At 35.6% G+C, this 121896-nt stretch overlaps 4 protein-coding genes across 6 annotated transcripts; 1 reads left to right on the forward strand and 3 right to left on the reverse strand.

Annotated features, from left to right (window-relative positions):
* The first annotated feature begins 12571 nt into the window (after window positions 1-12571).
* LOC147076475 (uncharacterized) lies at window positions 12572-16058 on the forward strand. The gene is made up of 2 exons (XM_085940890.1): window positions 12572-12851; window positions 13455-16058. The coding sequence occupies exons 1-2, from the start codon at window positions 12795-12797 to the stop codon at window positions 16056-16058; spliced, it is 2661 nt and encodes an 886-aa protein (XP_085797016.1). The 5' UTR covers window positions 12572-12794.
* A 9824-nt stretch (window positions 16059-25882) lies between these two features.
* On the reverse strand, window positions 25883-34454 carry LOC147076476 (uncharacterized). Of its 2 annotated transcripts, XM_085940296.1 has the most exons (4): window positions 34317-34454; window positions 27964-30262; window positions 27281-27909; window positions 25883-26023 (listed from the first exon to the last, which is right to left on the reverse strand). In XM_085940296.1, the coding sequence occupies exons 1-4, from the start codon at window positions 34365-34367 to the stop codon at window positions 26021-26023; spliced, it is 2982 nt and encodes a 993-aa protein (XP_085796422.1). In that variant the 5' UTR covers window positions 34368-34454; the 3' UTR covers window positions 25883-26020. The 2 variants fall into 2 exon arrangements, with proteins under 2 accessions (XP_085796422.1, XP_085796421.1); XM_085940295.1 differs by having other exon boundaries at window positions 27281-30262.
* A 23781-nt stretch (window positions 34455-58235) lies between these two features.
* LOC147076477 (uncharacterized) lies at window positions 58236-97990 on the reverse strand. The gene is made up of 6 exons (XM_085940891.1): window positions 97843-97990; window positions 95598-96745; window positions 82884-84642; window positions 76404-77442; window positions 67170-67273; window positions 58236-64163 (listed from the first exon to the last, which is right to left on the reverse strand). The coding sequence occupies exons 1-6, from the start codon at window positions 97891-97893 to the stop codon at window positions 59718-59720; spliced, it is 8547 nt and encodes a 2848-aa protein (XP_085797017.1). The 5' UTR covers window positions 97894-97990; the 3' UTR covers window positions 58236-59717.
* A 4402-nt stretch (window positions 97991-102392) lies between these two features.
* Window positions 102393-119946, reverse strand: LOC147076478 (uncharacterized). Of its 2 annotated transcripts, XM_085940297.1 has the most exons (3): window positions 119621-119946; window positions 111668-111991; window positions 102393-107754 (listed from the first exon to the last, which is right to left on the reverse strand). In XM_085940297.1, the coding sequence occupies exons 1-3, from the start codon at window positions 119669-119671 to the stop codon at window positions 102862-102864; spliced, it is 5268 nt and encodes a 1755-aa protein (XP_085796423.1). In that variant the 5' UTR covers window positions 119672-119946; the 3' UTR covers window positions 102393-102861. The 2 variants fall into 2 exon arrangements, with proteins under 2 accessions (XP_085796423.1, XP_085796424.1); XM_085940298.1 differs by lacking the exon at window positions 111668-111991.
* Window positions 119947-121896: the final 1950 nt, after the last annotated feature.

Here is a 121896-nt window from a genome sequence, read left to right on the forward strand (position 1 = left end):
AACATTTATAACATTATTTGACTATGCAAGTGTTCATAGGTGTCTAAACTAATCCAAAAAGATGCACATTTGTGCAATTAATGTAGATAACAGAATGCTTTACTTCAAGTATTGAACAGAAGCTCATAAATAATACTGATAATTACCAGTTAAGTGCTTTTTATGGTTTATTTCTATAACACGCAAAAGCGTGGGAGCAATTTCATAATGATGTACTTGTTTTAAATCAACATAGTTAGAATGCAGATGTTTACCCCAAAAGGGTGAGAACAGATTGGATGAGCTCGTAAATAATATTAATAATTATCACTTAAATGTATTTCTTAACTCGTGTCAGTATTTTAAAAGAGGGTAAAGTGCTATTTGTATAAAAAGATGCATATATCATCGTATTTATTACTGAAGGTGTGCATCCGGTTAAAGACGTTATTTTAGTTAATTTACTGCTTTTAGATGGTGACCTGAATGCTGTGAGGTCTCTTTGAACATTTCTTAAGTTGACACAGTTAAGTGGGTGCATAAATGTTTATATTATATTATATTGTTTACTTTAAAAGCTTTAAGTTTATATGATGCTATAATCAAATAGCATTGTAAATTAAATAGGTGTGATGTATTATTAGTGTACACATCAATTCGTCGCCCTTTATAATTAACCACCCCCACGGGACGTCACTAGATATAGACATCAGGGTTTAACCATATTAATTATTAATACAAAAAACTATTTATTTTATTCAACGAATAGTTCACAAGAATTGTGAATGTAACATTCTATATTATATATTATTAATGTTCTATATTATTGAACATACATAATTTCTGAGAAAATATAATTATAACCGATAGAAAAAATCTTTTTGAAAATGGCACTCAGGTCGAACAGGTGAAAAGCTACATCTATCTGGGACAACAAGTGTCTATATATGAATGTATATTTTATGAAATTGTTCGCAGAGTAAAGCTAGGTTAGAGTGCTTTTGGCCGTCTGAATAATGTCTTCAAAAGTGACCTTCCACTGTGCCTAAGCCGCAAAGTGTTCAACCAGTGTGTGCTTCCCATGATCACATATGCGTGTGAAACATGGACCCTAAGTAAAAGAGAGATCAAGAAACTTAGAGTAGCACAACGTGGTATGGAGAGGTGCATGCTGGGCACAAGGCGAAAGGACAAAAAGAGGAATGGGTGGATAAGGAAGCAGACATGGGTTAGCGATGTAATAGAGTTTATTAAAAGCCTTAAATAGAGATGGGCTGGACACATAGCTCGAAGAAGAGACAATCGTTGAACAAATCTAGTCATCCAGTGGTATCCAAGAAGTACAAAACGTCCGCAAAGTAGACCTAGAGGCCGCTGGATCGATGAAATGAAAAAGTTCTCCAGAAGTACGTGGCAACGCAATGCACAGGACCGAGAGTAGTGGAAGCAGCTTGAAGAGGCCTTCATCCAGCAGTGGATAGATTCAGGCTGATGATGGAGATGATAATATAAATTGTTACATTCACAAATAGTTTATTAAATTATGAGCAAGTGCAAGTACGTACAAAAACTAAATATTTGAAATGATCCGTGACATCGGTTAGTAACTATGGCATTTTATTAATACCTATCTTGACTTAATATACAAAATCCGATAGTTAACATTACAACGCAATTTTATAATCATTATGATGTAAGAACTACTATTTAAATTCGTCGTAATTAAGTAGGATGCCAGTAACATAATTATAAACGCACACTGGGGTGAATTTTACGGTTACAGGTTCAAGTCCCGTCGGGTGTCATATTTTTTTTTTCTAAAAAAAGATTTTTTCTAGTGGGTATATTATGCATAAGGTGTTTTTAAATTATGTATGTTCAATATTAGATACAATAAATAGGTAGGTACAATAAAACCATGTCAATTTTTAGATATTTTTTTATTGAAATAAATTATTATTTTTTATACTTAGGTCAGTGACACAGAATATTATATTTTAATAAATTACAATGAAACCACAGAATAAATTTATAAATATAATTCCGATAGGCTATATCCCTACATTTTGACGCAGGGTATGAATGTGTGAGTGTCCTACGAAAATGAACCACATATTATATACGTGCTGTGTGTGTAATACACTAATATGAAATGAGTGTCAATGCATAAACCGAGAACAGTTGTCAGTATTCGACGTATATCGTATTCTTGACACGTGTTTAAGTTTATCCCTGATTCTTCCTCACTCGAGATCGGTTACCTGCTTCTCCTTACCCGTTAGGTATTTCAGTTTCAATTATTTCTGAGTTCCCTGAATGAAACATTATTTAGAACCAGCAGAAACGGCTGTGTTTGTTGGTTTTTACTGGAAGTTATACATGGTAGTATATACCTATTATATCTAATGGGAATTTACTCTTCGAGGGGCCCTGGGTTAATACATATTAGGGGTCCCAGAAAAACAACATTAAAACGCATTTTACAAAATGTTAAATATTTTTAGTAGTTTTATTGATTTTTACAGGTGACGCAAGCAAAATTAATAATGTTTGCATGTCATAATGTGTAACTACCTTTGCCACTTAGATAAAAATTTGTGTATAGTAAACATCTGATTTAATATATATATTTAATAATACTACAAGGTATTTTTCATAGGCTCCAGGCTCCTACTGAGATAGCGCCCAGGGCTATAGCAATTTTTACCCTAAATCCGGCCTTAGGTGGCGAGCAGTATTTAGTATAATTTCATGATTATTCAACTACTGTTTTTTATAAATAAAACATTGCATTCTTTAAAATTCATTAAAAATCTCGATAATTTTCTTTTGATATGATACTAGGATTGTTGCTGGAATCATTGCTTATTTTCAAAATTAATGCACACTGTCAGCAGTAATTGTATGCACGTCGTGTAAACGGATTATTATAATATTTTATGAACGATTATTAAATTATTAACTATATTTTTGACTAGAATATTCAAACTTAACCATTTAAATGGTAAAAATCAAAAATAGTAGGTATCTATTAGCACCTTTAATTCCCGTGAAGTTTAGATTTTACATATTATTATTCTTATGGTAAGATCGAAAGGTAAATAATTATTTATGAACAAATGCTTCGTATTTCTTGAACAGAGCACAAAATAAACCAATCAATCGTCCAGAGACTCCAGATAAATGAAATAGTATAGCCCTGTCCAAATACGGGTATCCAAAAACATCTATTAATTTATTCTGAGAGCAAAGGAGTTGTGGTTTTGGGAAGGCAAACCAGAAGAGCATCAGCACGCTGAAGCAACTTAGTAAAGGAGATAACTGGGGTAGTCATCATTTGGATAAGCAGAGGACTGAAGGATGGAGTTTTGGTCGCACGGAAGATTAATTTGAGGGTAGTAATAATACTCAGCCATTAGGGAACAACGGAGAAGAGAGAGAAAGTTTCGGGCCAGGCAATAGTATGTTGATTCATTCGGCTCCAAATCAAATGCCAAAACTAATATACATATTATAGTGATTGGAGTTTATAGTTTCAAGTTATTTGGAAATTAAGCCCGTATATTGTATACCTTAGAGTAGTGGTGGCGAACCTATGGCACGCGTGCCACCAGTGACACGAGAGATGATTTTCCATGGCATGCGTTTAGAAAAAAAAAACCTATAATAATAACAAATGACTGATCGCGTTGTATAAAAATAACAGCAAATGCTCTTAAAGAATAATTTTAATACATAATTGCATAGGTCGGTTTCTAGACTTTATGCGTCATATATAATATAATCGTACTAACCTCATCAGGCGGCCGGGAATGCCGCGCCGCGAACCTCTAATTTTGATCGATTTACAATGCTTGAGACCAATGTGCGAGAGAATGCCTCATCTGATCGGAGCAATTACGATGTCCATTTGTGCGTAAATAGCCAAAATAATTAATACATTTACAAACAATTTCATTTCTACCCAGAAAAAATGACTAAACCAAATAAGAAACAAAAACTTGGTGAAGCTAATAGTACCTAGTAAATCTGGCAGAGTTGAAAAAAGTCATAAAGCTATTTGTGAGTGGTATCTAGAACTTCATAATTTTTCACATTGACTGCTGACTATAGAATTACTTTTTAATTACTACATTTAAATAGCACTCTAATTATATCGAATGGACACCTAATCGTTACGTCAACACTTCACAGTTATTGCTTCAGACTACATTGTAATGAATAAGTACAACATTCATATACTGCAACAATTTAAATAACAATTTAAATACCTCCATATATTTAAATATAGGATAATGAAAATTGTTTTTGTCTATATCTATCTTTTTCTATAAAATTAAATACTTACAACAAAATTAATTTATTTAAGATTTTCATTCCAACCATTTTTATACATATTATAATCAAACTAGGTTAGTTTATTTTATGTGTAATTTTTGGATAGTTAGCTATGTGCTTTTTAAAAATATGTATTAAATCATTATAATCCAGTGGTGTTAGTGGTTTTTATAAAATTTTATTCAAAATATATATAAATAACTTATGGACACAAATCTATCTTGGTTTGGACATGGCATAACGTCTGGTGTGTCGTCATTAAAACCAAATTCAGCATACTTATTTAATGATTAATTACTCAGTCGTCTTCCCATTTTGCGGGGTGACTTTGCACCACCACGTTTATTACCCATACTGGCCATCATGGCTTTGACCATCTCGGCGGCGTCGTTGCGAACGTTTGGATCACCCACGCTCGCGGACACCATAATGCCCTCACCACTTTCTCCTGAATTGACTGTCTCCTTGATGACGTTGCCGTGTTTACCATCATTGGTGACTGTCTTAGTGATGTATTTACCGTTCTTTCCAGTGCAAGTTGCGGACGCAAACTTATTGCCTTTACCCTTATTTGGTACACTACCCTTTGGTTTATTTTTTGGACTGAAATTATTGTAGCGTTCATCACTCAGATTCCCTCTGCAGTTTAACGGTTTCCCCCAATTGGTTCTTTCGTCGTCACTGTCAACATTCTGATGTGGAGCTGGTTTCTGATGTGGGGCTGGTTTCTGATATGGAATTGGTTTCTGATGTAGGGCTGGTTTCTGATATGGAGCTGGTTTCTGATGTAGAGCTGTTTTCTCATACTTGACTTCAGCAGGTGGTCGCGCCGGTGAAGCCACTGCGTTATCCATCTAATGCAATTTTAAAGAAATTAACAATTTAAATCAGTTATTCACAAACTTTCAACATGTTAATGTCGTATTTGATATTTGGGCTATCGCAGCGCTCGAAAAGGGACATTTTACTACGTACATCGCTCGATAACTTTCCTAAACCTAAAGAATTCTTCATTTTTTTGTTATATTAATATACTCGTGGAGTTACTGCCAAATTTTGATTAGTTTCGAAATCGTGTTATGGAATAATTACAATCTAAAGTTTGACATAGCCTCTAAAATCAGATAAAATGAAATATGATGCCAATAATTCCACGACGGCCGAGCGGCTAACACGTCAGTTTATAATGTCGTGGGTCCCAGGTTCGAATCATGAGTCTGGCAAGTACACGTCATATTATTTTTCAATTTGTGTATGAGTCAGAGTATAGACCGAAAAGGTTGAGCAAGTGGCTAACATCCATTTCTCGTAAAAAAAAATCTCTTAACACAAATTTCCACTCTGTGGGGGACCATAATGATAATATATTATCAGGACCGGACATGGTCAAAAGAAAAGTTACAAGTATAACCCACTCCAATCGGTATTATTAAACATTATTTCTAGCGAAGCAGTATTGTCAATAATAAATACCTACTCACTGTTTTGAGTATCACAGTGATTATTAATTTTTCTTAAATATGGCTATGAGGCACGATAGGGTAATTGCGCCGAAGACAAACTGCAGATACGCGTGTCGCTCTGGCGGTAAGAACGCGGATCACACCCTGCATACATCATAATTCCCATAGCTAGCACCGATCACTACTTACGGTCCCTGGCATTTGTTGGCTTACCATAACTCAGTGGCGAAGAATGGAGGGTAGAGGTAGACTGTAAAGATCCGGTATAAATAGTGCATACTACACTCAGTCAGTCTCAATCAGTCAATTGTATTCGTTTTCATCGAGCTAAAACTATAATTGGTAGATAGTGTTTGTTAGTTTTAAAAATTTAATTTAACCCTCCTAATCCGAGCCATAGTAGATAATACTCAAAAAATATTCGCTTATCTTTAAAATATATCTAAAATTATGCCATTAAACCATAAAATATTTTAGATATTTTATAGATAGAAGAATATTTTTATCGATTATGGCTTAGTGTTAATTATAGGCAAGGCTTATTGAATTTTAAAAAAAGCTGAAAAACACCATCTGTAATAATAAATGTATTCTTAATTCAACGAAAACAAATAATTAGTATGACTGAAAAATTGTGTAATATTTATGTCGGATCGCCATTAGCATACCTGAACTATTTTGGTTTGGCTTAGGCACGGTCTCCAATTTTATTAGATTCAATATGAACATCAATTCAATTTTCATAGCTGATTTTGGCAAAATTCATGAATTCAAGAATGAAAACCTAACTTAACCTAACAAATAAGTATATCGGCTATTTTCAAAATTTGGTTGCTTCTGGCTTCCTGTAAAGTGAATACGTGTATTAATTAAGGCTCTAAGTGCCAAAAAGTAGTATTGCCTGTAGATACAAAATACCGAGTCATTGCAGTAAAATTTCATGAAGCAGACCTTTTGAAAAATGTGGTTTTACAGTGTGAAGCAATCACGGCAGCTTCTATAATTTTAGGTATTAAGAACTCGCAAGTGTCAACACACCATCGTCAGCCATTTTATATTGAATGAAGTTGACCACTGTAGTGCTATTTACACCATTATAAATAAAACAGGCCAACGGACTTACAACGTCGACAGGTTATAATATTTTGCTGTATTTTTTTGACTTGCTTGAGGCACTAAGACCATAGCTAAAGTTATTGGCGTTAGTATGTAGAACACTTTTCTATAAAAATATCAGTTTTTTTTGTTTTTGGTACTTAGAGCCTTAATTAATACACGTATTCATTAGTGTAAACCGACAAGAACCATGTTTTATTTAGACACGAATTTTATATCAGTACCCACCATACGACCCATAGAGGTTGGACGGTCTTTAATATACGGCCAATTACTTCCGATACAACAATTCACAGTAAAGTGTGATACGGCGAACTGCATACGAACAAGTTTCCGGACACAATAATATTTGTATATTATTATTTTATTTACTTACCGCAATCGAGATTATAACAGTCCCCACCAGAATCAATCCCGTATATATGTTAACCATTTTTATGGTTAAAATACGATTTCTTATATACTTTTAATTATATATTATATTATATGATAGTTTATGTATATATTTATATAATAAACCGAACTATATTGTGGTTGAAACAGACATCACTCAATACTCCACTACAAAAACATAACTTCTGTCTTTTTATAGTATTCCTAATAAAATGACTTCATACGGAATAATTATAATCGATTACCTGCTAAAAATAATCACATAATTTTTTTTGAAAAGAAAAAAAAAACAATCAAAATTTACTAAGCACTGATTCTAATTGAAAATGAGCTAATATTTACACTTTAGTGAAGTGTAGCAGCGAATCAATGCCGAAAAAATGGTTTCAAATTATTATTGATTCGATATTGGGACCATATCTAAATAAGATTTCACATACATAAAAAGTTTGATAAAAATTGATGTTTTTTAAAATAAATATTAACACTTTGAATTAGTCAAAAGTCTCTACGACAAAACATAGAAAACTTAATAAACTAAATTTTAATAATAAATATGACCATAAAATACATGTAATAATGGGGTCCTTTGACAAATTCACATTTTATGACATGTTTTTTACAATAATTGTAAGTTTATCTTTGACTTAAAAATTATTTTTCTTTTTAATGTTTTTAGATAAATATTATTTATTAACTGATATAGTTTAAATTGTAAACTATCAAAAAATGTGTCAAATTGCAAGCTTTATTTAATTTTCCCGCTAGGTGCCTCTGGTAGGTAAAGACTTCGTCTTAAGTCACATGGCTGAGCAATGGGTAGAGCGCACGTCAGTGAAGACGTTTGAATCCTGATTCTGGCAAAAAAATCATTTTGATTGTTTAATGTATTCCGGCACAAATTTCAAAAATGGTATCTTCGATAACGATAACGAAACGATATTTTTGTGACAATACTAATGAACCTAACAATAACAATATCAAATTTATCTCGTGGCTTATTTGGTATTTAGTTAAGGGTTGGTGGGGGTTGCTACTCGACCGAAAAATTAGAATAAAATCTATGAATAAAATAAATGAGTAATTTTTGTCAAATGTGCCAAAAATACTAAAAATTATTTTGAAAGATTCGATACGAAAAATGTTCCTGTACTATAGTTTTTTTTATTATTATTATGTTATTTTTATAGCTTCTCCCTCCACCACCCGCCACGTCTCCACACCCTTTATGTAGGCGAATACCATATAGGCGCCTCACGAGTATTGTTTTTCCAGTATTCGATGCATGGCAGAGTTCTCTCGCGAATATCATCTGTGAGAGATCTTGGCATTATGTTTGACAGTAAACTGACGTTTAGTGGTCATATAGATACCATTTGTAAAAAGGCGCTAAAGATGTTGGGCTTTGTCTTGCGTACTTACAGGGTCTTTTATAACTCCTTAGTTAGAAGCAGACTTGAGGGTGGGTCTATCGTTTGGGCCCCGCATAAGTTGAAGTACGGCCTTATGGTGGAGAGAGTCCAAAAGAAATTTTTGAGACTCCTAACTTTCGGCAGTATGGATATTATCCGTGGCTCTATCCGACTGACTTTCTCTTAGGTATGCTTACATACTGTAGCTTAAAATTTAGAAGGGATCTTTATTTAGCTACATATTATATTTTTTTTTCAGACTTATACGCGGCGTAAATGTAAACTCTGCCATTCTTGGTGGTGTTGGCTTGTGTGTCTCTGATAATTACCTTAGGAATCGAGGGCATCCGTTGTTTGTTCTCCCAAGGTGCAGAACTAACCTGCCATTAGTAATGCCAATTGGGAGGGCAATAACCACATTTAATAAAATCGCTTTGGATATTGATATATTCCACTTACGTGAGGGTGAATTTAGGTGGACGTTGTTTTATAAGTTTTTAAGATAGGTTCTATCAAAGTTTACTCTGTGTGCTTCCATATACTTTTTTTAAAAATTGCTTTTCTTATTTTATTACTTATTGTATTATTAACTCACATTTGTCTGTATTTTTATTTAAAAAATTGTTAACACTTATTTTATGTCATGACTTGAACGCTTTAAATTTATAATTTGTTATGTTCATTATATGTAAAATAAATAAATTTGAATTCGAATTTGAGCCGTGGAGTAACGAACGATAGGCGCTGTTCAAATTTGTGCCAAAAGTGTCCCAGGAGCAACTTCCCAAGCCCTTGGTTGGCGTGCACTAGAGTGTGCGTGATCCCTACTTCGATATAATGAAGTATGGTCAATTCTCGGTGAAAAAAGACCCCGTTCGCCGTAAAATGCCGCATTATTTTTAAAGGCTGAGAAATTTTTCCTCGTAGATACTGTCACCAGACAAAAAAAGAAAAGATTCCGGCGCGACAGTTTCAAATTCTAGATCAACAATTTAACATTAATATCGAAACGCCTCCCAACTAAAAGGTTGCACAGCCCTGCAGTACAAACGGAACGCTTCAAGCATTGTTGTTGCGAACGCATTTTTTTTACGCGAAGTCCCTTTGCAGATACCTGCATCCGACCTTGAGCAAGGCGGACGGACAGAAGTCCCGTTAGTCAGCCGAATAACTTCCCCTCACCCCACAGCCGTGGCGGTCGTCCCACGTCTCATTACCAACCAACAGGCTTTTTGGAAAAAGATAGCCAGTTGTCAACCGACCCTTAAATATATTGGAGGTAGGGAAATCGTCCCCAAAACGGACGCGCCGCTTCTGCGGGCAGCGGCGTGGTTGTTGATATAAGCCGGATAATATGTTCTCTAAATTGTGATCAGTATACCCTTTACCTATAATGTGGTAATATTAATTCCCATAATTATCGCGTCCCCGATAAAGTGCTCCGACGCTGACCTCTCCATTGTGTGAACACGTCCATGTGTAATAAAATGCAAAGTGAAATGTGATCCAGATGAATACTGTATGCACGCTAGCCATCGACATGAATTGTGTAACTTCGTCAATTTAACGTTACTTTATCTCACTCATGCTGAGCCCTTGTGTTCCAAACTTGTATAATTTAATGTAATTAAACGTCTCCGCGGAGAATCTGTCAAATCGAAAGTTACTGTGTTATAATTTATCCTGATGTCCACACACATCTCCCAATCAAAATAATACTGAAGAAGATTCAACCACCGACATACATGTGAGTTCCATCATTTTTCTTCTTCCCGGTATTAATACCAAATCGTAATGGCCAACCGATCCAACTGAGGATCGGACCGACTTGAGAAGCTCTTCCCATTCAACCGATATATGGGGACACTCCCAGAGGATGTGATCGGCATCCTACAATTCGCCACATAAGCAAGTCGGAGATTCTATTAGGCCAAGCTGACAGAGCTTGAAGGCAAAACCACCGCTTCGGGTTAAGAACTGAGAAACCCAATGGTCTGGAGTCAATCTGGGTATCTTCATGCGCCACATTTCAGAAATACTATAATTTTTACCCTTAAGTACTATAATCAACATAAAAAAGATGGCAACACTGGTCCATAAATGTTTAATTACTAAATTACACGTCAGTCAACTAAAATTCTCTGAACTAGACTTAACCGATGCCCGGCGCTAGTCAAATTTTTATTCAGTAGTTGCGTTTGATGTAGTAGGTACCTAAGATAAATGTAGTTATTAAAAATATTAGATATACCTATCGTATAGCTTAAAGAATAGAACATTCACCCGGAATATGAAAGATGTGAGTCTGAACCCCGCTCGGTCCTACAATTTTCTACGAATTGTCATAATAGATATTATATTTATGTATTTAAGAAAACAAAACATTGTGGGCATAACAAATCTTAATTCAAGACGTTGACAACATGAGATTTACATTATAACAAATATTACTCTCACAAGAGAGAAGAATAAAATATATAAAAACAATCTAATAGAGTAAAATAAAATTACAAAAACAAAATACACAGCACATCACTGAAAATGTCTACGCTTTTGGGGAGCGCATTGACTAGTCTTGCAGCCCTTGTTAATGGTGCCTGATAGGTTTGACACGAGAAAACGGCTCCGATCAAGAATAAATTATGACCGCGTAGGTAACTGACAGGTGCATGTAAATTCAAATTGATTAGGACACCAGGATTGGAAACCATCCCTCGCGATAACAGGCAAAAATGCTTCAAGAGCAGAAGTAACCTACGAGATTCAAGAGAGTGAAAAGTAAGCATGCCTTATAGAAAGGAAGTCGGAAAATAATCATTAAATTTGACGAATTATTATCGAAAGGAAAATAGTCATAATAATATGTCTTAAAATAAAAACATCGAAGAAATTTCTTCTGAACGCACTCTAAAATAAGCTTTTTTAAAAATTTCTCTTGATATAAATATCTGTCTATCTGTAACGCATAACCTGTCTCTTTCTCTTTCACTGAAGCAATCATGCGTCTTTGATGCGCTATTGCGTAAATAGAATACTCACATTGAGAAGAATAAAGAATCTTTAGAAATTCAAATGTTTGTTTAATTTCCGACCGATCCTAATAAGATCATAATATGGACCTCCACAGAGTGGAACTTATTAGCAGATTTTGTTTTTACGAGAAATGGATGTCAGCCACTTGCTCAACCTATTAGGTTCATACTCTGACTGACACACAAATTGAAAAACAATATGTGTACTTTCCAGACCCAAGATTCAAACCTGGGACTCATGACACTATAGGCCGACGCTTAAGTCACGCGGCCATAAGAATGTAATATTCTAAATATTGAACATACATAATTTTGAAAATACTTTAAGCGCTTCCGAGTTAAAAGCAAATAGTTAAAATTTGTCTCAATTAAGTATGACTCCTTTAGCATAATGGTATATGTGCGTGGCCGCGATACCCGAGAGATGCAGGTTCGATTACTTTACTACTTCTTACTTTTTTCAAAAAGATTTTTTCAATTGGTTATAATATATTTTCTCAGAAGTGTTTTCAAAATTATGTATGTTCAATAAAAAGGTTTGCTATCGCTGTATTGTAGTACCGCAATCAATCGAATGGAAAGTCGTAGGTTTCAGACCACTGCCCCTTACGAAGACAGCTGGCCAGTAAATTACCTACATGTCAAAAATTCTATACAAAAATTGTCATAAAGTAAAATTTGTTGAATTGTAATATTGTGTACACAATATTTGAACACCTGGGGACGTTTGAACAATATTCGGAAATATTTAATATTGTTATGACAATGCATTTGATTTTGAATTAAAAATGAAGTATTGAATAATAGGCAATATTAGTAACAAATTGTCCAAAAATTAAAATGTGATTATTACAAGGGACATTTTAGTATAAAATGTATCGGACAAACCACAAACGGCACACTTCCTGTTTGGGAAACCGCATGGAAAAGGCACCAACTAAACTCAGTGTTTTCAGCTTGAAACACTTCCTTTTTTGGAAGTATTTTAAATTACTAATATATTTTCCGCATTAAAAAATCTCACAATATTTTAATTTTTTTTTGATAATTGAAGAAAAAATATGGCCAAAATATTTTGTGGACTGTTTTTGGTTGGGGTGTTTATCTTCGTGAATATGGTAAGTGATATTCTGATTATTGTTCTGTTAGCTTAACGACGAGTGCAGGGCTCGAAATGGCCTGGAGCGAACTGAAACGCAGCTCTCTAATAGATCATGTTACTATTCTCAGTTACCTAGTATTAGTGGCAACATGCCGTGCCCCCACAAAGGGGAGGCTGACAGGACTCCAGCCTGGGGCCCGGCGTGGCTGGTTGACCAGTTGTCAGATAAACACACAACAGAAATTTCGTTATATTATTTTTTTTTAAATCGCCTGTTGCGCTGTACTACTTCAATAAAATTAAGGAAAATTAATAGTCCATTTATCTAAATAATTTGTAGTAATTTTTACGTTTATGGAGATTAGAGACACAGATCATCTTTACTCATACATTCTTCAGAAACTCACATAATTCTTAAATAATACTTAAGAATAATTATTAATTAACTACTCTTTGCGGCTTCCATTTGTAAGCTCCTGTATTTTATTTTACAGATTTTTTTGGATCTTTTGGCTTTTTTGGCTTTTTAGATAATACATTAATGTCGTCTGTAAACTCTCAGTGAAAATACTGAGGGTATTTGAGAACAATACTTATGGAATGACAATTATTTTTACAGATAAATGTCAGCCAATCTGCGAGTATGAAGACGAAAAACAACTGGGTGGAAGAGAGTAATGACAGTTGGAATAATAAAAATGCTAAAGCTGTGAACACAGAAGAAAATAACGATTGGAAAATAGAAGAGAGTAATCAATGGAATAATGAAAATCATGACAATCATGATGATCAAACTAGTTGGAAACAAAATGAGGAACACTCTGACCCACCCCAGGAGGAACATAACGAGAACAATGATTGGAAGGAGAATTCAAACCACGAAGAACATAATAACGAATGGCACAAAGAGGAGGAAGTGAAGCATAATGACAATGATTGGATTAAAGAAGATGAGACGAAACACGAAGATGACAGTAATTGGAAACAAGATGATAACAGTTGGAAGAAAGAAGATGACAGCAATTGGAAACAAGAAGATAGTGCATGGAAGGATGAAAGTGAGACAAAACACGATGATAATAGTTGGAAGAAAGAAGACAACAACCATAATGATGGTAATGAATGGAAGGAGATTAAAGAGGACACACATGAAGATAATAATGCATGGAACAATAAGGGTTCTGATAAACACAGAAAAGACCACAATAATCATCTTGCTGATGATAACTGGGGCGAAGAAGAGTCCGATGATGGTAGCAGCGCTGCAGCTAGTGCGGCATCTGCTGGTGGATCTAGTGCGGCTGCTGCAGCCAGCTCTGGAGGAAAGGGGGGTTCGAGCGCTGCAGTGGCAGCAAGTTCCGGGGGTAAAGGAGGCAGCAGTGCTAGCGGAGCCGCCAGTTCGGGAGGAAAAGGTGGATCAAGCGCCGCAGGAGCAGCCTCTAGTGGTAAAGGAGGCAGCAGTGCCAGTGGAGCTGCTAGTTCCGGAGGGAAAGGTGGCTCGAGTGCGGCCGCTGCAGCAAGCTCAGGAGGCAAAGGTGGTTCTAGCGCTTCAGGGGCAGCTAGTTCTGGCATGGGAGGAAGTAGCGCTACCGGAGCTGCTAGTTCCGGAAGAAAAGGAGGATCAAGTGCATCTGGTGCAGCTAGTTCAGGGGGGAAAGGAAGCAGTTCTGCTTTAGGCGCAGCCAGCTCTGGTGGAAAGGGAGGTTCTAGTGCTGTAGGAGCTGCCAGCTCTGGAGGGAAAAGAGGTTCAAGTGCTGCAGGAGCTGCTAGTTCTGGTGGTAAGGGCGGAAGTAGCGCAGTGAGCGCCGCTAGCTCTGGAGGAAAAGGAGGCAGTTCTGCTTCGGGCGCAGCCAGCTCTGATGGAAAAGGAGGTTCAAGTGCTTCAGGAGCTGCCAGCTCTGGAGGTAAAGGAGGCAGCTCTGCTTCGGGCGCAGCCAGATCCGATGGAAAAGGAGGTTCAAGTGCTTCAGGAGCTGCCAGCTCTGGAGGTAAAGGAGGTTCAAGTGCTGCAGGAGCCGCTAGCTCTGGAGGAAAAGGAGGCAGTTCTGCTTCAGGCGCAGCCAGCTCCGATGGAAAAGGAGGTTCAAGTGCTTCAGGAGCTGCCAGCTCTGGAGGTAAAGGAGGCAGCTCTGCTTCGGGCGCAGCCAGCTCCGATGGAAAAGGAGGTTCAAGTGCTGCAGGAGCCGCTAGCTCTGGAGGAAAAGGAGGCAGTTCTGCTTCGGGCGCAGCCAGCTCCGATGGAAAAGGAGGTTCAAGTGCTTCAGGAGCTGCCAGCTCTGGAGGTAAAGGAGGTTCAAGTGCTACAGGAGCCGCTAGCTCTGGAGGAAAAGGAGGCAGTTCTGCTTCAGGCGCAGCCAGCTCCGATGGAAAAGGAGGTTCAAGTGCTTCAGGAGCTGCCAGCTCTGGAGGTAAAGGAGGCAGCTCTGCTTCAGGCGCAGCCAGCTCCGATGGAAAAGGAGGTTCAAGTGCTGCAGGAGCCGCTAGCTCTGGAGGAAAAGGAGGCAGTTCTGCTTCGGGCGCAGCCAGCTCCGATGGAAAAGGAGGTTCAAGTGCTTCAGGAGCTGCCAGCTCTGGAGGTAAAGGAGGTTCAAGTGCTGCAGGAGCCGCTAGCTCTGGAGGAAAAGGAGGCAGTTCTGCTTTGGGCGCAGCCAGCTCCGATGGAAAAGGAGGTTCAAGTGCTTCGAGAGCTGCCAGCTCTGGAGGTAAAGGAGGCTCAAGTGCTGCAGGAGCCACTAGCTCTGGAGGAAAAGGAGGCAGTTCTGCTTCGGGCGCAGCCAGCTCCGATGGAAAAGGAGGTTCAAGTGCTTCAGGAGCTGCCAGCTCTGGAGGTAAAGGAGGCTCAACTGCTGCAGGAGCTGCCAGTTCTGGAGGGAAAGGTGGTTCGAGTGCTGCAGGAGCTGCTAGCTCTGGTGGAAAGGGTGGAAGTAGTGCAGCGGGTGCCGCCAGCTCAGGAGGAAAAGGAGGTTCAAGTGCTGCAGGAGCTGCTAGTTCTGGTGGAAAAGGCGGTTCTAGTGCTGCAGGCGCAGCTAGTTCCGGCATGGGTGGAAGTAGTGCTACCGGAGCCGCTAGCTCTGGAGGAAAAGGAGGTTCAAGTGCTGCAGGCGCGGCTAGCTCAGGAAAGGGCGGAAGCAGTGCAGCTAGTGCTGCTAGTTCAGGCGGTGGTGGTAGCAGTGCTACCGGCGCGGCCAGCTCTGGTGGTTCAAAGAAAAATAAACACGCATAAGATCGTTTATTTTTTGAATTTCTTTTTCTTACTCTTTGGTGGTTGGTAAAATAATTCTTAATTCATAATTATTCGTAACTAAGAAATACTTTCAATCTCAGTATTTTCTTTAAATAGTATTAAATAATTTATTCATACAATATCGATTTTATAATAATATTTATTATAATTTGTGTGAAAATTAAAAACGATAAAAAATAAATTCTTTTTCTTTTATTTTCCTATACCTACTTACTTAAGAATAAATGTTATTCAACTGCACATCAATAGGGACTGCAGAAACTGGTCATTATTAAAAGATTGTCCTCTGTGTGTATATGTCGTATTATAATGATTTTTCGGACACACTATTTGCCAGAACCCAGAAAGTCTTGAAAGATTAAAAGGAATTTAATAGCAGTACAATGCCATAAATTTAATATGAATGACGCAGAGTACAGCTGCGAATTGCGGATATCTTTGAGAATGGCGACGAATTGAAAGGTGCCCTGGCGGGGGGAGAGAGTAAGGCGGAAGAGCTTGGCAAAATTGTAAAGTTCTTTAACAGAATTGGAGTGAGGGCCTGATCGGTGGATCCTCTTCTAGATGAGAATAGGCGATATGACAGCGAGTCACAGTCAAAGCCTCGGTAAAATCATAAAACAAAGGAAATTACGAACAAAACACAAAAAACACAAATATTCATAAAAAATATATTATTTATAAAACAAACTAATTATAAAATTGACTTGTGCGTTAGTTGTTAGGTTATTAGAGTGTACAGTGTAATGTCATATTTTGTTTACTTAAATTTTTTAACAACAGGCGCTCACACAACGGAAAAAAATACATATTTAAGTAAATGACATAATATCAGTTGTTCTTCTTCTTCGTTATGACTAAGGATAGTGACCCGTACGATGTAACTATCAACCAGCCTTCCTAACGGATTGGCCCTACTCCTCTCAGCATTCTACGACACGTAATGCATGTGACTACTCAAAGTCTCGTGGCACTCATAAATTGGTGCAACTGTCTAGGAGCGCGGATGATAGAAACCCTCAGTTATATCAATGTTTATCGCTAGACTCAAAGTGTGAAGTGTCTGAGTATAAATAATGTACCTGGAAAAGTGCGCTATTCCACGATCGAAGCGACGAGAATCTTAAAGTAGTAGGTGGAGTAAAAGTGCCATCTGCCCTGCTTTAAAAATCAATAAAAAAATGAATAGTTTTTCAAAATGGACGCCCTAAACATTCTTTTATGTGCGCGCCTGTTTAACATTATTATTAGCCAATAAAGAAAATATTTTCAAAATAAATCACTTTACTTCTGTTGAAATATTATTCTAGTACGCATAGATTTTTATATTACTGTCATCTATTGAGAAATACTATAAGTTAATTAATTTATTATGGAAATCAACCTTTTAACATGAAAAATATCACTACTAAACGGCAGATGTCACAATCAGTACCATATAATTACCTTCTCGTCGTTTCAACCGCGGTATTACCACACCTTTCCAGATACATTCAGTGACGTCCCTAGACAAAATAGCGCCCCTGGGCAACGCACAAAATAACGCCCATTTCTTATACAGTATTCTTTATCAACCGTGCACGTGTCATTTCTGGTCGCCATGGACGTCGAATGACAACGGAAGTAAACTAGACATCACGAACCCGAAATAAAAATATAGTCCCGATAAATCTTTTATTTTAATTCATCGATCCATTTTGTTTCCAATCAGTTGCCGCCCTTCGAGTAACTGCCGCCCCCAAGCGACGCTCAATCTGCCTACCCCTACGGGACGTCACTGGATACATTCCTCGTGCCCAGACACTCGATATTTTGAGCATAGCGTTAAACACTTAAACTGTGTTTCTAGCTGACGGTGTTCATCTACGAATTATTGCAACCCATTGCGTCCATAAATGGTTATGGGTTGTGCGTGGTTTCACTGTTAATATTGTCATTTGTGTCATCTGTACTGTTATGTATTTTGGACATACAGCAGAAGTAATATTCACAATTAATTAAAATTATTTTGTTTTAATTTTTCAAATCTGAACAGTCAATTATTGTCACCAGCTCTGCTTTTGATATAAGAAGATTGATAAAAAAAAATTAGATATCCATGTAAACTCCAATAAATTTGTCTTTCTCAGACATTCCTTGTTCGATGTCATGTCATGGAATATGTCAGCGATTTCCAAGCTGGGAGGCAAGAAATGAAAACAGCGAAAGCGTTTTTAAAAAATTCGAACTTTTTATAAAAAATACTTAAACCCCGACGGCTAAAATTATCAAACATGGAACATGCTTTGCCTACTGATTCTCTGAAAGCTGATTGGCCAAATTCGAAATAAAATTTATTTGTCAAAGTAACCGAATCCAAAGGATTCAAACAATTTAACTTTTTTGAAAATTATGTAATTACAATAATAAAACTAAAGAAGTAATAATAACAGATGAATAATAATATGTCGTACTGAATGTAGGCTACTGAACGTAAAATGAAAATAACCGGCGCGCATAAGTAACCGGAGTGGGGCGCAGGCCGCGGGTGGGCTGCGCGTCTATAGTTATTCTACGTCTATTTTTCGTAACGCTTTTGCGTCTGAGATCATGACATTGAGTAAAACATGATCCATGTTAAAATAAGTTTGACATGTTTCCGTGGAATTAATAGTGAAGCAAACACTACATTATTATTTGGGGTAACATATAAGTTGTAGGTACGTATGCAGTTCATCGTGGGACACTTATTCGTGCGCCGCAGTACGTGAAACATGAGTTCGTATAACATTTTATCAAATGACGAGTTCTTCGTTGAAGATTTCACCGTGGAATACATTTTTGTACGTATCTTACAAAATGCGGCAATATTTTGCAAATAGTACTGTTTCAATTATTAGATTAACACTAACCAGGGGGATGAAAGTTCCATACAGCGAACGTGACCACCTAATACTCAGTTTTCAGAAGAGATGGTAGCACGGTCACACACGAAGTCGCATGATACAAGGCCATTTCAATGACCAATCAGAGCTCACCCATGGTCCAGCCAATCAACATTCGAGCTTTCGATCAGTCTTTTCAAATTTCATGTCAATTCTACATGATATTTTCAAAACAAAAGCAGTCGTCCAAGTGTCAAGTGTCAGAATAATATTGCTGTTCGGTGTTTTTAAACCATATTGATAAAAGGTTTTGCAATCCGATAGCTGATAAAATAAGTTAATGGGTAAGTCTACTTTTATTATATTATGTTTATAGGTATATACAATTGTATGCTCCTTGAAATTTCTTTGCAGTCGTGGTATCGGAATAATGATAGTACTTTCCTATTGTAATTTTAACGTTTGCAAATCTACCAAGGCAAACATAAAAAATAGGTAGGTATATAAAGAAGATTATGTTTGAGTAAATTACGTACCTACCTATATAAAATGTCTATATTATATTTGCGCATTCTTACAAAAGTGTAAATGGCGACCATTGTCATTTTATATTTTGAGATTAGGTAGATTTTAAAATTATTGTTTCAGAATCTACATCAATATGTTGTTGATCGTCAAGCGATGAAAATTTATAAAGAAATCTTTAAGGCCATTGGACCCGTTTTTTCCTGTCTTCTCAGAATCGTGGAAATGGCAAGGACGTTTAACACGAATCGACACATAATAAACACTTTATTTATTTAAAATCTAATAAATTATATTCAAATAAAACTTTTTGTGTCATTAAAATTTTCTGATTCGCTTTACTTTTTAAAATAAATGACAAATAGTCAGTCCTGTTTTCGAAATTGGCCAAAACGACTGTCACGCCACAGTAAATTTTTGAACTTAATAATGGTTTTGCAGGTATATATTGTATGAAATAAATGGGTAAAATAATACATTTGATTGATTAACTTACGTATTTTTTTTAATATCAGAAAAATAAATATTTTAAAGCCATTTTAGTTTGAGTATACATCAGCCAATTTTGAATGATTTTTTCTCACAGAATAATATATACTGCACAATAAAAATATTTTTTTATTATAATATAACATTCAAGTAATACTATAAATAATAATTAACAATGAAAAAATAAATAAAACCCTATAAATTCGGTACAATTAATGACGCTATATTACCAAAACACGTCGTACGTTTTCATGTATTTATCCTATTTTCAGACAATTTAGAAATATAATTATTTTGAAAAATTACCAAAAAGAGACCATTTGATTGATTAATCCATATAATTTTTCTAATTTCTTATTTCTAACCTTAGTAGGCTTCTGAATTTCAACGGGTGATGACGTCTTTTTTTCCAAAATTTTATCCGTCGCGAACAGTATTTTAACTCATAGAAAAATGACCTTTACTCGCATTGCAGTAACAATCAAATTGGCAAGACCACATGACGTAGACCAGGTGTTATAATTTGTGTTGACAAATTAAACATCATAAAATACCACTGAATGTTAAACTGAGAAAAATGTAGTTATATTATATTATTTATTATCTTGTAATACAAATGGTTGCAGCATGTGAGATATTGTAAGATAATTGAATCTTATAACCACGATGGCTACAAAGAAGTCCTAAAGGTATTCGTTCGGTGCAACATTTATAAAAAAAAATATTTTGGACTTGAGCAGTTTAGATAAAATATAGGTGGACTTTAATTATTTTGATAAATACCTACTTAGTTGGGCTTTAAGCGATTTGAAAAACTTTGCATGTACTTAATACAGTTTTTATGTACCTGGGTGGCCATGTTTTGTTATTTTCAAAGGGACGTATCCAGGAGTATGTTTATTGGCATTATCAATAGAAACAAAATTACATTATTTTTCAAGGTCTATTTCTTATCGATCTTAAGTGGTTTATGTCACAAATAGTAAATTTGTAGAAAATTTAAAGTAAAATACGTTTTCGAATGCTGTCATAGTAATGGCCACTGAAACATGTGTCATAATTTTCCTAATCGTCAAAATAATAATAAAATAAGTGTTTTGGGGCACAAAATCACTTATATGTTTTATGATGTATGTATTTTTCAGATGGTTTGTGGTAAAATCTTTTTTTTTCATACTGCCACAATTTAACTATTCATAATTAATTGTTTGTTAAATTTTTCATTGTGCACTTTGACTCAATAGGTAGGTGATAAAGTTGTTACCTTACTTTATTGTATTTATTTATTGTTAAGTGAGAATTAGCTGCTTTCGTTGTCAGTGTATATTTGATGAGTGCGCATCCTGACGATGTCGAAAGGCGAAACCAGGATCGCATAAAACGACTCAAATGAAATAGTACAAAACTTTTAGAATATAATATATTTAATGCCGAGTTGAATTGAATGGAATCACCTTAGGAATTTATTAGTAATTATTTAACTCAAGTAAAACATATATTGAGGTAAGAACCTATTTCATTGAATAATAAAAACAATATTACTCTTCACATCACAAGTGACAAGATTTATATGAATTGTGTATTGCCTGAACTCGTTGATCCTAGACTAACACGGTGGATGGATATAAGAAACCCTCAATATAATAATTATCAAGTTAACAATTAATATCTATCAATATAATAATATCAATTATCAATTAATAGCTATTAATAGAAAAGAAAATAAAATTATAAAAAAAAAACAATTTATAATGGTTATTCTAATACATTGCATACCGTTAAACCTATACACTAATTAAGGAACCAATTATTAATTTTCTATACACTAATGTTCCGAAATCCTCCGCGGCGACCAAAACGTACTGCCGTCAAATACACGCTATTATAATAATTGTTTCTTAAATCATAATTGTTGTGTACTAAATTTAAAAAAAACGTTCCTCGACAATTATTCATTGAATTGCTTTCTTTTATGAGTAATTTTTTTATAATTTAATAAAAACGCAATAATAACAGAAATCTTTCATGTCATCTTGTGAATGTTTTAAACTTATAATGTGTAATGTTAGCTTATGAAAATGAATACAATTATTATATTTGTTTACACTTTCGTGTTTTTTAGTACTTATTAGATTTTTTTTTGAAAAATATTTGCACTGAATTTGAACCTACAATATGATAGGTTCAAGAAAAGGTGTCACTTCACAGATTCAGCATATCAATAATATGAGGTTCTTATTTAGAGGTCTACTATTTTTATTCTACCGACTACAAAAATGTTTATAAAATTTGTTAGGAAAAAAATATTATTAATTCAACACTTTTAAAACCTCTGATTTCGTATCTACTACGCGAGACGCCGAGCGAAGCGATTTTTGTTTTTTTACTTTGATATGCGCTTCGAGTATTGTTATTTTTTATGGCGCTTATGTCAAATTTGATTCTTGCGAATAAACCCATACGCCTTAAGCTACACGATATATGAAATAATTAATGAAGTCATCAATCTGACAGGAAGTGCTGACAAATAATTTCCATGGTGGGAGTGCATTACTATTATTATTATTACATAATTATGTCCTCATTAATTTATATTGTTACTCATAATTTGTCAATATGATTATCATTGCAATAAAGTGTACCTATCTCAATTGCAATATCGACTTTTATTCATTTTTGTCACAATTTCGTTTTTATAATTATAAATACGAGGGTGGGTCAATAAGTCCTTAGAAAAGCCGACAAGTGGCGCGACTAGTACTGTAAGCGGTTTGTTTTCATGCAGCGGCACTACCGATTCAGTATGCTGCGAAGTTTCAATCAGATTGGTCGGGTTGTTGTGTGTTTTTCGTACATTTAAAAAAAAATTTGCTTGTGGAAAATGGAAAAATGGAAAATGGAGAAAATTGAGTTTAGAGCTGTTATTAAACATTTTAATATAAAAGGGTTAACAGCAAAGGAAATAAAAAATGAGTTGGATTTAGTTCACGGCATATCTGCTCCTTCACTTGCAACTATTTATAACTGGTTAAATGAATTTAAACGTGGTCGTACATCAACAAAGGATGAACCACGCTCATGACGTCCTGTAGAGGTGACTACACCAGATATGATCAATAAAATCCACGATATGGTGTTAAGTGACCGAAGATTAAAGTTGAGTGAGATAATTGAGGTTACAGGGATCTCAAAAGGTAGCGTCATTTCTATTTTACATGACAAATTGGGCATGAAAAATATTTCTGCAAGATGGGTGCCGCGTTTGCTCACAGTCGACAATAAACGCAATAGGGTGGTGGCCTCTAAAGCCCTGTTGTCGCTCATGCAACGCAATCCGGATGAATTTTTTCGTCGCTTTGTGACTGTAGATGAAACATGGATACACCACTATACTCCCGAGATGAAAGAACAGTCAAAGCAGTGGATTGCGAAGACAAACCATGTCCAAAGAAGGCGAAAACCGTAAAATCAGCTGGTAAGGTTATGGCTACTGTATTTTGAGATGCACGTGAAATTATTTTCGTTGACTATTTGGAAAAAGGAAAAACAATAACAGGGGATTATTATGCATCTTTATTGGACCAGCTAAAAAACGAAATTGAAGAAAAATGGCCTCATTTAAACAGGAAAAAAATCCTCTTTCATCAAGACAATGCCCGTGTTCACACATGTTTACGATCAATGGCAAGAATTGAAGTTTGAATTGGTCGACCACCCACCGTATTCGCCAGATTTAGCCCCCAGTGACTTTTTCCTTTTCCCAAACTTAAAAAAATGGCTAAGTGGACAACGTTTTTTTTCAAATGAAGAAGTCATCGATCGGACAAATGCTTATTTTGAGGACCTTCCGAAAACTTGTTTTTCTGACGGTTTAAAAAAAATTGAGAAACGTCTAACCAAGTGTATTGAGCTCCAAGGAGATTATGTTGAGAAATAAAAAAAAAATACAAAAATAAAAACTGTTTTAATGCTTTTTTCTAAGGAATTATTGACCCACCCTCGTACTTTTTTGGGTTCGGATCTATGGTTCTGTCATAGCCAAAACTTCTAGTCACGCCAATAGATGGTGCCAATTATAGGGGGCATCTTCTTGTATGGAACTTACGAATCTATATATATAATATATATATTATATATATACGTCTGTTATCTATGACCCTAACCTAACCTTGTAATGACATCTCATAAAATTTGCCACATGTTGTAGCATACGTACAAATAGTATTCTGCACGGTGAAAATAAATGTTCAACGAAGAACTCGTCATTTGATTAAATGTTCCACGAACTCATGTTTCACGTAGTGCGGCGCACGAATAAGACGTGTCCTGCGGTGAACTGTTTACGTACGAATTTCCGGATAAGATTATTTGGATGGTTTGCAGAATGCTCTTTTCATATTATTTCGAAGATCTTGATTTTTGCATAGTTCGCTCGGATACAGAATCCATTTGTCGATGAACAAAATGATTGAATTATCATGAGATACCTCATTGAAACAAAAATTTCTAGAAACCCTTGTTCAAATTTGGTAAAAACGAAGTGAATAATAATAAAATTATAATACTTTGTCAAGTAAAGCAATGCAATGCTATTATTTGTAACATCATATTTATAGGAAACGGAATTTTCTGAATCAGCTGCAATGTAATCCAAATATCCAGCCCATTTTGTGGTAGAAAAAGAGCTACGAGTAGCACTATCCTCAACGACACCTAGGTTTTGATAAACTTTGTGCTAATAAACAAGCAAATCTATTGCATTAAAACAAATTAATTTTAAAATGAATATTAATTTTATATGTATAGCAGTGGTGAGGGGTGGAGGTAGGCTGTTAAGATTCGACAAAAATAGTGCACACTAAACTTTGTCAACCATACTTATTTGTTTTCATTGAACTAAGAATACAATTTGTTGATGATGCTGGTTAGTTATTAAAATTCAATTAAACTATGCCTAAGCAAACCATAATATTATAGGTACGCTATGGACGACCTGACAAAAATTGTACACATTTTTTCAGTCATACTTATTGTATTCATACTTATAGGTGGTGTTGATTAACAAAACTATAGTCAATAAAAAATATTTGTTTATATATAAAATAATAATATCTAAAATAATGTATGGGTTGATGGTATAATTTTAGACATTTTAAAGATAAATGAATAGTTTTTACTATTATCGACAATGGCTTGGATTATGCAGGGTTAATTGAATTTTAAAAGCTAACAAACACTAACTAAATATCGTAGCTTAGTTCAATGAAAACAATAATACGTATGACTGACAAAGTTGAGTGTGCACTATTTATGTCGGATCTAAACAGCCTTCTTCCACCCTTCACCACTGATATTTATAATAGTAAAACCTTGTTATTATTCTGTCAAAAACGTTTTTTTTTTTTACTTTTTGTATTCATACATTTTTATAATTTAAAAATGTGTCTCTATTATTTTATAAAATGAAAGAGGGGGGTGCAGTAACATTAATATTGGAAACCATTGGTATAATTTGTGAAGTCAATAGTGGAAACTCAAAATAACAATTTAAAATATATTTATTTTCATATTTACAAAAAATGAAACAATATACATATTTTACAAACAATAAAAATGATAAATCTAATATAAAAATGTTCAACATTCTTACTAAATAAAATAATAATATAATATATAAATAAATACAGAATCAAAAATACATATTTTATAATATCACACAAAATAAATAAATACATTAAATAATACAATATTGATAATTACAATATACATATATATGATATAAATAGATAAATATTCCCATCACCCGTAAAAAATATATATATATAATATATAAGTATGTAATATGTATAATATAATATAATATAAATGAATGAAAAAAGGAATTCATAGGAAAATAATTCTTGTCTTTTTTGACAGTATATTAGAACTGATTCACAGCCAAATTTCAATCAAAAAAATATTTTAATTTATATAAATATATATTTATTAAATATATACCAAAGTCAATCGCTGTATTTCATTGTCGTCGCTTGAAACATCTTGAATATCAAGATTCTTCATTGTTTACTGAAAAAAGAAAGAAAAAATAATATTAGGATAATAAAATTATTATACTGTGGAGGCCCATATGATCCTATTAGGATCGGACATGGTCGAAGAAAAAAAAAATATTATTCTTTTACTGTAGAAAACTTTTATACTAACGTATAAATTATATTAACGTTATTGTTAACCACTGCCTAAATTAGAGCCCCCTACGATAAAAATAATAATTACAAGATAAAAAGAACTTTTTATATACTTACAAAGTTTTTAAATTTTCTGTTGAATTATTAAGCTCAATATGTTCAAATTTGTACTTGATATGAAGTAAATAAAAAACAAATATAGAATACTGAAATGTCATTTTGATTTCCATAGTAACGCACGTACATAATATTAATAATTTAGTTGCTAGGACCACCCCCTTAGTAACCAATAATAGTGGATTGGATTATGGATTTCTTCCGAAATAACTTTTTATACAAAACAGAATTAACCGAAAATGAAATCAATTTTACTTAAAGATGGCTAAAAGTATTAACTATCTGAATACGATACAGCATCATTTTTTAATTGATTTTGGGGTTAGTTATGTTTGCTACAAATTACAGGATCATTTGCAGCGAACTTCACACTACTGCTATGACATTTATTTGACAATTTTCAGGGCATATAAAAAGACTATCTATCGCGTTGAATAGATAAGCAAGGAATACTTCTATACTTGTTACATTATACCTACTGTCAAATTTGTTTAAAAAATTTTAAAATAGCACTCGATTGAGTAACCACGGCGGACAAAAAAACAGCATCCATTTTGTGTGTCAGAAAACTAAAATGGCAACTGTATAATGTTAATTTTTGTCGAGTTTACCAACCCAACGATACTTTATATTTTTCCCACCTAAATAATTTCAAATGTTATATCATAAATAACGTCTAAAGGATGTATCTATAGTCTAAGGTCTAAAGCTTCTTTTATTAATAACTATAGTCAAAATTGTTTGATACGTGCATTATATAATATATGACAGTAAAATATGATTGGAAGATCTTTCCAATGGACTTCTAATAACATCTTACGTAATATATTTACAATGATTTTATTATGTATTTCTTGATAATGCTGTAATAAAGTCCACCCTTCTTATTTGAGAAAATCTATGAACGTCGAAAAAATAACATATTATGTTCATGAGTATGTTTTGTTGGATTGTAGGTATTCATTGACTGCATGCCTTTCTGTCATACGAGGGAAATATTCACAATTATTTTACTCACGTGTTTGCCACATGGTGGTTTTCCTCCGCCAGAAGAACTACTGGAAGAACTGCCGCTTGAAGAACTCGACCCGCCTTTGCCTCCTGAACTGCTACTGGATGCACTTCCGGATGAGCTGCTTGATCCTCCCTTTCCACCCGAAGAGCTACTAGATCCACTTCCGGATGAGCTGCTTGATCCTCCCTTTCCACCCGAAGAGCTACTAGATCCACTTCCGGATGAGCTACTTGAACCGCCTCCTGAAGAACTGCTACTTGATCCGCTGCTGGAACTACTGCTTGAGCCTCCCTTTCCACATGTCCCACCGCCAGATGAACTGCTTGATCCACTTCCAGACGAGCTACTTGATCCTCCCTTTCCGCCAGAAGAGCTGCTTGATCCACTTCCCGAGGAGCTACTTGATCCTCCCTTTCCACCAGAAGAACTACTTGACCCACTTCCTGATGAAGAGCTAGATCCTCCTTTACCTCCTGATGAGCTACTAGATCCACTTCCAGATGAACTACTTGAACCGCCTCCTCCAGATGAGCTGCTTGATCCACTTCCAGATGAGCTGCTAGATCCTCCCTTTCCTCCAGAACTACTGCTTGATCCACTTCCTGAAGAGCTGCTTGATCCACCCTTTCCGCCTGATGAACTACTGGAACCGCTACCAGATGAGCTACTTGATCCTCCCTTTCCACCCGATGAACTACTGGATCCACTCCCAGATGAACTGCTTGATCCGCCACTACCAGACGAACTGCTCGACCCGCTGGATGAACTACTGCTGGATCCACCTTTACCGCATGATCCACTACCAGATGAACTGCTTGAACCGCTTCCAGATGAACTACTAGATCCACCCTTTCCACCAGAGCTGCTGCTTGATCCACTTCCAGACGAGCTACTTGATCCTCCACTTCCTCCAGAGCTGCTGCTCGATCCACTTCCAGATGAGCTACTTGATCCACCCTTTCCACCAGAGCTGCTGCTTGATCCACTTCCAGATGAGCTACTTGATCCACCCTTTCCACCAGAGCTGCTGCTTGATCCACTTCCAGATGAGCTACTTGATCCACCCTTTCCACCAGAGCTGCTGCTTGATCCACTTCCAGATGAGCTACTTGATCCACCCTTTCCACCAGAAGAGCTGCTTGATCCACTTCCAGATGAGCTACTTGATCCTCCCTTTCCACCAGAAGAGCTGCTTGAACTACTCCCAGAGGAACTGCTTGATCCACCAGATCCAGACGAACTACTGGAACCACTTCCAGATGAGCTGCTTGACCCGCCGCCACTGGAAGAACTACTAGATCCACTACTAGAGCTGCTACTGCTTCCACCACCACTGCTTGGCTTGGTTGGTTTTGTCATAGGTTTGCTCGTTGTTGTCGTCGTCGTTGTCGTCGTTGTTGTAGTATCAGGAGCGCATGTTGTCGTCGTTGTTGTAGTATCAGGAGCGCATGTTGTAGTTGTTGTTGTGTCTGGTATGCAAGTGGTAGTTGTAGGTGCACAAGTAGTAGTGGTCGTTGTAGGCTCACAAGTGGTCGTTGTAGGAGGTGCACAAGTGGTAGTGGTAGTTGTCGTCGTAGGTTCAGTAGTGGTCGTTGTCGGTGCACAAGTGGTAGTGGTCGTTGTAGGTTCACAAGTCGTCGTTGTAGGAGGCTCACAAGTGGTAGTTGTAGTGGTCGTCGTAGGTTCAGTAGTGGTCGTTGTGGGTGCACAAGTAGTAGTTGTAGTTGTAGGTTCACAAGTGGTCGTTGTAGGAGGTGCACAAGTGGTAGTGGTGGTTGGTTCAGGGGCGCAAGTTGTTGTTGTGGTTGTTGTAGATGTAGTTGTAGTTTTAGTGGTTTTGGGCTTTCCACCGCCTCCACCACTAGAACTACTGCTTGAACTGCTTGAGGATGAACTGCTTGATCCACCTCCAGAAGAACTACTTGATCCACTTCCAGATGAAGAGCTAGATCCTCCTTTTCCACCTGACGAGCTACTAGAGCCACTTCCAGATGAAGAGCTAGATCCTCCTTTGCCACCTGATGAGCTACTAGAGCCACTTCCAGATGAAGAGCTAGATCCTCCTTTGCCGCCTGATGAGCTACTGGAGCCACTTCCAGATGAACTGCTTGATCCGCCACTACCAGATGAACTGCTTGAACCGCTTCCAGATGAGCTACTTGATCCACCCTTTCCACCAGAGCTGCTGCTTGATCCACTTCCAGATGAGCTACTTGATCCTCCTTTTCCACCAGAAGAGCTGCTTGAACCGCTTCCAGAGGAACTGCTTGATCCACCAGATCCACCTGATGAACTTGAACCGCTTCCAGAAGAGCTGCTGGATCCGCCACTTCCAGATGAACTACTAGAGCCACTGGAAGATGAAGAACTCGCACCTGCTTTACCGCCACATCCTTTTCCTCCAGAACTACTGCTCGAGCTACTTCCAGATGAGCTACTTGATCCTCCACTTCCTCCAGAGCTGCTGCTTGATCCACTTCCAGATGAGCTACTTGATCCTCCTTTTCCACCAGAAGAGCTGCTTGAACCGCTTCCAGAGGAACTGCTTGATCCACCAGATCCACCTGATGAACTTGAACCGCTTCCAGAAGAGCTGCTGGATCCGCCACTTCCAGATGAACTACTAGAGCCACTGGAAGATGAAGAACTCGCACCTCCTTTACCGCTACATCCTTTTCCTCCAGAACTACTGCTCGAGCTACTTCCAGAAGAAGCGCTCGAACCGCCGGCTCCGGATGAGCTACTGGATCCACTTCCAGATGAACTACTGGAACCTTTCTTTCCTCCAGAGCTGCTGCTAGATCCGCTTCCAGAAGAACTGCTAGAGCCTCCTTTACCACCACTAGAGCTCGAGCTTCCGGAGCCGCTACTCGAGGAACTTCCCCCAGAGCCACTGCTACTGCTAGAGCTACCACTTGAGCTGGAACTGGAAGATGGAGCTTCTCCCTTTCCACAAGGTTTCGGCATCGGGTAGGCATTTAGGCACTGAAAAATTCAAATAATACAGTACAGACTCACAACTACATAATGACATTAGAATATGATATCAGCACAATCTTTTAGAGAATATGTGTATTAATAATTATTAAGGCTCTAAGTACCAAAAAGTAGTATTGCCTGTGGTTACAAAATACTGAGTCATTGCAGTAAAATTGCACGAAGCAGACCTTTTGAAAAATGTGGTTTCACAGTATGAAGCAATCTCGGTAGCTTCCATAATTTTAGAAATTAAGAACTCGCGAGTGTCAACACATCGTCGTCAGCCATTTTATATTCAATGCCGTTGACTACTGCAGTGGTATTTACACCATTATAAATAAATAAAACACGCAAACGGACTTACAAAGTCCCAGATTTAAATATTTTGCTGTATTTTTTTGACTTGCTTGTGGCACTTAGACCAAAGTTGATGTTATTGGCGTTGGTATATAGTAACGTCACATTATCTATAAATTTATTTAAGTATATTATTATTATTTTTTGGTACTTAGCGCCTTAATTAATATCCGTTCTCATTATGATGTCGTAGTTTTATAAACGGGATCCAAGTATTAGCCGCTTTTAAAAGAGGGAGATATTTTTAAAAATATTACGGCGCTTACTAGTAGATTCCTTCTCTAGATCCAAACATATATTAAAAACACGCAAAGTCGTCACACCCACGGCGTCAGAAGAAAACACTCAGCTACTCATCCATTACGAGTGCATTATCTCCAGGGTCTAGGACGATTTGGCACCGGACAACTGGCCGCCACGGAATTCGAAAATGAATAGACGTTAGGTACTTATAGGTACTTTAAAAAAAAATATTCAATATTATTATTTATACTTCAATGATTATATTATGATTTAATAGTTGGTAAGAATGTAAATATGCAGACGTAAACAATGATTTAATCGTGCATATGTTTGAGTTCCAACGAAAAAAGAGTTTTTTTATTTTATAAAAAGCCTTAGGCATGGTAATTCTCAATCCGCGATAAAGAATACATTATGTTAAGAGCAAAATGAATTCAAACTACTAAGTAGTAGATAGAAACTGATTAAAATACCTCGTCTACACGTGTCTACGACAGTGCGGCGTCCAATTGTCCGGAGGCCAATCGTCCCATTCCCTTATATCCACATATAATATAGGTTTATGTACATAAGGGGTATTTTCTGATTAAAGTATTTTTATACTTTTATATTATATTGTCGTGTTCTACCCGTGCTCACGTATGGCTACGAGACGTGAACCCTCAATACGAGAAATGCCCAAAGTCTAAGAGTCACCCAGCGAGGCATGGAGAGGTGTAAGTTGGGCATCACACGAAAGGACCGTAAGAGAAACGAATGGGTTAGGAAGCAGACAGGAATACGCGATGATATAGACGTTGCCAAACAGCTGAAATGGAGATGGGCGGGGCACATTTCTCACCGAAAGGCCGCTGGACAAACGCCGTCATCCAGTGGTACCAAAGGGGCACAAAACGGCTACAGGGTCGCCCTTAAAGCCGCTGGATTAATAAACTGGTAAAGTTCGGCGGAAATACGTGGCAGCGAATGACACAGATCGAGAGAGTTGGAAGAAGCTTGGAGAGGCCTTCATCCAGCAGTGGATTGACCCCGGCTGATGATGATGATATTGTCGTCTCCGGAAACTTGTATGTATACAGTTTGCTGTATAACACTTCACCGTAAAATGTTGTATCGGAAATATATGGCCGTATATTTAAGACCGTCCAACCTCTTTGGGTCGTATAGTACTGACATAAAATTGATGTCTGAATAAAACACGGTTCTTGTCGGTTTACACTTTACAGGAAGCCAGCAGCAAATTAATTTTGAAAATAGCCGATATACTGGATTATTTGTTAGGTTAAGTTTTCATTTTTAAATTGAGTGGTTCACAAGCATAGTGGTTCAAGTAGTCCATTCTGGTTATTTTTGAGTAAGCTAGGTTCAAATATAATATTTGAGTATTCTTTATTCTGTAAAGGTATGATTTCCATTACATAATAATGTACTTAAATGTACTCAAAATAACACTTTAATCTTGCCAAAATCAGCTATGAAAATTGAATTGACGTTCATTTTGAATCTAATAAAATTGGAGACCGTATAGTATACGGTAATCTCTTTCCGATAAGAAAGCTCACGGTGAACTGTGCCACGGTGAAATGTTTTACGTATAATTTACATGTAACCATTCCAAATTCAAAACGCATTACTTTGATGGGTACTTACTCATTTTATACAAAATTTAAAAAAAGAAACTCAAATGGACATCTTCAACTGAAAATATCCCCTTGGAGGCGGACGAAACCGGTCCAAATTTATTAAATAATAAAAGTGGAATAAGTACCTACTAAAAAAATTGCATTTTATTAAATTAATCAATAATACAATGCAGTTCCACCATGAATTATTGACAGTTAGCACAATAAAAGAAACCAGACATTTCCGTATATACTTGAATTATTAATGATTACTCCCAGAAAGGTTTATTCGATCTTACATTAAAACATTTTCGACTTACTTATGTTTTATTTTTGCTGTATTATAAATGTAAGAGTTCTCAACATCGAATGGCATTATTAACTCAAAACCTCAAAATTTTGAGTTGTTTCCCAATATAAATAGCATTGGCGAAGGGTGGAGGTAGGCTACTACCTAAGGTCCGACAAAAGTAGTGCACATCAAACTTTATCAGCCAAACGTTTTCATTTAACTCAGACTACAATTTGTAGATAGTGTTTGTTTGTTTTTTTTATTCAATTAAGCCCTGCGTAAACCAAACCATAATAGTTTAGGTATGCTATGGGTGATCCGACAAAAATAGTACACACTTTTTCAGTCATACTTATGCGTTTTCGTTGAATTAAGAATACATATTATTACATATTATTATAGTGTTTTTTTTTTAATTTTAAGTTTTTTTTTAAAATTAAATAACCCTGCCTAAACCAAACCATAATTGATAGAAAAAATTCTTCTTTCTACAAAATATCTAAAATTATGTATGGTTTATGTAATGCAATAACTTTAGATATTTTACAGATAAAATAATATTTCTTGACTATTATGATCTATTATCATTTGAATTAGGCAAGATTTATTTGAATTTAAAAAACTATCAATCACTATCTGCATATTATTGTAGTCTTTGATCAATGAAAACAAATGCGTTTGACTGACAAAGTTTAGTGTGCACTATTTATGTTGGATCTTAACATCCTTTGCCACTGCCACGTATTCGTTGGTAAATCTATAACATCAGAATTCTCATTCTACTCACTTCTAAATAATCACTTAGAGCCAGAGGAAAACTATATTGACTCCAATTTATATAAGCTGGCGTACACGTCATCGTGTCGCTAGCGTCGCATTGACGGTGGAGTTGGCGGGGGGCAACACCAGTGTTGCCAACCATACTATAATTATAGTATTTTTACTATAATTTTGGTCTGCGTACCATGTACGATATAAAATAGGTATAGTATGCCCAAAATACTATAATTTTGAATATCGGAAAAAATATGTAAAAAGTACTATAATTTAGATATTTCCGTTCGATGAATTGGTGCAAAATACTATAATTTCGCAATATAAGATTTGGGGAACTTGGAAAAAAAATGCTCGAAAAACGTAAAAAATCCCTTGACTTGAAATGAAATTTCTTGAATTTTTCGGTAAGCATTTTTGGTCGGAAGAGGTACCTAAATAAAAAGGGATCTCGGAGTTTCTGAAATTTTCCATTATTTTTTTTCTGTGAAACGAAAACCCTATACATTTTCAACAGATGACAACGCGTACTATATTTTTTCCCCAAATACTATAATTTTAGAGGCTCTGTCCTATAATTCCACTTTGAAAAGATGGCAACACTGGGACGGACGTAAGTGTTAAGATGCTGAAGCGGGGGAATTTAGGAATTTAGTTTCACTAGTCCATAAAAGAACCGTGATGACGTGTACGTCAGCTTATAGAAATCGGTCTCTAGGAGGAGTTCAAGATCCACACCGGGTTGTAGAGCCAAGTTAAACTTTCGACTTACGTGAATAGCCACCAGGCACAACACGAAAAACAGTCCGAACTTGAGCGACATCTTGGCTGTCGACAGTACACAGCAGGTAATGTTAAGGGTCCTCTTCAGCTGAGATCAACTTAGGGCCAGTTGATCTGGTTGATTGACGACTTTGCAGAGGAATTCAGCGCTTTTAAACGAGCTAATCTTTGATTGATCAGATGGTTAATATCTGTTAGCATCTCGAAGCGTTTTGTATTTGCTCATGCAAGATGGTTTGAAACCGTCAATTAAGCAAACATATTTTATGCAAACTCTTATTGTATATATATTATATCTGTTCTGTGTCTACTAATTGATTTATAGGCTACGTTTTTTTTTGTATTTCTTAAATATGATTTTAACACCTACGAGATGTACGTATTTAGGGAGTGTATTGACTATGTTGCAAGACAGGGCTGGTTCAGTCCCGTACGTTCCCTTCTCTCCCTGTCACATTTTCACAACGTTTTCTGGGGCGGATCAGTGACGTCCCATGGGAGTAGGCAGATTAAGCATCGCTTGGGGGCGGCAGTTACTCGAAGGGCGGCAAATCGAGAAGAATCGTTTGGAATATATAGAAATAGCCAAGGCTTTTTTTGTAATGTAATGCGGAGGAACGGCGTTCCAGCACCTTTTCTCACTGTATTTTTAATGTTTCAAAAGCAATTAGATGAAACATTGTTCGCGATTACATAGCACAAGTTAATTTTCCTGAATCATCTCATGGAAAGACATGAAAAACTATCGCATTTGATATGTGCATTGAATTCTTTTACCATTTCTTCGAGTGAATGTGAACGCGAATTTTCGCAAATGAATCTAATTATTACCCCAATAAGAGCTTCGTTGAAGACCAAAACAGTCTCGGCACTTTTGGTCATCAAACTCGTCGGACCACATTTGACACTTTTCGATCATTCAAAATACATTGATCGGAAATAACTCAGTAGAAGAAGACATTCGCCCATAGACTCTAACCATAAGAAAAGAAATCGAGACGATTTGTCAGATGAAAATTGGACTGAACTTTGGAAATCACCATGGCCCCCACAAAGGGGTGACTGACAGAGCTGTAGCCTGGGGGATCGACCAGATAATTGAAATAACACAAATTTGCTCTAATCGTAAAAAAAAATAATCGCCTGCGGCACTAATTTCCTTCGGACGTATTAACATTTTAAAATATGTGGTTGTCTAATTGCATTTTTTGGTTAAAGTTTGTTGATACACTGAATACCTTCAATTTTACCTCGAACACCATTTCAAAAACGCTACTATAGAGTATAGAGTATCACACTGCCTTTAACCTTAGTGATAGGTAGGAGGTCCGCTTCAGGATGTGGGTACCACGTAAATCACTATATACTTTTATTCAAATATACAATAGGTAAATTGTTTGGACAGAAGTGAGCTCTGGCACCCTTTTTTTCAAAAAAAATCCCTGGAAATAGCTACCTAAACTTAGTAATAACGAAAATATCTTTCCATTAAAAAATCAGCTCACTGGTTTTGTCGGGTTTGCAATATCTAGTTTACTTCCGTTACCCTTCGGCGTCCTCGGTGACCAGAAACGACACGTGCAGATTTGCAAATAATTACAGTCTGGTATTTTGTTAGTAATGTATAAATACAACACATTTCTTAAATATTGGACTCATAAAAGGATGGTTAAAAGACTGTAAAAAAAAATGGGGTGGAATTTTGGCGCTGCCTAGGAGCGGCATTCTGTCTAGGGACGTCACTGGGTGGATTAACCGATTTCCTGAGCGGCAGCTGTGAGTATGCCGACGTTTTCCATGACGCAATAAACGTATTTTGAAAGAAGTGATTTTAAGTCCTCATTCCGTCCCGAGACGAAGCCGCACGAGACTGATGCTGCAACCATGCACCATAGTGCTTAAAGAAGGACGAAGGAAGAACTGGCTCTGCTGGTATCCGCCAGTAGCGAAGAGTGGAGGTAGGCTGTTAAGATTCGCCATACATAGTGGATATCAAACTTTGATAGTCACTTACGTATTAGTTTTTATTGAACGAAGACTACAATTTATAAATAGTTTTGGTTAGTTTTTAAAAATCAATTAAACCTTGCCTAAGCCAAAAAATTCTGCACAACTTTTTATTAATACTTATTTTTAATTACCTTTTTCTTTTATTCAACGAATAATTCACAAGATTTAAGAATGTACCTAACATTCTAATTATTGGTTATACATACATAATTCTGAAAACACTCATGAGAAAATATAGCCAATAGAAAAAATCTTTTTCGAAAAAATTAAGACACTCGGCAGGAATCAAACCTACGTCGCTTGGGTTTAGCACCCTGTACATTACTACTATGCTACGGCTGCCATGCTTAATTGCGACAAATTTTAAATATTGGCCATATTAATATAAGCTCATAAGCGTTCTTTAAATTAGTTAATTAAAAATTATTAGCAATTTCAAGTAAGTTGCAACAGAAAATATTGGAGTGATCCGTGACGTCAGCCAGTAATGAAAATAATAAATGCTTTAATTTAGAACACAAAAATCGATTGCCTACCGTAACTCAATTTAGAGAGCGCTTATGAGCAGGTATTAATAAGGCCAATAGTTAAAATTCGACGCAATTAAGCATGGCAGTCGTAGTATAGTGCTAATGCATAGGGCGCGAAACCCAAGAGACGTAGGTTCGATTCCTGCCGGGTGTCTCACTTTTTTCGAAAAAGATTTTTTCTATTGGCTATATTAATTTTCTCATGAGTGTTTTCAGAATTATGTATGCTCATACTTATTTGTTTTCGTTGGATTAAAAATACAAATGCCGTGTCCACACTGGCAGGAAGTTGCTGGCAACCTCATTAAATTTCACGATAATTATCAAAATTTGTTTGACCAAAAAATATTTTAATGGAATTTAATGAGGTTGCCAGCAACTTGTTTCAAGTGTGGAGACGGCATTATGCCAATATTACACATGTGGTTGGTTCATTTTTTTTAAATTCATTAATCCCTGTCTAAACCAAACTATAATAGCTAAAAAATATAATTTTATCTGAAAAATATTCAAAATTATGTATGATTTAATTGCATACTATTAGATATTTTATAGATAGACGAGTATTTTTTACTATTATTTATTATGGCTTGGTTTTGCAGGGTTTAATTGAATTTAAAAAAAATACCCAATACCGTCTGTAAATAAATTGTAGTCTTATTTCAATGAAAACAAATACGTATGACTGATAAAGTTAAGTGTGCACTATTTATGCCGGATATAATAGCCTGCCTCTACCCTTTGCCACAGGTACCCACATACTGAGTGTCATGAGTTGAAATGGATGAGTCTACAGAGGAGTCAGAACAATCCTGCTTCCCGATACAATGCTGCAAGTTTCTCGAATACGTAGGAAATTATGCCTCATGCTGGTACTGTCTACCATCGAAGGCCGGTGCAGTACATATCCATATCAGATCTCCAACGCCTTCTACATTGAACACTTATTGAAAAGTAATAGTAAAAAGAAAGACTAGAAAAAAGATACGTTTCATCTAATGTTACACTGAACAATAGGGGAGATAAAATGTACCCCTGACGGACCCTTTTCTCGGCTTGGAAATTTGTTGTTTGCTTTTATCTTCGTGTAAGTATTTTATTGTTATATAGGTTTTTGGTTAAACAGGTAAAGTGCACTGAAATTCTTATTTTAAATACAGTCGACCTCAGTTATTACGATCTCGGATATAGAGAGATCTCGGATGTAATGAGGAAACATTCGTTGACATTTGGTTTACGATTTTCTCCATACATGTATTCACTGTTATTACGAGCAACTTATCGGATATACCGAGCTAAAATACTGTTAATGGGTCGATCGTTGGAAAATATTTCGACCCTAAGCAATAAAATCCGATCGGGAAGGATGCCGCCGTGGGACGGATTAAGTTTATGACACTAGTTAAGTGTCAAATTGTTGTTTTCGCCGACAATATTGAAAAAGTATCCACGCACATTGTTGAAAAATTCAAGGTCTGTGAAGTCCCTAGGTACCTACCAGCGTTCATTACACTAAACAACTTCTTTTGTAGTTTATGAATACCATGCTTGTTTCGGGGATTTTTACGATGGTTTTCAGATTTTTTATTTTCGACGTTTTTTTCGACTTTTTGTTATATGACCGCTCATTTAAAAATACCTATTCACTGATATAACGAGTACCGCTTATAACGATCAAATTCAGTCGGTCCCATCTTCTTCGTAATAACCAAGTTCAACCTTTAAAATACATAAAATACAGTTCCATCTAGGGTATTTAATTAACTGACAAGAAAATACTACCCGTTTAGCATTTTTTTTGCGAATAACCAACCGGTTAACCAGTGTAGGCCGTCAGATAAATAATATGTTGCTTTTTTAAAAATGAATATTTAAAATTTTATTTCAGTGTACCTAACTATATCTATCAGTTAAAATTAAGCACTCCAGCAGGCTTATTCTAACATATCATTTAACATTTAAAAAGAGTTACATAATAATTGAGCGTAGTTATACACAAAGCAGCCAGGCCACAATTTTGAAAAAAAATATTGTGATTTCCATAATCTCACATGTTTGTTTTACATTCTGCACAAATCAGTCAAGCTGCTGTCATACAAAAATCTCATATAAATGCGTTCTAAAAATATGCCATATTCGATCTGCAAAAAGCAGCCACGTGATAATATTATGTACTTACCTAATTATTAAAATCCTGACTGTAAAGTGTGTTATTCTACATTCAATTAATTAACATTATTTTCTCAATTACATTGTATGTTTTTCTGTTTATCATATATAATATAACATATAGATTTTTCATGTAAAAATTAGTGCCAGGCAGCTAAATATTAATGTATAATTTACAAGTTTTTCGAATTATTTTCAGAACATTGAAATTCCCATAATACTTGAATAACTTAGAAGGTTTTTTTAAAGAAAATAGATGAAAAAATAACGATTTTTCTTACAAAAATAAGAGTTAGCTGCATTAAAAAATGAACATTCTAAAAAACCCGTTTTGCACAAAACAGCCTGGACTGCTAAAACACCAAAATTTCATAGATTTTATGTTTTTATCTCTTTATAAGTTACACAAAATTATATATATATATATATATATAATTATAATATCTATCATTCAAAAGGTATAAACAGTAAACAGAGGCTTTGTGGATTTAAGGAAACACACTTTACATAAAAGTGCTTCTATCTCTGTTTGAGGTTTGTGTGGACTGGCTGCTTTGCGTATAACTACGCGCAATTGTGATAAATATATCACATTTATTACTGCGTATTCAGGAGGTTAATCATTTAAATTAGTTAAATAATTAAAAGACCTATACAATTATAATTACATTAAACATAATGCTTATTCTTGACTATTTGCCTGCTATTTTTTATTCAATGTGATCATTTGTCATTTATTATTATAGGTATTTTTTTTTATTCAAAATAAAACATTCGGGTGCCATGGAAATTCATCTCGTGTGCCACTGTTCTAGTTTCATCCTACGCAATCGAATGCTTTCTGATAGTCAATTCATGAATGAAAGACATTGTATTAAATACAATACAATGAACCATTCCTAACACTTATTCCACATAATTTAATATCTAGAATAAAGTGTGTGGTATGAGTACTAATAATAAATATGTTTTATTTTATATTTAATAGGACCAATAATGTTGAAGTGTATTTTAAGAAGGTGGCTTTTCAATCCTTTAGGCCCGTTTGAGATGGGACACCGGTGTCGCGCTCGTATATAATAAGGAGGCATTTGTATTCGAATAAAGGGCCCTTTGTATTATGTTTATGAACGCCCCAAAGCTAATGAGTCAACACGTGTCCGGTACACTTTTCCGTCGGCCGCTATATATTCAAGCCGCCGATACACTTTTTTATATTACCGCAGCCATTTTTATGCTCTAATTTATAACGCGAAATTATGCATTGACTCATTGGCTCTGGGACGTTTATAAACATAATACATAGGCACCTTTATTCGAATACAAAGGCCTCCTATATTATATCGAGCGCGACACCGGTGTTCCGTCTGAAATGGGCCTTAGGCTTTTCTGACACGTCATCAAAATTTCAATCAAAGAGATTCACAACACAGCTGACAGTATGTGAATTAATAATATTTAAATTAATAAGTTTATTGAGTGTTAATTACACTGATGATTTTCATTTTTACCCCAATTAGGGTAATTTAGCCCAGTTCCCCAACCTATGCCTTGTAAGCAAATAAATAGTATATTATTCTTGCTAATTTTATTATAAAAAAACCAAATATCAAAACAAATGTTTCAATTGTTTTTATCTTTGTATTTTTATAAGCACGGATTTTCATACAATATTAATTATTGTTGTTTTTTTAGTTTTATATGCATTTGATAGAAAAACTTTATAACTCATAAATGTATTACCACGTTAAAATAAATTTTTAAAAATATTTGCAATTGAATATTTTACGAAAATGTTTTTTTTCCATCATATATTTTTATAACCTACCCAGAAGTTGCACTAGATCGTCTATCTAAAAGAATGCCATTTAATCATAATTATACTTTTGAATATTTAACTATAATAACCCATCTTTGTCTGTATGGAGACCTGCAACCCATTGTCTGTTTAGTTTGTAGTTTTGTACTAAATTCCTTTTTAGCATTTGATAATTAATGTGTAACCTATAATTATTATTAATGACTTGATAAACACGTGCTACGTAGCAATGTCGAGGAGTGGAGGTAGGCTGTTAATATTCGGCATAAATAATGTACACTATACATTCTCAGTGACATGTGGAGAGAATGCCTGAAGTTAGAGCGCCAAGGATCATGACGAAGTGGCTACCCCAACGGAAGAGACCCAGAGGCTGTCCAAGAAGGAGATGGGCTGATAAGAGGGCGGAAGGAGATGGGCGTAGAAGTGGACTGGCTTCATATAGGAAGACCCGGTAACTGGAGAAGTGTGGCGAGAGACAGGAGTGCGTGGAGAGCGGTTGTGGAGGAGGCCAAATCCCACCCCGGGATGTAGCGCCATAGAAAAAGATACATTGTCAGTCATATGTACTTATTTGTTTTCATTGAACTAAGTACCAATACAATTTGCAGATGGCGCTGATTAATTTTAAATATTCAAATAAACGCTGCCTAAGCCAAACCATAATAGTTTGGGTATTCTATGGGTGATCCGTCAAAAATAGTGTACACGTCTTTTATAGTCATACTTATTTGTTTTCGTTGAATTAAGAATACAAAATAAATTACAGATGGTGTTAGTTTTGGTTTTCATTAAGCCCTGCCTAACCAAACCATAATCGATAAAAAATATTCTTCTATCTATGAAATATCTAAAATTACGTAGGTATGGTTTTATTGATTTTTAAAAACTAATAAACACTATCAGCACATTGTAGCCTTAGTTCAGGGGAGGGCAAACTTTTTGAATGGAGGGCCAAATTCAAGAATTCAAAATGAGCGGCGGGCCGCAAGTAAAATACCATTTTTAGATATAAGTACACTATTTATTATCACGAAAAATAAACATTTTTTAACATTTTTTTAAATTCAGGTGTTAATTTTGTAGTTGATATTCACAAAACTGCTTGTAAATGGGCATCGGAGATCGTAAAGAATTTTTATTGAGGTTCATGATCGAAAATGTTTGTTCACATAGGTATATAAGTTGATCCAAAAATAAAGAACATTTTTCTTGCATAATCTTTAAGTTGGACGAATTTGTCTGAATTAAGGGCATTGTAAAGATTGAAGATTTCTTCACGACGATGCAATTCTCTTAAATCAGTGTCACACTGCAGATCAATAATCTCAAGTTGTAGCTCTGTCGGTACACTATCAATATCTATTGAAAAAAGATCGCGTACTATTGCTAAACTTGTCTCAATTTTTCGGAAGTCACCAAATCTTTGTGAAAAATCGTCATTCAGAGCTTTAATAATTTTACCATATTCTTAAAATTTATATTCTGATATATTCAGTAACTTCAAAGTTGGAAAATGGTCCACGTCATTATTCGATATTTGTCGAAGAAATAACTTGAGTTTTAATTGAAATCCATTCAAACTTTTTACCATATCATGGGCATATATTTTTTTCCTTGCAACGCGGAGTTAAAAGTTTTTAAATGTGTCACGATCTTCAACGTAGAAAATAGTGGTTACATAGTGTGAGACGAGGCGCAAGGAAGACGTACTGAGATAATACATTTACGAAACAACACATTCTTCAAATTTTAATCTATTGTCAAAATTATAAAAAAGTTATTCGTAATCAGAAGTACAATTATTAATGATGGCAGGCCACAAAAAATACCCGGCGGGCCGCAGTTGCCCCCCCCTGCATTAGTTCAATGAAAACAGATACGTTTGATTGACAAAGTTTAGTGTACACTATTTATATCGGACCGTTATAGCTTACCTCCACCCTTCACCACTACTATGTAGTTACTTTATATTATACATAATATATTATTGAATTCAATAATAATATGTATATTTGTCCTGTTCCTCTTATGTGCGTGTGATTCCCCTTTTCGAATTTGGTTGAAAAGTAGAGATAATGTCATTCAGTACCTAGATACAAACTATCTGTATTGTAAGGGCACCCCGACAAAACTGCCTGGACATTGCCGCCTAGACAAAACCGCCCGCAAAAAATACAAAAATATATAAAACAAGTGCGTTTTTGGTTTTTTGAATTGATCGATAGAAATTTACATAGTTACGATAATCAGTGTAATTTGAGATTTAATCCGTTGCAGCTGTTAGTAAAGTGATAACTTAAAATCATCTTTTTTTAAAACTTAATACTAAAAACAAAAACAAAAAAATGCCAATAATACGTATTTTATCCGATGCAATTGCATAGTTTATACCTGAGTTCCCTAATGGAATAAGTACCTGGAATATTTACTATTTTTATTATATTATCTTTATTCGTTTTTTTTTTTAAATTAAACTTCTTTAAGCGCGTTTGGGAAATCAGATCAGAGTGTATTTTTGGCGTGTGACATGTAACACATAATTTATTTTTTTACACGAAAAAAAAACGCACTGGATTGGATTCGAACCACCGATTGTTCGGTTATCAGCCGAAAGCACTACTTTTACGCCACAGAATGATACTACTGCAATAGTGACAATTATACAGTATAATATTATAGTTTATAATTGTTCCGTTGCCTAGGCAGCGAATTTATTATTGTCGGCCATTTGCAATTCCTTACGTAAACAAACTATGAAACGTCATAGTGGCAGTTGTTAATTTAAAAATAAAAACAACGATACATAATTATATAATTTAGTAATATAAGTTAAAGTGTATAGAAATAAACCAACGGCGTTTCAATAAGCGGTCCTTTTTCTTGAGTGTGTAATTTAACAAGATAATTAAGAGCTAGTCGAAGAATCTAGTATCACAAGTTTTGTTTTTGTTTTGTTATGCCAAATAAGTATAACTTCTAACGCGTGTACATAAGTACACACACCGATTTTTTAAATACTATAACAGGCCACGATGTCCAGTAAGTGTAATAATTAGTAATAGAAGTGAGACAATCACAAAAACTCAGGCTTTGAGAAAATCACTTAAATATAGTATTACCTCACCGGGAATCGAATCACTGGACTACGGAAGCGCATTTCCGTTGTATCAACACGATTTGTGAATTAAAAATGTTGAAATGATTAGACGTATTATGGATACAAGAAGTTTACACTTGCATATTAAAAACAAATTTATGACTTTACGCAATTATGCATAATAAGGTACAATGATTTTCTACCGATGGGCGTCCTGTACTAGATAATGGTTTTCCATAGCTTTTTCCACACTTCTCGGTCTGTACTTCTTCGTTGCCACTTTAATCAGTTATTTTAGTAGATTTTAGGGTGGCCCTATGGCTACTCAATGTCCCTTAGTTACAACTGTGTGATATTACCAATTAATTGTCTAGCGGTTTCCGCTCGCTGAACAACATGTTCGGCCCATTGACATTTCATCAGCTTTGCAATAACCTGAATTCAAAATATTTTTTTGATAATGTGACGTTTTGTTACGTCTAAAACGCAAACGAAGTATTACTTCTAACGAGCGTACATAAGTACACTCCCCGATTTTTATTATATCTTTATTCGGTTTTTTTTATTACTTATTTATCTAAAATATAATATTATGTAAAAATAAAAATTGTCTCATTTCAAATTGTTTTAGCGTTAATGTCTGGGTGGTGTCCGGGCATTTTTGATTCGGGGTTTTGTCGGTAGTCTGTATTATGAGATATTCCATTTTAGTTAAAATGTGCATTACTATGATATTCAACACATGGATATTAAAATTGTATAGAACTGCATAGAGAGAAAGAAACAATAGTTAACTACATACTTCAAATTAATTAACACCTGCGATACGATAGGACAAAAAAATCTACATCGATTATTTAAATAAAATTTTAATCTGGCGTTTAGACTAGAGTTTGTCGCCGAATTATAAGGATGCCAATAGTTCTAATTCTGAATTTAAATGCTATTAAATAATAACAAAATAAAAAGAACTTTTTATATACTTACTGCGTTTTTAAATTTTCTGTTGAACCATATAAACTTGACTTGACTAGCTTAAACGATCAAAAAAAATTGTACCTGACATGTCATATTGATTTCCATAGTAACGCACGTATATATTAATGATTTAGTTGATAGGACCCCAGACCCTAGCAACCAATAATGGTGTCGAAATAACTTTTCATACAAAACAGAATTATCTGAAAATGAATTCAATTCCACTTAAAGATGGCTAAGAGTATTAAAAAATGCATTGGCATCGTGTTCTGATATATTCTGAAAGTTTTAAATATCTAGCTAGTCGGCAAGTTAGTTAAAAATTAATTGCAAGATTTGTACTGGACAACGAACCATCGGACAAATAAGAATACGAGCAGAAAAACGTTGTAAAAAGGAAAATTTAGTCATTTTAGTGGTATTTTTCTGTATCGTGTTTAAAAATAGTTACAAGATAAAAAGAACTTTTTATATACTTACCACGTTTTTAAATTTTCTGTTGAATCGTAATATAAACTTGACAATTCTATGTATTAATAAATACTTTTTTTGTACTTGATAGACATACTGAATACTGAAATGTCATGTTGACATTTCATATTGATTTCCATAGTAAAGCACGTATATATTAATAATTTAGTTGCTAGGAACCCCTTAGAAACCAATATTAGTGTTTTACCTTTTATTACGAAATTTTTAAGAAATAACTTTCCATACAAAACAGAATTAACTGAAAATAAATTCATTTCTGCTTAAAAATGGCTAAAAGTATTTAAAGAATGCATTGTCGTCGTATTCTGATATATTCTAAAAATTTTAAATGTTTAGTCGGGAAGTTAGTTAAAAATCGTCAATCGTCCAATACAAATACAATTTTGGACAAACAAGAATACGAGCTAATAAAAACGTGGTAAAAACTGCTTTTATTATAAAGTATAATCTATGTTCATATTATAAACCCATAAAATATATTAAAATTATTGACAAATGCCGTACTTTTCACATTTCTAGCAGTAAATGTAATTTTGTGAACTTATTCCTAAGTTTCAGAAATTCCGATACGTCAAAAAACAAATGAATAAAATTATTCCCTGTAATCTGTATTATCCCATACCTAAAATCGCTTCGAAGGTTTGTAAATATTTTCATTCTCATCGCTGATAAAAATGCCAATAACCTTGATAGCATAGATTTTTAAGTGCAACGAAAATCAGGGCATAACCCGCAAGAAACACAAATCCTCAAATATTACCAATATAGAACGTTTCGTGTATAAGTTTATTCTATATTTCTCCACACTCAAAATTTTAACTTGTTACAACCTCACTCAGAAAACAACTCACTTCCCATTATTGTTGTGCTCCCTGGGTATACCTACTAATAATGTTATGTTGAGTCTTAGTGTGTAATGTGTACATATTCAATTAATCCAGTGCTTAAGGCGCTGGTCTTTCATCCGGGGGCTCCGAGTTTGATTTCCGATCAGGTCACATTGTAAAAATTTATTTATATGATTTCTTCAAATCTTAGAGCGGCATGCACATTCTAAGATTTCGATCCTAAGTATAAGTCGCCGAAAAGCATGACTTGAGTGACAATCCTGAGTATAGAGTTAAGGAATCTTTAACCATAGACTACTTTTGTTATGAACACGCCCCCTTCTGTATTACCATTTACCATTGACAGCTGCTGTCAAAATAAATTCGCATGTCTATAAGACAGTCCATACAGTCAAATTCATTTAACAATGTATCTCAATATGGATATTGATAGTGTTAATTCTTTTGGCATGTACTTGCAGAATATTATTTTACTTTTATACGCCAGCCCGCAGAAATACAAGATGCCAGATGATAGAATGACACTTGACTCTAGTGTTACCATGTTAAAAAAATATCTTGCGGTGCCTGTGGAATCACGTATAATGACTTATTACGGAAACATAAGAGAATTATAATTAAATATTAATATGTATTTATAGTTATTGCATTTATAAAATGCAGTTATCATATTTTTGTCATCGTTTAACAATTATAAAATAATTTTCCTAAACTATAGGAAAGAGAATTTTTAAATATGGTATTATTTTCAATAGAAATGATCTTAACTAAGGACAATGTTTCTGCATAGTGTTTTCTGCTAAGGAAATTTTAGTTATGACAAATCTTTCTGCATTCCGCTATTCAGCGCTCGAAATGGAAAAGTTTACGAACCGGAGCGCTTGAAATTTTTCTGAGGATATTAACATGGTTATTAAATTTTATGGGTATTTTATAAACATAAATGTGCTAGATTTTTTGTTATATTATGGCATATCTATCTCAGACGGTATTTAATTAATTCAAAATATTTTAACCACGAGACAGAGCGATAACTTTACAGATTCCACGAACCGGAACGGCGCTCCGGTGCGCTCCGGTTCATTTCGAGCCCTGCCGCTATTAGATGTTTGTGATTGTTTCACTTTTATTACAAAATACACTACAGACCGCATGGCCTGTTGTAGTGTTAAAAAAGAATATAATATTAATATATAACATTAAATGTTTATCTGTCTGTCTGTCTATGTTTTATCTATCGAAACAGTGGACGATGAGAATTGCGTGGTTCACTCAAGTTAGCCGACAATGCGTCGCTATAGGATTTGTTTCCCGAATATCCGACATTTTAATGCAGTTCAATTTCTTTTATCGAACTTTACCGAAATCATTTATAAAAACGATATATTTTTATCTAGGAACAGAGATATTTTTTTAAAAAACCCGAATACGCCATGTTAAGTTACAATTACTCCATGGTGTTATCCCGAATATCCAACTATTCGTACCTGAATATCCAAGTTAATTTTGGTCGAAATATATCTCTGGCTGAGTGTTTATTTCCCGAATATGACTTTAGCCAATCAAACCGCGCTCACGCCGTGCATCTCGCTCCAACATTCACGCTGTCTAGCTCTAAAACAATCACGCCCACTTTCATATGTTTCGGCCGTCCGGAGTCTTCTTTCAAATTTCGTCTTATTGATATTGTTTTTAAAGTTACTATTGTTTTAATAGTGAATTCATCAAATTTGAAGAGATCATTCATAGCTGATACATCACCAGTTCGCCCTGAACTTACAGTAGAGTTGTGGAAGTGACTATTTTAACCTAAATAACTGCATTTTGTTTTGATAAATGACACAAAATCCCAACGGTTATATGAATTCTACAGTATGACCCGGCAACTACTATGACGTAAAAAATAATTATTATTTCAAATTATTATTAATCAAACATTGTTTGTCTTTATTTTACTTTTAATCTAGGTATTTCTATGAAAATAAAGGCGATGCTATTATTTATTTTTGAATGCGCTGATAGTTAATTTAATTTAATATGTATGTTAGTAACTATTTATTTGGTGGATATTATATACTAAGGATATTGGTACCTACCTAATATTAGCAGCTAATGGTAATTAATTTATACATGCTATTATTTTGTGTTTTTATTCCTTACAATAGTAAATATATAATATTTATTTGGTGGTTTGTAATAAGTTTAATTGTCAATTATAGAAATATATAGATATAATAATATACAGATATATATTAATAGTTTTTTTTTTTTGGAAAAAGTATTAATATAAAATTGTTAGCAAGTACGAGTAAGTACCATCATAAAATATTGGAGAAATGACCGTGACGGCGGTTAATAATTGAAGTAGTAGATACCTTATAATATATTTTATCAGAAATTATTAAAAAATATAAAATATAAAAAAATAGTTAATTACTTAAAAACTATTTTATTACTTAATCCGAAAAAAAACCGATAAAGCGATTACCGCATGTTATTATTACATACGAACTTGGGTAATTACGATCATTAAGTATTTAAATAGTAGAGGTAATTATTAACAACTATCGTGTAAATAAATATAACATTTGAGGCGCGTACTTTTTGACCACTCAGTAATCTGTGGACCGTGCATCAATACGCTACGGTTTTAAATCCCGAACGTCCATGTTTTGTCCCGAATATCCATTATTCTGAGAGAGCGCTAAAAATTTCCCGAATATCCACAGTGAATACTTGTAAATAAAACGCATTTTCTGTGCATTTAATGATTTATACCAGTATATTACTCTTGGAATCTATTCTTAGATAATTTTGCAATCATACAGTATTGAAAGAATGATTGATACATCTACTGATATTAAAATATACGACAATGAAATTTGTTTTTCGTCTCCTGTAAAATTGACATTTGGTCTATTCGGGAAACAAATCCTATAGCGACGAATGTATGAGTCCAATAATTGATACCTCGACAGTGCTACCAACAGTACTATAATTATAGGATTTGTACTATAATTTTGGTCCGCGTACTATGTACGATATAAAACAGGTATAGTACGCCCAAAATACTATAATTTTGAATATGGGAAAAAATATGTAAAAAGTACTAAAATTTCGCAATACAAGAAGATTTGTAGAACTTGGGAAAAAATTGCTCGAAAAACGTAAAAAAATTCCTTGACTTTGGCTTAAAATAAAATTTCTTGAATTCTTCGGTAAGCATTTTTGGTGGCAAGAAGTAAGTACCTAAATAAAAAGGGGTCTCTGAGAAACAAAAAACCTATACATTTTCAACAGATGATAACGCGTACTATATTTTTTCCCCAAATACTATAATTTTGGAGGCTCTGTACTATAATTCCACTTTTAAAAGATGGCAACACTGTACCTTGATGACTATTTGGCGCCGCCAATTTCACAAAGCTGACTGGGTGCGGCCAATTGGGTACCGCCAATTTTGCGCTACTATTTGGCATTAATTTCGAAATTAAATTTCAATTCAGTATTAATTCACACGAAAGGGTTAAAACAATATTAATATTACTACGATAAAAATATAAAATTTACTCTTCGCGTACGCATATTATTTACGAATTTCATTGTCGATGAGTTATTGGATAATTAATATATTCAGTTTGCACAACGGGTGCACACTATATTTATATTGTGTTTGTTTAAATTAACATTGTTTGCGCAAACACAGTTTGAGCAAACTTGCATCAATTATTGTTGTATCACCTGCGAACAAGATGAAAGTTGGTATTTGTATTTTTTTTTTCAAAAGCACGTGTTCGCCGTATGATAGTAATTATTATTGGTCAACGTTGTGCATTTTTAGATAAAGATAACTGAGCTCAACCTAACCTATTAATATTTTTATATTTTCCACTTAAGTGAGAATGAGTGTGGATGAACGTACGTGGCTTAAGGCTATACTTCAGCTGGGGCACGGTCTAAAATGATCGTGACTACGCGACGCGAAGATTGGGCAAATGACGCGTGCAGAACAGAACATAATTTGTCATAAAAAGTCAACATGCGTTCATTTAACGTTATGTTATTGTTCTATTACTGATAATAATAATATATTCATTGACATTTTTTCGTTTTCAAGTAAATGGGTAACGTTTTTTAGTCATCTTTACACGATTTAGGAATTAATTCCCCCGTCGCCATCACAAAACAAATTAACGTGTTCACAGATCGACTTTCGCTCTCCGATTGCCAGCCAGTCCGAAATTTCGTCGCACCTATAGTTGAAAATTATTTGCCGTTTCACTGAAGTACGGTCTTAATAAATAGTGCAAATCACATCCTTTTTGGAGTATAACCACCTGCCAGTTGAAATTAATGGCTTGTTTCTATGAGGGACAATTTTATTTTTAATTGAATTGAGAGATTTCACTCCCAAGCGGAGTATGTTAGACTTCACAGAGTGGAGGTTGTATTAATACATTTATTACGTTGTTAACCATTCGTTCAACTCATTAGTCAGAATGCAGCTGTTACATGCGTAGAACGTAAAAATATGACTGCTTTATTTTCAATTAATAAAGAATTATTCTATGTATGCGGCCTATTTTTTTGTGACTTAAAACACGTTTTTGATAAAGTTATGGAGCTGGAAATTGAAAAGATAAAAATAAATCATTGTTTTTGCCTTCTTCATCTGTTTTATCTCTATTTTTCATCATTTCTTATGTATTTCTTCTTTTTATATCTGTATTTCACGCGAAGAAAGTCGTGAGCTATCGCCAGTAATAATTAATTTACCATAGGTGAAGCAGTAGAGCTGAGTTCGCATGGTGATGGTGGAGTTCTAGTAACGCGAAGTGGGTCTGGAAACATTCTCATCGTTGGTTTTAGTATTACAGGTTTTATACCTGTCGCCGTTTCGGGTTTGGTCTTTATAACGCCGGCATCGAGCAGCTGAAATAAAATATGTTCCATATTATTATAGAACGGCCACTGAATGGATTTTTCCTCGTTAAAAATCAAACTTGTTTTAAACACCGGGCATTAATCAGGCGTATCACGGAATCATACGTTTGGCGTACTGGACTCGTACCGTGGTCTCGTGGTCTAAACGTCCAACTCTCGTGATAGCACAATATTCTTTAGTCGAGTTCGAATCGCAGTTGGGCATAACTTAATATTTTAGAGCCTATTTTGTCGTGTAATATATTTTATAAAACGGTAAAATTTTGTTGAACGAAGCAAGAAGACTGGTGAGCGACAAGGATTCTTGGAGGCGCCGCCTGGTGTCCCGTTTGCTTCAACTAAGGGGCGGATATGGCCGAAGAATAAAAACATTTTGTTCAGTAAAATATCGAAGGTGAAAAAAATTCAAATTTAATTACCTATTGTAAATATGGCTGTTCTAGGACTTTTTTCAGTTATCTACCACAATATACATACCTTCAACAGGTACCCTTCGCTACTCATGTACACTTTATGGGCCTATGGTGTGATCGACCTAGATTGCAATGCAATACCTACGGAAGTGAGACCACAACGTTACAGCTTTATGGAAACTGATGGAAATCCACTGTCATTTTTCATTTACAACAAATAATAAGAAACTGGGTTACGAAATGCAATAGGGTGAAAATTATTATGTGATAATAGATACTGAAAGTGAAACAAAATTCAGATTCAACTTCCGTAAACATGGCAGTCCTAAAATGTTTTTTGGGATAACTACGACAGACTACTTTCCTTTTTTTGAAATTCAAATTCAAATTTATTTATTTTACATATAATAAACATAACATATTATACATTTAAAGCGTTCATGACATGACATAAAATAAGTGTTAACAATTTTTTAAATAAAAATACTGAGAAATGTGAGTTAATAATACAATAAGTAATTAAATAAGAAAAGAAATAAAATAAAATAACAAAAATAAAAATAGATGGAAGCACACAAAGGGAACTTTGATAGACCCTATCTTAAAAACTTATAAAACAACGTCCACCTAAATTCACCCTCACGTAAGTGGAATATATCAATATCCGAAGCGATTTCATTAAACATGGTTATTTTAATATATACTCTTCGCCACTTCCTTGCACGTATAATAAAAAACCAATCCTTAACCTTCCCTTTACGATGCTAGTAAATTCCGTCCGTTCTGCTGATGTCACTTTGAGTTACCACGCGAGATAGATACTATTACAGTAAGTAAAAGGAAAATTCTTAGTTTGACAACACAGATAAGTCTAATAAGATAATTTCATCATCATTGTTTACCATTTTGTTTTATCTATAAAATTGTCATAAAGGGGTCAAACCTAATTATATACATACAAGTATTTATATACATTCTTACAATATAAGTCATAATACTATCTTGATCTCACTGCTTATTTTCATATATCTTTCTCGCAATTAAGTATTTCTTTTTTGTATAATATTTTCTGATTTATCTCATTGTTTGTAATGGAATGCGATTGTCTGTCTTAATTTATAGCAGTTAAATGGAATCTGACAAATATATATCAATTATATGTAATTACTGGATAATGCTGTAGATTTTGAAAATAATAACATTTTAATTAGATGTAATATTGATGATTCTAAGAATAGCCGAAATATGAAGATGGTGATGTGCATATTAACTGAAATATTTGCAAGTTTACTAAGCTGTGTAACCTTAGGTGACATTACAGTTACGGGAGAGTTAAATAAGCTTTTTTTTGTAAAAATTCTCTTCGTCATGAATGATTTAATGCTATTTGTGTCAGTCTGGTGGTTTCGGACATATATTTTTTCTACAAATCTTTAGGTAAAAATTACATACTTACAATATTATTTTAAGGGAATGGGACGACTGGCCTCCGGACAATTAGACGCCGCACTGTCGTAGACACGTATACAGAACGTAGACGAGGTATTTTAATCAGTTTCTATCTACTACTTAGTAGTTTGAATTTATTTTACTCTTAACATAATGTATTCTGTATCGCGGATTGAGAATTACTATGCCTAAGGCTTTATATAAAATAAAAAAAACCCTTTTTTCGTTGTAACTTATACATATGCACAATTAAATCATTGTTTACGTCTGCATATTTACATTTTCACCAAATATTAAATCATAATATAATTATTTAAATATAAATAATAATATTGAATATTTTTTTTAATGTACCTATAAGTGCCTAACGTCTATTTATTTTCGAATTCCGTGGCGTCCAGTTGTCCGGTGCCAAATCGTCCTAGACCCTATTTTAATGTCATCCAATCACAGAACCGATTATAAATAGAAATGTAAAACCCATCGTCGTGGACTAATATTTTGAAGCAGGGTATTTTATGGCGGTCAAGCCGTAAAACCCAAATATAACAAAGTATGCCGACGACACTCAATATTAAATTTGATGAACGTTACATTTACATAATAAATAATTTTAATGCATATTGTTATCAAACAGACGTAACTATTGATTATAATACAATATTCTAACATGGGTTTAAGATTATCCCATATTTTTCCACATTCGAGATCTGTTGCCTGTTGTTGCCACACCCTAATGGCGAAGGGTGGAGTTAGGCTGTTAAGATCCGCCGTAAATAGTGCACACTATACTTTGTCAGTCATACCTATTTGTTTTCATTGAAATAAGACTACAATAATTTATAGATGGTGTTCGATGATTTTAAAAAATTAAATGAAATTCTACGAAACCAAGCCATTATAGATAATAGTCAAAAAATACTTGTCTATTTATAATATATCTAAAATTATGCAAATAAATCATACATAACTTACAAAATAATGAAGCTAATCATACGGACAGCAAAAATTATGTGAAGAGATCTTCACGCCCGCAGTAAGACGCCGCAAATTTTTTAAATGCAAGATAATTGGCCTTAGTAGCAACCAAGTCGGACGGCCCGATGGGCCCAACAGCTGGTTGGACCGACCTGAGCATCTCCTCGCGTTCGGAGCACATTGTAAGACATTCCCAGAGGTGGATATTTTATATAGACAGAATAATATTTTTTATCTATTATAGTGTGGTCTAGGCATGGCTTATTGAATTTAAAAAACAAATGAACTAACAATATGTATAATATAATATACTTATTCTTAATCCAACGAAAGGAATACAAATGAAAAAGTGTGCACAATTTTCTCGTATCGCCCAAAACTATTATGGTTTGGTTTAGGCAGGGTTTAATTGATTTTGAAAAACTAAACAATTAACATATTCTGTAAATTGTAGTCTTAGTTCAATAAAAACAAATACCCACGTTTGACTAACAAAGTTTAATGTGCACTATTTATTGCGGATATTAACGGCCTACCTCAATCCTTCGTTACTGCCACACCCAGTAGGCTAAGCCGGTGCCCAATAATTTTGTATTCCTAATTTATATATAATTAGTAAATAAGTAAAAGCGTCCCATACTTACTTGTAAAATACTCGAATATACTAAGAAAAACACTAACACGTATCTAAGCATTGTTTAAGTGTTGTTGTTTTTTTTTTAAATCACAAATTAATTTTAGAACACTAATTAGTAACAATTACTTAGCAATGTTCCAAAATCTGCATAATTTTAAGTATTTATATATGTGAAAAAGAACTACATCTCTTTGTTTAATATTTATTATAGTTGCCATGGGGTTAAATTGACTTAGGTTTAATTTTACACATTATTGTCTCAGGTGAAAATAATAATATATTAATTATGGAACCGCGATCTCTGTTTCGCTGAAGACAAAATTTATGTCAATATTGTTTTTATTTATATTTTTAAACCTCCCTTCTTATTACTGCTTACTCTGCCAATCACAGACTTATGTTGTCAGTAACACAGTGTGATACGGCGAACTGCATACGTACAAGTTTCCGGACATGTTAAAAAACATGATAAAAAAACTTTCTCCAGAAACCCTTTTTACTTGGTTTTTAATTACTAATTATGTATATAAATTTGCGACATCTATTGACACCTAAGTATATTATTGTTATTATTAAGTAGGTATATTATGATACCGTCTCGATTTTAGGTATAGGCATTTGTAAAATAATGATATAATTAAAAATAACAGCCTAATAATAATAATTGTGCAGTTAATCGACAGATGGACATGTTTTTTCTATTCTCTCAACACCTTAGAGTAAAAATAGCTATAGAGAGAGAACATTGTCGGACTATACAATGCAGTCAAGAAAGGTGAAAGGACTTCAGACTATAATAAATTCATAAAGTCGAAAAAATTAAGCCAAAACCACTGTTTGTTTTTTATTGCATTTTTCTTGTAATTAAGATATTAATCTGATGACACATCGTCGCTATAGGATTTGTTTCCCGAATATCCATTTTTGTCGAAATCGACATTTTAATGCAGTTCAATTTCTTTTATCGATCTCTACCGAAATCATTTATAAAAACAATATATTTTTATCAAGAAACGGAGATATTTTTTTTGAAAAACCCGAATACGCCATGTTAAGTTACAATTACTTCGTGGTGTTCTCCCGAATGTCCAACTATTCGTACCTGAATATCCAAGTTAATTTCGGTCGAAATAGATCTCTGGCTGAGTTTTTATTTCCCGAATATGACTTTTAGCAAATCAAATCGTGCATCTCGCTCCCACATTCACGCTGTCTAGCTCTAAAACAATCACGCCCACTTTCACATTTTTCAGCCGTCCGGAGTCCTCTTTCAAATTTCGTCTTATTGATATTGTTTTTAAAGTTACTATTGTTTTAATAGTGAATTCATCAAATTTGAAGAGATCATTCATTTCATAGCTGATACATCACCAGTTCGCCCTGAACTTACAGTAGAGTTATGGATAGGGCCCGTATTTATTCATATGCTAGTGCATGTTTTGTTAGGGTATATGCACAGCTATGAGAGTTGCATAGAAATCTGTTTTGAAAGAAACGGAATCCAAAAATAAAAATTTATTGTGCATATAAATGCATATTTGAGACGTTAGTGCATATTTTAGAGCTTTTGAATTTATAATTTTAGTTTTTTTTTAATTATTTTATCGAAATATAACTAAGTTAGGAAGGAAGATAGTTTAGATGCACTTGCATTTTTAATGCCATCTCCGAGCTGTGGATTTATCAGTGAAAAAAGTGAAGTCAACTCGGGCACTATTATTTAAAGCTTGCCCAAGTGGACGTTGAGAGGTAGTTTTCAGCATATAAACAAAATACTGACAGATACCTATGCGGAAAAATTTAATGCCAGAGCATAATATTGAAAAAAATAATGTAATTTTTTTTCGGGCAAAAAACAGAAAATAGTAAGTACCTATAATATATGAATAGTTAAGTGTGTCGTTTTTGTTTTTTAAGTTATGTCTGGTTTACATTGCATTTATTATTCAATTATTTGTAGGTACTTGTGAAAAAACTATTTTGAAAATTGTAATTGATTAACTTTATATTCTTTCTTTGTGTTTTTGTTCTGATATCGTATTATGTTGAAAAATTATTAACTAGTTATACGATTTTTTGTCAGTAATATTGGGTAAAGTGGGTATTTACAATTTTTTCCCACAAAAAATGTCAATTTTTAACTGCATATTTCTTCGGTTTTAGTGCATATTTTATTGATTTTAAATGCATACGTGCATGCATATAATCATGTTTTTGTTGCATACAAATCCGGGTCCTAATGATAACACTTCCAAAAGCTGAATCTGGTATCTGCTGTTGATTCCAATGTTTAAACTGGCCACACTATCAGATGAGCAGTTCAACTATGCGGTCTTTCCATGCTCGCTATAGAGGTCGCTAAGCAGATAAAATGCCAACTGGCCGGAATGTCACTCGGCGAATAGATAACCGCTGGACAAATGCCGTCATACAGTGGTACCCAAGGAGAACTAAATGCCCACAGGGACGCCCTAAGCCCGCTGGATATACGAGTTCACTAATGTCGGTGGATATACTTGGCAGCAAATAACTAGAGACCGAGATGAGTGGAGCCAGCTAGGGGAAGCCTTCATCCAGCAGTGGATCGACCCCGGTTGATGATGATGATGATATAAAAAATAATTTTCACCATACCGACATTAATATATTAAATTATGTCAATGTAAATAATCGGTTTATGTACGTTTTTAAACATTTTTTTCGGTTTTGATTTTGACGCGTTATAGAAGTTGTAAAGCAGTGTCTGTCAAACTGTATACCACAGCACACCAGTATGCCACGAGGGGCTGTCCGGTTTACGTATTTAAATTCAAATTTATTCATTTTACATAATATAGTGAACGTTACAAATTTTAAAATTAAGACGTTCACAACATGCAGTATTTTTAGCGGCTCTCATGGTGATGTGCGTAAGGCGCTGCCCTTCCACTTCTTTTCAGTTCTGGGTTCGATTCCCGGTGAGGACACAATATTTATGTGTTTTTCTCAAAACCTGTGTGTTTCTGATTGTTCAAAATAACAACCACCTTGTACGAAAAAGCAAGGACATGGTTACTTATTAATAATTCAAAAATTAATACAGTATTTATTAGAAAAACACTATAAAGAGTAAATACAAAGTACACCAAATGGGCTAACTAAACTATATATTAAGAATTTATTTATAAAACTATGCTAACCTATATACTCATTCTCACGTAGGTGGAATATATCAACATCCGAAGCGATTTGGTTGAATAAAGCTGTTACCCTCCCAATGCTAATTATTGGCATTATCGGTGGCAGGTTAGTTCTACAACTTGGTAGAACAAACAACTGATGCTTCCAATTACACTCCATTTATTGTAAGAAGTATATAGACAACCTCTGTATCATTATTTAAGTATTTTCCATTACTAATTGATTATCAAACGTACCAGTGGGTCCATTAATCATTTCGCAAGATACAACGGTACATACCTGACATTAACAGTGGGAGAAAATTAAATTTTTGTTATATAAATTAATGTAAAACAATATTTCAAGAAAACACACTACCTAGTAATTTTAATAATATATATTTTATATTAATTAATAGTATTATTTTCACAGCGTGGTTAACATTAATTAATAATTGATGAAGATTATACTAATATAGACAATATAATAATAGGTACAAATAATACAATATAAATAAAATACTATTCTAAATTAACCGTGTTATACATTAATATACCAACTAACACCTAAGACCTTGTCCAGATGGCGCGTGTCTCACCGCGCTTTACGCTCAAGTACCAAAATGTGTGATGCGTCCATATAACGCGTTATATTTGGCAGTGTATGACGTAATATATTTTTAATGTGCATAAAAAACGAGTGTGGCATAAAGCTCCTGAGATTTAATATCAGAAAGCAAGCTATCAAGATATATTGTCAGCATTGTACAACCTGGGTGACGTAATTTATTTTGAAATGTCTATAAAAACGTTGCGTTGTCGAAAATCTAGTGAGTGTTTGCGCTTTTCGCGCGACAGATGATACACCAGCAAACAAACAAAAATAACATCTAGGTGTGTGCTTTTTACAGGTTCAAATAAAGCCATGATATCGTGGTTTCATAATTACTTTAGAGAATTAGGAATATCTCAGTTTTGTAAATATTTCAATTGGCCTCTGAATGTATAATATCGTCTAAATTAAAAAAAAAAATGATATTTATATTTAAAAACTACATAAAAACGTATATACATAATTAGATAACAATATTTATATAATATAATATAATATAATATAATATATAAGATAAAATATATTATGTCGGAAAGATACAAGTTATGATACTCTGCCTTGCTGAACCAAAAACAATCCTCACCAATGGCACTCAAATCGAGGAGGTCAACAACTATGCTTATTTGGAAAACAAATGTCAATTGACGGTGGTATATATGACGAGATTGCTCGTAGAACTAAACTGGAATGGAGTGCATTTGGGTGCGTGAATAGTATTTACGAAGCGGTAAGTGTTCAATTAATGTGTGCTACCAACGCCTTCGTATGCATGTAAAGCATGGGCTCTTAATGTAAGAGAAATCAAAAAAGTACGATGAAACGTGTATGTTGGACGTAATGCGTAAAAATCACAAAATAAATCAATTTTAAGGAATCAGACAAAATTACGCGGTGTAAAAGAGGTCGCTAAGCAGATGAAATTGAAATGGGCTGGACAAATGCTGTCATACAGTAGCACCAAAGGAGAACTAAATAGGGATGCCTTAAAACCCACTAGATCGCATAAAGTTCGGTGGATGTACATGGCAGCAAAGAACTAGCAACCGAGAAGAGTGGGGGTAGGTAAGGGAGGCTTTCATCCAGCAGTGGATTGATCCCGGCAGATAATAATGATGATGATTGATAGATAAGTAAAGATTTATTGTAATAATATTGTAGATTTTTGATTTCTATAAATGCTGTCACCCACAATTTTCGTTTTAAATAACATCGACTAGCAATATTTCAGTTTGAAACTTAAATCAAAAACAGTCTAACAACTTTCGCCGCTAGATTCGCTCTGAGAAGAGGCGCTACTTTCAGAATTACTGCTGGACTCGCTATTTGAGCTAGACTCACTTTGAGAACTAGACTGACTGCTAGAAGATGAGCTACTCGAACTGCTGCTTGCTTCACTGTTTGAACTACTGCCAGACGAGCTACTTGATCCACTTCCTGAGCTACTGCTAGATTCGCTTCCCGAAGAACTACTCGATCCACTACCTGACGAACTGCTTGATCCACTGCTGGATGAGCTACTTGAACTACTTCCAGACGAGCTACTTGATCCACTTCCTGAGCTACTGCTTGATCCACTCCCAGAAGAACTACTGGAACCACTTCCAGATGAGCTACTTGAACCACTTCCAGACGAGCTACTTGATCCACTGCCAGAAGAACTACTAGAACCACTTCCAGATGAACTACTTGAACCACTACCCAAGCTACTGCTCGATCCACTGCCTGATGAACTACTTGAACCACTTCCAGACGAGCTACTTGATCCACTTCCTGAGCTACTGCTTGATCCACTACCTGATGAACTGCTCGATCCACTGCCGGATGAACTACTTGAACCACTACCTGAGCTACTGCTCGATCCACTACCTGATGAACTGCTTGATCCACTGCCGGATGAGCTACTCGATCCACCTTTTCCACCTGAAGAACTACTCGATCCAGCGGAAGACGAACTACTAGATCCTCCTTTTGCGCAAGAGCCGCCTCCAGATGAGCTACCAGAACCGCTTCCAGATGAGCTACTAGAGCCACTTCCAGAAGAGCTACTGGAACCACTTCCTGAGCTGCTGCTAGATCCACTACCAGAAGAACTGCTAGATCCACTACCTGACGAGTTACTTGAACTACTACCAGAAGAACTGCTCGATTTACTACCAGATGAGCTGCTAGACTTACTGCCAGACGAACTACTTGATCCACTTCCAGATGAGCTGCTAGATCCACTACCAGAAGAACTACTTGATCCACTTCCTGAACTACTGCTAGAACCACTTCCAGATGAACTGCTAGATCCACTTCCAGAGCTACTGCCAGATTTACTTGCCGAAGCACTAGAAGATTTACTGGCAGAACTACTACTAGCACCGCTAGCAGAAGAGCTACTCGATCCACTCCCAGATGAACTACTAGATCCACTTCCCGAACTACTACTAGATCCACCGCTTCCTGAAGATTTGCATTTTTTATTTTCACGCCGTTCGTGACTTCCAGAGTCATTTTCATGACTTCCAGAGTCATTTTCATGACTTCCAGAGTCATCCTCATGGCTTCCAGAGTCATATTCATGACTTTCAGAGCTATTTTCGTGACTTTCAGAGTCATCCTCATGACTTCCTGATTCATTTTCTTGACTTCCGGGTCCATGTTCATGGCTTCCATGCTTTTTACTGCATTTGGATTTACTATTTGATCCACTACCGGAAGAGCTGCTAGATCCGCTTCCTGAAGAACTACTCGATCCACTACCTGATGAACTGCTTGATCCACTGCCAGATGAGCTACTCGAACTACTTCCGGATGAACTGCTAGATTTATTACCAGAAGAACTACTTGATCCACTTCCAGATGAGCTGCTAGAGCCACTTCCAGAACTACTGCTAGATCCACTACCAGAAGAACTACTGGAACCACTTCCAGATGTACTACTTGAACCACTTCCTGAGCTACTGCTCGATCCACTACCTGATGAGTTAGTTGAACTACTTCCAGAGCTACTGCTAGATTTACTAGCGGAAGCATTAGAAGATTTACTTGGAGAACTGCTACTAGCGTTACTAGCCGACGAACTACTCGATCCACTACCAGAAGAACTACTTGATTCACTTCCAGATGAGTTGCTAGATCCACTGCCAGAAGAACTACTGGAACCACTTCCAGATGAGCTACTTGAACCACTACCTGAGCTACTGCTTGATCCACTACCTGATGAGCTACTTGACCCGCCTTTTCTACCCGAAGAACTACTCGATCCAGCGGAAGACGAACTACTAGATCCTCCTTTTCCACAAGACCCACCACCAGATGAGCTGCTAGAACCGCTTCCAGAGGAACTAGTTGAACCACTCCCTGAGCTACTGCTAGATCCGCTTCCTGAAGAACTACTTGATCCACTACCTGATGAGCTACTTGAACTACTTTCAGAGCTACTGCTAGATTTACTAGCAGAAGCACTAGAAGATTTACTTGCAGAACTGCTACTGGCATTACTAGCGGATGAACTACTCGATCCACTACCAGAAGAACTACTGGAGCCACTTCCAGAACTACTGCTGGAGCCACTGCCAGATGAACTACTTGCTCCTCCTTTTCCACCCGCAGAACTACTCGATCCAGCGGAAGACGAACTACTAGATCCTCCTTTCCCACCAGATGAGCTGCCTGAACCACTACCAGATGAACTACTAGACCCACTTCCTGAGCTACTGCTAGATCCACTTCCCGAAGAACTGCTTGAACCACTACCTGATAAACTGCTTGATCCACTACCGGATGAGCTACTGGAACCACTTCCAGATGAAGTACTTGAGCCACTCCCTGAGCTACTGCTAGATTTACTTGCGGAAGCGACAGAAGATTTACTTCCAGAACTACTACTACTAGCGTTACTAGCGGAAGTACTTGAACCACTACCTGAAGAGCTACTCGATCCACTATTTGAAGAGCTACTTGCACCACTTGCAGAGGAGCTACTGGATTTACCGGCAGAACTGCTGCTAGCACCGCTGGCAGATGAGCTACTTGATCCACTGCTAGAAGCATTGGCCAATTTATTTCCAGCGCACTTTTTGCGGCCGCGTTCACGACTTCCAGATCCATGTTCATGACTTTCGGATCCATTTTCATCACTTCCAGACCCATGTTCATGTTTTTTAGATCCTTTTTCATGACTTCCTGAGTGATTTTCATGGCTTCCTGAGCCACGTTCATGACTACTACGCTTTTTGTTGCATTTAGATTTTCCCCCAGCAGATGAGCTAGCAGATCCACTACTAGAGGCACTGCTAGCTCCTGAGGAACTACTTGCACTACTGCCTGATGAGCTACTTGCACCACTTCCTGCAGTGCTGGTAGATTTACTGGCAGTAGCACTACTAGATTTACTAGCGGAACTGCTACTAGCACCGCTAGCAGAAGTATTACTAGACCCGCTACCAGAAGAGCTAGCTGCACTACTTCCAGAAGCGCTATTAGATGCACCTTTATTGCAACCCTTTCCAGTAGAGCTACTGCTTGCGCTACTTCCAGCAGAACTACTAGAACCTGCAGCACCAGACGAACTGCTAGATCCGCTACCTGATGAACTGCTCGATCCTCCCTTGCCTCCAGAACTACTACTTGCTCCAGATGCGCTAGTCGAGCTACTGCCAGAAGCACTACTTGCTTTGCTAGCCGAAGCACTATTCGATTTACTAGCAGAGCTGCTACTGGCCGCATTAGCGGAGGAACTACTTGATCCGCTTCCCGATGAACTGCTAGAACCACTACCAGACGAACTAGATGATCCACTTGAAGAGGAGCTAGCTGCGCTATTTGCAGAAACACTACTGGATTTACTAGCAGAAGCGCTACTAGCACCGCTAGAAGACGAACTACTTGAGCCACTGCCAGAAAAGCTACTCGATCCGCTTCCCGATGAACTGCTAGATCCACTACCAGACGAACTAGATGATCCACTTGAAGAGGAGCTGGCTGCGCAACTTGCAGAAGCACTACTGGATTTACTAGCAGAAGCGCTACTAGCTTTGCTAGCAGAACTGCTACTAGCACCGCTAGAAGACGAACTACTTGAGCCACTGCCAGAAGAGCTACTCGATCCGCTTCCCGATGAACTGCTAGATCCACTACCAGACGAACTAGATGATCCACTTGAAGAGGAGCTGGCTGCGCCACTTGCAGAAGCACTACTGGATTTACTAGCAGAAGCGCTACTAGCTTTGCTAGCAGAACTGCTACTAGCACCGCTAGAAGACGAACTACTTGAGCCACTGCCAGAAGAGCTACTCGATCCGCTTCCCGATGAACTGCTAGATCCACTACCAGACGAACTAGATGATCCACTTGAAGAGGAGCTGGCTGCGCCACTTGCAGAAGCACTACTGGATTTACTAGCAGAAGCGCTACTAGCTTTGCTAGCAGAACTGCTACTAGCGCCGCTAGAAGACGAGCTACTTGAGCCACTGCCAGAAGAGCTACTTGATCCGCTACCAGACGAACTGCTTGAACCACTGCTAGACGAACTGCTGGATCCACTGCTTGTGGAACTACTTGATCCACTACTAGAAGAACTGCTAGCTCCACTGCTAGATGAACTACTAGATCCACTAGTAGATGTAGTCTGGGGGCCTTTGCATGGTGGTTTAGGTGTGCACGGTGGTTTGGGGGTGCATACTGGTTTTTTGATTGCACATGCGTCAAGTGTCTGGAAAAAAATGAAATCAACAGATTAGGATATTGAAATGTAAGTTTACATCTAAAAAATATTGAAAGATCCGGACGCCATTTCGAAACCATAGTTGAAGGGCATGATGCAGAGCCATTTGAGATCAAATATTGCTATTGCCGTATACGGCCACCGATTTCCGATACAACATCACACGGTGAATTATAATACGGCCAACTGAATACGTACAAATTTATGGATACGGTTTGACCATGGGGATGTGGGATACATTGAATTTCTACATTGTAGGTATATAATATTTCTACCGCTATTTTTTAATGCAGTTGATTTTAATAATTGAATAAGGTGGCCACCCACTTCTCTACTTCAAGGTTTTTTCAGCTTAGTTTTCAGGCTAAGGGGGGCCCTATGAATTATTTGGGAGCCCTGGGCTATAAGCCCCTTTAGCTGTATAGTAAAATTCCCATAGATAATCGATAATAGTATATAAAACATAGATAATTTGAAAACAGTTTTTGAAAAATATACGACGCCTGACGTGACTTGAACCTGTTACCACTGGATTCGCGTCAATGTGTTTTAGCAATAAAATCACGGGCGTTCAATCTAATTACGATGAAATTAACTAGTAGATATTCATCATGAAATGCTTATCAAATTTCGTTAATATTTGGCTATCGGCTTTTGTGTTTTAAATCTTGTTGATAATTTAATAAACTAATTTTTATTCAACAAATTTCGTCGTAATTAGATATGGTGCACGTGGCTCATTTGGTAAAGCATATTGGCGCGAATCCAGTGGAAACGGAATAGTGTCCTTTCGGGTGTCGTATTTTTTTCAAAGAGTTTGTCTCATAGATGAGATGTTTTTAAATGAAGTATGTTCAATAAATTTAATTGAATACTTAGGCATATAGTTAATAAAAATAAATAATTTAATCATTGCTTTATTAGTTATTAACTGAATCAATTGACATAATATTCCGAATACAGAATTCGTGTATTTTGTAAATTTCTAGATAGAAAGAGTCTAATGGCGCGAAGACACTACGACTACGTCACATGAGCTCACATGCGCTCACAGCAAGCTCACGCCGAGGGCAAAAAGTGTGCGACGTCGTTTTCCTTGATATCTTTATCTATATGATTCTCCCATTTTTAAACAAAAATGAATATTTTTGAACAATAAAAACTAATTGGTTTATTAAAGTAAAAATCGAGAATTCGAGTTGTCGGTAATTAAGGTCACCGCCTACTATGAACTGTTCATTTATTTCTGTCAAAGCGTTTACAATTTTCATAGTTACAGCTATGGCCCTCGCAAAGGGGGGGGGGGGCTGACAGGGCTCTAGCCTGGGGGCCCGGCGTGGCGGACCGACCACACATCATAAAATTGCACTAATAGTAAAAAATGTCACCTGCGGCGCTATTTCACGACTATACTAACATTGATTATTGTTTTTCGATATTCGACAACTCCACAATTCAAGTGGGTGCATTAAAATACAAAAAAAATGCTATAAATAACCTTAAAGTACACTATTTGTATAACACAACACTGTAGATCGTCACACTGATTGTAACCTTAGCGATAGGTAGAGGGGCGCCGAAGATTCTAGCCTGGGGGCCCGCTTCAAGATGTGGGGGCCATGGTTACAGCACAAAAATTATTTATTATTTAGAGTGTGTTTATTGGCCTGCTCAATAAAAAGCTTTGAACAAAAAGGTATCTATACTATCCCATAAAATTTAGTCAACTACAGTTGAACAACTTCATCTTGAAATTGCGCAGATTTCGTTTTCTTCTTCTGCGCAAGAATTACATTGGGTAAAAGTAATTATTGTTACCGTTATTATTTCCAACATACGCATCTATTCCATCAAATCAAATTTATTTATTTTACATATTATAATGAACATAACAAATTATAAATTCAAAGCGTTCACGACATGACATAAAATAAGTGTTAATAATTTTTAAAAATAAAAATACAGAGAAGTGTGAGTTAATAATACAATAAGTAATAAAATAAGAAATAAAATAAAATAACAAAATAAAAGTAGATGGAAGCACACACGTACTTATAAAACAACGTTAACCTAAATTCACCCTCACGTAAGTGGAATATATCAATATGCGAAGCGATTTCATAAAACATGGTTATTGCCCTCCCAATTGGCATTACTAATGGCAGGTTAGTTCTGCATCTTGGGAGAACAAACAACGGGTGCTCTCGATTCCTAAGGTAAATATCAGAGACACACAAGCCAACACCACCAAGAATGGCAGAGTTCACATTTACGCCGCGTATAAGTCTGAAAAGACACACAAGACTGCTATCGGCAGCTATCGAGAATAGTTTTTCATAATATGTTTGTATCGAAGTATTATGATTGTTACAATAAGTTAGCCGTCTAAACAGTCAAAACTGTCAATCTCGCTCTAAAATTTAGTACAGTCAAGATAAGTGCTGCTAAAACATAGCAATTATTGTAAAAAATACAACTAACGTATTGTAATTGTTACAATAAGTGCTGATACTTAAAAATATTAAAAACTACCCTCGATAGCTGTCGATAGCGGCCGATAGCAGTTTTGTGTATAGAATAGATGCGATTAAGCCTATTGCATCGTTTTCTCTCGCTCTAACTACGTAATAATAATATGTGCTATGTTTATAATACTCTGTTTTGGGACTAAAAATCATAAAAGACAAGGTGTTTATTTATTTAAAAAGCTACTATGCGAAAATTTGCTCCGGTATATCATAGGTAGGGAATCCTCAAGTTTTTAAAAAAATTCCTAAGGGTTCCCCTAAGAAAAAAAGGATATCTCTTATAATTCAATCATATTAATACAATATTTTTGTTTTTAAATCTGAAAAAAATTAAATCCCTACTCACTACAGTATTTTTTTTTCTTTCTTTCACCCTTTCTTCACTTATATATCTAAAACGTTTCAACATTACTATTCGGCATGACGTTTAACGTATTTTTTTAAAACTTTTTCTTCATTGACTTACATGTATGGTGACCAGCGCCACTATAAAGAAGAGTCCAAATTTGATCGACATGGCGCCGAATTTCTTATCGCCACTTTTTAGGTGACCACTCACCAGACCGAAAAATCAAAATGGTGACCAAACAGCCACCAGCACTAGGTATTTATTGAAGACCAACCATATGCGAATTATTACATTTAGTTAATTAATATTCTATTGTTTCAGGTGATGTTTCACTTGATTTATAATATTTGATAGTTGTACAGTTCAATCATAGTGGTGTCCTTCACACGATCTTTAAGAACTTATTACTCCTTGGTATAAAAGTCAATAAGCGAACAGTTTGTTAGAATTTATTTGCATTTTATATAGGTAACATTATCTTCGTGACCCACCGTCGATCTCCTAGCCCCCTTTCCTTTCTAGGTCTCTAGTCCCTTGTTGCCAAGACGTACCTACATCCACCAATTTTTTGAGTTCATCTATTCAGTGGATTTTAGGGTGTTTAGTGCTCCATGGATACTACTGTATGACGGCATTTGTCCAGTGATTGACCTATATCACACAGCGTACTCTTGTCTGTACGCCTTCTGCATTGGTTTCTTTTGTGATCTTTACGCGTTATGCCTTACATGCCTTTATGCGTTATGCTATACTTCCTTGTATCTATATAATTTTTTTGTATTTAGACATTTATACTGTAGAATCTATCTCTTTTATTATGTACCTAATATTGTTTTAATAATATTTCGTTGTTTCAAAATGTCATGTTGTGAACGTCTTAAACTTATAATTTGTAATGTCCACAATATGTAAAATAAATAAATTGAATTGAATTGAATGCTCAACATGCACATTTCCATGCCACGCGCCACAAGTATTTTTTGGATTACTCATACATTAGAGTCATACGTTTCACATGTATACGTGATCGTTGGTAGCACACATTAATTGAACACTTTACGCTTAAGACACAATGGGAGGTCACTTTTGAAGGTACTATTAAAATGCCCACATATTTACCCAGTTTGGCTCTGCGAGCAATGTCGTCATATTTATACTTTATTATTCATTATTGTCTGTTATCCGTGCTTCTCTCTCACGTGGGTACTCTTAGCTTTAAGTAATGTAAAATCAGTCAAAGTACACTTGAATGTGTGGTGACCTCAGTCTTGGGTAACTGCTCCTGAGACATTCCTAGGCATAAACAACTAGTGACGCTTCGCGACAAACATCAGATAGCGTGATCAATGTTCCCTGTAAGGTGTGCGCGTGTTATTATTACATTGAATCACTGAAATTAATAAATACCTTAATACTTTGGACGCGGAAGACGCACACGGCGCGTAATGACCAGGCGGCCGATCGATGTAATTAACGTGCATTTTAAAGGGGGCAATTAAAATCTCATTATCTCTTCAGCAGCGAAAGCGTTAAACATATAAGTTTTAATGAAAAATTGTATGTGTGTGTTTGTGGAGGGGGGGGGGGGGTAAATTTACCGCACCGGGTGATGGCCCGTTACTGACGGGTGACACCAACCCTAGTAACGCCACTGCTCAGATGCGTTGATGATCTACACACACAATAGAAAAATTAGAGAGAACGTTGATCGTGATACGCATGATTAAGACCGGGTGTGGTGCATTACGTGTTGATTTGGATAAACTGCCCTTTCTCGTTTATTGGATTCGTCACCCCCCCCCCCCCCAGCTATAATACCATATACTCAGTGACGTCCCTAGACAAAATGCCGCCCCATTTTTACACAATATTTTTTATCATCTTTACATGACTCCAATATTTAAGAAATGTGTTGTATGGATACATTACTAATATAATATTATATACCATTAAATCCAATTTAAATGCCATCTCTACATAAATAATCAGTTTTGTGAGTGCGCGGTTTCAGATACATTTAAAAATACACCTGACTACTTTTAAAACACGCACGCTAGGTAAGTACCTATGTATGTACCTACCTATATTTCAAATATAATTCACAAATCTGCACGTGTCATTGCTGGTCATCAAGGACGTGCTGTCCAAGAACAACAGAAGTAAACTAGACATCGCGACAGTGACGTCCCGCTTGGGGGCGGCATTTACTCGAAGGGCGGCAAATCGAGGAGAATCATTTGGAATATATAGAAATAGCTACATAAACTTAGTAATAACGAATTTTTATAGGCCTATAAGCCTATAGGCCGATCGTGGGTATATCGAAAATATCTTTCCATTAAAAAAATCAGCTCACTGGTTTTATCGGGTCCGCGATATCTAGAATACTTCCATTGCCTTTTGACGTCCTTGATGACCAGAAACGACACGTGCAGATTTCCGAATAAATAGTCTGATATTTTGTTGGTAAAAGTATCCATACAACACATTTCTTAGATATTGGACTCTTGAAAGGATGATAAAAATACTGTAGGTAAAAATAAAAACCAGGTGGCATTTCGGCACTGGTTAGGGGCGGCATTTTATCTAGGGACGTCACTGCATCGCGAAACCGATAAAAAAATACAGTCCTGTTAAATCTTGTATGTTAATTCTTAATACATTTTGTTTCTAACCAGTGAGCTGATTTTTTTAATCGAAGGATATTTTCATTATTAGGTACTAAGTTTATGTACCTATTTCTATATAATATGCCTAATGATTCTCCTCGATTTTCCGCCCTTCAAGTAACTGCCGCCCCCAAGCGACGCTCAATCTGCCTACCCCCACGGGACGTCACTATATACTCCACCTAAGGAAAGGATATTATGATCAAAGAAAAAACCACTACTTCAAATCAGTCATGTAGGCTGGTCTAAAATAGCAAGAAACGCATAATATAATACTAGCAAAATTCCCAATACCAGGTACAAAAAAAAATATTTAATATAGGTACACATATTAAGTCAAAGTAAAAAGCAGTTTTCCTCAGTTTCTTAAGCGAACAGGTAGATAGAAAAATTTAAAGACACCACTGGATATAATATAGGACTGTTCACTTGTGCAAACATTATTCATTCCTGCGTAGGTATAACAATACAATACATTTTGGAGAGTTGAAAAAACACCAATGAGATCGACGTCATCGGTGGAATTGAATGAAGTCACCTCTTTATAATGGGTTTGGTCGCAGCATTTGTTTCATCATCATCAGCCGGAGACGATCTACTGTTGGACGAAGGTCTCCTCTAGTTCCTTCCGCTTTTCTCGACCCCTAGTTCTTAACTTTCTTCTGAACTTAATGAGTTTATCGATCCAGCAGGTTTTAAGGCATCACTGTAGTCATTTTGTGCTGATTGGATATGTGTGTAAGGCCCGTTTCAGACGGGCGCGCTCGATATAATATAGGAGGCCTTTGTATTTGAATAAATGGGCCTTTGTTTTATGTTTATGAACGCCCCGGAGCTAATGAGTCAACGAATAATTTCGCGTTATAAATTAGAACATAAAACTGGCTGCGGTAATAAAAACAAGTGTATCTGCGGCTTGAGAATGTAGCGGCTGACAGAAAAGTGTACCGGACACTCGTTAACTCATTAGCTCTGGGGCGTTTATGAACGTAATACAAAGGCCCCTTTATTCGAATACAAAGGCGTCCTTATTATATACGAGCGCGACACCAGTGTCCCGTCTGAAACGGGCCTAAGACGCTGGTCTTTCCCCCCGAGTTCGACTTGGTGAGGTCACAATATATTATATATATGTGATTTTCTCATAGCCTGGGTGTTTGTGATTGTTTATCTATCTAAATAATTTTCAACTGTATGTGGAACGAAATTTCGGCCGCGTTGCCATTCGGAGAGCGATACTCGAACTGTTTGTCAATGTCAATGAATATACTATTATTATTACGAATATAATAATAAACATAACATAAAAGGACGCATGTTGAATTTTTATGACAAATTATATTTCGTTCGGCTCGCGTCATTTGCACAATCCGCGCATCGCCTAGTCACGATCTTTTTAGACCATGCCTCAGCTGAGGTATAGCCTTAAGTAATTGGACGGTAAAGACGCACCTAGCGCGTAACGATCAAGTGGCTATTCGATATAATTAGCATGCTATTTAAATGTGGTAATGAAAAAGTAATTATCTAGTCAGCAGTCAATGTGTTAATGAGAGGTATTTCGGAAAAAATCGACCATATCAAGTTATCGTGAGAATATACTTAGACCACGTACATTTTGTAATATTAATTTATTGCTAATACAAGTAGACCATGATCATTTTTGGCTTTTTTAAAACTATAATTTATACTACTTTTAGCTACTTTTTTTAAATCCACCCACGGTGGCCGCGCGGCTTAAGCGTTGGACTATAAAGCCGTGGGTCCCAGGTTCGAATTCTGGGTCTGGCAAGAACACATATTGTTTATCAATTTGTGTGTGTCAGGGTATGGATCTAATAGTTGAGCAAGTGGCTGACATCCATTTCTCGTAAAAAACAAAATCTGTCAATACAAACCTCCACTCTGTGGAGGCCCATGTGATCCTAACAGGATCGGACATGGTCGAAATTTTTTTTTTTTTTAAATATTTCTTCAAAAATTTTGAAATTATTAAGTACATAGTCATGTAATATTTTTCTCGATATATTTGAATAAAGTAGTACGACAATGACCCGCAAACACATTATTGTGTTTTATTTTATACTTTTAAGTTATTAATTATTTCTCTTGAAATAAAATTTAACAATGAGTAGATCTTAAGAATAAAAAGATTTTTCCAAATAATATTTTATGTGACTTAGTCTACTTGTACTCTTACATTTTATAAAACATGTTTTTTTAAAACTTCATTATCTTTTTTTTGTAATTTTACCGAGGCTTTGACTGCGACTCGCTGTCATATCGCCTCTCCTCTTTTAGAAGGGGATCCATCGATCAGGTCCTCACTCCTATTCTTTTAAATAACTTTACAATTTTGCCTAGCTCTTCCGTCTTACCCACCGCCAGGACACCTTTCAATTCGTCGACATTCTCGTAGATATCCGCAATTCGCAGCTGTACTCTGTGGAGTTCATATTTAGGGCATTGTAGTGCTATATGTACAATGTCCTCTAAAACATGACATTCTTCCCATGAGGACATCAAATCTTTTGCCCATTGTATGCCCTGTTCTTAGCCTCAGTATTAACTTAAGCTCATTCCTCGTCAAAGGAGACTCTACAAACCAGGGCACCTCTCGTGGTGATGGTAGAATAGACTTACTCCATTTCCCCTTTTCTAATGATGCCCTATGGTGAAAATCTATCCACATACTTTGGCCCATTTTCTTTATAGCCTCATTCCAGTCCAGGTTTTCTGGTATCCACTGATATGGTACCTCTAAATGGCCAGCTTCCTTTGCCAGATCATCCGCCCTTTCATTGCCCTTAATACCCATGTGCGATGGGATCCATTGAAGGCATATAACTCCTCCTCTATTTTTCTTGGTGTCGATCTGGTCAAGGATGTGGTATGCTATGGTTTTACTGTTATGTGAGCGTGTTGCTGCGGCAAGATGTTGTAAAGCGCTTTTAGAGTCTGTTAATATGACAGCGGATCGCGCCGAGAAATCGTCGCTTAAAGTGTATTTAATTGCTTTGTTTATCGCGATGAGCTCCGCTGTCATTATTGGTATTGCTGGGTTTAGCTTCGAGCTCTTGTTTAACTTCATTATCTTGAAAATCATAATATATTTTTAAAAACCCAATACTACATTTATTAGTGCTTATTTTATTACACTTAGTCAGAAACTTTTCAAGACAATGTATAAATTAATTAATGGGGGACAAAAACGTTCCAATGTTAATATCTCAGAAGTAGGTTTATGTCACTTGGTCTACTTATATTTTCAACCCTCCAATTAACTATTTATAATTATTATTATTAAATTTGATTCTGGAATCTTGGAATTTCTGTTGACATGGCAAGTTTGACTGACAGCTCCATTCAAATAGCCTCCGCGATGGACAATGGTAAGTGTATTGAATGGCTCATTTAACCGAAACGATTCCTCTGGTAATTTATTTTGAAAGAAACCAAGAGGATGAAGCTAATAACATGTTTTCACTAATGCGACTTTAGAAAAGAAAATATTTGCACAGGTGAACTGTTGTGATAAAATCGACATGGACAATAATTTATTTTGTGGTACTTCTCACCTGGCTAATATTTGATTAATGCATTTTCAATTAATCAATCAAATTAATCTTCGTAATATTCAAATTTCGTTATTATTTATTGAAAACAAACAGCAATCAGATGAAGAGACGTGCGCTGTCATTAATAATGTATTAGACATAATAGACGGCACAGTGGCCAAGCGGCTTACGCGTCGGCTTATACCTAATGTCGCGGGTCTCAGGTTAGAATCCTGGGCATGGCAAATAGACATTGTTTTTTTTTAAATTTGTGTTTGGATTCAGGTATGGACCTAATAGGTTGAAAAAGTTGCAAACATCGATTTCTCGTAACACAAAAAATTACAAACCTCTACTCTGTGGACACAGTGGAAACAGTGACAAAACCGCCAAAGGAAAAATAAAACATTCATTTTTGTTGTATCTATTTATAAATTAAATACTTATAAAACTTTAGTTTATAAACGAAAAATATATGAATATTTAATATTTATAAAATTTTCCAATTTTTAAGTGAAGTCATCAACTACTGACTTTATATTAGGTATAAGTATACTTATACATTTTTTTTTTACAAAAACAACATTTTGGCAATTATACAGCTGCTAAATTTACCGTAGGTTAGCACCATTTACTGTGAAACTACTTAAACCATTAAATTCGGGAAAATACAAGATATGCAATCCAGGTTAAATATTGCGACCATACCTAAATAAGATTTCATGTAAATAAAAAGGATTTCAAGTATTACACATTTATAATTTTTATAAAAATCGATGTTTTTTAAAATAGATATAAAAAATATTAAACTATGAATTAGTCAAAAATCTAAACGGTAAAAATTGAAAACTTAATAAATTAAATTTTAATAGTAAATATAACCATAAAAATAATGTAATAATACGTAACCGATGTACCAAATATGTGACAAATTCACATTTTTTTTACAATTGCAAGTTTATCTTTGACTAAAAAAAATCTTTTTAATATTTTATATACTATTTTATAATACATATTTATTAATTAATACAGTTGAAATTGTAAATTATCAAAAAAAAAAATCTAGAATTGCAAGCTTCGTATTTTTCCGCTAGGTTCTCTTTTGGCATATAGGATCCCTCTTAAGAACTTAATTGTATTTTTAATTTTTTTAATATAATTCTTAAAAACCATTTATTTCATCATTTTTCTCTCCATGAAAAACTATTCGGTACGTTAGAGAGTCAAATAGAGAGAGAAAAATATTATTTGGAAAATTTTGGCACGCGTACGTAAAAAGGTTCGCCAACCCTTGCCTAGGTGTAGGTGCAGTAGACAGAAAAGAGTGGAAATGTTTCCTTGTTCGTGAAGATCGACATTGGTTTGGAGTGTCATTGATGATATAGAAAATAATGTAAATTTGTATTCAACAGTCAATCACCTACCTGTGTGATCACAGCCGTGAACTCTTCTTATTCTGTATCTACATGTCATGCATCTCAGGCAGCAGCAATGGTCTACAACAGTGGTCACCAACCTTTTTATCGCCGCGGACCGGTCAACGTTTGATAATGTTACCGCAGCCCGCTGAGGGGGGGACTTTTAATTTAATTGTATTTAAACATACCTTCAAAATAAAATACAGTTACACCAAAAATGAATATAAAGTGATTTAACATTTTAACTCACTAGAACGCTAAATCAATGAGAACCCTGAGTTTGTTTCTTTGCAACGAAACGGTTCCATCTGGGGGTACTAGGATACAATGATACCCGAAATGTGTTACTTATGTCCAGTTTATTCCGTTGTTTTGTTTTGATTGCTGTCATTGCAGAAAACCCCGCTTCACACAGATAGGATGTCGGAAATGGCAATAGGGATTTAAGTGCTGTGGTGGAAATCTCAGGGTATTCCGCCATGACTTTAATCCAGAACACCTGTGAAGACGTAGTTTTTAGGCCGCCGTTATTTGCAATCTATCAGCTCCCGGTTAACCTCTCGTCCATGAAAAGTCGCACAAACCCGAGAGAAATACACCACAGTAAATAAAATGGAAATAATTTAATGTTCCTTGGGCGGCCCGGAACCATTTGATCCACGGACCGGGGGTTGGAAACCACTGGTCTACAAGACTGATAAATGCGCTCGGTATATCTAGTCAGCGGTGTGATGTGTATTTAAGTTTTCAAATTGTATTTTCTTTATTAATATTTGTATTAAAACCTTCTTAAGAATTCGCTCTAAATTAATCTTCCTAAATGTAACAAGATTCAGTAGCGGAACTATTAATTATTGTAAATTTTGATTGCGGAGATTCAACCTGCATAATATGCTTCTATTTATTTTCATTTAACAAAGAATACAAATAGCAAATATAATTGGTTAGTTTTTAAATATTTTAAATTCAATTAAACCTGCTTAGACCAAACCATAATATTAAAAGAAGACTGTGGAGATCAGACAAAAATAATGCAAACATTTTCGGTCATACCAATTACAATTGATTTGTATTCTTAGTTCAATGAAAACAAATAAGTAGGTATCTATGACTGACAAATTTTAGTGTGCACTTACCCTTCGCCAATGATATTTAGTAGTGTTGGATTATAACGAACCCCTAGGGATCGGGAAAAATGGTTCGTTAGGTATTATATCAAATCAAAATTTCGTTAATAAAGTGAAAAAAAAATATTTTTTTTCAATTAAAGCATTTTTTTTATTTCATTTTTTTAAAAAGTACTCATTTATACACAAAATACAGAAAGCTTTCAGTTACATACTTATGAATACCAATATGTTTACATTGTTTATATATGAGTTTGTCAAAGAAATATGCCGCCTACTTAAAAAAAAGTCAGTTAAAATTAATAAGTATTGGTTTATTTGAACACGTGACGGAATCGTGAACAGTATCACTAATTCGTAGAAATCTGTGGAGGGGGAGAGATGATAGGTACCGTGCAATGTCACTCTTTTTTATCAATAATTATTATGTACGTTTTCATCGGTTGAGTTAGAAGAATAGTTAGTAAGTACTTGCCTAAGTCCAACACCGCTAAATCAACCAATGAAAACAAGGCTTTATATATATCACTTCTCTTGCAATATTTTAATTATCAATGGTTCAAAGCGAAAGTAGTCTAACCACTGCCGCTACTAGATTCGCTCTGGGCACAGCTTTCTGATTTACTGCTGGACTCACTATTTGAAGTAGACTCACTGTGCGAGCTGGACTCACTATGAGACTCGCTGTTAGAAGATTCGCTATTTGACCTACTGCTTGATTCACTATTTGATTTACTGCCAGCTTCGCTACCTGCGCAACTGTTAGATTCACTGTTCGAATTACTATTGCTGTTTGAGCTACCTGCACTACTCGCGCTACTTGCGCTGCTTGCACTACTTGCACTCGCTGCGCTACTCGCTGCGCTACTCGCGCTGCTTGCACTACTTGCGCTACCTGCGCTTCCTGCGCTACTTGCACTACTTGCGCTACTGGCGCTACTTGCGCTCCCGGCGCTACCTGCACTCCCAGCGCTACTAGCACTACTTGCGCTACTGGCACTACTTGCGCTACCTGCACTCCCTGCGCTACTAGCACTACTTGCGCTACTGGCGCTACTTGCGCTCCCTGCACTACTTGCACTCCCTGCGCTACTCGCACTACTTCCGCTGCCGGAACTACTTGCGCTCCCTGCGCTACTAGCACTACTACTTGCCCCGCTACTAGAAGCACTATTAGAATTACTGCCAGATTGGCTGCTGGAATTACTGCCAGAAGAACTGTGTGCATTACTTCCCGATGAACTATTTGAACCACTGTTAGAATTACTGCCAGAAGAGCTATTTGATTTACTACCGGAAGAACCGTTTGCATTTCCGCTTGACTTGCTGCACGAGCCACCTTTTTCAGAGCTCCGACCCTTCTTTCCTTTTCCTTTTCCTCCTTTCTCGTGGCTGCCAGATCCGTGTTCGTGACTTCCCGATTTATTACGTTCGTGGCTTCCTGACTTATTTTCGTGGCTCCCCTTCTTTTTTCCTTTTTTCCCCTTCTCTTTCGAGCTCTTGCCGGATGAGCCATTACCTTTGCCGCATGAAGAAGAGCCACCACCGCCCCCTGAACTCTTTGATGCGCCGACTGAGGTACTTTTGCCACCACCACCACATGGGATTGCGTCCAATGCCTGAAAGAGAGTTGAGAGACGTTCAAATGTTATTAGTAACCGTACATAGACATAAAATAATTGCACACAAGTTTTTAGCGTTTTAAGAATAATAATACTCTCGGGAATTTAATTTCAACATTATTTGATTCCGCTAACAAACTCATATCGTAAACTTTCAAAGTCTAGCAAAGAAATAATGCATAATATTGTGTGACAAATTATAAAAACGGCACAATATGTGTACATTCATCCAGCTTCAATTGGCAAGTTTTTAGACAATTAGACAACACTCTATCTATACTATAGAATCAATCAATTTCTACCGTAAGTTTAATTCAATTTTGAAGCAATATTTTATTATTATAAAATGCTATTGTAAAAATTGTCCATGTTGTTGTGTCAATTGTTCATCGAGTAATAATTATTGTAATGGTTTGTATTAATCACTACTAGCGTTGTTGTTATTAGTCTCCCGCACGCAACATGTTGAAATAATATTCCAATGTTGCAAATAAAGAAAAAGGAATGGTGATTGATTATAAATAATACCATATTTTTATCTATGATAATAATAATAATTGTAAATGGCAGGATTTATCACTGGGATTTTTAAAAACATCATAACAAACAGCTAAAAGGTTAAATATTTGTATGATAATAAAACGGACGATTATCGCTTTTTCGGTGCATTTATAATAGAATATTAAAATAAAAACTACTTAACTTATTCACATAAATAAATGTATCTTTCGAAAGATTTTTTTTTGATTTATTTATTAGTTGTTTGCTGTAAAAAATAGTGTTTCAAAATTCTATGGTTTGTGTTTATCACTTATGCATACTCACTCAAAATGACTGCATCTGACACAGTGTCTGTCAAACTTTTTCATCAAAACTTTAATATATTTTACTCAGATGTGTATTATTATGCTAAAACTCCTCACTCGAGTCGAAAATGTCGATTTATCCAAATTGGTGGGTTACAGTTTGCTGTTTGTCGAACGATTGGGTAAATTTAATTATTATTATTTAAAACTATTGATAACAAATTTGCACATTTAATAATCACCTGATGGAAAATATAAAATGTTTTCTTCTGAACGTCTGACAAAGAAATAAATTTGTTTGGAGAAAACGTGTCTACGAAATAATCAAGTTGTGGGTGAGTTTTTAGCTTCTGCGATCCACCTGGAATCTCTCACGGCACACAGTTTGGTAAACACTGCAGTAACCGTTTATTCAGCAAGTGGCTGACATCCATTTCTCGTAAAAACAAAATCTGTTTCCTCCTCAAAACCTTCACTCTGTGGAGGCCCATATGAGTGGTTCACGAGCATAGTGAACCAAGTCCATTCTGGTTATTTTTGTGTAAGCTAGGTTCAAACATAATATTTGAGCATTTCTAATTCGATAAGGGTATAATTACAATTCTTGTAAGTGTTATTTTGAGTACGTTTAAGTTATTATGTAAGGGAAATCATACCCCTAAAAGAATAAGAAACACTCAAATATTATGTGTGAACCTAGCTTATTAAAAAATATCGAGAATGGACTTGGTTCACTATGCTTGTGAACCACTCATTATATGATCCTATCAGGATCGGACATGGTCGAAGAAGAATTGTTACACTACACTGGCAAAAAGTGCTATGTTTTAACAGCCCCTCTCTTGCTGTGTTAACTTTTAGAGCGAGATAAATAGTTTAGATTGTTAACTTATTGTAACACTTCAATACATAAATATGATAAACTACCGTCGATAGCCGCCTTGTGTATAGAATATAATAGAAACTGAAATAGTTTTAAAAAAAATAGATTTCCCACTTACGTGTATCGTCACCAAAGCTACCAATAGAAACAGTCCTAGCTTCACAGCCATGGTGATAGAAAATTTTATCACCTAAATTGGAATTTTGACACCCTTTCGCCTTTGTCGAAAAAATCAAATTGTAGACAAAAATCACCAACTAAGAGTTTTTATTAAAACTAAAAAATGCTTTATCTCAACAAAATAATTAAAAATGCATAATTAGTATTTAATTAATATTTTTTAAATGCATTATTTAATGTTTCAGCTGTTTCTTTGACTAATTGAATTGATCTATGACTGTTTAGATAATATTATATTTTAATAATTATAATCTCCATTGTATATTATAAATCAATTGTACAAATAGTATTAAATTTGTTGTACTTCATAATCTAGATTGAAAATTCTCCGTGCGTCCTTTCTCTGCCGGACTGATACTCATGCAGGAGCTCCACACATCCTCGCATCAAATCACCAATAAATCAAAACCATCCCTAAGCATCCATTGTATAATATCGTCTCTGTTCTGGCAGAACACACTAACTGGAGAATACTAGTTTTGGGTAAATTGACTTTGAAGTTGTTAAAATGTTTGAAATGGTCTATCATGCGAGTTTATTAAGTAATCGTGAAAAGGATGACTTTAAAATAAAGACTGTTTAATTATTAAGTTTCCAGACGGTAAAGTTTGAAATAAGTAAAATTTTGCTATAACTAACTCAATATGTAATTTTTTCGAATTAGTGTCTTCTGCCAGAACTGTGACGATATACAAGACTGCTATCGGCCGCTACGGCAGCTATCGAGGGTAGTTTTGTATCGAAGTATTAGCACTCATTGTGGCAATTACAATTAGTTAGTCCACGGTGGCCGCGCGGCATAAGCGTTGGACTGTCACGCCGTGGGTCTCAGGTTTGAATCCTGGGTCTGGCAAGTACACATATTGTTTTTCAATTTGTGTGTGAGTCAGGGTATGGACCTAATAGGTTGAGCAAGTGGCTGACATCCATTTCTCGTAAAAACAAAATCTTGTTAATACAAACCTCTACACTGTGGAGGCTCATATGATCCTATTAGGATCGGACATGGTCGAAAAAAAAATTGTTACAATAAGTGCTATGTTTTAACAGCACCTCTCTTGGCTATGCTAAATTTTAGAGTGATATAGACAGTTTTGACTATTTCGACGGCTAATTTATTGTAACAATTATATTAATTCGATACAAACATATGAAAAACTATCCTCGATAGCTGCCAATAGATTCTTGTTGAAATGTTGTCTTGCTTGACTCTATATAATTATAAAATAACCCAAACTATGTAATATAAAATTTTAACAATAAGTTTTTTTTTACCTAATGGTAGTTTTAAAATAAATAAACAAATTTAAAAAAATAATAGGTGGTTTATTAATAATCACATTTATGTTATTTACAATTTAATTAAAAATATTTACAATCTTATTATATTTTAGAAATTGATTATACACTTATAATCAATTTTAAATCCTGGGTCACTGATACCCATGATCTACCTTACCGGCAATGACGTCATAGCGTGTCGTTAGGTAAACCATGCGTTGCCAAGGATAATACATTATAAAAGAACGTCAGAAGGAAGGAATAGGAATAGCTTGATGCTAGGTTACGTGAAGTTACAAAATTTTCATTCAAAAATTTGAATATTTTATCCAAGCAAGGGTTCCACGAGATTTAAAAAAATGCCTCAAGAGTTCCGCCAAACAAAAAATTTTGGAAATCACTGTCGTAGGCCGATCTTTAGGTTTTCAATGTTTCCGTCATAGAGGATAACACATGAAAATAATCTTTAAATAAATAATTATTATAAGATAGTTTATTTATAAAATATAAACTCTTCCGGTTTTAGTGTTTATTCAGAGTTCACAGAGATTAATCAATGATAACAGAGAATACTTCAAACGGTACAAGAAAACAGATTAACAAGATAAGATGACTCGCTCGACCAAAGAACCAAATGAACTTGCCAAAGGATTAGTTTAGTTCAGGTAGGTATCACATTTGACAATTAGATAACTAAAGTTAACATTAGAGATGAATCTCAATAGTTTAAGGCTGCAGACACACGGCATTGCAGTGGACGTCCGTCGACGCAGGGTATTATTTGATTCAAACTGCATCCGATTAGAATCACCAATTGGATTTGTTTTATCTAATTGGTGATTCCAATCGGATACAATTGGAATCAAATAAGACCCTGCGTCGACGCACGTCTACTGCAATGCCATGTGTCTGCAGTCTAAGGTGCTTAGTTTCAAAATACAGCACCTGTATGATCAAAATGCTTTGTATGATCAAAAGCTGTAAGATTGTGAGTAAAAATTACGGAGTTAACATAATATTGGGGTTCAATCCTAATCCATCTACATAACGCTTGCGTCATCCAGTCAATGGGCAGTGCTATCTGTGGGTCTCTTTTCGAAGTCATGCCGCTACATAATTGAATTTATTCTTTTCAACTACTACCTACATGGATGAGGGTATGAGGTTTGTTTTTACATTATCTACGTCTTTCTTGTATTTTCCATTATTGAAGATCGTGAATCCATTCAAAAGTTCCTGTTGCTACATCCCACCAGCGATGTCTGCATTCTGATATCCACATGATTAAAGGTATCAATTAATTTGATCGTCTAGTTGATTCTTTGCCCCATCCAAATTCTCGACATTCTTCTCAATTACATACCACATTTCAAAGATATCAATCTTTTGCTTTCTGGTCTAGTCCTTAACATACAAGAGACTATAGGGACTTCACTACCTATTCTTTTTACGTGCCCCATTCAGGGATGATTGATAAAAAAAGATAAACATCCCCCCCCTGAAATAGCACAATGTTGGTTTTGTTTTCGTTTACCTCTAACCCGAGGCTCTTTTTTAATGTGTTGGTTGGGCCAATTATGGTCATTTTTCCCACCTAACTCAAATCCCCATATATTTCCGCAAGTCCCCAAGCCAACACGGGTCATCAGTTGAATGTGATTAAATAACGTCAGTTTCCTCAAGTTACTTGAAGACTGCGTGTGCGTTTGAGACTTGTTACAGTTGGACCGTGGCGAGTAAAGCATAAAGCGCATAGAGACTGTTTCAGAAGTCATTCGTGGACCACGGTCGGGTCAGCTTGATATAGTGTGTCCAAGCGATATTTATGAATACCAGAAAAGCCGTTATACTGGCTCAATATCATTCATCAAAAGTGTACCGTAAAGTGCCGCGTACCGGGTAAGCCAACAAACAATATCGCGCGAGTGATCGGGCAACCAGACCACGGAGCCAGCCTCAACAGCAATAAGGTTAGTATCTGGCATCTTAACATAACTTCTCCTTCCACCCCAGCATCCATATGCACCGCCATAATCATTCCATCTAATTCAATTAAAGTCCACTATAAACAAGCGCAACTATGTGTATTAAAATAATCTAATAGAGGCAATAAATAATATGTTTTTGCAATACAAGAAAACAGTGTAAATATATTCGCACTTCTCCTTACTACTAATAAGAAACTAATCTTCACAGCATTCACATTCACACTCACAACTGTAGTCACAATCACAAGAACTGTTAGAATCAGGTTCACTACCGCAACTTGTCTTTGATTCACTACATACACTTTCAATATTTGAACTTGAAATAGATTTGGAACTAGAACCGGATTTACTAGCAGAGTTACTGCTTGATCCTCTCTGTGAGGAACCTGAACTGCTTGCTGGGCTTGAACCACTTTCACTTCCGGATGAACTACTTGACTGTGAACCGGAACTTGAGCTAGATTCACTTGCGGAGCTACTGCTTGATCCACTCTTTGAAGAGCCTGAACTACTTGCAGAGTTGGAACTACTTTCACTTCCGGAGCTACTGCTTGATCCACTCTGTGAAGAGCCTGAACTGCTTGCTGAGCTTGAACTACTTTCACTTCCGGATGAACTGCTTGACTCTGAACCGGCGCTTGAGCTGGATTTACTTGCAGAGCTACTGCTTGATCCACTCTGCGAAGAGCCTGAACTGCTTGCTGAGCTCGAACTACTTTGACTTCCGGATGAACTGATTGACTCTGAACCGGAACTTGAACTGGATTCACTTGCGGAGCTACTGCTTGATCCACTCTGTGATGAACCTGAACTGCTTGCAGAACTTGAGCTACTTTGACTTCCGGATGAACTGCTTGACTCTGAACCGACATTTGAGCTGGATTCACTTGCAGAGCTACTGCTTGATCCACTCTTTGAAGAACCTAAACTACCTGCTGAGCTTGAACTACTTTGACTTCCGGATGAACTGCTTGACTCTGAACCAGTTCTTGAGCTGGATTCACTTGCAGAACTGCTGCTTGATCCACTCTGCGAAGAGCCTGAACTGCCTGCTGAGCTTGAACTACTTTCACTTCCGGATGAACTACTTGACTCTGAACCGGAACTTGAACTGGCTTCACTTGCAGAGCTACTGCTTGATCCACTCTGCGAAGAGCCTGAACTGGTTGCTGAGCTCGAACTGCTTGACTTTGAACCGGAACTTGAGCTTGATTCACTCGCGGAGCTACTGCTTGATCCACTTTGTGAGGACCCTGAACTGCTTGCTGAGCTCGAGCTACTATCACTTCCAGATAAACTGCTTGACTCTGAACCGGCACTTGAACTGGATTCACTTGCGGAGCTACTGATTGATCCACTCTGCGAAGAGCCTGAACTGCCAGCTGAGCTTGAACTACTTTCACTTCCTGATGAACTACTTGACTCTGAACCGGAACTTGAACTGGATTCACTTGCGGAGCTACTGCTTGATCCACTCTGTGAGGAACCTGAACTACTTGCAGAGCTGGAACTACTTTCACTTCCAGATGAACTGCTTGACTCTGAACCGGAACTTGAGCTAGATTCACTTGCGGAGCTACTGCTTGATCCACTTTTTGAAGAACCTGAACTACTTGCAGAGCTGGAACTACTTTCACTTCCGAAGCTACTGCTTGATCCACTCTGTGAAGAGCCTGAACTGCTAGCTGAGCTTGAACTACTTTCACTTCCTGATGAACTACTTGACTCTGAACCGGAACTTGAACTGGATTCACTTGCGGAGCTACTGCTTGATCCACTCTGTGAAGAGCCTGAACTGCTTGCTGACCTTGAACTACTTTCACTTCCGGATGAACTGCTTGACTCTGAACCAACACTTGAGCTGGTTTCACTTGCAGAGCTACTGCTAGATCCACTGTGTGAAGAACTCGTACAGCCTGAATTTATATTAGATTCAATTTTAGATCCACTACCGGAAGCAACTGAAGGTAATTCTTTTGATTTCTTACACTTCTTCTTACATATTCCTTTAGAGTTATCCTTTGTTTCGGTATTTGAGCTACTACTGGGCACGCTTGATCTACTTGTATAAGTATAATTCACATCTGGTACAATAGTTGATATGTGAGTTGAATCGATTTTCGGAGAAGATTTCCACAACAAATTAGCTCCATAGCTTGATGATGTAGAAGTATTGTTTGTAGCTTTCTTCCTCTCTTCTGTGCTTTCGTGAGTTTTACTTCCTTTTTTCACTTTATGTAAGTTTGATGCATTAGCGATAACATGTGCCGCTGATTTTGATATTGTGGTATCAGACGAATAACCTCCGCCAGATATTGAAGTTGAGGTTATATGATATTTACTGGAACTGCTAGATGGTTTGGCGTAGGTAGTATGATATCCAACAGAAGAAGTAGATGGTATAGATGTAAAATGATATTTGATAGAAGTTGTAGGTGGCGCTGTTGAAATTGTATATTTTTCAGATTTAGTTGGGGCTCCTGATGATGTAATACGCCTTTTTCTTGTAGTGTTAGGTGCAGCTGTAGAAGTTGTATGGCTATTCCTTGCAATGGTAGGTGGTACCGTGGATGTACTAGTATATCCATGAGTAGTCGTGGTAGGTGCCACTGTAGAAGTTCTATGACATTTCTTTGGAGTTGTAGGTGCCACCGTGGGGGTACTATAACTTTTCTTTGTAGTGGGAAGTGTTGTCGTAGATGCACTGGTATATCTGGAAGTAGTGGTGGTAGGTGCCGCTGTAGAAGTTCTATGACTTTTCTTTGTAGTAATAGGCGCTGTTGTGGATGTACTAGTATATCTGGAAGTAGTGGTAGTGGGTGCCGTTGTGGAAGTTCTATGACATTTCTTTGGAGTGGTGGGTGCCACCGTGGGGGTACTATAAACTTTCTTTGTAGTAGTAGGCGCTGTCGTGGATGTAGTGGTATATCTGGAAGTAGTAGTAGCAGGTGCCACTGTAGAAGTTCTATGACATTTCTTTGGGGTTGTAGATGCTATCGTGGGGGTACTATAACTTTTATTTGTAGTAATAGGCGCTGTCGTGGATTTAGTGGTATATCCACAAGTAGTCGTGGTCGGTGCTGCTGTAGAAGTTCTATGACATTTCTTTAGAGTGGTAGGTGCTGTCGTGAATTTACTTTGACTTTTCTTTGTAGTGGTAGGTTCTGTAGTAGATGTACTGGTATATCCACAAGTAGTAGTTATAGGTGCCTCTGTTGAGGTACTGGTATATCCACAAGTAGTCGTGGTAGGTGCCGCTGTAGAAGTTCTATGACATTTCGTGGATTTACCATGACTTTTCTTTGTAGTGGTAGGCTCTGCCGTTGTTGTACTGGTATATCCACAAGTAGTAGTGGTAGGTGCCTCTGTGGAGGTACTTGAATAGCCACAAGTAGTGGTGGTAGGTGCATCTGTAGAGGTACTGGTATATTCACAAGTAGCGGTGGTAGGTGCCTCTGTAGAGGTACTTGTGTAGTCACAAGTTGTGGTGGTAGGTGCCTCTGTGGAGGTACTTGAATAGCCACAAGTAGTGGTGGTAGGTGCCTCTGTGGAGGTACTTGAATAGCCACAAGTAGTGGTGGTAGGTGCCTCTGTAGAGGTACTGGTATATTCACAAGTAGTGATGGTTGATGCCTCTGTAGAGGTACTTGTGTAGTCACAAGTTGTGGTGGTAGGTGCCTCTGTGGAGGTACTTGTATATGTACAAGTAGTGGTGGTAGGTGCCTCTGTGGAGGTACTCGTATATCCACAAGTAGAAGTAGTAGGTGCCGCTGTGGAAGTTCTATGACATTTCTTTGGAGTGGTAGGGTTTGTCGTAGATGTACTGGTATATCCACATGTAGTAGTGGTAGGTGCCGCTGTAGAAGTACTACGATATTTTCTTGTAGTGGTAAGTGCTGTCGTGGATTTACTTGTAGATCCACGAGTAGAAGTAGTGGGTGTCACTGTAGATGTGCTGTGATATTGCCTATATGTAGTCGGTGGTGATGTAGTTGTGCTAGTATATCCGGGTGGTGCTGTTGAGGTGCTTTTCTTCCCACCAAAGCATGGCTTTCTTGGTTTTGGCGGGATAGTTGTAATAGGTGCTTTTCCGTATGGTTTCTGCGTTGGCGCTGGGGTTGTGCTTGTTGAAGGTTTCTTTTTAGTGACGCATGCATTGACTCCCTGAAAATAAGAGATAATTGACATTATGTTCATTGTCATTAACATACGGCGAGACAGAATATGAAATGATATCTAAAAAATCTACTCATAATTTACATTTTAAAGGGTTTTAATTAAACAATGCGAATCTAAAAACAATTATTTCTTTTTACATAAAGATTAATTTACAATTAAAAAAAACTTTTACACTAATTTTTGATAGAACATAATTATTAAAATGACATATCGAGTGATTAATCAGCAAACCAACCAACTGCACTTTTGACCAAAAATTATATTTTGATGGCATTTTGTTATAAAGTATATTTTCTATGCTTACACAAAATTTCAAACTCCTAAGCCTATAAATAAATATGTTATCTTTCTGCACACAAAACAGCCAACTGCAGCTGTGTCGAATTTCTCTCTCTAAAATTCCGCTCTTTATAATATACAAATGGGAAGCTAAAGCAGTGTATTCAAAGTGCAGCTTATTTGTAGAAAAAAAAATCAAGTGTATTTTTGGAATAATTGTTAAATTCCGCTCGATAGTTTTTTCTCCTTCCTGAACAATTTTCTCAAATGGAGTTAGCTGGTTTGAAGATTAAGCAGTCGATTTTAAATAAAAAAAAATACAATTAAATAATTATGTAGTACAAAAATGAAAACCTTCAACAAACGAACATTTTATAATGGTTGTTTTCAATCTACTGACCGGTTCTCAGATGTCACAAAGTAGAGTTATCAGAAGTCCTCTTTTATCTTGACAAGTCCTCTTTATTGAGGTCAATGCCTGTGGCCGGTATCTTTTTTTCATTTTTATTGAATAATTCGAAATATTATGTCCTTTTTTCAGCTATGAACATTAAACTTTATACTTCTATTTTGTAAAATCGTGCACACTAAACTTCGTCAGTCAAACGTACTTGTTTTCATTGAACATACCTACCTACTACAACCTACTACAATGAGTAGATGGTGTTTGTTAATTTTTAAAATTCAATTAAACCCTGTCTAATCCAAGCCATAGTATAAATAGTAAACAAATATTCATTTATCTATAAAATAGCTAATATTATGTACGGTTTAATGGCATATTTTATAGATATAATAATATTTTCTATCGATTATGGTTTGGTTTAAAAAAAAAACTTAGCAATACCATCTGTAATATTATTATGAATTCTTGATTCAACGAAAACAAAATATAAGTTTGCACTATTTTTGTCGGATCGTTCATAGCATAGCTAAACTATTTTGGTTTGGTTTATGCAGGGTTTAGTTGAATTTTTAAAACTAACCAGCAACATCTCAAAATTGTATTCTTAGTTCAATGAAAACAAATAAATATGATTGACAAAGTCTAGTGTGCACTTTTTATGTCGAATCATTACAGCATACATCCACCCCTCGCTACTGCGTCGCACTCTGATGGCTCTCAACTACGTAAGGCGTTTCTATGAGGCCACAATAATATAATTATTTATGTGATATTCTCTAAGTCTAGGTATAAATGATTGTTTCACTGCTTTTACTAATTACACTACTGTATCACTACACTGTATCACTAGACTACCACTAGTCATTGGGCCTATTTAAATGTTAAAAAAGAATATATATACGCTATATGACCACACCCATGGTCATGCACGCATACCCGAAAGCAAGAGTAGACCTAGATGGACGAAATCACAGAACAGATTAATAAATAGAATTCCAATAGCATATACCCCAATACACTACACTTCGACGCAGGGTTTTGACTGTGTGAGTGGTGTCCTACGAAAATGAACCACACATTATAGACGTAAAATAGTGTGTGATACAACCTTCAAATACACGGATATTGAATGCGTGTCAGTGCATAAACCGAGGGCAGTTGTCAGAACGAAGTAATGACGTATTAATTCTTAACACGTGTTTAAGTTTATCCCATATTCTTCTACACTTGAGATCGTTTGCCAGTTACTCCACAGTCCACACCCGTTAGGTATTTCAATTCCCATTATTTCTGAGTTAGATGACTGACATGGACGGTTCGCACCACATGAAATTTAGACAGTTGGAGAATGTTGGCACTTGATAGTCCAGGACATAGGAAGTTTTATGGAGACCAAGAGCCGGCAAAGTTGTAGTGATATAACATAATATCTTACCTCATTCCAGGTGTACAAAACCAAAAACAATAAAACCAACTTGATCCACATTTTATCAATTAAGTGTTCAGGTTCTCTATAAAAATATTTCACAATTCTCTATTTCAATAATAGATTATAGAACAGTGAAATCTATCACAGAGCGTCTAATAAGGATACTGTCATAGACAATCTATCTTCATTGTTTTTATATGAAACTATGTCTATACTAAGATGAGTAACAATTATTTGCATTATATTTTTCGATTAATTAGATGCAGGGTTCATTATTGATTGACAGCTACAGTGGTTGTTGGTCAATATTATTGTACTTGCCTTATACAATATTTGTGTTATTGTTCTCGCTAATCATATTTAGACGTATTTATTTGTTTTGCGATAGTGTACCGTATTGTATTTCATCATTGTATACCATAACTTAATAAAGAATCTAACATTCTTAAACGTTATTCAGTATTATAATCTCGTCGATAATCAAATTTTACTATCGTCAGATGTCGGACCATTTCCGATCCTAATTTGATCATAATAATGGGTCTCAACGGAGTGGAGGTTTGTATTAACAGATTTTGTTTTTACGAGAAATGGATGTCAGCCACTTGCTCAACCTATTAGGTCCATACTCTGAATAATATAATATAATATGTACTTGCCAGACCCAAGATTCGAACCTGGGACCTACGACACTATAGGCCGACGATTAAGCCGCGCGGCCATCGTCTGTTACGATTAACTAAGCAATGTCATTATTTACCTAATTAACCATAAATCAAATTGCTTCCTAACTGATAGAATTTGAAATATTATGTCACGTTAAACGTAAATGAATATAAGACATATTTCGCATGAATCATATATAGACGGATCGATAGCTTATAGATAACATTTTTGCCTGCTATCACGAGGGACGGTTTCTAAACCTGATGTCCTAATGAATTAAAATTTATATGCGCCTATCAATTACCTACGTGGTCGCAGCCATGACTTATTCCGGGTTAGAGCTGTTTCCTCGAGTCAAGCCTATCAGGCACCATTAGCGAGGGGTGCAAGACTACTGTCGAACAAGGTCAACGTGTTAAAACTGTGAACTAATTAGCCCCTCCTGTTTTTAACCGCACTTCGACTCCAGCGACTTCCGGTTATTGCCTAGATCTTTTTTTCAGACAGTAGTACCCAAATGCGCTCTCTAACGACATAGACATTTTCAATGATATACTTAGCATTTTGTTTCTGAAACTTTATGTTATTATATAAAATTGTTTATGTTTTATTATTATTATTATTTTTCTTCTCTCTTGTGAGAGTAATATTTGGTATAATATAAATCTCATGTTGTGAACATCCTGAATCTTGATTTGTTTTGTCCACAATGTTTTGTTTTCCTAAATAAATAAATAAATAAATAAAAATACTTAACCGGAAAGTGAAAGACGTGATTTCGACTCCCACTCAGTCCAACGGTATATTTCTGAGGCCTTTCAAATAAAAATCTACTTTTCTTTGAGCGCGTTCACCCCTTAGTTCGAATATATGAACATCGCATGGTGCCTCCTAGAATTCCTGCCGCTCGCCATTATTCATACGTCGATATCCTTAGGGAATTAGGAATGTTCTAAAATATATACGGAAACTAAAACATATCGTGACTTAACGAACGTTAGGCGCCCTTCAAAGGCTGGAGGCAAAACCAGTGTGTCCGATTAAGAACTGAGAATTCTTATGGTCTGGAGCATTGCCGACTCAAGTAGAAAGCCGATACATTCACAACGACTGGTCCTACCTTTGCCGCCCCTCCCGTTGTTGTCTATGGATGATCCGTCATTGCCTGTCATTGTTCTATATAGTGCACATACTGACGCATCTGTCGTGTTCACACATGAAATGATTTGATTTGGATAGATGAGTTACCCACATGATAAATAATACACTAGCATTAACACACCTTCTACAAAATGTAATGCATAGATCAATACTACATATTTTTTTGGAAATCGATATTACCACCGGTTTTTGTGTGAAGGACTAGTCTGACTTTGACAGCTGATGAATAACAGGAATGTATATTATTTATAAATAATACTAATAGTTAATATATTTGATTTGAGAATTTTTCATAACAATGCAATTTGAAACGAGAAAGGGCGAATCAATATGTCAAGCAGTCTGGGATCTGATTTTGACAGCTGAACAGTGGACCACTCGTTGCTTGTGCAAAAAGATATGCTCAGGCTTTATTTATCTAAAGATGGCGCTGTCTGGAGTCAATCTGGTTATCTCCATTCGCCACTTTATATATTTGAAAAAAATTGATGCGTTTGTCTGTCCTTGGAAGAGGAGGTCCATCGCCCCTACCATGCATGCAACGCCAGATTGCATAGAACGCCGGTCCATGGATTCAAGATCTGAAGATGGAGATATTATGATACCGCCAACCTCCACCCCCAGATCTACGATCAAGGCGTAAAATATAACCAGTACTGTAGTAATTGTGCTACGTAGGCTGTGCTAAAAATATATATTTAATTTTACCCAATATATTTTATTCTCCAACTATGTGACTAAGCGAATGACTCCTACTCTTCGGGGAAATGTGCCACTGCCTTCGAAAAGGCGTGAAGAAATGACGGGTTGTGGAAGAAAAGTATGTGAGCTGATGATTATCGTGTACACCTTCCAATTTGCTTAATAGCCAATAAACATATTTGCACAAAGGCAAATGGAAAATATTTACGCGTTTTTGTTGTCTCAAACAAAAATGTTTTCTACAAATATTGCGTAGGTATTTTGTTTTTACCAACAAATAACAATGAAATTACTTCACAATGAGTTGTAGCAAACCCAATTTATTGGCTTCATAATATTACAATAATATCTAATCATGCAATTCTATGATAATATGACATTTAATAACTTGAAAAAAATCTTGACTCTCATTAAAAATAATAAGGATAATATCGTCTCTGTTCTGGAAGAACACACTAACTGGAGAATACTAATTTTGAGTATTTTGACTTTTAAGTTGTTAAAATGATTGAAATAATGGTCTATCATGTGAGTTTATTAAGTAATCATAAAAAAAGATGACTTTAAAATAAAGACTGTTTATTTATTAAGAAGGTTTCCAGACGGTAAAGTTTGAAAGAAGGAACATTTTGGTACGAACTCAATATGTAATTTTTTCGAATTAGTGTTTTCTGCCAGAACAGTGACGATATTATAATATATTATAATATAAAACGCGGTAGCGAAGGGTAGAGGTAGGCTGTTAAGATTCGCCATAAATAGTGCACATTAAACTTTGTTAGACATACTTATTTGTTTTTATTTACATACTAAGATTCAAATTACATATGGCGTAAGTTGTTAAATATAGTATTTTTTCATTTAGTGACAAGGTTAAACTGTCCCTTTACGATGCTAATAAATTCCGTCTGTTTCTGTGATGTAACCTTTGGTTACCATAGGATATTAACAACATTACTGTAGGTAAAAGGATAACGCCTACTTTGACAACATAAATAAGTCTAATAAGGTTCCATCATCATTATTTGCTTTATGAGATTATATTTACTGTATAATGTTATCGATTTTTAGATAATAACATTTTAATTAGATGTAGGTACTATTGACGATTCTAGTAATAGTCAAAATATGAAGATGACGAAGTGAATATTAACTGAAAGATTTGTAGTAAGGTGACATTACAGTAACGGGAATGTTAACATTAAATAAATAGATTTATTTAATAGGTACACTATTTAAATACAATATCCCATACTCCTTTTCCCAATTGTTTGCATTAATTAAAATAAAACTTACTTTATTATAAATGTGTAGTCTTCTTCTTCTTCTTCTGCCCTGTCACGTCCCAACATTGGGGCATAGGGCAAGCACAAGTTGGCGTCACTTCCCTCGGTCCATCGCCAACTCCTGCGCCTCCCGCCATGTCAGACCTGCAGCACGTAGGTCGCTTTTGTAGCACCGCTGCAGGGTGAGGGAGGGCCGGCCACGGCGACGGAACCCTTGAGGCTGTGCCACAAGGGTACGAAGTGCCGCACTCTTTGGCGGCATCCGGAATACGTGTCCCAGCCACGTAAATCGTCTCTTCGTGATAACTTCAATCACCGAAGGCTGTTGTGTCTGCTCACGAACTCGGGTGTTTGTAACGCGGTCGTGCCAATGTGACCCCAAGATTCGGCGGAGACATCGATTCTCAAAGCTCCAAAGTCGAGACTCTTGAAGCTTAGTAAGATGCCATGTCTCACAGCCATACAGGAGCACAGGTAGAACGCACGCGTTAAACAAACGACATTTGGTCCTCACAGAATACAGCCTTGACCTCCATGCGACTCCAAGTTGGTTGAACGCAAAGCCCGCCACACCCATGCTGATTCCAATCTCACTAGAAATACCACCATCATCGGCAACCGTGGCACCCAAGTATTTGAATCTGGACACCAGCTCGACGGACAGACCAGAAACCCGCAGAGGAGTGTCGGCGTCGATGCATGCAGCACTGCACATGGATTTGGTCTTAGCCACATTCAGATGAAGACCCACACGTTTCGAGTTTGCGGCGAGCCTGTTCACGGTTACCTCCAACCTTTCGATTGTCGAGTCAAACACGACTACGTCGTTTGCATACTCCAAGTCGCACAGTCTTTCTTCGCATAGATCGGTTGTGTCATCATGCTGTAGGCGTATCCCACTGTCGGGGCAAACCGTCTTACGCATTATGAAGTCCATCATGATGATAAAAAGAAAGGGCACAAGTACACATCCTTGTTTGTGTGTAGTACTTACATACTTATTCCACATATTATGTAATAATAACCATCACGACTGGTTTCGCCCGCTTCAATGGAACATTGTCAATTTAGTTCTAATGTCATGTCATATTCGATAAACTAAAAAAAATATTCGGAAAATCTTCAATAATTGACTCATCAAAAAAACGACGCAAGAAAGAAATGTCGTTTTTTTTGTATCTGTCATTTTTTTAAACAAATAAATTCTTTTCTTACCCCGTCTGGCATTAGTCTGAGATGTTGCATTTTATCAATCAAGGTTGTCTGAGACAAATCGAAATAAAATATCGCAAATTTGCTGCAGCCAAACAAATACTCATCTATGACGATGAAAACGATGACGTATTTACGATATATTCTGTGGTTTTTTAGACCAAAATATTCGTTTTTCATAACTTATGTTGATATCGTAAAGTTAGAAGTAGATTCATGTTTTTCGATTTTTGAGTAGTCATATTATGACCGCGGTGGGCGCGCGGCTTAAGCGTTTGACTATCACGCCGTGGGTCACAGGTTCGAATCCTGGGTCTGGAAAATACACATATTGTTTTTCAATTTGTGTGTGAGTCAGGGTATGGACCTAATAGGTTGAGCAAGTGGCTGACATCCATTTCTCGTAAAAAAAACAAAATCTGTTAATACAAACCTCTACTCTGTGGAGGCCCATAATATGATCCTATTAGGATCAGACATGGTCGAAAAAAAATATTATATAATTTTTTTTTAAACGTAATAAATACTTAATTAAAAAAAACATGACTTGCATCTGAACCAGGGAACACAAAATTAATGGGAACTGAAATACCTAACGGGTGTGGAGTAACAGGTAACTACTGATCTTGAGTGTGGAAGAATGTGGGATAAACTTAAACACGACGTGTCAAGAAAACGTCATTCTAAATTAGTCGCTTTATGCATTTAATATTGGTGTATTTAAAGGTTGCAACATACACTATTGCACGTCTATAAATGTGTGTTTCATTTTCGTAGGACACTCACACATTCAAAACCCTGCTTCAAAATTTAATGTATCGGGGTATAACCTATCTGAATTTTAGTTATTAATATTCTGTTCTGTGGTCTGAACTGTATTTATGCGATGACCTACCTAACAGATGTCATTGAAAAAATAACATTCTTTATGAAAATACATTATATTTTTTTTACTTGATGATATTGACAATATTTTTTTAAATTAACACAAAGTGTGAGCATTTATAAAAAGTTATTAATTAAAAATTGTGTACATTACTTTTTACTTGTTTTATAGAAAAAATGGTTTGCGTCTCAACTATATAACATTTAACAAAAACTTCAACAGGTGGCAATGACTATTATTATAATACTACTTGTCCATGTTAGATCCTAAGAGGATCATAATATTCATAATATTATTATGGAGCGGAGGTTGTTTTGACAGATTTTGTTTTTACGATAAATGGATGTTACCAACCTTATCAACCTATTGGGTCCCTACTCTGGGTCCAAATCATATTGAAAAATAACATGGGAATTTTTCGCCAGACCCGGAAATCAAATTTTCGTGTCGGTTTATTTATCAAATTTAGAATTTGCGCTGATGTGTATCTTTTATTTCACTTTTCCCCACTTAATACGTCTTCTTATTGTCTCGCTCTCTCCTACACATTTACTTGTGTTTCCTTTTATGCATTACAGATATATATCAAGATACCTAAATTTATATTATACTTATGTAACGTAGGTAATTACAAAATATTATTATTATTGTTTATGTATTGCATGGTGCTTCGAATCATGGGATTGAAATGATGGGTTAAAAAGCCATTGATATGTGTTAGCTTATAATAATACAAATATATTTTCAAATTAATAAAAATACAATTTACAATAATGTAGAGATAAAATACCCATGACTTTGGTTTCAATCAGAGCATGAACAAGGAGTTGTTTCATCGAATGTTTGATTTTCGTTATTGCTGCTTTGATTATTTGAAGACGAATCACTGCTGGAGGAACTGGAAGAGCTAGAAGAAGAGGAAGAGGAGCTTGAAGATTGGCTGTTAGAGTTGGAATTACTCTGAGACGTGCTGCTGGAACCACTGTTGGATGAGCTACTTGAACCGCTTCCCGATGCTGAAGTCGATCCGCTGTTAGAAGAACTACTCGAACCACTTCCTGACGAGGAACTTGATCCACTACCAGATGAGCTACTTGAACCATTTCCTGATGCAGAACTAGATTCACTTCCTGAAGAAGAGCTAGAGCCACTTCCAGAAGCACTACTAGATTCACGTCCTGCCGAGGAACTTGATCCACTACCAGACAATGAACTAGATCCGCTACCAGATGATCTACTTGAATCATTTCCTGATGAAGAACTGGGTCCACTTCCTGAAGAAGAACTAGAGCCACTGCCTGAAGAGGAACTAGATCCACTACCTGAAGAGGAACTTGATCCACTGCCTGAAGAGGAACTTGATCCACTACCAGAAGATGAACTCGATCCGTTACCAGATGAGTTACTTGATTCACTTCCTGATGATGAGCTTGATCCACTGCCTGAAGAGGAACTAGATTCACTGCCAGAGGATGAATTAGATCCACTTCCCGAAGAAGAGCTAGAGCCACTTCCAGAAAAACTACTAGATCCACTTTCTGACGATGAGCTTGATCCACTGCCAGAAGATGACCTTGAACCACTTCCTGATGAGGACTTGGATCCAATACAAGACGTAGAACCAGAACTTCCCGCGGCACCTCCATTACCGGCAGGTTTTGGTCGTGGTCTCGGCATTGGAGCGGGTTTCGGTTTTACTAAGGGCTCAGATTTAGGGCCAACTCCTCCTTTACCGATCACTCCACCACCTCCACCATCTTTATGGGAGAGGCCACCAATGCACGGCTTCGGCGACAAGATAGGTTGAGTTACCGGTTTCAAACGGCATTTTTCCGGTTGTGGGATCGGTGCTAATTTGATGCCACCTCCGCAGGCTTTAGGGGGCGATCTGTTGCCCCCGCACGGCGCTGGTTTCACGCCGCTGCATGGGGGTTTGATGGAACAGGCGTTTGAACCCTAGAAAATGAGAATTACGTCACTAAACGTCCTCAAATTCATTTTTTTTTTTTTTTACATACCGTGAACATTACAAATTATAAATTTAAGACGTTCACAACATGACATTTAAAAACAAAGAAATATAGTGTAAAGAAGAAATAAATATATGCAGTATCACAAAAACAGTATTAAAATTAAAGTAAATGCAACAAAAATTTAAAAAAATATATAAATTATAAAGCATGGAAGCACACCGAATAACCTAAGTGACCCTATTTAAGAATTTATAAAACTACGTCCACCTATTCATCTTCACGTAGGTGGAGGGAATGGGACGACTGGCCTCCAGACAATTGGACGCCGCACTGTCGTAGACACGTGTAGACGAGGTATTTTAATCAGTTTCTATCTACTACTTAGTAGTTTAAATTCATTTTACTCTTAACATAATGTATTCTTTATCGCCGATTGAGAATTATTACCATGCCTAAGGCTTTATATAACATAAAATACTCTTTTTTCGTTGGAACTTAAACATATGCACGATTAAATCATTGTTTTCGTCTGCATATTTACATTTTTACCAACTATTAAATCATAATATTATAATCATTGAAGTATAAATAATAATATTGAATATTTTTTTTAAAGTACCTATAAGTACCTAACGTCTATTTATTTTCGAATTCCGTGGCGTCCAGTTGTCCGGTGCCAAATCGTCCTAGACCCTAGGTGGAATATATCAACATCGGAAGCGATTCGGTTAAACGAAGTTATTGCCCTCCCAATTGGCATTACCAATGGCAGGTTAGTTCTGCTCCTCGGAAGAACAAACAAATGGTGCTCCCGATTTTTAAGATAGTTATCAGGGTCACACAAGTCAATACAACCAAGAATGTCAGAGATTTCATTTACACCACGTATAAGTCTAAAAAATACGTGGCCAAATATTGATATATTCTAGCATTTAAACTACAGTATGTAAGCATTCTTAAGAGAAAGCCAGTTGGATAAAGCCACAGATAGTATCCATATAACCTCAAATAAAGGAGTCTCTAAAATTTCTCAGTAACATCACGTCATTATTCCTTAGAGTAGTTACCTAATTAGCATACCTGGCTTATCACGTATACTGCCAAGAGTATTAAGCAGCAATTTGCCAACATATTGAAAATTCCCTGTTTCTGACAATATTATTGGCAAGTCAATTACTAGTAGGAGATCTGGGCCCCTGCTTGGTCCAGCAGCAGTACACTAAAAGACACTATTGACGCTTTTAATAACATTTATATTTTATTCTAAAGCAAATATTATAATATTAATTAATGTTTCTAATAACAATTAATTATTGAGTTGTATTGATGTTTATTTTGCAAATAATATATAATTTTGTTTCATCGTGCTGGTGGTAACATCGTATTGGTAGGGTTACCATTATTGATGATATTCGAGCCAGTCAAATTAGTATTATTTTGGATCCATAAATGAAAGTGCCACCTATAGAAACAAGATACAAATCGGTATTCTATCACCTGTTTGCGGAGCCAATATCACTAGGGGTGAACCACGTTAAAAAAACCCTAGAAAATGTAGCCCCCAAAATTCTAATGACGACACACAAGACACGAAAGAAGAAAAATTAGAAAGTTCAAGTTGATATGTATTGGCTGCATTCACAGAACAGATAATAAATAGAAATCCGATAGGCTATATATCAATACAGTAAATTTTGACGCAGGGTTTTGAATGTGTGAGTGTCCTACGAAAATGAACCACGCATTATAGACGTGCAATACTGTGTGTAATACACCACTATTAAATGAGCGTCAATGCATAAACCGAGAGCAGTTCTCAGTATTCGACGTATGATGTATTCTTGACACGTGTTTAAAATTTATCCCGTATTCTTCCTTACTTTATATTGGTTGCCTGCTTCTCCTTACCCGTTAGGTATTTCAGTTCCCATTATTTCCCCGGCTGCATTCAAAAATTGAGACGTACCTACTGCTAAGAATAGCCAGGCGTCGAGAGATATCCTGGAAGCGGTCAAATTTTATACATAATAAAAGGGACTAAATAAAATAACCATACCACATTAGCGTAAGCAGCCATGGAAATGATCTCATTAGTCGTGTCGAATTTCTAAAGGTTAATTAACTATTTCTTTTATTCAAAGAATAATTCACAAGATTTAAGAATGTACCATTCTAATTATTGAACAGACAAACTGTAGTCCGAAAATTTCTTCTTCTTCTTTGGTCATATCCGCCCCTTAATTGGGGCATATGGACACCACGCGGCGCCTCCAACAATCCCTGTCGCTTGCAACTTGCTTCGTTCCAGGTCAAACCAGCATCCCCTAGCTCCGCCGTATACACTCTGTAGATAGTATTTAGCGGCCTTCCATGAAAAATAGGCAAGCCAGGTTGAGGTTCTTTTCTGGCATCCGCAGCACGTGGCTGAGCCAGGTCCAACGTCGCCTCTTCACTTTCAGCGTGATGACAGGCTGCTTGGTGCGTTCTCTTATCTCCTCGTTGCTCCTAAAGTCATAATTTGTCGCAAACATCTGTTTTCGAAGCGCAGTATACGGTTACTCTGAGCCTTTGTAAGGTGCCATGATTCCCTACCGTATTCGCTGCTTTACTATAGCGAATCATTCTGAAAACACTCATGAGAAAATATAGCCAATAGAAAAATCTTTTTCGAAAAAAGTAAGACACCCGGCAGGAATCGAACCTACGTCTCTTTCTCTTTTCGCGCCCTGGCTGTCTGTTGGTGTCTTATTTTTTTACACTAATGTTTAAATATTGTATTTTTGTTATGTTTTGATGTAGCGTGTATTATTATAGTCGAAATAAAGTTGTCTTACAATGAATTTACTAGTTTTATTTCAGTGGCACGCTGAGTGTCCAGTACTTTGAATTACCTTTGTGGCACGCCCATGCATTTGGGTTGCCAACCGCTGCTCTAGACAACCTGCTGCCATACTAGTAAATGATTATTAAATTAACAAATAGGTAAAAAAATAATATCACGCGTGGATACCCTATATTTTATCAGTATGCCTATAAGTGCGAATATTAATATTTGGCAATGTTCTGTTTGATCAGATTACCATTAATTATGACACCCAACGTATTATGTCAAATAAGTATCTTAATTTTGTCATAATATCTGTAATAATAATATATTATAATTAACTGCCTTGTACTACTTCTTATGGTAGCAAATTTATTGTGGTGAAAGATTTGCTATTTGGTGGTGAAAAAAAACTATAATTGAAACTTTTACACAATTGCGGTTTTAATTATTATTATTATAAGTTTAGTACAATATATTTTATAGCTCTACGTGAAAGTAAGGTTCTAGGATTCATTATACGACAAACCAAACTTTCCAAAAATCCAAAATGTCAAACACTCTACGTTTCGTTAGTGCGTAGTATTTTTGAATATGGATCTATTACCTGGAGTCTTTATAAAGTTTCCAACAAGCTTATTTTAGAGCGCGTCCAGAAGAAATATCTTCGATGTCCTTATTTTAAGACATACCTATAACTATTTTCCTTTCTGTCAAACGATTACTTTCCAACTGCCTTTCTATAAGGCATGCTCACTTTTTACTCTCTTGAATCTCGTAGGTCACTTCTGATCTTGAGACATTTTTGTCTGCTATCACGAGGGATGGTTTCCAATCCTTGCTTCCTCAAGAATTTAAATAAAATATATTATGAGTCTGTCAATTAACTACGTGGTCGCTGCCATGACCTATTCTAGATCAGAACTGTTTTCTCGAGTCAAGACTATCACGCACCATTAACGAGGGATGCAAGACTAGTCATTGCGCTCCCCAAAAACATTTTAGTGATGTGCTATGTTTTTTTGTTTTTGAAACTGTATTTTACTGAATAAAATTGTTTATATTTTTTAATTTTTTCTTCTCTCTTGTGAGGGTAATATTTTGTAATAATGTAAATCTCATGTTGTGAACGTCCTGAATTTTGATTTATGATACATTCCGCATGGTTTTGTTTTCTTAAAAAGAAATAAATAAATAATCACTACTAAGCAATGCTAACTAACTAACACCCACGATGGCCGCGCGGCTTAAGCATCGCCTTATATCGTCGAGGTTCGAATCCTGGGTCTGGCAAGTACACATATTGTTTTTTTAATTGTATGAGTCAGAGTATGGACCTAATAGGTTGAGCAAGGGGCTAACATCCATTTCTCGTAAAAACAAAATCTGTTATACAAACTTCCACTCTTTGGAAGCCCATATGATCTTATTAGGATCAGACATGATCGAAAAAAGTAATAAAAAATTAGCTTGCCGATTCTACACGCAAGCTTGTTAGATGCGCGTATCTTAGATGTATGCTTGACATAAAACAGAATTAAAGATGACCATAAATCGATAAAGAATATAGTTGATGGCATCCAAGTTCTGCTGAACTTTAATACTAGAGACTGACAAGCTTGACGCGAGGCTCCGCGGCGGCGCGGCAGCTACAGCGGTCTCTACACTCACATGTCTGCAGGTATGTCCGAGTACCTCGATGTAGTCACATACGCTGCTATGGTGAAGTTGAATTTATTTGAAACAGCTGGTTTAGATATGTTAATAGTGGCAACAAACGTATGGCTCATCTGCTGTCTCGTGGCTATGTGTAATAAGTGCAGCCAAATTATGCAAAAATTTACAAACTCCTATGGATGCTGTGTATCTTTGTAGCTTTCAGATCTGTTTTGTTGTTTCGGTCTAACAATGAGCTTATATTGTGGTGGTTATTAAGTTTTTTTAGTGGTAATGTGGTTTTAATTGTTAACACTTATTTTATGTCATGTCTTGAACGCTTTAAATTTATAATTTGTTATGTTCATTACATTATGTAAAATAAATAAATTTGAATTTGAATTTGTGATTTTTTTCCTAGATGCCTTTATGGATACCTCGCATTTACTATATAGGTTTCTTTAAGGTTTTTGGCATGCGAACTACTCTACTTGATGCGAAGTCAAAGGAAATTTGTACCGGCAACTCGTCAACCCGCATCGGTCATAGCTAATTTGAATTCGACCAGGGCTTATGAAACCGCCTTGCAAAAACCCTGGAAAATTCTCTGTAGCGCAAGGCGGTGGTGATTCTGATGAATATTATTTTCGTATTCATTGGGAACTAAGAACTGCGTTTATAGCCTATTTTTTCTCGTGGTAAAAGAAATGTCGCATAAGACTGATATTCTGAGCATATACTTATCCTAACTCATATGACTGCAATCACTGAATCTGAAAGGCATGAATCATCATTACAATAATATGTCACCATTTATTATTTTTATTATGGTTTCGTGGTTTGGTGTTTTGGTGGTTTATTGGTTTGGCAGTTTGGTAGTTTGGTGGCTTGGTGTTTTTTGTTTGGTAGTTTGGTGGTTTAGTGGTTTAATGGTTTGGTGTTTTGATGGTTTTTTGTACGATGGTTTTTTTGTTTGGTGCTCAATCAACAATTGGATGATTTTTTTGTCGTGGGTTTTGTATCCCTTGAGATATGGTTTACCAAGCTAACAGAAAACTTTTTCCACTTCTTCTGTCCAGCGATACCCTGGGTTCGATTTGAATTATTGTGTGTATAATAATGAAGGTTTACAAAAAAATATATTTTTTAAATTTATTATATTTTATATACGTAATTATATCTAACTTAAAAATAATTAAAAAAACATAATATTCTCTTTTTTCATCAGTATAGATAGACTATAGACCCATAGACCCACAGTGATCAGAAGTGTTGCGAAACAGTGTATACCACCTTAATATTGTTATTGTTTGAACAGGACCATTAATTTATCAGTTTCCTGATTTTACAGTATACATTTTATAGTTTTTGTTTATGTCATCTGTCACTTTGATCACTAGTCGTCTGATTTACCTAAAAAACAGTTTAAATCTGAAGAGATATCAGATTATTTACCACGTTTTGGTCAAAGTTATTACTGATCACAGACCGACCACCGATGAAAACGTATATTGTACAAATTTGTAAAAGATCACAGCGTTTTCCGGAGTAAAATTGTATTTACCACTTGAATATTTGGTGGCATTGTTGTGTCTAACATCAACTGGCGTATCTGTAATCTATGACGGAACAGTACTTGGAGGTAAAGTTGTTTCAGCGGGGATATCTGTTGGTGGAATAGTAGTTTCTTCTAAGATATCTGTTGGGGGTATTGTCGTCTCATCTGGCACTATAGTTGTATCTGCAGGGATATATTCTGTAGTCAATGAGGGAGTTTCTTCAGTTGTCGTCTCTGTGGCAATTTCAGTTGTCACGTCTTCTTCTTCTGAAGTTTCATAGAAAATGGTAGTGGTTTCTTCGTCACCATAATCGTAATTTTCATAGTCTTCCGGCAAAAAAGTCGTTGTTTCTTCCAAAAATTCTATTATTGTTGTAGTATCAATTGGTATATCAATAACTGTTGTAGTTTCTTGTTCTATTGGAATTTCAACAACGGTTGATGTTTCTGCTGTTATTGTTGTAGAGTCCAGAACATAATTTTCTATTCCAATAGTTGTTGATTCTATTTCTGAAACTGTAGTTGTATCTGATAAAGTTTGAGTTGTTTCAACAATCTCAACTAATGGTGTTGTAGTTTCTACTGGTACTTCTTCTGTAACAGTAGTAGTTTTTATTGAATCTTGTGTAGTTTCTGTACTTTCTTCAATAGCAGGCCCAACACTTGAGTATACTTGTGTGAACACATCATCGGAAAAATTCGGTGTACTTTCAGTAGTATCAAAAGGAATATTTGATGTAGTATGTATTTCTACTGGCAGAGTTGTGATATCTACTGAACTTAGTGTAGTTTCTACATTATCTCCAATAAAAGGTGCAACACTTGTATATTCTTGTGTATAAACTATATCAGAAAAGTTTGGTGTACTTTCAGTAGAATCGAAAGGTCTAGTATTACTCGAAATCTCTACTGGCAAAGTCGTTGTTTCGACTATTGGTATATATGTGCTTATTTCTTCTGTTGTAGTTTCATAAACAATACTGCTTGACTCTACAGTATTTGTAGTGGTTTCTAACGGTTTTTCCTGGGTTGGTTTTATTGTTGTTTCAGTATAATTTGTTTCTGTGACTGGTTCGGTATAAACATTAGTTGTAGTTTCTGTGTATAGAACATTTGTTGATTCTTCATACAACTTACTGGTAGTAGTTGTTGTGCTTACGTCATATACTTCTGTCGTACTTGTTTCTGTTGGTGTCTCAGTATAAATTATGGTCGTAATTTCTGTTGGTATTTCAGTATATACAGATGTTGTTGTGTCTTCATATGGTTGAATAACTATTGTAGAAGATTCTGGAATAGTTGTTGTTTCTGTATATAATGTAGTTGTAGATAAGTCATATGGTATATGAGTTGAAGTGTACAATGCTAGACTGGTAGTGTCTTCAATATACACTTCTGTTGTAGTTGTTTCTGTCGATGGTTCAGTATAAATTATTGTAGTTGTAGTGACTGGTTCTGTATATATAACTGTTGTTGTTTCCAAATATGCTTCTGTCGTTGTTGTGTCTACATATACTACACCTGTAGTTATTTCTATCGATGTTTCATAATAAGTGACTGCTGTCGTATATGAAACAGGAGTTGTGGTTGTTTCTACGTGGGCTTCCGTTGTGATTTCTTTTGGTAATTCGGTATACGCGACTGTCGTTGTTTCTACTGGTATTTCATAATAAGCTAATGTCGTCGTATATGTTTCAGAAATAGTCGTTAGTTCAACGTATACTTCTGTCGTTGTTGTTTCTGTTGGTAATTCGGTATACACAACTGTCGTTGTCTCTATCGGTGCTTCATAATAGCTCACCATTGTCGTATATGTAACATTAGTTGTGGTTGGTTCCGCATACACTTCTGTTATTGTTGTTTCTGTGGGTGGTCCAGTAAAAACTGAGGTTGTCGTTTCGTTAGGTAATTCAGTATATACAACTGTCGTTGTTTCTATCGGTATTTCATAATAAGCCACTGTCGTCGTATATATTTCAGAAATTGTGGTTGGTTCAACATACACTGCTATTGTTGTTGTTTCTGTTGGTAATTCGGTATACACAACTGTCGTTGTCTCTATCGGTGCTTCATAATAAACCACCGTGGTCGTATATGTAACAATAGTTGTGGTTGGTTCCGCATACACTTCTGTTGTTGTTGTTTCTGTGAGTGGTCCAGTACAAACTGAGGTTGTAGTTTCTGTCGGTAATTCAGTGTATACAACTGTCGTTGTCTCTATCGGTATTTCATAATAAGCCACTGTTGTCGTATATATTTCAGAAATTGTGGTTGGTTCAACATATACTACTGTCGTTGTTGTTTCTGTTGGTAATTCGGTATAAACAACTGTCGTTGTCTCTATCGGTGCTTCATAATCGCTCACCGTTGTCGTATATGCAACATTAGTTGTGGTTGGTTCCGCATACACTTCTGTAGTTGTTGTTACTGTGGGTGGTCCAGTACAAACTGAGGTTGTCGTTTCGTTAGGTAATTCAGTATATACAACTGTCGTTGTCTCTATTGGTATTTCATAATAAGCCACTGTTGTCGTATATATTTCAGAAATTGTGGTTAGTTCAACATATACTACTGTCGTTGTTGTTTCTGTTGGTAATTCGGTATACACAACTGTCGTTGTCTCTATCGGTGCTTCATAATCGCTCACCGTTGTCGTATATGCAACATTAGTTGTGGTTGGTTCCGCATACACTTCTGTAGTTGTTGTTACTGTGGGTGGTCCAGTACAAACTGAGGTTGTCGTTTCGTTAGGTAATTCAGTATATACAACTGTCGTTGTCTCTATTGGTATTTCATAATAAGCCACTGTTGTCGTATATATTTCAGAAATTGTGATTGGTTCAACATACACTACTATCGTTGTTGTTTCTGTTGGTAATTCGGTATACACAACTGTCGTTGTCTCTATCGGTGCTTCATAATAGCTCACCATTGTCGTATATGTAACATTAGTTGTGGTTGGTTCCGCATACACTTCTGTAGTTGTTGTTTCTGTGGGTGGTCCAGTACAAACTGAGGTTGTCGTTTCTTTAGGTAATTCAGTATATACAACTGTCGTTGTCTCTATCGGTATTTCATAATAAGCCACTGTCGTCGTATATATTTCAGAAATTGTGGTTGGTTCAACATATACTACTGTCGTTGTTGTTTCTGTTGGAAATTCGGTATACACAACTGTCGTTGTCTCTATCGGTGCTTCATAATAAGCCACCGTGGTCGTATATGTAACAGTAGTTGTGGTTGGTTCCGCATACACTTCTGTTGTTGTTGTTTCTGTGGGTGATCCAGTACAAACTGAGGTTGTAGTTTCTGTCGGTAATTTGGTATATACAACTGTCGTTGTCTCTATCGGTATTTCATAAGAAGCTACTGTCGTCGTATATGCTTCAGAAATTGTCGTTGGTTCGACATATACTTCTGTCGTTGTCGTTTCTGTGGGTGGTCCTGTACAAACTGAAGTTGTCGTTTCTTTCGGCAATTCAGTATATACAACTGTTGTTGTCTCTATCGGTATTTCATAATAAGCTACTGTCGTCGTATATGCTTCAGAAATTGTCGTTGGCTCGACATATACTTCTGTCGTTGTCGTTTCTGTGGGTGGTCCTGTACAAACTGAAGTTGTCGTTTCTTTCGGCAATTCAGTATATATAACTGTCGTTGTCTCTTCATATAACTGAGCAGGAGTTGTGGTTGTTTCTACATACAATTCTGTTGTAGTTATCTCGATATAGACTTCTGTTGTTGTGGTTTCTACGGGTGGTTCTGTATATAAAACAGACGTTGTTTCTTCGTACGGTTGCGCAGTTGAAGTACAAGGAGCAGGAACTGTGGTTGTCTCCACATATACTTCTGTTGTGGTCATGTCTTCACACACTTCGGTATATACAACTATTGTTGACTCTTCATAAGGTTTACCAGGCGCTGCAGGAGTATCTGTTGTAGTTTCAACTATTAGTGGCTCTGTATATTCCAAAGTTGTCTCTTCAGGAACATATACTGTCGTTTCTTCATATGGCGCATAAGGTCCCGTAGTAATATGATTTACAATTGTAGTTTCTTCTGCGACAATTGCCGTTGTAATTTCACATCCTGATGGTGCGGGAGTAGCTTCTGTTGTTTCAACAATTGGCAGTTCAGTTATAGTTTCTTCATATAGCTCGTCAGGTATCACAAGAGATTCTGTAGTAATTTCATGAATTGGCAGCTCCTTAGAACAGTGTTCAGTTGTTTTCTCATCCGGAATAACTTCTGGCGTCTTACATACTTCTTGTGTTTGTTTACACGAAGGTTCGTCTTCTTTTTCTTCTTCTTCATTATAATCTTCACTTTCACATTTATTTATATGACCGTATTGATACTCAGTTTCAATCTCATCTTCACATTTTTCTGGCTCTTCACTGTAGTAATCTGGTTCACTTTCTTCATAGTGACAACAGCATGAAGTGTGTGCTGGTTTCTTTGTTGTTACATCAACCTTCTTCAAAGGAAACGTTGGCATGGAGTAGGTTACTTTCTGGGGTAATTGGGGTGGATTTGGTTTTACCACAAAGGGGAACGGAAATTTGAAAGGATTTATCGCCGGCGACGGAGGTCTAGCAGGACCCACCCCACGATCAGGAAATAAAGACGGGTTATATGGAACATGAACGTTTTGTACTTGAGGTGGATTATTTGTAAATGGATAACCATTTGGATTAAAAGGTGGAACATTTGGAGGGCTTGGGAGGTCAGGCAACCGTGGGCTATTTGGAAACTGGGGAACATTCGGATAATTTGAAGGGGGTCCACTTGGTGTGTTACCAAGTGGAGGATTATTGGGATGTGGTAAATTATCCAATGGGTAATATGGGCCATTGTTTCTGAGTGGATCTAATATTGGTAGCGACGGTCTTGGATAAAGTCCTAGTGGTTTCGGATTGACATTGTCCGGGAATAGTCCCAATGGCTGGACACCCTGTAAAAAGAAAGATAATATTAGTTATTGTATATTACTTATGTCAACAATAATTTAATTGTGAGTGTTCATGTTATTCTAAAATGAGTTTATATATCTAGCGATATTTTGTATGATAATAAGAAATGCAAGCTTAATTTTTTATTTATTTTTAATTTTACTATACACATCTTAGACTGTCTTATTATAGTATAGCGAGACAACATTATGATGTTTATGAGAACATAAAATTTCATAATAATTTTAAAATACCGTGATGCATAATGTTAATTTAAAATAATTAAGTACAAGATAAAAAGAACTTTTTATATAAGTTTATATATAACAACGTTTTTAAATTTTCTGTGGAATTATTATGCTCAATATGCTCAAACTCGTACTTGATATGAAGTAAATAAAAACAAACAAACAAATAATATAGAATACTGAAATGTCATTTTGATTTCCATAGTAACGCACGTATAATATATTAATAATTTATTTGCTAGGACCACCCTCTTAGCAACCAATAATAGTGGAATGGATTACGGATTTCTTCCGAAATAACTTTTCATACAAAACAGAATTAACTGAAAATGAATTCAATTATACTTAAAGATTGCTAAAAGTATTAAAAGAATGCATTGGCATCGTGTTCTTATGATATATTCTAAAAGTTTCAAATGTCTAACTAGTCGGGAAGTTAGTTAAAAATCGATTGCAAGATTTTTACTGGATAAACAACCACCATACAAATAAGAATATGGAGCTAATAAAAACGTTGTAAAATAGGGGAAAGGGTTGTACCTTGGGACGGTTTTACATTGGGATATTTGCTCAAGAAATTAAATCACTATAGCGGCGACAATAGAAATTACAAATTATGTTGAAAACTTTGTTCTCTATTATTGTTTACTAAACTGTTTTAGTTTCAGTTATCCTTTGAAGCGTCAAGTCTTAATTTACTTTTGTGCTACCTTACCTAAAACTGTGTTACCTAAAATTTAGTTTTCATTTCCGAAACGTATAAAAACAAGGTAATCTCAATAATTATCGATATTTTATTATGCAATACTGTCACAGCATTGATTAAGTAAGCAATCTATCAAATAATTTGTTAAAAAAATATATCTATATTGCTTAGAAAATTTACTTTGTCAAAGGTATGTTTGGTTGTACCTTGAAACGCTAGGTATTCTGATTTTATCTTGGGACATGTCCGAATGTACTGTAAAATTCATAAGAAAGCAATGAACTCATTTTGTATTCCCCTTAACCAACGACATCATCGTTGGTCGCTGTGGAATAGTCATAGTGAAAGTATTGCCAACTCCAACAATACACCGCGCGTGTCATCCTTCAATATTGTATCCCCACATTACCTTATTTGCAATAAAAAATGTAATATAGGTATTATCTACGTATTAAAAAACATATTATTTCTCATGTTCTGGTTCATTTTTACATTATAAAAACTATATAATATATTCATATATACCACTATGTCCTAAGGTAGAACCATTATTGTCATATAAAAAGCCAACTGTTAACTGATTCAACAATGAATAGCAGTGGTGAAGGGTGACTTTTGGAAAGAGCTAAGTTATGGAGATCAGAGAAAAAGAGCACAATTGTCAGGTAATTTACGGGAAATAAGAAGATAATACTTACGATATTACTACTGATGAATAGGTGCACACTAATGACAACGACACACTGGTCATAGGTTTCACCGCTGAATTTCTCAAATTATTTAATTCACTTATAGCAGTAGAATTCCACGCATACTTTTCTTTACCAAACAATACGCATTGCTAACAAAAAAGTTTGTTTAATGTATAACTGCCAGTTAAAAACAAATATTTATCATATAAATTGTTGTGAAAATGTCGTTGTGGCGTTCCGTCATTTATTTTTGATTAGAAACTTGACTAAATTAAACGCTCTACTTATAAATAACGACGATAGATGACAATCAATATTTTTATTATAACCTAGTCCTAGACAATATAGATATTTATTTATTTAAATTAAATACTTGAAAATATAAGGTAAGCTTTAAATATTCGCTTAGTATGGAGCCTTCGCCACTGGTGAATAGTGATGTACGTATTGATGATAGCTTAATGATTGTTAGCTAAAAGCTCACTTCAGTCACTATCTATGCAGGGCTAAAAAGTTTTCATACTCGAATAAAATATGGCTGTACAATAATAATTAAAAAAAAAAATGTCCTAAAGTACAACTCTTTCCCCTACTTATAAAATATAGATTGCCTCCATATGGACACGTAATCCATGCAGTAAGCAACAAATCCACATAAAAAAACAAAATATCTTTTAATAACAACAACAATAATTATTCCCGTGTTATACAGAGGGTTGAACAATTACAACGAAATAATACTTAATATGTTTGTTATTATTATTTTAATATAAAGCATTAATAAACGATGGCACGGACTTAAAGAGTTAATTTTTTTTCGCAGAAACAATGGTGGAATAACTTTACATGGTTATTTTAAACTTATTGAAATGCACGGCTAAAATATCTAGAGAAAAACTAGACAATGTTAACATAAATTTTTAACCGTAGTAGATTTTTGGGTTTCCACCGTGTGTCGTTCTTCCTTCTTTACTCGATGTTTCGACGTTTGAAATCCATAGAAACCCTGAAAATATTATAAGGGATGATGGATTACGGTTAAAAAGTTGTGGCTTTCGGCACTATCAGCAAAACCCAATATTAAAGCCGGTTTCTCTAGTCGACACGATTGACACATTACTAGTAGCTAATCGGATTCCTTTTGACATTCTTAGAGCAACGTCTGTATTCATATACCTACACTACATTTTCATCATAAAACATCTCTTGATAATAGCCTCTGGAACGAACCCGAAACGTCGAGTAAAGAAGGAAGAAGGACACACGGTGAAAACCCAAAAATCTACTACGATGAAAACAACCATGAAACCCTCAAACACTATATAAATTTTTAACTTGAGGGGTGACATGCTCAGCGTAGGTCAAAATGGAGTAAGATTTTGAGATTGGTGTGTTAGAAAATGTACCGTTTTAAAAAAAAATCGGTTGGGAACATGTTCAAACACGCGCGTTAACATAATTTTACTCTCTACTTCAATTATAGTTTGTCAATTTATGGCTACGGCCGTATGTTGTAGCTTAACCACTGGGGAATGCCAAAAAGAAATGGCGTATTTCAAAAAAAACACTACCTTATTCTTAGGTCAATTATTATTATAAAGCAATCATTATTCGTAGGATGTTTATCACACTTGAATGGTCAATAACATAGCTTATAATGAGTATCTTTAGAATTATCTTCAAATGTGTTAAGCTTGCCCATTTTTTGAATAATAAAATGCCCAATTCTTGTCAAATTTGGGACCACATAGATTATCAATATATTTTTTTATCGTAAATATTTCACTATAATAATGTCGATATAAATTATACTGATAGCTTTATTAATGCGTTTAAAAATTAATAAATGTAAAAAATCTTAACACCACTGCACATTTATGTACTGAAATATGACTATATTCTAAAACATTAGAGCGAGAGGTTTAAAAGAATACTATTTTATGTAATAAAAACACTTTATGCAGTCATCTAATGTTTAAAATAAATATAACGGGTAGTAAGGCTTCAAAATTATATAAATAGATTATTTACAACGTTTAAGGTATGTCCAGGATCATGCTTTGAAAATAGAAAAAAAGCTCCATTTTGACCCACGCTGAGCACGTACGCCCTTAACCGAAATGGTTCTGAACGCGTCCTATCTAAACTGCATGATTACTCAATCGAATGTTAACTGATGTGTTATTGTTAAATATAGATTAGTTGCTTTCAGCATAAATTTAATCTAATATGTCCATATTATGATCATTGGCTCTATATTTAGATTCACCGGTCTTCCTTGATGATTCTGATGGAAAATGATCTTGTTCTGATGCACTGCTCCCATTAAATGATGTCGGCAGCCTTGCGGTGTTGAAATATGAACATGTCTACATCCACATGGTGGCCGGATATTATGAAGATTGGCGCTTCCATATGGCGGCGAATTGTGGACATTAATGTGTCCGTATGGTGGTGAAATATGGATATTTCTATATCCATATTGTGGTGAAATGTTATGGACGGTTCTGCATCCACACGGTGGTGATGAATGTTGATAGGTTGAATGAAACGTACAGCATTGCACGTTGCTATGGGGTCTTGCTATGGTCATCTGAAACGTAATGGGGAATATTATGAAAATAATACATATTATAATAATATATACCTAATGCAGATTTTAACCGTTGATCAGTGGCGCACACAGGGGTCAAGAGACCCTGGCACCCCCCAAACATAAAAAAAATATCAGAATGATTTTAAACATTGAAATTGAAAGCCAATAATCTATAAAAATTATGGCAAAAATATGATATGTAATTCTCCATCACCCTTTTTAGAAAAAAATCTTAGATTTTAATTTCTAACACAAAAATTTCGAAACACTAATGTCGGATTTTTTTAAAACTCAATCCCTAATGGAACTGTCAAAAAATTCTCGGTGTCCACTCGAATTCTGGAGTGGTGTAGGTCATGGCTGGGGAGGGCTGACAGGGCTCTAGTCTGGGGGCCCGGGCTGTGGGGGGCCCAGCGTGTCGAGTTGATCAGATAATTGAGATAAACACGCATCATAAATTAGATTTTTTAGCAAAAAAAAAAGTCGCCTGCACCGCTATCATGCTTCATGGGCATGAACATTTTAAATTATATAATTATGCATTATATTTTCCGATTATTATGTGTCGATACTCGACTGCTCCATTATTGATGTAGATGTATTAAAAATTGCTCATAATTCACTGTATAAGTACCCTAAATTTGAACAAAAACAGAATTTGAAAACCGTTTATGTAGTGTTTCACACTGCCTTTAATCTTAGCGGTAGGTAGGGGGCCCGTTTCAAGATGTGGGGGCCATGGTGTAGGTACACCGAGTGCAATAGACAAAAGACCGATAAACGAGAAATAAGGCTGTGTTGTGTTGAGTAGGTTTGTGTATAAGTTAAATGCAATAATCCTTTTTTTCCATTTTAAATTAATATTTTGGAACCTCAATATTAAAAAACCAAAAATCGACGATAAACATTTGGCGAAAAGAACGACTACACCCACTACAGTCGGTGGTGGTGTAAATCAAAAGAACTTTTTTTTCAGTGGAATTCGGCATAAATATTAAAGCTCTCGTCTAGACTAAGCGGGTAGCACAGCTGATATTATTTGAGTAATATTTTTGCATATGTACTAGACGCACAACGATAGCGTCAACAAAGACAAGAACACATAGCAACCAACCCACCCCTCCCACGAAGATCTCATACATGAACATATTATAACAAGAAACAAAAACTATCTTCCAATACGGCTGGTCACTGAGGAAGATCACGACCGTAACCCTCCAAAGAAAAATACAACCACGCTAACAAACCTTGCATCTATCCCACCAACCAAGCTTTACATATTAACCTACAACGTAACAAAAGGGAAACGCTACACAGAGGAAGACCTCATGTGAGATGGCTAGACGACATCACAAAAACAGCGGACCCAATTTGGCTACAAATAGCCAAAGACAGATTCCAGTGGGATTTCTTTCTTTGGAGGAGGCCTTCACCCGAAGAGGGGTTCTTACAAACCAAACAAACTAGTATCTTAGCATTAAAAATATTATTTAAGTTACAAATACAAAAATATATACTAATATAAATGTTACATAGCACTGTTTAATATAAACTTTATTTTATAGTACTATATACAAAATAAAAATCTTAATATATTATATGTATTATACAAAAATATAAAAATGATAATAATTAATATTATATAAACTAGATAATAAATAGATAATATTATAATCATAGATAGATATATATATATATACATAATAGATATAATCATAGGTTATACATACATTAGATATAGTCAATTCACTGTCATTTACTTTTTTGTTTATAAGAAATAAAAAGGCTTTTTTATTTAATTTTATTTATTTAGGTACTAGGCGCACATTTCCAGCACGGTCGCTGAACGGTTCAACGGTTGCCGCCACTATGTCTTCAATTTAATAAAAACTAGGAGAAACTGTACAAATATGCCGCCGTGTATTGTAAAAATATGTAAAAATAATTATATGAAGAAGAAAAAGAGCCTATGGGACAAATTTACATTCTCCTCCTTGGGATCCCCCCAATACTGAATCCTGAGTGCGCTACTGCAGTTGAGTATGAACTGAACCAAGTAATGTAAATAGATCAAGTGTAGAGCACCCAAGCTATTTTAAACCAAAATTGGTTAACCGGATAATAGCGCGTTCCTAAAATCAGGTAATTTTACGCGGTTAACCAACCGAATTATTAATAAATATTATTTGAATGAACAAAAATATAATAAAATTATGTAAAAATACACAAGAATTATTTTTATTGCTAGAGCTGGGAGAATTTCCCAAAATCAAAAATACTTAACTATGTTGACATCGCATGTGCAATTATTCATACTAAAAAAATATCATACAACGTCCTTCCTTCTACCTTTATTTACCTATTTACATATTTTGTAAAAAGTATATACAGATAAATTACCAGGTAGAAATTATTTTAACTGATAAATTAAAAGTAGGTATACACATTTTTTTTAATCTGACGGTTTAAATATTATTTTAACCGGTTAGTTATTTGCAAAAAACCTGGGTAGTATTTTCCGTCCGGATTGAATGCCCTAGCCTAGTGGATTTTTGTGCTATCACTTACATATTGACTGTATAAAGGGAAGAGGACGTAATCCACACAGATCACATTTTACAGGAGGCACAAAAACATTTTTGCTGTGGTTTTCGGTCAAAGTGTAAACAATAAATATAACGTTGAAGTGAATGATAATTAATAATTTGCTTTTTATAATATTTCTAGTCTGATATCAATTATTGAGTTATTTATAGAAAAACCAACAAAAATGATAGTTAAGTCGTTTTTCTTACTTCACTTCCTTTGTTTTTTAATTTCCAATTAAATTTAGATAATAAATCGGCATCTGCAGCTTACATCTTTTGAACACAATGTGTATTTGGTCGTATACAACGTTGTTATTAAATAGAACCTGTTTTGAAAAACTGAGGGTTACGTCCTTTTTCTTTTCTGAAGTAATACTTATTGATGTTTAGGCTATATCTCACTACCTTTTTAAGGGGTTCTGAGCCTGTTTCTTTTTTATTAACATATTCGAAAGGTAACAAAGTATATAATATCGAATCACTTTAATTTTAGATCGTATCATAAAAACTATTTAGGTAGGTAGATATCAATTATCAATTATTAGTGTGTGTGCATCGTCATTATTTGGGGACAATGTGTCAGCTAACAATATCCATTCATGAAAAACAATTAGCATGACATTACAAATGATAATATATTGGTTAGACTTTTATGAACATACATAATAATTATTCCATACAATTTAATAATGGTTTGAGATATTATTATATTGATACAGTTGGAAAATGCAAATACGAGAGCCAACTATGAGTGTCTTAAAAAACAAATATGAACGCTTAATTCAAACAAAACCGGACAGTCTTCTGCGTTTTAGATTTTGCATTTGGCTCGTCTATCTGGAGGAAGCTCTTTCTCGACTTCTTCGATCATTAGTTCTTCCAGATTGTCATCCTCCTAACAGTGCCGTAGGGTGGGGGGGGGTAGACTGTTGAGATCCGACATAAATAGTGTACACTAAACTTTGTCCACCCACCCACGGTGGCCGCGCGGCTTAAACGTTAGACTATAAAGCCGTGGGTCCCAGATTCGAATCCTGGGTCTGGCAAGTACACATATTGTTTTTCAATTTGTGTGTGTCAGGGTATGGACCTAATTGGCTGAGCAAGTGGCTGACATCCATTTCTCGTAAAAAAAAAAACAAAAAATCTATCAATACAAACGTCCACCTGTGGAGGCCCATATTATGATTCTATCAGGATCGGACATGGTCGAAAAAAAAGCTTTGTCAGTAATACGTATTTGTGTTCATTGAACTAAGTCTACAAATTTACAGATGGAGCCGATTAGTTATTTTACAACGTTTTTATTAGCTCGTATTCTTGTTTGTCCGGTAGTTGTTTGTCCAGTACAAATCTTGCAATCGATTTTTAACTAACTTCCCGACTAGCTAGACATTTTAAACTTTTAGAATATATCAGGACACGATGCCAATGCATTATCTCAACACTTTTAGCCATCTTTAAGCAGAATTGAATTCATTTTCAGTTAATTCTGTTTTGTATCAAAAGTTATTTCAGAATAATCCGTAAAAGACTATAATTGGTTGCTAAGCGGGTGGTCCTAGCAAATAAATTATTAATATATACGTGCGTTACTATGGCAATCAAAAGGCAGCATTCCGAGTATGGCTACATGACAAAAAGTTGGAGAGTCTGGCGAAGATAAACCGAGAAGAGTCTCTAATCTGAATTTCGCTTATTATGGAATCATTGATTCGTTTAGCCATCCATGAAGCTCTCAGCATCTGCCTCCTGTATGACATTTATAATGCGTCCAGCCTTTACCTTCTTAATTACGAGAAGACTATGCTGACTTTTTCATCTACACAGTATATAAACAACAATAATACCTGCAAAACGAGTGATCTCTAACAGGATGTAGAAGAAGAGGAATACCATAAGTTCACTGATTAGATGGTGCTACCATGCTATACTAGAAGTACCGAAGATCTTCGACATATGTGAAGGAAGTCAGGTTTCGCTCTTCTTATGAAGATGACAAGACTAGTTTCAAATATTATTCTTTGCGATTATCTTCTACTTGTGATTAAATCAGTCTCTCTCTTATTTGCCTAACAATTGATTATAATTTACCCTTTATCGTCTCCCTTATAATTTTTTTTTTTATAATTTAATATACCTTCGTGCTTACGCGTGACATGGGCAAAGAATTTGTGTTTTTATTCTTTTGCATTGAATTATGATTCCTAGTTTTTGGATTCACTGTTAAGTATGTTTTTTTGTCTTCCGTGATTATGATATCCACACACTAGCCCTATATAGGTATACAACCTTTTGAACGCAGACCATAAATGCGTCAAAAGCGTCAGACAAGGTTGTCATTGAAACGTAAGAGGAATAAATTCACATGAACTTATTTGTAACATCTTGCACTATAGAGTGAATATTCATGTTATAATTTCTACTTTTACTTCGGTTGAGTTCAGTTGAAAAGTCACCCTTTCTCTTTACGCATTACTTAAAGGCATAAATATTTATCCTCCATGGATAGGTCGCAATAGCCGAATATGCAAGACAAATTTGAGTAACTGTTCCCTTTTAACTGACATAGATAGGGATTGCAATACCGTTATTTCAAAACCGGTATTCAATTACTAATCGATACCGAAATACCGGTTTCAAAAATCAAAAATACCGGAATTTTCGGTGTCAAGAAACAATACACGTCTATGTTTTTCGAAAATGAATTTAATGTTTGTTTATCATTACTTACTACTATACTGTGGTATATTAAATTTAGTTTATAAATTTTATGTTGCCAAAATGCAAATATATATGACTGAAACCAACAAAAGTCAAACAAAATCCCTCAAATATACTTATAGAATGGTCGCGATGAGTTGAGAACATAATTATATCGAAAAAGAAAACATTCGTGGCAAATATTTCCAATTATTCTAATACTAATATCTATATACTATAAATCTAATAACACTATTGATGCAACGTTGATAGAACTTCCAACAATCATGAAATTTGAGAGAGATTTTCCTGTCCCCGGATTTATAGTATTTTTAAAAATTAACATATTCTCTCGTGATGCAGTGCTTCCTCCCGTGAGTTTCGTGTTCGATTCCCGGTGAGGTCAAAATATATTTACATAATCTAATATGTAAATTCGTCAAGCCTGGGAGTTTTGCCACTCCAATTGGGCTTTATGACCTGTTGTGGTGTTTAACAAAGAAACAAAAATAATAAATGTACGTAGGAACTTGATGTTGCTATAAAATAGTTTTTTAAATATATTTTAGTAATTATATTTATTTATAGGTACATCTTTTTTTCTATAATATGTTTTGGCGAATACCGGTATTCAATAAGAAACACCGAAATACCAATATTGATAATATATTCATTCGGTATTGGAATCCCTAGACATAGAGAGACGCGTGGAATTATTCTACTTAGAGGCCATCCATGGACTGAAACCGTATGCGGTTAAGATCCGTGTGTCATACTAAACTTTTGATTTTTGTTCAAGAAAATATATTTTCACTAAATTGTAAGTGTAAGTGTATGGTATAAACGGATACGATCAAATGCTTATAATACACTTTGTGAAAATATATTTCCATGAACAGAAAAGATAAGCTTAGTATGGCACACGGTTTGAAACCGCATACGTTTTCAGTCCATGGATGGCCTATTAGACAGAGTTGGGCTACTAAGCCGTTATTAATAATAATCAAGAGCTCGGAAGTCCAATGGATGAAGACAATCTGGATGAATCAATGTGTCAATAATTAACTAATACTTGGGGAGAACAATCAACTGACACCCTTGATTTACCAAATACCTACATAGTTTCCATAGATTTGAACTAAGTATTTTAATAGTATATTTTAATGTAATATTATTATTATAAGTTTTTTGGAAAAATTACGCACCTAGCAAATAAAACTCATTTATTTTACATAATTAAACACCTCAAAAACGTACCAACTGATTTATCAAACATATTTTTCAAATAAATAGGTCTGTGGTTTTTCTAATTATATATTATATTCAATAACGAATGCTACATTTTTAAATCTTGTGATTTATGCATTGAATAAAAAACAGTTTTATTAAAAAAAATAAGATCCTCAGAAGATAATAATATGAGTCCCCAGTGGAGGAGTGGAGATTTTTAGTAACAGATTTATGATATTTCGACAAGAAATGGATGTTAGCCACTTGCACAACCTATTAGGTCCATACTCTGAGTCCAAACACAAATTGAAAAACAATATTTATATATATTTTCTAGACCCAGGATGCAAACCTGGGACCACACGACGTTATAAGCCGATGCGTAAGCCGCTCGGCTATCGTGGGCGTAATTAAAAATACCTCATCTTAAAACACATCAGAATCTTACGTAGGTATTTGAAAAAAAAACAGACCAAGTGGGACTTAATCCTAACGTATTTCCCTGTCCTCATGAGTGCTCTTAGCCTCTGAGCTATCGGTATACCTATGACAAATTGAATCTAATATTTGTATCGTCGGAGGTGTATCAAATTTAGCCAAGATAAAGCGAACAGCAGCCCTATGTTATAACATGCGAGTTGAAGTCGCCCAGTCGACATGACGTCATATGACGTCATTGTGACGTACTACCGGAGTGATAATAGCATTCGAGAAATTAACGCTACTCAAATACTGGCGTTATTCATTGTCCCCATACACAAATAGGTGTTTCAGCATAATAATATCTATGGTGAGCCATGTGCGTTGGGCGGTTTGCCTCGAGCGTATATTGGCTTACGTCACAATTACGTCATGTCGTCGGGTGACTTCATATCACAAGTTATAACATAGGGCTGCAGATTTGCAATTAAATTCGAGGTCATCACCACCACTCGACTTATAGATGTTGACAGGCGTTAGCCGAATTTATTTATGGCATCATTACTTAGGTTACAGTGTCGATAGTGAATGGATAAACTTTCGATATGTCAGAGCAGAGATGACAGGCCAGAGTGTCGGATAAAAGATAAAGACGTCATAATGATAATTATGTTTGTTTACTTACATGCAATGTTGCCAGCGTAATCAATAGAATACTGCAAACATTAGCCGCCATCTTGTGCACATCAGAACTATAGACAATAATAATATCTTTCCAAATCCAGTTACCAACTTTACTAATATTATTAGTAAAGTTATACTACACCGGAGTCTCACCAATTTGACATATTATAAATAATTGTTTATTTAATTTTAAAATGTCACTTTTATATTATAATAATCAATAAGTATATGATTATGTAATAATATATTTGGAATATTAATTATTCGAGATGGTGAGACTATGTAGGTGTGCCAATTGATTGTTTTGGATGCAATGCAGTGCTCGTAAAACTAAACCATCTTTTATAACAGTTTTCGTTTCGATTATAATGTAAATTAGCTTTTTCTATGCCTTTCATGGGTTTAATATAAACATACCTTTGTGTCCATAGGGTTGGTGTGCATTAAAGCCAATTGTGTGTTCGACAATTGACATAATTTATGAGCTAAAGCCAGATAATAATTATAAATAGGCTATGTTCATATACGGTAAAAAAAACATTGTTAATTATTGAACAGACTTCATTGTGTATGTTTGTGTAATTGTTTTGTTTATTTTTCATTTATAATAATTACTACTTTAAATCCTATTTTATATTTTAGTATTACAAAAATGAAAAAATATTATAATTAGGTACTTAACTATTATTTATTTCGTGTGTATAATATACTAGATTGGTAATTAGTTCGGGAATCTTAAAACTTCAGTGTCGAATTTACGCTTGAAGGAGCCCTGAACTAATGCATATTAGGGGCTCCCAAAAAACATTTCAAACGTAGATAATTTAAATTTTAAATTTTCTCATATATTTTTAATAATGAATACGCTTTTTTAAAAGGCAAAATCTATTATAATTGACGTTTCAAACTCAACTGGTGTTAGTGAATTTATTAAATTTTGACCAAAATTTATGATCCAGTGGCGAAGACTCCATAATAGGCGATTATCTAAAATTTAGATAATCGCCGTTTCAGTATCAGTGTTTCCTAGCCTTATTTGTGCAATGCTTCACTTCAACGCTTCAAAAATCTCCTCCCCTACAATGACATTATTCTCCCCTATCAAAATTTCATAGTTAACTAACAAATTCTGAAAATTATAATTGCCTCCAATGAAAAATACACATAGGCAATACTATTTTACAACGTTTTTATTAGGTCGTATTCTTATTTGTCCGGTGGTTGCTCATCCAGTACAAATCTTGCAATCGATTTTAACTAACTTCCCGAGTAGCTAGACATTTCAAACTTTTAGAATATATCAGATCACCAATGCATTCTTTTAATATTTCTAGCCATCTTTAAGTAGAGATGAATTCATTTTCAGTTTATTCTGTTTTGTTTGAAAAGCTATTTCGGAAGAAATCTGTAAAAAGTAAAACACCATTATTGGTTGCTAGGGGTCTGGGGTCTTAGCAACTAAATTATTAATATATACGTGCGTTACTATGGAAATCAATATGAAATTTCAAAATGACATTTCAGTATTCTATATTCATTCAGTATTTCTATCAAGTACAATTTTTTGATCGTTTAAGCTAGTCAAGTCAAGTTTATATGATTCAACAGAAAATTTTAAAACGTGGTATTTAAAAAGTTCTTTTTGTCTTGTAATTATTTAATTTAACTTTCGTAAGTAAGTATCTATGTATATTATATTAAATGCACCTACAACTCCGAAGAAAGTTAGTGCGATCTTTGTGCTTGATGTAAGCTGCAAAGTGTTTTTATGTGAGGTACTAATTTAGCTCATTTTAATGTTAAATCTCCACAGTTTGTGGTATTATCAAAACGATTTCCTTTTGTGAGTAACTAATAATTTATATCGCTAAAGCACCGCATTTAACTAAATATTATGATGGGAATAGCTACAGTAAATTTCTCGGAAAGTCATGGTTGCAATATCAAAAAAATATTTTCAAAAATGCGTTTTATAACAAAAAAATGTACCAAATATTAATGATTTGCATATTGCCCCCCAAAACATTGAAATTGCCCCACGTTGGGAAAGCTACCTTCTTAACACATTGATCGCCAACTAGTTTTACATAAAATAGTTAAAAAATGATTATTTGTTTCTAAGGTATTATTTGATAAGTTATGAAAGAATATAATGTTTTTTTTTCCATTTTGATGATTTTTTACGTAAATATTGGTTTTTATGATGTGCCGGCCACATGTGTCCGTCGCGGCGCCAACAAGTTAATTTACTCTATTGCGCCGGGCCGGCCATATTGC

This window comes from Rhyacophila brunnea, unplaced genomic scaffold (assembly GCF_057557595.1).
Source record: "Rhyacophila brunnea isolate RB1 unplaced genomic scaffold, BYU_Rbru_1.0 scaffold_13, whole genome shotgun sequence".
Lineage (NCBI taxonomy): Eukaryota > Metazoa > Arthropoda > Insecta > Trichoptera > Rhyacophilidae > Rhyacophila > Rhyacophila brunnea.

Bases quoted from the DNA above. Each gene is read 5' to 3' on its own strand.
- LOC147076477 (XM_085940891.1), bottom strand. From the start codon at position 97,893: ATGTTGGCAAATTGCTGCTTAATACTCTTGGCAGTATACGTGATAAGC. The intron at 96,746-97,842 runs GTATGCTAATTA...CTCATTTTCTAG, and splicing joins CAGTATACGTGATAAGCCAG to GGTTCAAACGCCTGTTCCAT. The intron at 64,164-67,169 runs GTAAGTCAATGA...ATTTTTTTCCAG, and splicing joins TGGCGCTGGTCACCATACAT to ACACTTGACGCATGTGCAAT.
- LOC147076478 (XM_085940297.1), bottom strand. From the start codon at position 119,671: ATGGCGGCTAATGTTTGCAGTATTCTATTGATTACGCTGGCAACATTG. The intron at 111,992-119,620 runs GTAAGTAAACAA...ATTACGTTTCAG, and splicing joins TTACGCTGGCAACATTGCAT to ATGACCATAGCAAGACCCCA. The intron at 107,755-111,667 runs GTGAATCTAAAT...TTCTTTTTACAG, and splicing joins AGAATCATCAAGGAAGACCG to GGTGTCCAGCCATTGGGACT.
- LOC147076476 (XM_085940295.1), bottom strand. From the start codon at position 34,367: ATGTCGCTCAAGTTCGGACTGTTTTTCGTGTTGTGCCTGGTGGCTATT. The intron at 30,263-34,316 runs GTAAGTCGAAAG...TGAATTTTTCAG, and splicing joins TGTGCCTGGTGGCTATTCAC to TGCCTAAATGCCTACCCGAT.
- LOC147076475 (XM_085940890.1), top strand. From the start codon at position 12,795: ATGGCCAAAATATTTTGTGGACTGTTTTTGGTTGGGGTGTTTATCTTC. The intron at 12,852-13,454 runs GTAAGTGATATT...TTATTTTTACAG, and splicing joins TGTTTATCTTCGTGAATATG to ATAAATGTCAGCCAATCTGC.